Genomic DNA, 143,848 nt, shown 5'->3' with positions numbered 1-143,848 from the left:
AAATACATGAAGGGTATTAGGAAAGAGGCATTGTTTCCAATGTACAGAGCATTCTAAGTAATTGTAACAGGCTCACTATTTTTATAGGTCTGTATCTCTACTAGGGACCATCTTAGTTGTACTAATATGACTTGATATTGATGCACCAATAGCAATTTTCTTTTGTTTCATTTCATGTTGAATATTTGACCATTTTGTCAATTTTTGATGAGTAATTCTTACAATATGTCCCAAATTGATTATGAATAAGTACTTATATTTTTCTATGTCCTATCCTAGAAATAATAACTAATTGCTTTATAGTTTTTCAGTGGACTTTGTTGTATCTGAAGATTTGGGGACTCCAGTACTTGTCAAGGATAATCATGGTCACCTGGGTAGCCCAGTGGTTGAGCGCCTGCCTTCCACCCAGGGTGTGATCCTGGGGTCATGGGATCGAGTCCCACATTGGGATCCCTGCATGGAGCATGCTTCTCCCTCTGCCTATGTCTCTGCCTCTCTCTCTCTCTCTCTCTGTCTCTGTCTCTCATGAATAAATAAAATCTTTAAAAAAATAATCATAATGCCACCTACTGAAAAATATAAAATGTGATAATGTTTATAGTATGTCATTGTGTGATACCTAATGTACTTTGAGGTATTGCTAGATAAAATTTATTTAGACTTCGGTGTTTTTAAAATAGTGACATATACACCGGCACTTGAATGATCATGCGTTCCATTCCACTTGGTTTGTTAACCCATAATTCCTTGAATCTACAACAGCCTTTAATTTTTAAAAACTTTAATTATTTCTATTTAAATTTGGAAGAAATTTGCCTTTTACAACTATTATGTTTCTATATTCTACAAGTAGTATATGCTATCCCTGTAGTAGTGTATAACATTTTCCTCCATTTTCCAAGATAGCTAGATTTAAATGCCACATCGGCTTGGTTTTGTTAATTCTTTAGTCATTTATTATAGGAATATTTCAAAGAATAGTATAAATTTTTAAATTTTAATTCTGGTCTAGTTAACATACAGTGTTATATTGGTTTCTGGTGTACAATACCAAGCATCACCCACTTCACATCAGAAGTGCACTCAATTCCCATAATCTAGTTCACCTATCCCTCCCCACCCACCCAGTTTTGTGTTAGTCATCAGCTTTTTCTCTACAGTTAAGAGTTTTGGTTCCTCTCCCTCCCTCCACTTGGCTAGTTTGTTTAATTCCCTCACAAGTGAAATAATACGATATTTGTCTTTTTATAACTGACTTATTTCAAATAGCGTAACACTCTCTAGCTCCATCTGTGTGGTTGCAGATGACAAGATTTCATTCTTTTTAATTTTTTTAACATTTTATTTTTTATTTATGAGACACACAGGCAGAGACATAGGCAGAGAGAGAAGTAGGCTCCATGCAAGGAGCCTGATGTGGGACTCTATCCCGTGACTCCAGGATCATGCCCTGGGCTGATGGAAGATGCTCAACAGCTGAGCCACCCAGGCATCCCAGATCTCATTCTTTTTATAGCTGAGTAATACTCCATCATATATATGGCATATATTTCATAACATACATTAGATATATACCACATCTTTATCCATTCATCACTCAGTGGATACTTGGGCTATTTCCATGATTTGACTATTGTAAATAATTCTGCAATAAACATAGAGTTGCTTGTATATCTTTGAATTAGTGCTTTTGTATTATTTGAGTAAATACCCAGTAGTGTGATTCCTAGATCATAAGAAGTACTATTTTTAAATTCTTGATGAACCCCCCCACCCCACCCCCTGTACTGTTTTCCAGAGTGGCTGCACCAGTCTGCATTCCCACCAACAATATAAGAGGGTTCCTTTTTTTCCACGTTCTCCCCAAAACTTGCTATTCCTTATGATGTTGATTTTAGCCATTCAGGTATAAGGTGATATTGTAGTTTTGATTTGTGTTTTGCTGATGATATGAGCATCTTTTCATGTGTCTGTTGGTTATATGTATGTCTTTTTTTTTTTTTTTTTTTTGAGAAATGGGTGTTTTGTCTTCTGCCATTTCTTGACTGGATTGTTTTTAGGGTGTTGAGTTGTATAACTTTGGAAAAGAATCCGTTACCAGATATGTCTTTTGCAAATATCTTTTCCTATTTGATAAGTTGCTTTTTAGTTTTGTTGAGTGTTTCTTTCACCAAGCAGAAGCTTTTTATTTTTATTATGTATTTTTTTAGTTTTCTTAGAGACCTAGTGGGTGGAGGAGAGAAAAAGAGAGAATGGCTGCATCCTCAGCACAGATCTCATGACCCTGTGGTCATGACCTCAGCTGAAATCAAGAGTTGGAGGCTTAGAAAACTAAGCCTGCCAGGCACACTCAGCAGCTTTTTATTTCAATGTATCCCCAATAGTTTATTTTTGTTCTTGTTTACCTTGCCTCAGGAGACCTATCTAGATAGAAAAATGTCGTCTCTGCTGATTCAAAGGAGTTACTGCCCGTGTTCCTTTCTAGAATTTTTATTTTTTTGAGGTCTCACATTTAGGTATTTTAGTCATTTTGAATTTATTTTTCTGTATGGTGTAAGAAAGTGGTCCAATTTCACTGTTTTGCATGATGCTGTCCAGTTTTCCCAAAACCATTTATTGGAGAGAAAGTCTTTTTCCTAATGGATATACTTTCCTGCTATGTTGATTACTTGGATAATTAAGGGTTTATTTTCTATTTTGTTCTACTTTTCTGTGTGTGTTTTTGTGTCAACATCACACTGTTTTGATTACTTGATATTTGTAATAAATTCCATACTTGTGATTCCTCCAGGTTTTCTTTTCATTTTCAAAGTTGATACGTCTATCAGAGTCACTTGTTGCATGCAAATTTTAGGATTAATCTATTCCAGCCCTGAAAAATGCTGTTGGTATTTTGGTAGATATTGCATTATGTGAGTATTTTGTTTTGGATGCTATAAATATCTTGAGCATATTTGTTCTAATTAATGAGCATTGAATTGTTTTCCATTTCTTCATGTCCTCTTCAATTTCTTTTATCAGTGTTTTATAGTTTTCAGAGTATAGGTCTATTAGGTCTTTGGTTAGGTTTATTTCATTGTTTTTGGTGCAATTTTAATTGGGACTGGTTCCTTAATTTTTCTTTTTTCTGCTTCATTACTGGCAGAGGAATTCCCCTAAATTATTGTAAAAGTTTATATTTGTATCCTGTGATTTTTATTGAGTTTGTGTGTTAGTTCTAGCAGGTTTTGGTGGAGTCTTTTGAGTTTTGTATACGGAATATCATGTTACCTGCAAATAGTATAAATAATTGCTTCCTTGCAAATTTGGATTTCTTTTTGTTGTCTGATTGCTGTTGAAACGACTTCCAGTACTATAGTAAATAACAGCTATGAGAGTGCATATCCCTCTCTTGTTCCAGAATGCAGAAGGAAAGCTGTTCTCCCCACTGATGATGATATTAGCTGTGAGTATATGGCCTTTATTATATTGAGGTATGTTTCCTCCAAACCTACTTTTTTTTTATTTTTTAAAATTATTTATTTATTTTTTATTGGCGTTCAATTTGCCAACATACAGCATAACACCCAGTGCTCATCCCATCAAATGCCCCCCTCAGTGCCCATCACCCAGTTCCCCCCCCCACCCCGCCCACCTCCCTTTCCACCACCCCTTGTTTGTTTCCCCGAATTAGGACTGTCTCTTGTTCTGTCTCCCTTTCTGATATTTCCCACTCATTTTTTCTCCTTTCCCCTTTATTCCGTTTCACGATTTTTTATATTCCCCAAATGAATGAGACCATATAATGCTTGTCCTCCGATAAAGAAGATGGGGTATATGTATACAATGGAATATTATTACTCAGTCATTAGAAATGACAAATATCCACCATTTGCTTTGACGTGGCTGGAACTGGAGGGTATTATGCTGAATCTAAACCTACTTTGAAAAAAAAATCTAGTTTGTTGATGGTTTGGGTTTTTGTTTTTGCTTTTTATTATCAATGAGTGTTGTACTTTGTCAAATCATTTTTCCACATCTATTAAAATGATCCTATAGTTCTCATTCTTTCTGTGGTCAATGTTGATTTATCATATTGATTGATTTTTATAAAGATTTTATTTATTCATGAGGGGCACAGAGAGGCAGAGATGCAGGCAGAGGAAGAACCAGGCTCCCTCCGGGGAGCCCAATGTGGGACTTGATCCCAGGACACTGGGATCATGCCCCACGTGGAAGGCAGATGCTCAACCACTGAGCCACCAAGGTGCCCTCACATCGATTGATTTGAATTTTGGACCACCCTTGAAGCCCATGAATACATCCAACATGATTGTGGTTGAATGATTTTTTTTGATGTATTGTTGGATTTGTTTTGCTAGTGTTTTATTGAGAATTTTGCATCCATGTTCAGGGATATTGGCTTGCAGTTCTCTTTTTTTAGTGGAATCTTTGTTTGCTTTTGGTATCAGGGTAATGCTATCCTTATAGAATGAATCTGGCAGTTTTCTTTATTTTCTATTTTTTTGGAATAGTTTGAGAAGAATAAGTATTTTTCTTTAAGTGCTTCGTAGAATTCCCCTGTGATGCCGTCTGCCCTTGACTTTTTTATTTTGGGAGATTTTTGATGACTGCTACAATTTCATTTCTGGTTATTAATCTTTCAAATGTTCCATTCCTTCCTGTTTCAATTTCAATAGTATATATTTTTCTAGGCCATTATCCATTCTTCCAGGTTGTCCAGTTTGTTGGTATATATTTTTTCATTATATTCTCATAATTGTATTTCTTTGGTGGTCTTATTTCCCCTTTCAAGTTGTGGGATTTTATTTATTTGGGTCCATTTTTTCTAAGTCTAAGTAAAGCTTTATCAATTTTTATTAATTTTTCTCAATGAACCTTTTGATTTCATTGATTTGTTTTTTTTTTTAATATTGTTTATTTCTCCTCTAATGTTTATTATTTCTTTCTGCTGGCTTTCAGCTTTGTTCTACTTTTTCTAGCTCCTTTTGGTGTAAATTTAGATTGTTAGAGATTTTTCTTGCTTCTTGAGGTGGGTGCGTATTACCATAAACGTTTTCCATAGAACAGCTTTTGCTGAATCCCATAGGTTTTGGATATTGTTTTCATTTTCATTTCATCCTATGTATATTTTGGTTTCTTCTGTAATTTCTTGTTTGGCCCATTTGCTGTTTTGTAACCTGTTTTTTGATTTCCATATATTTGTGGTCTTTCTGATTCTTTTTTTCTTGTGGTTGATTTCTAATTTCATAGTGTTGTGGTCAGAAAAGATATAACTTTGATCTTTTTGAATTTGTTTAGGTATGTTTTGTGGCCTAATGTGTGATCTGTTTTGAAGAATGTTGCATGTGCTCTTGAAGATAATATGTATTGTCTTGTAGGATGGAATGTTTCAAATATATCTCTTAAATCCATCTGGCCCAGTGTATTTTTCAGAGCCACTATTTTCTTGTTTATTTGCTGTATGGATGATCTATACATCCGTGTCAGTGGAGTATTCAAGTCTCCTACTTTTATTGTATTACTATCAATTAGTTCCTTTTTGTTTTTTGGTTAATTGTTTTATGTATCTGTATGCTCCCATAATGGGTACATAAATATTTACAATCATTGGATCTTCTTTTTAGATTGCCCCCTTTATTATTATTTGGTATCATACTGTGTCTCATTTTATAGACTAAAGTTCATTTTTTTCCAGGATGAGTATTGCTATCATGGCTAAGCCCATTTGCATGATAAATATTTCTCCATTCCCTCACTTAAAGTCTTTGAATTCTAGTCTGAAATGAAACTCTTATAGGCAGCATATAGATGAGTCTTATTTTTTAATACTTTATAAATTTTTATGTAGTGTCTTTGCCCAACATGGAACTTGAACTTGTGACCCCAAGAGTCAAATCCTCTGCCAACTGAGGGAGACAGGGACCCATGGGACATGATTTTTCATCTAATCTTACACTCTCTGTCTTTTGATTGGAGCATTTAGTCCCTCTTCATTCAAAGTAATTAATGATATACATGTACTTATTGCCATTTCGCTACTTTTTTTGCAGTTCTCTGATTTTTTGTTTTGTTTTACTTTTTTGTTGTTTTTTGATAAATATATATATATATATATTCTTTTTTTTTTTTTTTAGATTTCTCAAATAAATTCCAGTTAGTTAACATTTGGTAAATGTTAGATTCACGTGTACAATATTGTGGTTTAACACTTCCATACAATACCTAGTGCTCATCACAAGTACACTCCCTAGGGATCCCTGGGTGGCGTAGTTGTTTGCCGCCTGCCTTTGGCCCAGGGCACGATCCTGGAGACCCGGGATCGAATCCCATGTCGGGCTCCCGGTGCATGGGGCCTGCTTCTCCCTCTGCCTATGTCTCTGCCTCTCTCTCTCTCTCTCTGTGTGACTATCATAAATAAAAATTAAAAAAAAAACAAGTACACTCCCTAGATCTATCAATATTGTTGCAAGTGGCAAGATTTTGTTCCTCATGGTTGAGTAATATTTCATCGTGTATGTATGCCACATTTCCTTTATTCATCAGCTGATGGATATTTGGGCTGTTTCCATATTTTGGCTATTAATTGATTACGGTGGTATAAACATTGGGTTATATGTATACGTTTCAATTAGTATGTTTGTATTCTTGGTGAAATACTAAGTACAATCACTGGATTACAGTGTAGTTCTACTTTTTTTTTTTGACTTTGAGGAAACTTCATACTGTTTTCCAGGGTCTCTGCACCAGTTTGATTCCCACCAACAGTGTAAGGGTGTTTCCTTTTCTCCACATCCTCACCAACATCTGTTGTTTCTTTTGTTGTAATATTAGCTATTCTTTTTTTTTTCAGATTTTATTTATTTATTCACGAGAGACACAGAGAGAGGCAGAAAGAGAGGCTGTGACAGGAGAAGCAGGCTCCAAGTGGGAACCCGATGTGGGACTGGGATCATGCCATAAGTTGAAGGCAGACTCTCAAACACTGAGCCACCCAGGTGTCCCAATTTTAGATATTCTTACTGGAGAGAGGTGATCTCAGTGTAGTTTTAATTTGTATTTATCTGGTTTTGAGTGATGGTGAGCATCTTGTCATGTGTTTGTTGGCCATCTGTATATCTTCCTTAGAAAAATGTCTATTAATGTCTTCTGGATGACATTTAAGTTGTATTTAAGTTGTATTTTTCAGTTTGGGGCTGTTGAGTTTTATAAGTTCTTTTCTTATTTCAGATTCTAGCCTATTATTTAGATATGTTATTTGCAAATATATTCTTCCATTACATGAGTTGCTTTTCAGTTATCTTGATTTTTTTTTTGCTTCACTATGAAGAAGCTTCTGTTAAAAAATATATTTTATTTATTTATTTGACAGAGAAGGAGAAAGAAGGAGAGCAGGAAAGCCCCAGTGGAGTGGGGAGAGGACAAGTGAGAAGCAGGCTCCCCTCTGGGTGGGGAGCCAGACACAGGGCTCAATCCCAAGACCCTGGGTTCATGACCTGAGCCAAAGGCATTACTATGGTCCATGTCAGAGACATTATTGCCTGTATTTTCTAGCATTTTAATAGTTTCTGTAGGTTTTTTCTGATATTTCTCTAATGTTTTTGTTTTTGTTTTGTTTTCTTTAGGATAAATTTGGGTTCTTTATGTTTTTTTTTTAAAGATTTTATTTATTCACAAGACAGAGAGAGGCAGAGACACAGGCAGAGAGAGAAGCAGGCTCCATGCAGGGAGCCTGATGTGGTACTCGATCCTGGGGCTCCAGGATCAAGCCCTGAGCCAAAGGCGGCGCTAAACTGCTGAGCCACCCAGGGATCCCCCAGGTTCTTTATGTTTTTAATACCTAGATATGATAACCGTGGGTTCTTTATTTTTAATATCTACTAATGTGGGGATCCCTGGGTGGCTCAGTAGTTTAGCACCTGCCTTCGGCCCAGAGCATGATCCTGGATTCCCGGGATTGAGTCCCACATCAGGCTCCTTGCATGGAGCTTGCTTTAAAAATAAGAATATCTACTAATGTATGTTTTGTTTGTGGTTACCATTTCGTTTATATATTCCATCTTATGCACATAGCAGTCTACATTAAGCTGATAGTCACTTAATGTTGAACTCCTTGTTAGCTCCTCTTGTTTCTAGGTTTCATATATTTTGTATCATTTTTTTAAAGATTTTATTTATTCATGAGAGACACAGAGAGAGAGAGAGGCAGAGACACAGGCAGAGGGAGAAGCAGGTTCCATGCAGGGAGCCCAACGTGGGACTCGATCCCAGGTCCCCAAGATCACACCCTGGGCTGAAGGCAGCACTAAACCACTGAGCCACCTGGGCTGCCCCTGTATCCTATTTTACATCCATACCATAATTGATTTTTACAGAAACAGTTGTTTTTACTGTTTTTGTGTTTTTTTATGCTCTCACATATGGCCTTTCCTTTTTTTAAAAAAAGATTTATTTATTTTATACACAGAGCATGTGCATGTGGGCAGAGGTCCATATGGAATCTCCCAAGCACACCCGCAACTGAGTGCAGAGCTTGCCATGGGGCTGGATCCCATGACCCCTGAGATCATGACCTGAGGTGAAACCCAGCATTGGTCACTCAAATCACTGAGACATCCAGGCCCCCAGTCTTTCCTTTTCACTCACAGTCCCCTTTAGTATTTCTGGTAGAGCTGGTTTAGTGATTATGAAATTTAGCTTTTGTTTGTCCAAGAAACTCTGTCTGTCCTCCTACTCTGAATGATAGTCTTGTTTGATAGAATATTTTTGACTGCAGATTTTTTTAATATCCTTTCTAGTATATATTTCAGTGTTCTACAAAGTCCTTGATGGCCATCACAACATGTAAAATAAAGTCAAAGTGCACAATTAAAATATAGCTTTTGTTAGTAACACCTCATACTGTTGACTGAAGATAATCTGAAATTCATGTAAATCCATTCAATTAATCATTTTTGATGGATTTCTGGTCCTTAGAGCATTCAGGCTCATCCCTTAGCTACATAATCTTAGAAGTTTATTTTTTTATAAATGTATTTTTTATTGGTGTTCAATTTGCCAACATATAGAATAACACCCAGTGCTCATCCCATCAAGTGCCCCCCTCAGTGCCTGTAACCCAGTCACACCAGTCACACCACCCCCTCCGCCCACCTCCCTTTCTACCACCCTTAGTCCATTTCCCAGAGTTAGGAGTCTCTCATGTTCTGTCTCCCTTTCTGACTACAGATTTTTAATTTTCAGCACTTTGAATGTATAATGCCACTTTCTTCTAGCCTGCCAGGTTTCTACTGAAAAATGAGCTGATAGATTTATGATGTTTTCTGTGTATGTAAATGTCGTTAGTTTTTGTGCAACTTTAAAATCTTTTATCACCTTTTTTTTTGCCATTTTAAGTATTATGTGTCTCAATGTAGGCCTTCTTGAATTGAATTTCATGGGGAATCTCTGTGCTTCCCGAGTTTGGATCTCTCTTTCCGTGGATTCAGGGTTTTTTTTTTTAGCTTTTCTTCAAATACATTTTCTAACCCCCTTTCTCTCCTTGGATCCAAGAATATGAATGTTGGTATGCTTGATGGAGTGAGTGAGTTCTCAGAAGTCTATTCTCATAATGCAGGGTTTTGTTTTGTTTTGACCCTCCTCTCTTCAGCTTTATTGCTTTCCATTACTTTGTCCTCTGGTCACTGATAACTTCCTCTGTTTCCTGTAGCCTACTGTTTATTTCATGTACTATATTTTAAATTTATTGAGTTCTTCATGTCTGTTATGTTTTTTCTCTCTTTGTTAAGAGTCTAACTGTTCTCTATTATTTTCTCAAGTCCAGTGTGTATCTTTATTATTACATTAAATTCCCTATCATGCATATACTTCTTTCTCTTTCTCTTTGATCTCCTGTCATTTTATCATGTACTTTCTTTTACGACAGATTCTTCTGTCTCGTCCTCATTTTGTCTATCCCTCTCTCTCTCTCTGTGTGTTCAGAATGTCAGCTACATCCTCTGTTCTTAAATGTATTGGCTTTATGGAGAAGAATTCTGTAGTTTGTCCCTGGTTCACCAGAACTTTGCATTTCAAGGGAGTCTTCCTATGTATGTTGCATGCATTGTGCTATTGTATCTGAGTAGCTCTTTCTTTTAATCCAGATGTCTGCATAAATTCTCTGCCTGTTGTGGGTTGGGTTGTTCTTTCTCTCTGTGGCCTCAACCTTTCTGGTGCAACTTAATATTTAGTTGTATAGTTTAGTTATTGACATAGATGTTGGGGATGTAATACCCGAGTGTAAATGTTAGATGTGGTAAGGTTATGTTCTTCCTACTCTACTATATCACTTCTAGAAAAACACTCCTTATTTGTATATTTTGTCTTTCTGTTGTTTCAAGAATCATATAGTGTTTAATTTTTCCATCTGTTTTCCACCTAAGAATCATGGCCTCTAGTTGTTTAATCAGTAGGTGCACTTTTGCTTTAGTTAATTAAAATTACTCTTAATGAAGTATTTAAGTAAGACTTTTGTAAATCAACTATTTTAAATTATTAATTCAAAAGAAACTGGAAGATGTGTACTGGATCCTTTTCCTTTACTTATAAATTATATAGTAATGAATTTGATGCCCTGTCCATCATCCAAGATGATTTGTACATGTACTATAGCAAAACATAAACTGCAAAACAACTTGAAAAGCTAAGTTATATTGCAAAGGTAATGACCGTTAAAATGAACAGTTATTGAAACCAATACACACATACATAGATACAGGAATAATAGGTAATACACAGTTTAATTTTTTTAACTTATTCAAATATGTATTCAATTTATGCAATTTACTTTTACACCTTGTAGTTATTCAAATGTATTCAATTTATGCAATTTATTTTTATAGCTTGTAGTTAGGATATATTTTTTTCTCAACCTTTACACAATTCATTTTCGTTCCATATATATATGGAGAGATAGCACACATGAGTGAGCTTTTGAAATATTTGCAAATGTGTTCCTTTTTACATTATTGTTTGAACGTTGAAAACAATATGTTCCATATTCCATTGTAAATATTGTAAGCATAAGCATAGAGTTGTAACCATGAACATTGAGTTATTTGTTTTTTTAATTCTATTTCATTTACATATATTGTATTATTATTTTCAGAGGTAGAGTTCAGTGATCTATCATTTCCATATAACACCCATTGCTCATTATGTCACATAACTTCCTTAATGCCCATGAAGCAGTTACCCCATACCTTCACGGCCTCCCTCCCAGGAACCAAATTTAAGTGATAGAATATCATTTTTACGTACTTTGTTCTATAGCTTTGTAAGTCTCTTGTGAGATAGGTACTTTCCTTTTATTCCATCCATAGATGTGTCTCAGTTTACTTGCCTATAAAGCAAGAAAAAATAATGTTTATGTCAAGGAGTTCTCAAGTATTTAGAAATAGCTAAGAAGAGGTCTTGGCTATCTCAATGCTCTTTTTCATGACTATTTAAACTCTTGTGTGTAGGTTATTCAAGTAGGATATGATTTGTCTCATTTTAACTCCTTGGTCCATAACTTTAATGCTGTAGTACCATACACTCACAAATAAGACTTGGTTGCTACCACTGAATATATATTTAGTATATCCACTTTCATTTAGTTACTTTATAAATTAATTTAATATACATTCATGTATTTGGTAACAGAAGCCCAGTTAAGTAGTAGTTTCATATGTAGGAAGTATCGTATTAGCTTCTTATCTCATCACTACAGATCAATTATAATCAACTAAAGATTAATTATTATTAAGGTCCATTATTAGGTCCATAACTCTACTTGGTTTTATATATATATATATATATATATATATATATATATATATATATATATATTTTTTTTTTTTTTTTAAGAGAAGAAACAAATGCAGGTGGGAGGAGGGACAGAGGAAGAGAGAGAATCTCAAGCAGACTCTCTATTGATCACAGAGCCCAACATGGGCCTCTTGATCCCACAACCCTGAGATCATGACAGAGCTGAAATTAAGAGTTGGATACTTAACCGACTGAGCCACCCAGGCACCTCTATGTGCTTATATTCTAAAAGTAAAAAATGCATCCCCTAAAATTAAGCTGTAATTCTCTCCTAATACATTTACTCATTAGTTTATAAAAAGTAGAAAAAAATCATTATGTATGTTCTTAAAGATTGCATGAATATTAGTTTACATTTAAGAATGGTTTATATTATGTTTAATATTATATGTTTAAGAATGGTTGAATTAGAAAATAAAATTAAGGTAAAATGTATGAGAATTGAGTAGATGAGTTGGTTGTTAGTGAATCTGATGCCATTTGGCAGTGCCAATTTGTTGAATTACTTTCTGAAAAAGAGTTCTGAAGAGTAGTGGAGGATCTTATTTTGTTACTGTTTTTTGTGGTCCATTGGAAAGACCGTAAGTTTTATCAAGTGTCACCAAGAAAGGGGTGTTTCATTTCTTTTAAGTTACGAGCAGTAGAATCTTACTAGGTTTGTTTCAGAGTAGAAGCCACATAATTATACTCAATGTGTAGTTTCTTCCCCTGCTATCATTAGTCTGTTTGCAGACTTCTCACCAATTAGGCCCCTTTCTTTGTCTTCATGGGTTGAAATCACATGAAATTTTGTTTAGGGAAACATATAGGAAGACTTTGTTTCTCATCATTTTCCATGGATAAGTGAATATTTTTAATGTGGGAAAGTGATGAATGATGGACAGCAAAGAATCTAGAGGTATACTCATAAGTCTCCTTTGGTTAGCTTTTAAATGTAATTTTTTATTCAAGTATAGTTAACATACAATGTTATATCAGTTTCAGGTGTAAAATACAGTGATTCAACAATTCTGTTCATTACTCAGTTGCTCATCACAGTAAGTGTGCTCTTCATTCCCTTCAGCTAATTTCACCCTCCCCCACCAGCCTCCCCTCTGGTAACCATCAGTTCTCTATATTTAAGACTCTTTTTTTCTGTGTTTGTCCTTGTTTATTATGTTTCCTAAATTCCACATATGAATAATGCAATTGGTTGCCTTTTTAAAAAAGTAACAGTATCATTTTATTATTGTTTGCTTCTCCATCTTTTGTTCTGGTTATATCATTTGTTCGCTAAACATCAAAGCAACATTTTTTGATATTAAAGTGATACAGAAGACAAAGGTATTAATGAAATTCAGTATAGCCCAGTACTTCAAATAAAAGGCTCTCTTCTAGCCTAAAGATGGCATTATATTTATGAGAACATGTATAACACAAGCTATCTGGTTCCTCTACTGTGATCCAAATATTTATATATGCAGTAAATATGTCACAGAAAAATTTTGTTCTTAATTAAGATTTGTTCCTCATCTATCACTGCAAAAGTTAGGTTGTACCTAATATTTTTTAGACTTGTGGTTTATTTTCAGGTTTTAATTTGACAGAGAACTAGCACATACAAGTTGGGAGTAGCAGAGGGAAGGCAGAAGCTGACTCCCCACTTAGCAGGGATCCCAATGCTGACTTGATCCCAGAACCCTGGGATCATGACCTGAGCTGAAGCCAGAAGCTTAGCCAGCTGAGCTACTCCGTCACCCCAGAGTTGTTTTTAAAATTGGCAATAAGTTTATCTTAAGATTTAATATAAAAAAAGAAATACTTTTGAGTCCGTTTATGTAGGTAGGTGTTCATTTACTTAGAGAATGAGCAGGAAGGGCAGAGGTACAGGGAAAGAGTGAATCTTAGGCTCCATGCCTACCTAGGGCTCAAACTCATGATCCTGAGATTGTGACCTGAGCTGAAATCAAGAGTCAGACATTTAACTGTGCAAACCAGGTGCCCTATGAGTCAATTTAAAATATAATTTCAATTTTTTAAAAAGTAATTTTATGAGCCAGATATTTTGATTATAAATTTGAGCTTTAAGCACATCAGGAAAACTTTGTATAGAATAGGAATGGAAGATGAGATGCAATTAGAAATCTATTAATGGCACATGAATGGAAAGTAATGCAATGGAGTAGAAAATTGGGAGCCCAACAGGTGCATTAAGAAATAGAAAATGCAATGGGATTTTCTGCAATCATTGGAAGAAATTCTTAGCTATATTAGAAAATAAAATTGGGCTATTTCCTCTGGTATAGAGCAGGAAGAATTTTAAGTGAATCAGAAGTTTAATTTAAAACTGAAGAAAGGGGCACCTGGGTGGCTCAGTGGTTGAGTGCCTTCTGCTCAGGTCGTGATCCCAGGATCCTGGGATCCTAGGATTGAGTCCAGCATTGAGCTCCCCACAGGGAGCCTGCTTCTTCCTCTGCCTGGGTCTCTGCCTCTTTCTATGTGTCTCTCCTGAATAAATAAAATCTTTATAAGTAAATTTAATAAAACTGAAAAAATTACAGAATTTTTCTTTAACCTTGGAGCGAGGAAAATTTAATTCCTGATTATTTGAATTCTCAATTTGCTAAAAAAACGTGATAAGTCTGATAATGTTAAAATAATGGGCAAGGCAAACACCAAATGATAAAGGAAAGATATTTGTAATATAAGAATGCTAAAATCCCCTAATATAGACAGATCCTAATACAGGGAAGGAAACTACCAATAAAACTTAAGGAAATTTTATTTGAACAGATAGTTCACAGAAGAAATGGAAATTGATATTAATCATATGGAAATATTCTTGGATTTGTGTGCACTAAGGATAATTAACAATTAACAATCCAAAGAGTATTTAATAAACTTCTCAACTGTCAGATTTGCAGAAATTCCAGATGTGACAATATTCTCTTTGAGCAAGGTGAGAGGAGGGGAATCTAGCAAAATCATAATGTTGGTGGTAGTCTAAAATATAAAACTTCTGTGGATAGGCATTAAGTATTTAGTACTTAATTTGTGGCAAATCCATAGTACATGGATTGGTGAATACATGTAAGGTACTATGGAATAATTTTTGGAATATAAGTATAAATAAGATAGTGTTGGGATATAGGAAGTGATAATAGCAAAATGATGTTTTAAAAAATATTAATTTATTTGAGAGGGAGAGAACATGAGCAGGGTAAGGGGTGGAGGGAGAACCAGACTCTTTGCTAAGTGAGGACCCTGATTCAGGGCTCAATTCCAAGAGTAGGGGTTCATGACTTGAGCAGAAGGCAGAAGCTTAACTGACTGAGCCTCCCTGGCATTCCAACTTTGAGGATTTACAAAGTGTATTTCTTCAATGTTTTCAAAGGGATGCTAGAAAGAACATATGATGAATAGTAATAGGTATCATAGGACACCTCTCTTGTCTTCAAATATTGGGTTTACTTTCTACTTACACATCAAACTGTCTCATTCTTAATGGGAACCAACAAAATACCTAGGTAAAAGTCCAGTATTTATTTGTGATCCGGGCACTGTGATCAGGGGGGGATTTTCACTAATCTATGTGCCAGGTCTTAACATTACCTGCTCTTGGTATGGAGACATAAGAACTTTAAAAGAGAAGTTATTTGTACCTCACTTCCCAGTGTTCAGTTACAGAGCAAGGAGGAGGCAACTATAATGAAAGCTCAAAACAAGGTGTACAATGTGAGATATATATGCCCTAGGAATAGATTGTTAGCTGTTGTGATACCTTGAAGGTGGAGAATGTTTTAAAAGGTTTTGGTAGATGCTTTCTTGTTCTATGTTCTTCTTGACCCTAATTCAGCCTTCTGACATATATATCAATTCCTACTATCCTGTTTAATTAATTTTAAGATAGGCAGTGTAGGTTATATCCTCCAAATGAGGCACAGTTTTCTACTCAGAAATTTGGAACCTAAAGATTATTTTAAGTCTTAATCACACGTTTTTTAGTCTCTTGGGCAGTAAAACTCTTTAAAATTATGTCATGGGCAGAAGACCTGATTATCCTGTATGTGATTCTTCTTAATGTCTTATCTGTGGTGATCATAAAACAATGTTTTGAGTTAGGTGTCAGAAGGAGTATAGCTTGGAATAGCAAACTGTCATATGGAGCAAAGCTACTTTGGATATTTGTTGGATCGGATCCACAGAGATCTTTATAGGAGTGAGAAGTAAATGTTGGTTTTTTTATGTCATCAGTGAGATTTGAAGTTGCTGTGATGTCACATTGACTAATATAAATGGATAAGTTATATATAAGAATTCAAGGATTGGTGGATCAGTGCACATAATGGAGAGTTGAATTGTTTAAAACTTGGTTACAGGGGTGAATAGATATAAGGAATAATGTAAGGATGGTGGATGAAATTTTCTGTATAATGTAAGCTTATGTGGATTTTAAAATTACTGGATGAAAGAATGGAAGATGGAGTATTTTAAAAGACAGCTGGAAAAATAAATATAATGAACTATTGCTTTATTTAATTGAGGGTAAAACTATGGATGAATTAATGCAAAATTGGATGACTGGAAAAAATGGATGGAAACTAGAATATTAAGTGGATTGCTAGATTCAAGAATCAAGAACTAATGTTTTGAAAAAAAATGGTGGCAGTATTTATAGATTGGTTGATTTGATGTTCAGTGAAGGCATAGTTGATAAGATACCTAGATGTTAGAATTTGAGTGGATTCCAGAAAAAAATGTTGGATGCATGCATAATATACTGATAAATTAGATGTTTAGATTAATAGGTACAAATTCGACTGGCAGTTAGAGTAATGGATAAAGGTAGGGATCAATGCATGTATAAATGGTTTCCATAAGTGTGATTCATTGTTGCTTTCAGAGTGGCTTAATAGATATATTGACGCATAGATAGTTTGATTCAAAAAGGGATAGTGCAGGAATTTTATCATTGAAATAATAGACTAATATAATCAAATGACATATGTAAAGTTGAATGAAAAAAGTGAGGGACTTGCAATATAGGCTAATTTGTTATTTATAAAATTAGAAAAATTTACTGATTGCTGTCTCAAAGTGTTGTGATAGTAAATTTAAAAGTGCAAATCAAATGAAGGAAACCAAAACCCAGGTGATGGGAGATTATGAAAGTAGTTTTCTATGGTACTGTTGTGTATCTTAATAATTTGGGGACTCCTAGGAGGTTGATCAAAGAGTCAGCTTTACCTTCAGTGTTTTATGTTTGTCATGGTATATATGCCATTTTTCCCATATTCTCCACAGTTTTAAATGATGTGTTACCAGCTTAAGAAGTGAGACATTTTAGCTGCTTCATTACCCGACATTTCTGTATCAATCCAAATTGTTGCACTTATTTATCATTTCTGTGGACTTCGTTCTTCAAAAGTACTGGTAAGAATCAGTAACACTGGTATACTGTTTGCTTATTTTTGACCAGTTTGATGTGGACTCAATTTGTAATATTTTAATATTCCAAACCGTATATCAATTCCAAAAAAACTACACTTATCATTATCTTATTGTAGAGTAATTGCCAATTAGATGGAATAGAAGAGATTTAAAACGGCTATTAAATTTTAGTTCAGTTTTGATACATATTGTGTAGATTTTTATTTGCACCTTTTTATATACTCTTATTGTAAAATGTGATGTTGTCCAGACAGAGACTGTAATCTCTGTCAATATACTCAGTAAATGTTAAATTCATTTAAATATTAAATGTTTTAAAAATATATATTAAATGTTTTGAAGTACATGCATTAGTGATGGATGGATAAATGGAGACAAGAAAGTCAGGTGGAGAAAATAGTGAAAGGAGGGTAAAAAGCCATTAGAAAAGCCATTAGGAAGTATAATTTGCTGCAAATAATATGCGTTTTAATGATAGAAGGAAGTTGAAATTTTTCCAGATGCATGATTTATGGTATTGCTAATATTTTCAGTAAGTAGGTAAGGAGGATAGAAAGGAGTTGAGGAATATTCCAGTATTAATGTAAAGAAGTGGATTCTTAACACCCTTGCATTTGATGAATGAATGAAGTTATTTTCAGATGTTTTCAAGCTTCTTTCTTCCTCCTTCCCTCCCTCTCCCACCTCTCTCTCTCTTTCTTTCTTTCTTTCTCTTTCTTTCTCTTTTTTCTTTTCTTTTCTTTTCTTCCTTCTTTCTTTCTTTCTTTCTTTCTTTCTTTCTTTCTTTCTTTCTTTCTTTTCTTCTTTCTTCTTTCTTCTTTTCTTTCTTTCTTTCCTCCCTCTCCCACCTCTCTCCCTCCCTCTCCCTTTCCCTCCCTCCCTCTCTCTTTCTTTCTTTCTTTCTTTCTTTCTTTCTTTCTTTCTTTCTTTCTTTCTTTCTTTCTTTCTTTCTTTCTCTCTCTCTCTCTCTCTCTCTCTCTCTCTCTCTTTTCCTTCCTTCCTTCCTTCCTTCCTTCCTTCCTTCCTTCCTTCCTTCCTTCCTCAACCATGTTTCATAAGTAAGGACCAAAGAGACTGTCTACAGGTAAGAGCATTAAGGTCTATATTCTGATTTTTAAGAGATATTTTTTGGCTATATTGATGGTTTATTTTCTATTTGAGTTATTTGACACAACATTTCTTTTCATCAAACTTCTATATGGTTTAGATGATTATTTTGACGTTACAGTGTAACCTAGAGTTTTATTGTTGTCATGTGTTTGTAAGCAACCCTTAACAAAATTAAATAGAAGTTTTCTCCTAGATAGGGTCATCAGAAGCTGGAAAATAAGCTTCTGAGAAAGCAGGAAGAATAGATATGTGGGTACTAAAGTAACATGGGTACTATAGTAACAGCTTTTGGTTTTTAGAAAGATTTCTATGAAACCCTAGGACTGCTACTGAGTATATTATTAGTATTTCCTGTACTATTGTCTCATTTTTTAAAATCCTGGACTGGAATATAAATCAGCACTAAGAAGTTATACAAGAAGTGTTTGTTCAAAGAATGTATGTATGGATGGTTAAATGATGTGAAAATAATTTGGAATACAGGATTGCTATTCAAATCATAGTAAATGGGCTGAGGAAGTAAAATTATGGTTTTCTCATTTTCCTACAGTAAATATACCTAGTTTTTGTAGATTGGAAATACTTAGTATTTGGATCATGTTAATTGTTTTTCATGGATACCAGTAGAATACTTGACTTAAAGATGATATCCATCTGTCCAGTACGTGGATTTGTGATAACCTGCTGTTTATTTTCATTTGAAATCTCTCCCTCTGTATTATCCCAGGTGGTGAACATTTGTACAAGAAGATCATAGATATCTTCTGCGGTGGTACCACCCGCAGCATCACACAGTTCCTGTCATTATTTTCCCTTTTCGAAGCTCATTGCATCTTTATATCTCAAAAGGCATACATTTTATAAAATGTACCAGCAGGTCTGCTTTCTGGCAAGTAATTGCCTAGAATGTTAAGTACTTCTTTGTTCTCTGAATATATCTTACACTTTTCCTCTATTGTTATTTGCCTCATTTGATTTTTTTTCCTCTGTGTTTTACTTTATAAGCCAGAATTATATTTGTATGGTAAATGTGATTAATGCAATCCCATGGACACTTTGGTCATACCACAGATTATAACTGGGCTTTCCCACATGCCAGTTTGGATAGTATTTGTAAAATACTTTGTTCCTCATTGGAATCATGCGCCCACAGTTTTTTTTTTTAATAATAAATTTATTTTTTATTGGTGTTCAATTTGCCAACATACAGAATAACACCCAGTGCTCATCCCATCAAGTGGCCCCCTCAGTGCCTGCCACCCAGTCACCCCCCCTGCCCTCCTCCCCTTCCACCACCCCTTGTTGGTTTCCCAGAGTTAGGAGTCTTCCATGTTCTGTCTCCCTTTCTGATATTTCCTACAGTTTTTAGAGCAGTCTCAAACAAAATCCTCTTAGAACATTTGTGTTACATGAAAATAGACCACCTATAGTTTTCCTTTTTGTTGAACCTAATAGATCTCCCTCTAGAACAGGATCTCAGCATGACCATATATGATGTCTCCCTTAGTGCCCCAATTTAAGACTCAGATACTATCACAATTCAGTTGTGTAAAGAAAAGCCAGACTCTTGCACTGACATTTTTGGCCATGGTGATGCTATCCGGTAGAACACGTGGTTCTGTCATTTTACTGCTATCACTGGAATTGGACCAAAAAACCCAAACAACAAAGATTTCATTTTCATTCACATTATTCTGATTTTCATTTGTTTTCTGTTTAGCCTAAAGGGGCTAAATTTAGATGGCTAAATTTATCAGAAGTTTTAATTGACTACTTCTGGAACATAAACCACACTGTCATCAGAGAACTGGTAATAGCATGCTCAACCTCTCTCATCAGTACACAAGTTTGACCACTAGTACATTGAATTAGGGCCATAAGGAATGAATGGATTATTAAACAATTTTCAGCAAAATGTGGTAATTCATCTTCCAGCTTTCATTCCTATTTCCTAGGTTTGTCAAGAGTGAATCAGTTGTGCTAGCGTTTCTAACATTCTAAGCTTATTTAAGTTTATCTGGAATTTATTTTATAAATGTGACATCATTATGGTTTTACAACTATATTTTTTCTTTAATATATTGTGGACATATTTCTAAACCAGTAAATATGGCTTACATACAAACTTTTCATTGGATGTAAAATACAATCATAATGAGTTTATCCATTTATTTATCTTGAGAAATGCAGATTAAATGTTTATTTTTGCTGCTGCATAAAATTGTAATATAATTATATTTCATATTACATCTGCATACTTTTGATTTCAGTAGATATTGTGAAATTGCCAGCATACCGGTAATGGCAGTGCTAATTTTCATAAAAGCTTGTACAGGGTACATATTATCAAGCCTTTAAATTTTTAAGCAATCTAATAGGTGAAAACCATATATTTTACTTACGTATAATTTAAGCAGTAAATGGCCACAGGTAAAAAAACAAAACACCACCACCACCAACAACAACAACAAAAGTGATACTTATTTAAGAAAGAAAAAAGCAGTAGTACATATTTTTCCAATCACAAGAGTCCTCCTGTTTGGTTAATGGTAGAATCCATTGACTTTTTCTAAGTGAAGTGCTTTTTGGAGGTATATAAACTTCTTAAGCATAACTTATAGCAGTATGTTTCTTTTTACTTTTTATTTTTGAAATAATCTTAGATTTAGAGTTGGAAGAATCCTATAGAGACCCTTCATATGCTTTTACCAGATGTTTTTTCTACATTGATTTATTCTCTTTGTTTTACTTTCCTGATCTTCCTCCTTCATCCCTCCTTCCTCTTTTTTCTTTCTTCTCCCTCTCTCCTCTACTTTATATTATTATTTTATTAAATATTTGTGAGTAAGGTACAGATATTATATCACTATAACCCAAAACGCATCAGCATTCACTTTCTGAGAACCTGCAAATCCTCTTATATTAACTTTGGTACAGTTTTCTAAATTAGCAAATTTAAAATAGTAACAACATATTACATTAATATATCATCTATTATTATCTTTAACCAGTTCCAATATTGTTTTTATGGCAATTTCTTTCATCCTCAGGACCGGAAAAAGATTCTGTATTGTGTTCAAGTGTCATGTTTTTCTAGTCTCATTTATTCTGGAGCAGTTTGTCATCATTTTTGTCTTTTGATGACATTAATATTTTTGAAAAAGTATTGGCTAATAGTGTTTTAAAAGATCCCTCAAATACGAATTTTTTTTTTATTTTTCCCCCTGAATAGGATTAGGTTATGCATGTTTGGCAAGAATATATGATGACTTATGTATTTCTACCTAAGTGATTCACATCAGGTTGAAAATGATACCATTTTATTACTATTATTGGTGAAATTAATCTTGACCACCTTGTTCAGTTGATGTCTACTAGGTTTCTCCACTTTAAAGTTAACATTCCTTTGTAATTAGTAAGTATTCTGTAGGGAGTTTGCTTGAAACTATGTAACTTTCCTATTTATCATCAAACTTTTACACTAGTAGTTTTAGCAGTTACAGATGATTTTTAGGCAGAATCACTGGTGACTTTTCAAAATCTCTATAATTGGTTACCCATATTACTTGGTATTCTCATAGGAGGAATTTGTGCATAATGACTTGTGAAAATGTTCAACAAAATGTTTTACAAAAATACTTAGCCGAAAAATGAGATGGTGACCCACAGGACAAAGCAGGGAAAGGGTTAATTAAAGTGTTTAATGAAGTTTATATCTAAATCATGGAGTGAAATGTGGCTGGCAGGTAGAAGGAACTATTTCAGAGGTGATTGATGAAATACATTCACATGTCAGGAGGAGAATAGCATTTTTTAGCAGTAAGTTTCAGCTAGGGAATGTAATGATGCTGTCTTTATTGGCAAAGTGTCCAACAGCTTTTTGGGTTTTTTTGTTTGTTTGGTGGTTGGTTGGTTTTTTGGTTTTTGAAGGTTTTGTTTTGGGTTTTTTTTGTTTGTTTTTTTGAAATGACTGACTGGAGTTCAGGTTCAAATGCACTTATTCTGTGTAGATGTTAAATCAACAGTGTTCCTCTTTTTGTTCATTATTGCTTTAAGTTTCCATAACACTTTACAGAGTCTGAGACTGATGGTGAAGGAATTTCATTTGAGGTGCTATCTAAAGATGAACACTCAGCTTTCTGAGCTTTTTATTCATGCTTTAACTTTCACTGTTCCTCCAGCCCTCTGTGGTGCTGTCTGTATAGATGATAGATAGTGCAGCAGTGGTTGGGTTGACTAAAACCTATATATCCCTAAATTCTGTGTTCTGTGTAACAAGAGAATTTTAAGAAATCTATTCAAAAACAGAAATTTTATGCTAATTAAGGAAAGTTTCCAGAATAAAGATGTTTTAAGTTTTCATAAATGACTTGATGTTTTTATTCATCTGAAAATTATTTTCAAAGTCTGGCTCAGTTTTTCTGAAGTGCAGATCACCTCATATGAATAGAAGTGTCATAACAATTTGTAAATTGTAAATTAAGGCAGTATATTTAGAAAAGCATGGATATGTTATAAGGCTTTGGGTCAAAATAGTGATCTGAATACTCCCTGCTTCCCATATTTATGTTTGTACACAGTCTTTAATGACAAGCTTGTTGGTAGAGGCTCAACAAGTGTTCTTATTAAATGCATAAAGGAGAAAACAGAAGTAAGGCCCAAATTACTAATTGTAAACAAACGAAGTATCAACTAAATGAATATGCAAGTAGGTGAACAGATAACCAGTGAAGAAACTTGTCATTTTAAAGGTGGAGAAACAGTTTAAAAAAATAGCCAGTGACCAATGGAAGTCTGTTAACTATATTAATATAAATATTGTTACTTTCATATATAACATAATAAAGGAATCTGGGAAAATTTGAAATCTGCCTGGCTAAAACACATCTTCCTCTCTTTTATGAGGCAAAATGTATCAGATTATTGTTTTCATGTTGATGTGATTAAAACCACTTTTATTACCATATTAATAAACTGAACCTCAACCTAGCAAACCCTTATAATTTCCATGATATGAAGGGAGTTTTCAAAAAAGTAAATAAGATGATGAGCACTGATGTTATATACAACTGGTAAATTATTGAACACTACATTTGAAACTAAGGATGTAGTACTATATGCTAGCTAATTGAATTCAAATAAATAAACAAATGGAAGATCACAGCAGGAGAGCATTAAATTACTATTTAATTATTCTCTGAGATGATAATAGAGATTGTGCTATGAAAAACTTTTTGATACTGAAAGAAATTTAGAGTAGTACCAAATAAAACCTCTCAAATTTCAAATCTAAATGAAATTATATGCCCTTAACCTGGAAAAGAAGGCAAGGGGGCAACATAGCTGGGTTTTTTCATGAAGAAAGGCACTGGGAAGTTATCAGCCCATGAAGTTGAAATGAGACTGCAAATAAGAGTGAATGCATGGCTGACCTCAGAACACTGAAGTCCCCTTAAAGAGAGGCCCAATAAGATCTCTTCATTCAGGATGGAGCCTTTTCCTCCCAGAGTGAGCAATGTGAGGTGTCTGAGAAAAAATTTAGGGAGAAGATTGTAGCCTCTTCTCTCTCACTATGTCTCTTGAGTTTATTACTACTGTGATAGATCATTTGCACAAAAATCCAGACCTGTAGCTCTTCTTGTAATTGGTTTAATAGTGCAGGACATTAAGTTGGTTCCAAGGTAAAACTATGACATTTGTTAAAAATACCACCTTTGTATTTATTTGACAATTTGAAATAATTCTCTGCTATGTTGTTCTACATAGGTCATCGTATGAGATTGTGAAACAATCATGTTATCTTTATTTTCATTTCACCATGAAATAAATTCTAAAATTGATATGTCATTTATCTTCAAGAATTATAGACCCTAAGAAATCTTTCCTCCCGTAATTTCTCATTCAACACTTTTCAAGGTAGAGTATTTTCATTTAGTGTTTAGGGCTAGAATTATTGTCCTGTTCAATAGCTGTGTTTTATTCATAATTAACATGCCAACTACTTTTTTTTAATTTCCAAATTTTGACTTCTACCATTCTTATGTTTTCTATATTTTATATAAATAAATTAGATAAGATTAAGTTCACTGTGCAAGGCTTGACATAAGAAGGCAAGGTACATAATTATTTCAAAAATCTGAGTGAAAGGTGTTGTACTAGGTTGATGACATGGAAGTAATGGGATTTAGGATGTATTTTGAAAGTATTGTCAGTTCTGCTTAAAATATTCAATGGTACTGGATGAGACAAGAAGAGGATTCCAATAGGATGGTTGTGATCAGGGTCTCAGAAACTGAATAAACGGTAATGCCATTTACTATACTAGGCAAAGTTGATTTTCTTGAAATGCATGGTAAGGAAGAAATATGTTTTGCCAGTTTTTTTTTTTTTTTTTTTTTTTTGTTTTGCCAGTTTTATATTCATATTAAACCTGTGGTTTTAGATGTTGATTTTTAATGTAAAAACAGGACTTAGGGGCAAACGGTTTAGATTGGAGACTTGAGAGATTTGGATGCAGCAGTATGGAGTGTTGTTACTTATGGCCATGTGAAAGGCTAACATGAGATGGTGCATATGTGGGAGTATTTACCTTAATACTGTTCTTGGATGATCTAGAATTTAGATATTCAATAAATAAGGAGAAATCATTAAAAGAGATTGTCAAGGATGGCTGGAGTCATTGAGTGAAAACTAAAGGATTTTGTTGTTCCTGAAGGGAAATGAATGAATTTCAGAAAAAGTAATGGGGTAGCAGTTGGCTTTCACATGACCTTGAAAGGCACAGTTAATTTTGGAAATAAAGAGAATGTCACTGATTTTAAGCAAAAGTTCTGTGTGGTGGGGGACAGTAAATTTGGGTTGAGACATTGTGGAATACTTAAGTAAAAGTGCTGTACTTATAATCAAAGGAGCCCTCAGAATCCACATTTTGCTCTGTAATATTGTTATCAGTGCCAACTTGGCACAGACATTTGCTGGTTTCTTGTAAGTTGCTCTCATGAATCATAAAATGAAGATACATCTCAGTTGTACAATTTGAGATCCTTTTAATTATTGAAAATTATATGCATACAGGATAGAATTTGATTGTCTTCATTAGAACTATTCAGTCTTCTAATAATAACTTTTGATCACCTTTATCTGTTGAGTTCCCACTTGCATCATGTTGATCTGCTCCTATATCTTTGGACCTCAGTAGAATTTTCATTAAGGCAAAATTGTTCACTAGTTCCAGAGATCTTAGCTTTTGTGAGATGTTGAGCAAAGACTGTTGAAGAAACAGATGGGTGAGGAGCCAAGTGAAAGGAAGATGAATAACCTAATCATGAATAAATGAAAAAGGCATGAAGAAAGGAGGTTCTTGGAATCGAGTGAAGCAAGACAAAATGTACAGAAGGTAGAATTTTGAAGGAATGAGCTATAAGGACAAGGTCAAAGTGTGCTGAAGGTACATTTTAGATACTAGTTATATACACTAGTAAAATATCAATAACATCACTTAGGTCAAGAAGATAAGAATGTGGAAGGTGTTATTTCTTTTTTTTAAATTTATTTATTTATTCATGAGAGACACAGGCAGAGACCTAGGCAGAGGGAGAAACAGGCTCGCTGCAGGGAGCCCAATGCAGGACTTGACCCCAGGGCCCTGGCATCACAACCTGAGCCAAAGGCAGATGCTCAACCCGAGTCACCCAGGTGCCCCGGAAGATGATGTTTCTTAATTGAACCTGGAGTGGCTCCAGAAATTTATTATACATTGTCATTTTCTAATGTTTCAGGAATGAGAATGGAAATTTTTTATCTGATCAGTGTAAGTTACCACCATTTAACTTCTAACATGCTTTATGCTTATTACATTTCATTGCCAAATTTTGTTTTATTTATGTGTCTTAATAGACCAGAAATAATGAGCTCCTTTTGACAGGGATATTTTCCTACTCATATATAACTTTCCATTACCTTACAGAGCCTAGTATGTACCAGACACATAATTTTATAATTGTGTTGACTACTTGTTTAGTGTGTGGATGAGTGATATTTTGATATGTTTGTTTATCACTTAAGGGCTAGGAGTGTAAAATTTATGCAGACTCAGTGTAAGGCAGCTCCTTAGGAATATTTTTTGGGGAGTTTTTTGGCCATTACTGAGGAAAATCATAGATTCTTTAGACTATGCTGTGTTGGAAATTGCAAATGTAGATTATACTATGAGAAAATTGAATATCTATGGATTAGATATTTTATGATGAAAATTATGGGTTGAGTTATAAATTCCCATTGATAATTGTGGAGAGTAGAATGCGACCCTTGTTTTTTTTCCCTGCTTATATTACATGTACCATTGGTGTTCTTTTTTTTTAGTGTTGCCTCATATAGAAATAATCCAAATATGAAACTTTATGGATGGCACACTTTTCCCTCTAGAATACAATGTACCTATTTTGTACTCTTTCTCTTTTTACATGTAATCCGTTCCTAGAATACACTTACTTTCTATGTATTATACACTTCTCTATTTTCTTTTTTTTTAAATATTTTATTTATTCATGAGACAGACAGAGAGAAAGAGAGAGAGAGGCAGAGACACAGGCAGAGGGAGAAGCAGGCTCCAAGTAGGTAGTCTGATGTGGGACTTGATCCCAGGACTCCAGGATCATGCCCCAGGCCAAAGGCAGGTGCCAAATCGCTGAGCCACCCAGGATCCCCTACACTTCTCTATTTTCAAAATTACCTTGGAAATAATAAAATAAAATTACCCTGAAAGAGGAGAGTTGTTCTTGAGGAGAGACTATGGACAGGTCCATTTAATGAAACACATCGAATTATAGAATATAGTAAATAATGGCATTCAGTCATTATACCACATATAATCAGCTTATATGATTGGCTTAAGTGATACCAGTGTCGCTATAATACTGTAGTAATATTGCTTTTAATTTTCTAACTTTTAAAAATTATTCTTTTGTGTTTATGTATGACACTCTACCATGCTAAGTATGATGAGTATTTCTCAGAAGATTATAATAGTTATAACCATCTACGTAACCAGTTGACTCGTTTAGTATTTAGATTCAAGGAGTGCTGAAGAAAAGTCTACTGACTTTTGATATATATGTATTTCAAAGAGCAATCCATAAGAGACAATAAAGAAGTAATTGTATGTACATGAGCCTTTTTTGTTACTCTTAGGTTGGGAAGTCCAGAAGAGTAAGAACAATCACCTGGTAGAGACTATGACGAGGTGAGAAATGCCTTTTCACTAGGAGTTGACCAAGTTGTCAGTGTTGATTTCTAGAAAGACAGTGAAACAATAGGTAAATAGAAACTGCAATCCTTTGTTTCCTTCTGGTAATCAGCTGTTCTGAGTAAGTTTAAGATATCTTCAGACTACATTACGTTTAATACCTTTAGGAAAACACTACTGCTCTTGGTTCAATTTGGGGTTGTGACATTGATTCATGGTTATCTTCATTCATAATACTATTTTGCATTGTCATTTCCTAACTAATGGTTTAGAAATATTTTCTATAAGTAATCTCTATGCTCAACAATGGACTTGATCTCATGACGACTAGATCAAGAGTTGTATGCTGTACTGACTGAGTCAGCAGGCGCCCTAAGTTTAGAAATCTTATGTCCAACCTGGACATGCACACCCATACTTCCTATCCATTGGTGGAGAAAGTGCTGATTGGGAGAGAGAATCTGAATGGATCCATTAATAAAATGGAAAATTTGGGATGAGCCATTGTTGAGTGGCACCCAGATCTGAGGTGTCTCAGGATTGGTCAATATGCCTTAATGTAAATAGCTGCATTGTTGAATCCTACTTGCTTTGACTCCCAACTTCAAATACTTCAGTGTTGTGTTTATGTCCTTATCAATGCACACACCAATTTTGATTCATTTTATGCCTTTTTTGTTCTGTCTCCTCCATATATATATTTGAAATGAGCTCCTACTTGACAGGGATTTTTTTCCGTTGTCTTATGCTGCAATGTCTGAAAGCAAGAATTTCATTAAAGTTTGTGAAATAAATTTGTGGAAGAATGAGTGAGAGACATCATAAATAATGAGAGAATATAACAATAAAAGAATGATAGTGTGATTCAGATAGACAAGTGATGTTATTTGAAGAGTAACTTGAACCTCATGTTTGACAATGTCGAAAAAGAAGAACCTAAAATTCAGTGATTATTCTTTTTCTGAGACATAGACATGGATATATTAACTCTGAGAATAAAGTGGTTTACAGGTCTTCCTCAACATACAGTGGGGTTATGTACTGATAAACCTATCATAAGCTGACTGCATTTAATACACCCAACACTCCAAACATCGTAGCCTACCCTACCCTATCTTAAACATGCTCAGAACATTTACATTAGCTTACAATTGGGCAAAATCATCTTAACACAAAGCCTATTTTATGATAAAATGTTGACTATCGTGTAATTCATTGGTTATTGAGAGTGCAAAGCAGAATAGTTGTATAGGTATAGAATGGCTATAAGTTTATCAATTATTTACCCTGGTGATCATATGGTTGCTAGGAGCTTCTACTTGCTGCATCTGCCTAACGTCACACGAAAGTATTAATACTGTATGTCAGTAGCCCTGAAAAAAATTCAATTAAAAATTTGGAGTTCAGTTACACTGAGTATGTCCCACTTCTACGCAACATAAAGTAAAAAACTCCTAAGTCAAACTTGTAAGTCAGGGATGTCTGTATTTTAAAAATAATGGATAAAACCCATTAATCATGTCTGAATTTGGGAAATTAGAACAGAATTATTCTTTGTGACTCCCTTCTAAGTATTTTCCATATGAATGTTGTATAATTTTCTTTTAGCCATGGGACTTGTCTACCTCTTGAATTTTTGCAGTGAAGGAAGAGGGTCACCAGTGATACCACTTGGGTCTGTCTTCAGATTTATTGTGATGGAAGGTAAATGCTCTCTGCTGCCTATGGAAGTATAAGGGCTTAGTTGTGTCAGTTGTTACTGCTTAAAAAAAATCTTGGATACTGCTTTTAAAAAACTTTATTCCTAATTATTTGCCAGGTTTATTGAGATATAACTGACATGTATAATTGTAAGACCTTTTAAAAAATATTTTATTTATGAGAGACACAGAGGGAGAAGCAGAGACATAGGCAGAGGGAAAAGCAGCCTCCCTGTGGGGAGCCCGTTACGAGACTTGATCCCAGAACATGGGGTCATACCTTGAGCTGAAGACAGATGCTCAACCACTGAGCCACCCAGGTGCCTCCTAATTGTAAGATCTTTAAAGTATGATATAAAATTGTAATATCTATAAAGTGATATTCAAAGATGATTCAACATGTAATACACACAACAAAAGGATTTCCCTCATCAAATTAACTCTGATACTTGTGTTTTTCAGTAAGATCATTTAAATTCTATTCTTTTCAAAAATTTATATAGTACAGTGTTACAAAGCATAGTCACCATATTTTATATATAGATCTTCAGATTTTCTTCACCTTATAATTAAAAGTTTGTACCCCTTATCAACCTCTTCCTATTTATCACATTCCCAAGCCCCTGGCAATTGCCTTTCTACTTTGCTTATGGGGTTGAGTACTTCATCTTTTTTTTTTTTTTAAGATTTCTCATGGAAGTATAATCTGCAGTATGTGATTTGTCTTTCTATATGGCTTATGTTACTTAGCATGATGACCTCCAGGTTCATCCATATTGTCACAAGAGATAAGATTTCTTTGTTTATAAGGGTTAATGATATTCCATTATATTACAGTAAAATATTATATAATAATAACTGCATTTTAAATTATATGTATTATAATTTAATCCATTTTATCTATTATCTATATCTATCTTATATATATGCAGCATTTTTCCTTACTGAGTTATTTGTTAATGGAGACATAGATTGTTTCCATGCATAGGCTACTGTGAATAATGCTGCTGTGAAAATGGGAGTGCAGCTGCTTCTTTGAGATATTTTGATTTATTTTGAACCTATACCCAGAAGTAGTATTGCTGATGATGTGGTAGTTCCATTTTTAATTTCTTGAAAAACCTATATACTGTTTTCCAAGTGGGTTTGCCAATTTGCATTCCCATTGGTAGTATACAAGGGTCCCTTTTCTTTACATCTCACCAGCATTCATTCAATGTTTTGTTTTTTTTATTTAAAAATTTACTTATTTTAGAGAGAGAAAGAGAGCACACACATGTGAGAGAGTGGGGAGAGGGGCAGAAGGAGAGAATCTTCAAGTCGACTCCCTGCTGAACATAGAGCCTCACTTAGGCCTCTATCTCTTAACCCACAAGATCATGACTTGAGCTGAAACCAATAGTCAGATGCTTAAACAACTGAGCTACCCGAGTGCTACTTAGGTCTTAATTAACAAGAGACATCCTAACTGGTACCAGGTAATATCATATTGTAGTTTTGGTTTGCATTTCCCTCATGATTAGTGATGTTGAACACCTTTTTATTTGCCTATTGGACATTTGTATATCTTTGGAAGATGTAAGTCCTTGCATATTTTTAAATTGGGTTGTTTTGTTATTGAGTTCTATGAGTTCCTTGTGTATTTTAGCTATTAATCCTTATCAGATATGTGGTTTGCAAATATTTTCTCTCACTATATAGGTTGTCTTTTCATTTTGTTGATGACTTCCTTTCCTGAGAGGAGAATATTTAGTTTGATGTAGCATCCTGTGAAATCCAAAAAATTATTGACAAGAGTAATGTCAAAGACCTTGTAGCCCTATAGAGTTTTAGGATTTCAGGTCTTATATTTGAATGCTTAATTCATCTTGAGTCGGTTTTTTTCTGCATGGTAGAAGATAGGGTTCTACCTTTGTTTCATTTTGTTTTTTTTTTATATGTGCCTGTCCGGGTTTCAGTACCATTTATTGAAAAGACTATTTTTTCCTTCTTATGTATTCTTGGCTCCTTTATTGAAAATTAATTGACCAAAGATGAATGGATTTATGTCTGGTCTCTCTGTGTTGTGTTGATGTATAGATCTGTTTTTATGTCAATACTATACTGTTTTGATTATATGTCTTTGTAATATAGTTTAGAGATTATCTGTGGATTACTTTGGTTAGCATGAACATTTTAACTATAATTCTTCCAATTCATAAAGACAATATTTCTTTCATTAATTTCTTAATTTCTTTCATTATAGTCTTACAGATTTCAGTGAACAGATCCTTCACCTCCTTGGTTAAATTTATTCCTAAGTACTTTATTATTTTTGATGATATTGTAAATTAGATTATTTTCTTAATTTCTCTTTTCAAAAGTGTATTATTAGTGTTAGACACAAAAGTGATTTTTGTATATTGATTTTTTTGTATACTACAACTTTACTGAACTTGATTATTTGTTCAATAGATTTTTGTTGGAGTCTTTGGAATTTTCTATTTACAATATCATTCCATCTGCGAAGAGTGATAGTTTAACTTTTTTCTTTCTGATTGGGATTCCTTTTATTTCTTTTTCTTGCCTAATTTCATTGTTTGGGACTTCCAGTAGCATTGAAAAAAAGTGGCAAGAGTGGGTATCCTTGCCTTGTTCCTGATCTTAGAGGAAAAGCTTTTTACTTTTTTACTTATGAGTATGATGTTAGCTGCAGATGTGTCATACATGGCTGTTCTTAGGTTGAGATATATTTTCTCTAAACCCACCTTATTGAAAGTTTTTTATCATGAACAATCATTGATTTTTTAAAATGGTTTTCTGCATCTCCTCCTCCTTCGGATTATTTTAAGAAGCATTGGTATTAGTTCTTATTTAAATATTTGGTTGAATTTACTAGTGAAGCCTCTGGGTGGACATCTCTCTGTTGGGGTGTCTGTGATTATTTATTCAGTCTCTGTACTAGTAATGCATTTGTTCATATATTTTATTTCTTCATAGATTCAGTTTTCATAGGTTTTATGTTTTTAGAAATTTGTCCATTTCCACTGCATTATCCAGTTTGTTGGCATACATTGTTAAAGTAGTCTCTTATGATTCTTTGTATTTCTGTGTATCAGCCATTATGTCTCTTCTTTCATTTATGCTTTTATTTAAGTCTTTTCTCTTTTTTCTTGGTAAGTCTATCCAAAGTTTAATTTTTTTTCTATTTTGATTATCTTTTCACAAAAACTAGATTTAGTTTCATTGCTATTTCCTATTGTCTTTTTAGTTTCTATCAATTTTCTGCTCTAATCTTTGTTATTTCTTTTATTAACTTTTGGTTTAGTTGTTCTTGTTGTTTGAGGTATAAAATTTGTTTATTTGAGATCTTAATGTAGGTGCTTATCATAAACTGCTTTTTTAAAACTGATTTTGCTGCATACTTAATTTTTGAATGTTCTTACATTTTAGTTTGTCTCAATATTTTTTTTCTTCCAATCTCTTGTTTTTTTTTTCTTGAACATATTGATTTTTCTGGAGAATATTGTTTAATTTCTATGTATTTGTGGATTTTTCAGTTTTCTTGTAACTGATGTTTAGTCTCATACCATTATGGTAAGGAAAGCCATATGATATGATTTCAATCTTTTTTTGACTTCAAATATTTTATTTAAGTTCAATTTAGTTAATATATACTGTATTACTAGTTTTTGAGGTAAAATTTTGGGATTCATCAGTTTCATATGACACCAAGTACTAATTACTTCAAGTGTCCCCCTTAATGCCCATCATCCAATTACCCCATCCTTTCACTTACCTCCCTTCCAGCAATCCTGTTTTTTTCCTAGAGTTAAAAGTCTCTTGGTTTGCCTCCCTCTCTATTTTCATTTTATTTTTCCTTCCCTTCACCTATGTTCTTCTGTTTTGTTTCTTAATTTTCACATACGAGTAAAATCATATGATACTTATTTTTCCTTTTCTGGCTTATTTCACTTAGCATGTACTTACTAGTTCCATCCACGTTGTTGAAAATGGCAATGTTTCATTCTCTTTAATGGCTGAATAATATTTAATTATATCTATCTATCATGTCATATCTTTATCCATTCATCTGTTGATGGACATCTGGGCTCTTACCATATTTTGTCTATTGTGGACATTGCTGCTATAACCAATTCTCTGACATTTATTAAGACCTTTTTTGTAGTCTGACTCAGTCCTATGGAATGCTCCATGTTCACGTGATAACAATCTGCATTCTGCTGCTTTTAGATAGAATGTTCTGTATATATCTGTTAAGTATATCTGGTCTAATAAGTAGCTTAAGTTTTCTGTTTCCTTATTAGTTTTCCATCTAGATGATCTATCCATTGTTGAAAGTGGATTATTGAAATTCCTTACTATTATCGTATTTTCATATATTTCTGCTTTTGGACCTGTCAGTATTTGCTTTATGTATTTAGGTGTTAATGTTGAATATATAAGTATTAACAGCTGTCATATCCTCTTAATTGATTCCTTTATCATTATATAATGAATTTTAAGTCTTTTCTTACAGTCTTTGGCTTAAGGGGTTTTTTTTTTTTTTGAAATAAGGATAGCTACCCCTGCATTATTTTGGTTTCTACTTGCAAGGAATATCTCTTTCTCATCCATTCACTTTCTTTCTATGTCCTTAAAGCTTATTTGAAACTCTTGTAGGCAATATATTGTTGGGTCTTATTTATTTATTATTTATTTATTTATTTATTTATTTATTTATTTATTTATTTATTTTGAATTAAAAATAATCTGTCCATATTGTCTTTTGATTGGAGACCTTTATCCATTTACATTTAAAGTAATTATTTATAGATTTGGAACTACTGCTGCTATTGTTGCTATTTTAATTGTTTTCTAAATTGTTTTTGTAACATCTTTGTTTCTTTTCTTCTTTCTTAACCTATTCCTTTGTGATTTGATAATTTTTTATAGTAGTGTGTTTTGATGCCTTTGTTTTTATCATTTGCCTGGTAGAGGCTTATATTTGTGAGGCTTATGTAAAATATCTTTCATATATAACACTCTATTTTAAGCTGATAATAATTCTAAATGTATACCAATATGCTGCAACACAGCACGTTATATTTTTGATGTCACCATTTGCATCTTTTTTAGGTTTTATTAGTTTTTTTTTAGGTGTTCTAGGTTGGCAATTGATTTTTTTTTTTTTTTTTTTTTTTTTTTTTTTGCAGTTTGAATATATCCTCATACTCCCTTCTGGCCAGCAAGATTTCTGCAGAAAGATGTATTGATAGTCTTATTGGGGGTTTCCTTGTACCTAACAAGTTGCTTTCTCTTACTGCTTTTAATATTATTTTCCTAGTCTTTGACAAGGGAATTACACTGTCTTCACATGAATCTTTTTGAGTTTCTTTTATGCGGTATTATCTGGGATTTATAGATATGAATATCTGTTTCTTTCCCCATTTTAGGGAAGTTTTCAACCATTATTTCTTGAATAAGTCTTCGAATCCTTTTTTTCTCCTTCTTCTGTGACCTCTATAATGTGTATATCACTCAAATTAATGTTTTCTAAGTCCCTTCACTTTTTTTCATTTATTTTTCTTTTAGCTAATCTACCTTCATAAATTATGCTTTACTCAATTTTACTAATCCTTTCTCTCACTTGTTGGACCCGCCTATCATAATTTTTCGTTCAGTTATTGTATTCTTTAGCTCTGTGATTTATGTTTGCTACTGTTTTTACACATTTTTATTTGACTTTAGTTAACATACAGTATTATATTCATTTCATGTGTACAATAGAATCATTAGACATTCCATACATTATGCAGTGCTCACCACAGTAAGTGTAGTTATCTGTCACCACACAAAATTATTGCAATATTATTAACTATATATTCCCTATGCTATACTTTAATTAGTGATTTATTTTATAACTGGAAGTTTGTATCTCTTAATCTCTGTTACCTACTTTGCTCTCCCCCACCCTCCCCTCTGACAATCATCAGTTTATTTTTATATATTTATAAGACTATTTCTGTTCATGTGAGTTCATTTCGTTTGGGTTTTAGATCACACATATAAGTGAAATCATATGGTATTTCTTTTCCTGTGATTTCTTTTACTTACCGTAATACTATGTAGGTACATCAGTGTTGTTGCAAATGACAAAATTTTTTTATAACTGAGTAATATTCTGGTGTGTGTGTGTGTGTGTGTATACACAACACACAGAAACATACCATCTTCTTTATCCATTCATTTGCTTGGTACTTCAACAACAACAACAAAACTTCAGGGGTGCCTGGCTGGCTCAGTCTGGAGAATATGTCACTCTTGATCTCAAGGTTGTAGGTTTGAACCTCATTTTGGGTGAGAGATTACTTAAAATAAAATCTTTAAAATAATTTACTATATATTGAAATTCTTACTTTATTCATACATTGCTCCTCTCCCTCAGTGAACATATCTGTGACCATTATTTTGATATGAGGTATATCACTTATTTCCATTTTATTAAGATTTGTTAAGACTAATTAGATTTATTAATTAGACAGAATGGTCTCTTACAGAAAATGAACCTCACTGATCAACTCAGCTTGGATTCCTAGTTGTCTTTCAAACCTTCAGGATTGTCCAAGCCTTTGTACTTTGTAGCTCTCACTTGTGGGTATAGCAACACCCATCTGTGTCCCAAAGGGGTAGACCAGTTAGCCCTAGATGAAAACTGATTAGAAGCTTGCCCCTTAGGCAGCAGGTGGGAAACTTTATAGTTAAACCCCTTCCAGAGGGAACATGTGTGTGTGTGTTCATAAATAAAAGTATTTGTTTCTGCCAACTCTTTTCCCAATTTGGCTTTTTTTGCCTGCTCCTTCTCCTGTGGGCCTGGGTGTATAGCCATGGGAGTGCGCTGCTGAACCTATTAAGAACTACTTAGTTTGCTACAATCCTGTGGAACTTGTAAATGCAAGCCCTCTTGGCTTGTAAAGCCAGGTGATCGTAGGGCCTGACCCTAGGTGAATGCTGCAAAAAGTGGGGCACCCGATGTATATAGAAATTTCTTCCAGGGAAATAACGGTAACTTGGTTTTATTATTGGAGTAAGCTAAAGGAGAAGATGTAAGAAGTATCCACCTACTTTCTTGGTTGCTGTATAAGATAGCAGCCAACTCCTAGTTATCTATCAAATTAGAACATCAGCTAGTTTATCCCTTTCAGAGGAAATTTCTCAATGTGTAACTATATATTCAATTTGTCTGAGGAAGGAGATAAACTCAGGAGCCTCCTGAGTCACCATCTTAGTTGATTTTAATTGTGGTTCTCAGTTAAAATTTTTGCCTTTGCTCTAACATTTTTTCCTCCAAATTTAAGGTATTTTCTTCAATAATATTGCAATAACCTGAGTTTCCTTAGCTTTGGTAAGATGCCTTACTTAAATGATATTAAAAAATATTTAATTCTGCCAAATCTTTTCCTGATGGGATGGGATCATTATTCAAGAGTTGCCTTTTATTTCTTTGCAGACTTACTGTTTCATGTAAGGATTGCTTAACTTTAAAACTGGAAAATCAGAGTTTCATTTTCTATAGAAATTACATTAGCTAAAGAAATATATACGTCCTTCACTGTTTTTTAAAAAAATGCTTTGTGTATTTCTAATTTTTATTATGGTCATTGAACATATTCTCTATCAATTGATTTAAAAACTTTTGAGATTTATTTGTGAAAAGTTCATAGAAAATTTGAACACAGATGCAATTGTTCTAAAATCATTGGCTATAGTGTTTTATAAATGTCCTTTAGGAACAGGTTGACAGTAATTTCTCATTCTTCTACGCTGATGTTTTGTTTTGTTTTATAAAGTACTGAAGGAGTTGAGTTTAAAATCATCAACTATGATTGTGGATTTATCTACAACAGCTTTTATTTATTTCTCTTGGTTTCATTTCACATAATTTGTCTTTTTTTTATAGTATACAGATAGGTTTATTTTTATTTTTATTTTTTTATAATAAATTTATTTTTTATTGGTGTTCAATTTGTGAACGTACAGAATAACACCCAGTGCTCATCCCGTCAAGTGCCCCCCTCAGTGCCCGTCACCCATTCACCCCCACGCCCCGCCCTCCTCCCCTTCCACCACCCCTAGTTCGTTTCCCAGGGTTAGGAGTCTTTATGTTCTGTCTCCCTTTCTGATATTTCCCACACATTTCTTCTCCCTTCCCTTATATTCCCTTTCACTATTTTTTATATTCCCCAAATGAATGAGAACATATAATGTTTGTCCTTCTCCGATTGACTTATTTCACTCAGCACAATACCCTCCAATTCCATCCACGTTGAAGCAAATGGTGGGTATTTGTCATTTCTAATGGCTGAGTAATATTCCATTGTATACATAAACCATATCTTCTTTATCCATTCATCTTTCGATGGACACCGAGGCTCCTTCCACAGTTTGGCTATTGTCATTTCACATAATTTGAAGCTGTTATTAGTCACAAGCATTTGTAATTATTAATGTATTCTTTATAGTTTGACTCTCATAAATGTATCTCTGGTAACATAGTCTTGAGGTTTACTTTATCTGAAATTAATATAGCTACTCTAGTCTTCATATTTTTAGTTTGCATGATGTATCTTTTCATCTTTTTTTTCTAACCTATATGGTTATATGTGAAGTTTTGTCATTTAATTAATTTATTTTTTAGGTTTCATCATTTTAGACCGCAGAGTGTTAGGTATATGTTTTAAGATTTAGCAGATGGATTATTTATTCCAGTTTACGTTTAATACGATTTTTGAAATGGTAGTTTTAAGTCTACTATTTTTATCATTTAAGTATGAACTCTGCTCTCTATTGTCTCTCTTCTGTTTTTTGTTATTCTATTCCTTCTTACCCACCATCTTTGATTGCATTTTTTTCAGAATTCCATTTTCTTTTACCTTTATAACTCCACCTCTTTGTGTATTTTAGTGGATATTCTAGTGATTAAGCTATACATATTTTCAGTATTTTTTTCATATTTTCAGTATTTTAAGACTAAATATATCACTTCATATAAACATCTTACAACCATATATGTCCATTTCTCTAGTTCCTGACCCTTTTTATGCTAGCATTGTCATATATATACATTTGCCATATGCCTTACAGCCAATAGTATAATTGTTCTAAATAGGTATATTTTTCAAGACATAAGAGAACAAATCCTATTTACTTAAATATTAACTAGTTTCAGTGCTCTTCTATCCTGAAGATCCATATTTCCTTCTGTTATCATTATCTATCTTCTTCCTTTTTTTAAAATTTACTTTTTATTGATGTTTTCAGTTTGCCAACATATAGAATAACACCCAGTGCTCATCCCATCAAGTGCCCCCCTCAGTGCCCATCACCCAGTCACCACCCCCCACCCACCTCCCTTTTACCACCCCTAGTTCTTATCCCAGAGTTAGGAGTCTCTCATGTTCTGTCTCCCTTTCTGATATTTCCCACTCATTTTTTCTCCTTTCCCCTTTATTCCCTTTCACTATTTTTTATAGTGAATATAGCTTTTGCACATTATATATCTTCTTAAAAAACTTTCTTTAGCACCAGAACTACTAGTGGTAACTTTGCTCAGTTTTCTTTTATCTGACAATATATTTATTTAGCATTTTTATATTTATCATTCTTTATTGAGGTATATTGTTACTGAATATAATTCTGGTTTGATTTTTTTATCCTTAGTACATTAAAGATAATAAAGATAACATTCCATAATTTTTTCAATGAAAAAAACTATTTCCTTTTCTCGATATACATGTGTCCATTTCCTTCTTTTGATAGTTGTAGAGAATAATAGAAACAAAAATTTTGGCTAGCAAAGCAGGATTTGATATTTTAACAAAGTGCAGTTCTGAAGAGCTCTTAATTAAACAGTTTGTCTTATGTGTTCCTTCCTTTTTCTCTTTCAAGATTTTGATAGAATAAGCTCCTTTGACAGAGAACTGGGCTTTTTAATATTCTTACCATACATGCAAAGTAATATAAAATAATCATTCATATTTTTAAATGTCTGGTTTTGCTTTCATGGTATTTATAGAGAAAAATCAGAGTATTTGAAAGAATTATATTATTGTAAGAGTGTTAAAGAGAAGAAACAAGGTAAAAAGATTGGAGTGAAATGAGTAGGAAAAATCAGAGGGTAACAGAACATGAGAGACCCCTAACTCTGGGTAGTGGAAAGGGAGTTGGGTGGGGGTGGGGTTGGGGTGACTGGGTGACGGGTACTGAGGGGGGCAACAGGATGAGCACTGGGTGCTATACTATGTTGGCAAATCGAGCTCCAATAAAAATATACAAAAAAATATTGGAGTGATTTGATGATAGAAATATAATTTAATTAATTGATAAACTGCCATTATTGTCAAAGCATAGAAATATGGAATGTTTTGTGAATTGTGCTGTGTTGCAAACATTTGATGTGCATTCTCTGAACACAGAATTCATCTAGCTCTTGAAATACCATCTTTTTATTGAAAAAAGTGGAACATAGGCATTTTACAACTTCTGAAATTGGGAAAGATAAAATTTGATATGAATGGCATTTTTTTTCACTTTGGCGTGACTCCCACGTGTCAACCCTCATGACAACCATGCAGGAAAGGAAATCTGTTGCAGCTTTTGACATGAGGACTATCACAAAACATACTATTGTTCTTCAATGATGTTATAAGAAATTTATAAATAGCATTCCAATGGACATGTAAGATAAATACAGTTTTGTGGAAACAAATATTCAGTTTTGAAAAACACTCTGATTGATATTGTAAGGTCTTATTTTAATGATTCTCAATAGTTTAACTAGTTTCAGTGCTCTTCTATCCTGAAGATCCATATCTTCAATTCTATTATCCAATAGAATTGAATAATCCAATTCTATTATCCTCTATCTACCTGCCAATTTATTTTCCATAATCTATCTGTGTATCTCTACCTTTCAATTATCTATCATCTATTTTACCTCTTTGTCTATCATCTATCTATCTGCATATCTTTCTATGTATCCATCCTGCCATTAGATATGAGGCAAAAGAGCATAGAAATAGAGGACCAATGAAGTTACTTCCCATGAGTGAGGACAGTAGTAACAGTGGTTTCTGTCGTGATAATGTATAGATCGAGAAAGCAAAAAGAGAATATGACTGAGGACCTTTAATTCTGGGACCTGCCTCGTGGAACTTTGGCCCTATTACTATGCTTGAACTCATAGAATCAAAATAGAGCTGCTTTCATTGATAAAATTTGAATTGAATATGAGGATTCTATTTTTTCTAGTCTTTCTATACTTCCATATTTTAATACAGTTTAATTACTTGGAATTATCACCTCAGTCTATATTATACTAGACCGTGGATTGGCAAATCTTTTCTGTAAAGAACCAAATAACAGTTTTAATTTCTCATGCTATTGCAATTATTCCACTCTGCTGTTGTAGTATGAAAGCAGCCAAACACAATGTGTGTTTGAATAAGTGTTGCTGTATTCCAGCAAAACTTTGTTTCTAACAGTAGACTGTGGGCTTGAGTTTACCAATCCCTGATCTAGAGTATTTGTAAACAAGACCCTGAACAATGATTAATTAATTCAGACACATGGTAAAAATGTCTGAAAATTATATCTCCACTTTATTTTTATTAAAATTATTTTAGCTCATTGGCTATATGCCCCTCACAAGAGAGTCATGAGTTCTACATTCCATCATCAACTAAACAATGTAAAACTAGCACTGATTGAGGAATTAGAGTTATATGATCTCTTTTCCATTTATAACCAATAAATTAAATTTCAAAATTGAAAATATTTCTCCCACATAGATCCTTAATGGCATTAGGGAATTAGTGACCAAAATCAAAGTGCCTGCTTTCTTTTCTCCTTTAGGATAGTTTAAATTGAAATGTTGTCTGGAAGCTTCCTTCATGGTATCCAGTCTCCTTACACAGTGCCTTCAATTTATTTTGATTTCATCTAAGCAGGTTTAATTGTTTCAACATATCTAAATAGAATTTCTATATTCCAAGGCTGTTATTTAAACTAGTTTATAAAAACTTGAGTCAACAATACTCCTAGGCAATGGATACAATCCTTAATCCAGTTTAACTTTTCTTCCAAATTTACTATTGTTTTCTCATGTTATATGTATGGAAGATGAAGAGGAAAGAAACTCAGAATCTCTAAAATCTTGTAACGTAAGACTGAGTTATTTCTTTGCAGTCAAATTAAAAATCTATATCATATATGATATATAGGCATATTTGCTTAAAATTTATATGACCAATTTAGTGTTAATATTCTATAAAAACCTCCCTGAAATCAGTCAGATAAAGAGAAGCATCTCAGTACAAATTTGGGAAGCACATAAATGAGCAATTCATAAGGGAAAAGCATTGTGAATGGTCAAGAGCGTAAAATAACATGCTCAGCTGTCCCAGTCTTTATAATTAAATAATTAAATATATATGAAATAATTACAAATTGTTATAAACATATAAGGAAATTAAATATATATGTGCATACACAGACACACTCATAATGTATTAAATCAACAATTGTCTGTTTTTTCACCTATCAGATTAACATGTACATTTGTTAACCAAGCAGGAGAATTTGGCATTCCTGCTGTGTTCTAGTCTTTCTAGAAGACAGTGGAAAGTATCTTAGATGGAAATTAGCACATTTCAACTATTTTTTAGAAATGTACCTAAAGTATGTAATGGGAAGTATTCAAAGATGTATGTAAACTTAAGGGTAATTATTACAGCCTTAGTTGTACTTATAAAATGTAAGTAACTTGTTTACCTAAAGTCATAATTCTAAGTAAATTAATGTTGTTACATTTATCCAATTGGCTTATATTCTGTTATATATGGTAATGTATATTCAAATTAATTGATATGCCAATCCAGGTTTGTCAGAAGTTTATCTACCACTTACAGAGTACCAAGTATGTTTGAGGCAATAATACTGAATTTTATTCATGTAAAATGATATAAATATGTGCTGTGCAGAATGGTCAATAAACTGATTTTACAGGAACAATATTAAATATTGATTATGAGTTCTGGTCATTAATTTGCTGTTCATTTGTGTGTTGCTTATATGTGTGTGTGTGGTTTCAGATACACATATTTCAGTTACACATAGCAGTAATTTAATTGTTGGTATAAGCATCAAATGCCAAGATAAACTCTAGTTCAAGAATTATATCAGTGCTAATAATAATCATACAAAGTAGGATATTTATTCCTTTTTAAAAAATAAGAAATGAGAATCTGAGTCTTAGGCTAAGTTTGAACGTACAATTTATTTGCAACTTAAAAACACAGCCCTATGGTGGAACAGCCATTGGAAGATAATAATTAACAATAGTTATTCTTTGGGGCCTCTGGCTGGCTCAGTCAGTGGAGCATGAGACTCTTGATCTCAGGGTTGTGAGTTCAAGCCCCCTGTTGGACATGGAACCTACTAAAAAGAGAATTAAAATGTTTGCATTCTGCTAAATCCATCGAGCAAAATCATGTTTTGGGGAAGAATGCAAATTTCTGAGATCATATTAATTTACCCTGTGTTTTTAATAAGGTCAGAGCCATAAGAATTTTCAAGTGCAACTTAGGCTAAAATAAGTGTTTAGATATGGCAGGAACATGAGAAAACAATGTCAAGGTATCGTTTGTGAAAAATCCCATGGTATAAAACTACAAAGAAGCTTTATAGTCTCTGGAAATGTGGGGTACCAGTGCTTAAGAGATATTGTCTTACTTAGAAACCATTTCATAAGAGCTCATATCACATTCCAAACTACTGGCCAAGAGAAAGAGTGTCATTCAATGGAAGAAACAGCTTTGGAAGAGATACAATGATAGGCAATACCCAGGCATAAATACTGTGGATAATAGGGAAAAGGCCACTGAGGGTCTTAGAAGAAGCTATTCTGAACTGACAGAAATTTAAATGTCATGATCTCCCATTGGAATATTTTTTTCTTTCTCTGTTTTATGACCATGTAGTCTGGATTCTAAACTGTCTGCATTCTATTAACATGTGTTTCATAATCAGTTTACTTTCCCCCAATTATCTGTATTCATGCTAACCCTTTTCTAAAGATCACACTTTGTGTCTTGCAAGTATAATTAATAGACTCAGAACTACTAGCTAAAATGTTGGCCAAAATGATAGAGAATCATAACAAATTCTGCCTGAATATACCACAATAGTGGCAAGATTATGTTTAGAAATTTGACTGGCTTATAATGTAAGGAATGTGCTAAGCTGTTCTAACTTTGCCTTTTTATATTCTGTATTTTGAGGGGAAATGGACTGTATAAGATACTCCCAGTTGGGGCTTTGGAACATCATGAATAATACTAAAGGAGAAATATAGAAGGAGAAAGCTTTCATAGATGGGTAAGGCTGCATCTGTCAAAGGAGGACTGCTTGATAGTAAGCAGTGAGCCAATTCTAGGTTTGACTGATAAAATTCAGGCATATCTTGGTATGGTAAATTTCTTTAGGAATGATAAAAGCTGATTGATTACTAATGATAAGATGTTTATAATGTTATTAAACTAATATGAATGAATGGATAATAGGGTAGAAATTAAAGTTCCACATGATAGAATGCTGTAATAAATGAGGTAGAAATTATATAAAGTATAAACATTTGGGAATGATTATAATAATTGTTTCAACCTGAAAACATTAAAAGATGCTGAAACTTTTTTGAGAAAATTTGAGGAAGAAGCAGGATACATGGGATGCCTGGGTGGCTCAGTGGTTGAGCATCTGCCTTCCGCTGAGGATGTGATCCCAGACTCTCAGGATCAAACGTTGCATTGGGCTCCCTGCATGGAGCCTGATTCTCCTCCCTCTGCCTATGTCTTTGCCTCTCTCTCTCTCTCTGTCATTTGTAAATAAATAAGTAAAATCTTAAAAAAAAAGAAACAGGATACTTTTATAGATTGTGATTATCTCCTCCATGATATACTTATCAGTTGCAAAGAGAAAATGATGGTGGAGAACTAGGCAGACACCACCTGAATTAAGTAAGAGATGAAAGATAATACTACCAGTGACGGGAACATCTGGCATCACTGATAGGAAGCACTGAGGAGAACCTAGCCTTATTTCTTTAGTACCTCAGACAAAAGTGAATAAACCTGAATCAACTCGTGAGAAAGTATCAGACCCAAATTGAGTGACGTTGTACAAAGTAAACAAAACAATATCACCACAAACTGTCATTTAGTTTCTAAACATTAATATCACTGTGGAAATGTTCTAGATTATGTTAGACTAAATAGATATGAAAACAATACGATATTTATTCAAGATCTCTATATAAGATAGCAGAGGGAAAACTGGCAAAATTCTAAGAAAGTCAAATAGATTACAGTATTTTATATGGCAGGTGATAATTGCTTGGATTTGATAATGATACTGTGGCTATGTACTAGAAAATCCTTGTTTTGAAGAAATTAATTTAGGGGATAAAGGAAAATCATAGCTTGTTTTATTGTAAATGGTTCAAAAGAAGGTTCAGACAAATATTTTAACTCTTAATCACTTATCAAAACGTTTTCACAGGTCAACCTGTGGTAGTATTTATTGGAACCCTATTTCCTTTTTATGGATGAGTGATTTTCCACAGTATGGATATATCACATTTTGCTAATCCATTTATCACTTAATAGATATTTGAGTTGTTTTCACTTTTTGTCTATTATGAGAAACTTTGCTATGAACATTTATGTAGAGGATTTTGTGTATACATGTGTTTTTAATTTTTTACGGGTGAGAATATGGTAAATATATGTAACTATTTTGAATAACTGGTTGACATGGATTTTTAAGACCCTATTTCTTGCAATTAAAAGAAAAGTCTATGCATAGTGAATATTCTATTAAATAGTGGTGGAAACTCTTCCTGTAGACATAATTAAGTAAATGGAATAAGTATATATAACATTGAAGTCTATTTCTTCATATCTGTTGAGTGTGAGGTGTATATATATATTTTTTATCATTGGACATTTTTGTTTTTGTATTCTCAGTTTAAAATTTTATACAATCATTGTTGGTTTCGATATAAACCTCGGATATATTTCCTTGTTTTGTTACATTAAGATGTAGAAAGGGTATCTAGAATAGATGAGCTGCGTAATCCTCAAGGATAATAGAGATTGTTCAGATCAGTAGAATTTTGCCACAGAAATTATACTGGTTTTCTTATAATGTTCATGTAGAACTATAACGAAAAACTTTCTTTTGTGGGCTTCATAGCTGACATAGGCTCCCTCAGTTATTGTCATCTCCAGTTTCTATGTGTAAATGAAATGGTTCAGTATGTTTTAGGGTTATGAATGTTTGTCTGACTTCATGGATGAAAAGTGTCTTAGTGAATGTGCTTGGATTATATATTTGTACATTATAAAATATCTGAAGTAAATGAGAGACAAAATAAACCACTGTTGATAAACATTCCACTATTTCTATTCTAAGCAAATGAAGGTGGACTTCTAATTAACTCATTTTAGTGTTAGCCCACAATTTTTGTGGTTTTGAATTCTACCAGTCTTGCATGTATTAAGTATTTAATCTATGAATATCTTGTTCCTTGGTTAAATGGTGTGTGCCTGCTAATAAATACACAGGCTTAATACAGGAGAGTGTGAAGTGAGTATGTTTCTGTTCCAGCCTGTTTTCATTTTTATATTTGAACCTTTTATTTAATTTATTTTTATTTTATCTACAGTAAAATTCACTCTGTCATGTGCAGTTATATGGACTTTGACAAGTGTATAGACTAGTATATCTAACACCACAATTATGATATGGAGGAGTTCTATTACTCTTAAAATTTTTCTTTGTTTCACTCCTTTGTAATCAACCCCTCATTCTACTCCATAATCTATTGCAACCATTGTTTTTATAGTTTTGCCTATTGCGAAATGTCTGAAGTCCAGCTCCTTGTACCTAACACTTTGAATTTCCCAGTTTACTTGCAAGCATTTATGCTTAAAAGACCTCTGCTTAGCCTAACTATGATTTCCTAGGATTATTAATTACATTCTGTTTTGAGTAGATTGGCCATGCTTGTTTTCAGTCCTCTTATGTCTTGCCCTTCTGATGTTCTTTTCGATTTGGTTCTGTTTTATAATTTCCATTATTTTATGAAATTGTTAATGTTTTTTAGAAAAATTATACCATTGTTCGATCCGTTTTTATATGTTGTTTGTAATAGATATTTTTTTAAAGATTTATTCATTTATTCATGAGAGACACACACAGAGAGAGAGAGAGAGAGAGAGAGACATAGGCAGAGGGAGAAGCAGGCTCCTTGCAGGGAGCCTGATGCAGGACTCAATCCCAGGACCCTGGAATCACGACCTGAAAGCAGATGCTCAACTGCTGAACCACCCCAGTTACCCCTGTTTGTAATAGATTTTTGAAGTTCTTATGTCTTACTTTGAGAATATAAGTCTTAAAACACACTTGTCATGTGCCCTTCACTTTACCCAACAATTAGCATTTTTATAGTCTTTATTTGGGAGAGTACAATTTTATTTTATTTTATTTTTTTAATAATAAATTTATTTTTTATTAGTGTTCAATTTGCCAACATGCAGAATAAAATACCCGGGCTCATCCCACAAGTGCCCCCTTCAGTGCCCGTCCCCCATTCACCCCCACCCCCTGCCCTCCTCCTCTTCCACCACCCCTAGTTCATTTTCCAGAGTTAGGAGTCTTTATGTTCTGTCTCAGAGACAGAGAATACAATTTTAGAATTTCTCAAAGAGAAAATTAATGTGCCGCTAATTTTTTTATATTTTATTTAAATTCAATTTGCCAGCATATAGCACCCAGTGCTCATATCATCATGCTACTAATTTACATAGCATAATAGAGAGGATTACTGACTATTTGCAGAGTTAATAATTCAGAGGGGAAATAAGTGAAGACATAAACTGGCAAAGATGGCTAAGCAACTGTGGCTTGGACTTGGATGCTATGTATGGTAGGGACTAGAAGTATGGGGATTCCAGTATGACAATGAGTACAGAACAAATGATTGTCCTTTATTATTAAGTGAATTTCATGTATATTCTGATCTAACATATTATTTGTGATGTTTTGCTGCAGGACAAAGACTGGAACAACTTAACATACTTTAGGGAGGAGAGATGAGCAGTTATTCTGATGCTTTCAAAAATCTGTTTCTATTGTGGCCAGTGATGTCAGAACTTCAGGTTCTCTGGGCTCATTATTTCAGAAGCCCAAGGTAGACTATTTTGATAATAGGTTTCTTGTCCCATGAGTGTGCCTACTTTGTTAAAGCAATAGTCATTATTATTTGTTTACTTTATTGAATAAAAAATCTCTTTTGAAAGTAACTTGAATAATCCTGGGAATCATTGATGTATTACCTTTCTATACCATTTTATAGTATATGAAAATAATCTTTTAAAGAAAATTAAATGTAACAAAATATTTATTCATTTATTTTTAAATTATTGGCATATCCAAAGTAGCTGTTTTTACTCATATTTGTACTGTAATCACACCTTATTTACTAGGACATTTATGAATACCTTTCCATTTCTCCTTGAAATTTTAGTTGACTGGTTTTTAAATTTTCCCAAAAGGATTTATGTAATTTTATTAGAAAAATACAAGGTCACATCCATTTTGTTCTATGTACATTAGAGTTCGGTTGTTCAGATATTAATAAAATATCCATTTACTATTCTTTATTTATAATGCAGCAGATAAACCTGAAGAAAATAAGCCTGGCTATGGAAATGCTTATTTGTTTGGGAGGATGTTTGTCTGGATCAATGATGATCACAATTGTCTGAGGATGCTGAGGGACTCATTCCAGATGTCAATCTGAGGTCCAGACGAGTGGCCCCTCTTCTAGGACAAATAAGACTCTCAAAGCCTGGCTGTATTTCATGACCTTAATGACAAAACACTATCCCTTGGGCATGCCTTTTATTAATTTTGCAGCAAAGCATTAACTTCCTATCTCATGAGACAGTGTGCAACTTTAGATATGCTGTATGACCACGCCCTTGCTTCATTTTGCTCACTTTGAACATAGAGTTGTCGATAGATATTTGTATATGTGAAACATGTTCTTGAGTAATAAATGATGAAACAGAGGAAAGATTGAATTAAGAGGTAAAAGAACTAATATAGGTACTGAAAATTCCATTAGTGTTGGCTGAAAGAAGGAAACATTGCTTATCTATATTAAAAATTGACAATGGAGACAATTTTAGTGTTATTATTTTTCATGGTAGAGAATTTTCAGAGATAATATCTTCTCTTTTCTTTCTGTCATGTTTTCCTGAGGTAGACAGGATGGAATGAAATCCTCCACTTCAGAGAAGAGCAGTGAGTATCTATGCCAACATCCTTAAAATTCACATCATGTGCTCTTTACCACATGCTGAGCTCTCTGAGTTCATCTTTTCAATGACTTATTGGATAATATCTTCATTTTGTGTCATTATCTTTGGTGAGTGTCTCCACGCTTATATCCAAATTTTAAATTTATTTTATTTGAATTCTGTGTGAACTGACAAATGTAGAACTTTGGAAAATATTTGATTTGTTTTAATTTTGTATTCCAGTGAAATATTCTTTTATGAAATTAAACTATGCTTGGGAGTTTCCTTAAAGATTATTATGGTTGACAATGTTAACTCTGTGATTAAGATTATCATAGTCAGATGATTTTGGTCAGATATACAAGATCGTTATGGATCATTAATGTTACTGTTTGCATCATTATGATTTTATGTCAATTTGTATTATTTTTTTTCATTCTTTGGTATAAAAAATTATATGTTAATTTTATGAGATGTTTCTAAGGCCTTCATTTTATTTTATTTCATTTTTAAAGATTATTTATTTATTTATTTATTTATGAGCATGTGAAGGGGGAGGGTCCAAGGGGGAGAGAATCTCAAGCAGATTCTAGGCTGAGCACAGAGCCCCACATGATTTGATCTCATGACACTGAGATCATGACCTGAGCCAAAACCAAGAGTTGGACACTTTGCCGACTAAACCACCCAGATACCCCCTAAGCCCATCATTTTAAAACATAAAGAACCAAACCCAAAATTATTTTTTGAAACAGTCCAACTTTCCATATAGTGTTTGTGTCATGAAAGATATTAGGTTGGAATAATCAAGTGAACGAATAATGAAATTTCATACATTAAATTATTAATCATTTTGTATAATTTGAAATATCCTTCAATAAGGAAAATAGTCTATCTTCCTTAGGATGATCACATCGAATGTTTAATGTTGCCTGGGGCCTGGTCTTTAATATTTTAGGAAGAGTTAAATTTTTTTCTTGACAAAGTTTCTGTCACACATTGTTTCAATCAGTAATTATTTTTGTGTTCTCTTCATATTTATGTATTTATGTATGTATTTTAATGAGAGTATTTTTTCTCCAGAATCTAGCAAGGTCATTCAAATGAGCTTAATAATAATAATGAGTAAAATACCATTGAACACTAATAATTGTAATATCAGAAAGTAAAAAAGCCCTACTAGAATCTGATGTAGATTCCAGAACTTCCATTATTAATAATATATATATTAAGAAAAAATTTGAGGATGAATGTAAATGATAGGAACACTAGAATATATTTTTGTCTAATAAATATGATCCTACAAATAATCACATGTATATTTTTCCATTTGTATATTTATATAATACTTACTTAAATATATATTTGCCATGCATCATTTCCATATCAAGGTATAGAAGTATATCACAGAAATATGCTGTAAGGGCCGGTATTAAAACTGTACAACCCAGGGGCACCATGGTAGCTCAGTTGATTAAGTGTCTTGCTCTTGGTTTTAGCTCAGGTCTTGATCTCTGGTTCATGGGATTGAACCCAACATCAGGCTCCATGCTCAGAAGAGAGTCAACTTGACATACGATCTCTCTTCTTCTCCATCTCTCCTCCCTCCACTGGCATGCTAAAATAAATAATTAAGAAATAAATAAAAATGTACCACCAAGTGTGTTTTAAATAGAAATACTTTCTCCCTAAGACTGGGAACAAGACAACAGTGAACTCTCCCATCACTTCTGCTTATATTTTTCTGTACAATCATAACCCATGCAAGAGGGCAAGAATAGTAAATTAAAGGCATAAAAACCAGAAAGTAAGAAACAAAGTTTACTTGTAGATAACTGAATTTTCTCTGTTATAAAATACCAAAGAATCAAGAATATCATTCCCAGAATTAAAAACTGAGTTTAACAAGTTTGCAGGATACAAAGTCAATATAAAAACAATAAATTCTGTTACTATATACTGGCAGTGAACAATTAGAATGTGAAATAAATCCCATTTATAATATCATAGAAAATGAGCTACTTCTGTAATAAAATGCAATAAAATATGTGCAATATCTCTGAAAAAAAAACTGCAAAAACACTGATTAAAACTATGAAAGACAACATAAGTAAATATAGAGATATATTCTATTCATGGATCATAAGTCTCAATATTGTGAGGTCAATTATCCCAATCTCTAATGTAGATTAAATACAATCTAAATTAAAAACATTGTAAGCTTTTTGTAGATATCAACAAGGTAATTCTAAAATTCATATTCAAGGTAAAGGAACGTGGGCAGCCCGGGTAGCTCAGCGGTTTAGTGCCACCTTCGGCCCAGAGTGTGATTCTGGGGACCTGGTATCTAGTCTCGTGTTGGGCTCCCTGCATGGAGCCTGCTTCTCCCTCTGCCTGTGTCTCTTCCTCTCTCTCTCTCTCTCGAATAATTTAAATCTTAAAAAAAAGGTAAAGGAACTAGAATAGCAAAAGAGATAATGAAAAAGTTGTTAAGTCAGAGAACTCACACTGGTATTTTAAAGATTACTAGAAAACTGTTGGAAACACTATAGTGTGTTGGTGAAGGAATTAACAAATAGCTGAAAGAAGATAGTCATAACTCTTCAAGATAGTCATGTGGAGGGGATCCCTGGGTGGCGCAGCGGTTTGGCGCCTGCCTTTGGCCCAGGGCGCGATCCTGGAGACCCGGGATCGAATCCCATGTCGGGCTACCGGTGCATGGAGCCTGCTTCTCCCTCTGCCTATGTCTCTGCCTCTCTCTCTCTCTGTGTGACTATCATAAATAAAAAAAATTAAAAAAAAAAAAAAGATAGTCATGTGGAAAGATAGCTGGGTGGTTTTTATGATGCTAGTAGTGTTTGTTTCCAGATCTGTTTATTGAAAAATTGTGGTTTTTAAGATGCAAATTCATGACGTCTATAATATAAACATACATTTTCATGTATCTATATTATATTTCAACAGAGAGTTTAAAATATAGCATAAAACGTCAAATTTTATAATATATTTCCTAGGAATATTGTTCACTAGACTATGTGTAACCTAGGGACAGAAGACTGATGTTCTTAGGATATGTCAAGAGCATTCTCTAATTTATGGGCCTAACTAGCTAAGTCCATAGCACTTGCAATTTGAAAGAGGGTGGTGATGTGATGAATCAAGATGGTATAGCGTAAAATTAAAAAAAAAAAAGACGGTTGTTTCTGTAACACAGGCATTTCAAAGTTACATCAGGAATAACTAGAGATTGATAATTTTTCCACTTTAATTATTTTCCATTAGTAATATTACATATCAAATTTTCTATTGCTTTATGCAAAGATATTGAGAAATTTCATATTTAAGATATTATATTATTGTGGTATAACAATCTTTATTTTTATTATCATATAATTAATTATAGGTGTTTCAGTTCACTCAGCTGTTCTAAGTGCTATCAGTGGTCTGTTTTGCCTGCCTCCCTAGGGCCATAGCCAAGACAGGGAGAGACGGGGCTCCTGATTTGCCTTACCATGGCCAACTTGCCACAAGAGGGCCTACAGGAGGCTTCAGGCCTGCAGCAAGAAACCTAGGTCAACTGAACTGCAGGGGGCACATTGCTTTGCCCCATGGTCACTCAGATTTCAAGTGATATAAGTGCGCCCGGAAAAACAGGATATCCCAGTGCACATCAGCATCGCACAATAACAGGCAGATGTATGTAGGAGAACCAGTGTGCTGTGTGTTAGGAGAGGGATTTGGACACATGGATTTTCTGGATATTTGCAGCCACCCGCTATGTTAAAAACGTCATCTCGTGATGCTGGGTGGCAGTTCATGAGACCAGGGATCCACGTAAGGGTCTAGCACTTTACGGAGATGACCTCCACATGTGAGCACCTCTACCATGGCCAAGCAGCCTGAAAGCCTACCCTGCACACGCACACGCACACGCACGCACATCTGCTAATAAACACATAGAGTCACACTGAAGACACACACTCAAACACACCCACAGAGGGCCCCTCTTACACAGACACATGCAAGCCCCCATTCATGGTACGTGGCCTTACCAGACACCATTTCTTTTTTTTTTAAGGTTTTATTTATTTATTCATGAGAGATAGAGACAGAGTGCAAGCAGAGACACACAGGCAGAAGGAGAAGCAGGCTCCATGCAGGGAGCCTAATGTGGGACTCGATCCAGGGACTCCAGGATCACTCCCTTGGCCGAAGGCACGTGGTAAACCTCTGAGCCACCCAGGAATCCCAACCAGATGCAATTTCATATACTCACATGGAAATTCTTAGACAAATGTAAGACAGAGGCACATCCCCTTGTATGGGATGATGTGGGCCCGTGCCGTCTCACCGATGAACAGCTAGTCCAGTGGGACAGAGGGACAGCATACGTAGATGCAAAGCTTCCTCACAGAACCGTTAGGAACGCTCAGGCCATCTGAGCGACTGGGTACATTGTGACACATTCACCTGATGTCTCCACACTTCCTCAGGTGCCGAGGCCTAGCTAGGTTTGCTATCGACACGGTGAAGACGACCTTCCTTTCCATGGAGGTGTGGAGGAATGATGGAAAGGAAGGAACTGTGGAAGAAGAGTGACCCAGGTCAGGAAGCCTGCACATGGATTGCTATGCGGGTAAGCCTTTCATTCCCTCAAAGCAAGCCAATGGACCTAGAAACGCCGGGTGGGTCTGCGGGCCTACTAAGTGGCTTGTGACTTGTGGTGAGGGGCGATTGCTCCCCAAAAGGATTGCCCAAGCCTCTTGCTCAGGGGCATAGCTCAGGGGCATAGCTCTGGATGGTCTCCAGTGTGCTGGAGGGTGCTTAGGCTACGGGGAGACCCTATGAGCTAGCTGTTCAGCCTGTGTAGTTCAGTTTACCAGGAGGCCGAGAAAGTGCTTGGATCGATGATGACTCCCTCAATCTGCATTCCTTGGAAAAGCTGAACAAAATGAGTGAGAACTCTCTACTGTCATTCTCATCAAAACTGAAGTCCAGCACATTGTCTCCCCCAGGGAAGGTAGGAGTGAGGGACAGCTTCACCTTGGTCCAGCCACACACTTGCAACCACCAACACCATCTCCACCCATGGGCCTTGAGATCAGAGAGCCTGGCGGAGGACTGAGGGCCCAGAAGACATGTGCTCTCCTAGGGTGGAAGTCCTCGACTATGTGGTGCTCCATGGCATGGCTGGGCTTTGGCGGGTTTCAGACAGCCAGCAGCCGAGCGGTAGGAGTTGTGTTAGGCAGGGTTGGGAGGTCCTCAAGAGCATCTTTGCTGGAGCAAGTCGGCCAGGCTGATGGTTGAGCCAGAACTCCTGACGGTGTGTGCAGTGACCCCTTTCAGGGTCAAGTACCATGGATTTACAGGTGGACTCCCATCCAGGGAAGCAGCAATCTTTGCCCGAGGCCTCTGTCCCAAGTTCTCAGCTGAGAGCTGAATGGGGGTGGGGGAGGACAGGAAAAGCATCAGTTAGGGCCGGTTCATTTGACAGCACCTGAATTCATCTCAGGCCAAACAAGGACAGACACATACACATACAAAGTTCGCACACACGAACATACACCCACACCCACATACACTATGTGTTTACACAGGCATGTAAACACACACACGCACACGACACACGCAAGGAGGTCCAAGAGCTCGTGATGTACTTTCAGGGCAGGAGTGTCGACACTCTGCTGGCACTGGGATGAATGGGAATGGCAGAGCCCAGGGAGTCCACAGGATGGGTAGGTGCGGGAAGCAGCGGCCTCCCTAAGTTCAGATGGTGTTGCGAAAACCAATGGGTCAGTGCTAGATGGGCTGTGTGCAGCCTCACCACCTTTCCACATGGGCTGTGACTTAAGGCATTAAGGGGCTGCCTGGCGATGGTGACGAGGGCTCTGTCGGATGGGCCCCTGGCCACTGATTTCCTGAAGAAGGGCCTCCTGGGCATCTACCTGTGCCTGTGAGAGGTATGCCACATTTTGCCACCCTGGACGGCCCTCGCTTTGCTGGCTGACCTAGCAGACCCTGACCATGCGGACCTTGCTTCCTGGACTGAGGGGTTCCTGTGTAAAGGCCTCCAACCAGGGAAGCCCTTGATTCAGTGTCTTGGGTGGCTCCTTCATGCTCTGTGGGCACAAGACTTCTCTGGGCTAGCCTGCAGTCCATGCAGGACAGGCCACAGGGACCTGATAGCAGTCAGGTGCAGCCCTGTTTTGTGGCAATGGAGCTTGGCCCACGTCTTCCCACTTCATGGGAAGGGCACCAGTGCACCTTTGTATGTGATTCTCACCTGCGATACTGTGGCCATGACCCTGCACCAGAACCACTGTGTTGGACCTGTGTCTGCCGATCGATGGGACCTGCCTTGAGTTCCACAATATGGATGCCTATGGAGAACATGCCGTGTATTGCTCATCTCTCTGAGGTTCCCAGCCCCCGAAACGGGAGTCCCTTTCGAGGGCAGTGGTGACTTTCCCTACAGCGATGAGGACTCCAGGACATGGACCTGGACACGGCAGCCTGACTGATGGCACGTGTTCCCAGAGGCCGAGAACATGAAGCACAGTGGTCATGGACATGCCAGTTCTCTTGGTGGTAGCCCTCCCCTGGCTCCCGCGACTGTTCTTTGGCTCTCAGTGTCCTAGAGCTGTTGTGCCCACACACCAAGAGCCAAATTGTTGTGTGAGGGGGACGGTTCGCCTGGCCAACCTTTGGGTAGCCCACTCGCCTCAATAGGGCTTTATGGAGGACTGAGGCATGAAGCCAGTACCTGAGGCCTGCCGACCTGCACAAATGCTCATTGCCTCACCCCATGGTCACTGAGGGAGGTTTCATGGTGCAGGCCAGAACTAAAACAGCTAACGAGATGACCTAATCCTCCTTGATGTCACTTCGATAGTCGAAAGTGAGTTTTTGGAGGAGAGTCGTTCTGCTGTGCGTTGCCTAAGGACTTTGGACATGTGGTGTTTCAGGCCTTTGCGGCCTCTCCCGAGATCAATCGTGTCATCTCGTGCCATTGTGTGCCAGAGTCTGAGGCCACGAATCCCGGAATGGGCCATGTGCTTAGCAGAGATGAACTCCAAACATGAGCACCTGAGCCACAGCCGGCCAGCCTGCCAGCCTTCCCTGCACACACACACATGCGTACCTGCTAATAAACCCATAGAGTCACACTGATGCACACACACTCAAACACACTCACAGAGGGCCCCTCATAAACAGACGTACACATGGCCCACTAATAGCACGTAGTCTTACCAGACACATTGTCATGCACTCACTAGGAAATCCCAAGAAACACATGACACCGAGGCACATCGCCATGTGTGGGATGATGTGGGCCATGGCATCTTACCGATAAACAGCTAGCCCTGTGGGACAGAGGGACAGCACAGGCAGTTGCACAGCTTCTCCACGGAACCATTCAGAACGCTCAGGCCATCTGAGTACGTGGGTGCATTTGTGATGCATTGGCCCATTTTCTCCACACTTCCTCATGTGCAGAGGCCTAGCCAGGCTTGCCATAGACACAGAGAGGAAGACCATCCTTTCCCAGGAGGTGTGGAGGGATGATGGTGGGACCTGTGGAAGAAGAATAGCCCAGAATGGGAAACCTGCACATAACACCAGGAGGTAAGATTTTCGTTGTCTCAAAGTGAGCTAATGAGACTAGAAGGTCCTGGGCCAGCCTAGACCTGCCAGTTGGCTTGTTCTCATGATGAGAGGTGATGGCTCCCCGAGAGGATTGGCCAGGCTCTTGCTCAGGGGCATAGCTCTAGATGGTCTCCAGGGTACTGGAAGGTGCTGAGGCCATGGGGAGATGCTATGAGCTGTTCAGCCTGCATAGTTCAACTTACCAGGAAGCCAAGAAAGTGCTTGGATCGATGATGACTCCCTCAATCTGCATTCCTTGGAAAAGCTGAACAAAATGAGTGAGAACTTCCTACCATCGTTCTCATTGTAACTGAGGTCCAGCACGTTTCCCCCAGGGAAGGTAGGAGTGAGAGACTGCTTCACCTTGGTTGGGCCACATGCTCGCAAACAACCACCACCAACAACGCCATCTCCACTCAAGGGCCTTGGGATCAGAGAGCCTGGCAGAGGTCTGAGGGCTTAGAAAACGTGTGCTCTCCTTTGGTGGGAGTCCGCTACAAGGTGGTGCTCCGTGGTATGGCTGGGCTTTGGTAGCGTCTCAGACAGGCAGCAGCCAAGCAGTAGGAATTGTGTTAGGCGGGGTAGGGAGAGCCTTGAGAGCATCTTTGCTGGAGCAAGTCGGCCAGGCTGATGATTGAGCCAGAGCTCCTGGCGGTGTGTACGGTGACCCCCTTTCAGGGCCAGGCATCATGGGGTTACAGGTGGACTTCATCCTGGAAAGTGGCAATCTTTGCCTGAGGCCTCTGACTTGAGTTCTCAATGAGAACTGAACAGGGTTGGGGGAAGAAAGGAGAGGCACCAGGTAGGGATGATACCTTTGAGAGCACATGAATTCATCTGAGGCCAGACAAGGACAGACACACAAATTTGCACGCACACACGAAAACAGACATATGCATACAGAAACACATACATGCACAAACACACAAATGCACACACCACACATGAAAGGAGGTACAGCAGAGCTTGTGGTGTACGTTTAGGGCAGGAATGTCAACGCTGTACTGGTCACTGGGATGAATGGGAATGGCAGGACCCAGGGATTCCGCAGGATGGGTGGGTGCAGACAGCCGGCGGCATCCCTAAATTCGGATGGTGTTGCAAAAACCAACAGGTTGGTTCTAGGTGGGCTGTGTGTGGCCCCACCACCTTTCCACATGGGCTGTGACTTAACAGCCTTAAAGGGGCACCTGGCGATGGTGCAGAAAGCTCTAACATGCCCTGGCCACTGCTTTCCCGAAGAGGGGCTGTCCTGGGCGTGTATCCTGTGCCTGTGAGAGGTATGCTGGCCATTGCCACCTGTCCAGCCCTTGCTTCGCCGGCTGGCCTTTCAGACCCTGACCGTGTGGACCTTGCCTCCTGGGGTGCGGGGCTCCTGTGTAAAAGTGTCCACCCAGGGAGGCCCTTGATTCAGTGCTGGGGTGGCCCCTTCCTGCTTGGTGGGCACAGGACTTCTCTGGGCTAGCCTGCACACCATGCAGGACAGGCCACAGGGACCCTGATAGAAGTCTGGTGCAGCCCCGTGTTGTGGCCATGGAGCTTGGCCCACATCCTCCTCTTCATGGGAAGAGCACTGGTCCTCCTTTGTGTGTGCCTCTTGCCTGTGGGACTGTGGCCATGCCCATGCAACGGAGCCACTGGTGGCACCTGTATCTGCCGATCAATGGTCCCTACCTTGAGTCCCACAGTGTGGATGCCTGTGAAGAGCATGCTGCATGTTGCTGTTCTCGCTGAGGATCCTAGCCCCCCGATGCAGGAGTCCTGTTCGAGGGCAGTGGTGACTTTCCCTGCAGTGGAGGAATCAAGGACATGGATCTGGACGTGGCAGTCCAATTAATGACATGTGTTCCCAGAGGCCGTGCTCATGAAGCATGATGGCTTTGGACTTGCCAGTTCCTTTTGTGGTAGCGCACCCCTGTTTCCCTCAGCTGTTGCATGGCTCTCAGTGTAGCATGGGCACTGCTTGTCTAGGGCTGTTCTGCCGGCACACCAAGAGCCAAATTGTGTGTGTGTGTGATGGGTCGCCGGGCCAATCTTCCTGTGGCCACCTCGTCTCATAGGGCTTTGTGAAGCCCTGAGACGTGGAACCAGTACCTGAGGCCTGGCGGCCTACACAAGAACTCGTTGCCTTACCCCATGGTCACTGAGGTTTCTTGCTGCACTCCAGACTCGGCCCAGCTAACCGCTTGACCTAGTCCTCATCAAAGTCTCTTTGACTGTCGAAACTGGTTTTTTTAGCAGTCATTGTGCTATGCATTGCCAGAGGTCTTTGGACACGTGGTGTCTCAGGCCTTTGCAGCCTAGGCCAAGGTCAGTTGCATCATCTCGTGCCATTGCGTGCCAGAGTCTGAGGCTACAGATACCTGGATGCACCATGTTCTTTGAGGAGATGAACTCCAAACATGAGTACCTCAACCCAGCTGGCCACACCACCAGGCTGCTCTATACACACAGACACCATACCTGCTAATAAACCAAGAGTCACACTGATGCACACACACTCAAACACACCCGCAGAGGGCCCCGCATAAACAGACACATGCACGGCTCCATTCATGGCACGTGGCCTTACCAGACACATTGTCATGCACTCACAAGGAAATTCCTAGACACACATGAGACATGCACATCGCCATATGTGGGATGACATGGGCCTGTGGCATCTCACCGACAAGCAGCTAGCCCTGTGGGACAGAGGGACAGCACAGGCAGATGCAAAGCTTCCCCATGGAACTGTTCAGAACACTCAAGCCATCTGAGTGCCTGGGTGCATTTGTGAGACATTTGCCCGATTTCTCCACTCGTCCTCAGGTGTGGAAGCCTAGCCAGGTTTGCCATTGACACAGAGAAGACCTTCCTTTCCCCGGAGGTGTGGAGAGAGAATTGTGGGAATGTGGAAAAAGAGTGGCCCAGGGAGGTGAACCTGCACACAGATCACCAGGAGGTAAGCCTTTCATTGTCTCAAAGTGACCTGATGAGACTAGAAGGTCCTGCGCCCACCTGCGGACCTGCCAGTTGGCTTGCTCATGGTGAGGGGCAATGGCTTCCCAAGAGGATTGCCTGAGCCTCTTGGTCAGGGACATAGCTCTGGATGTTCTCCAGGGTGCTGGAGGGTGCTGAGGCTATGGGGAGATCCTATGAGCTGTTCAGCCTGCATAGTTCAATTTACCAGGAGGCCAAGGAAGTGCTTGGATCGATGATGACTCCTTCAATTTGCATTCCTTGGAAAAGCTGAACAAAATGAGTGAGAACTCCCTACTGTCGTTCTCGTCAAAACTGAGGTCCAGCACGTTGTCTCCACAGGGAAGGAGACAGTGGGAGGGAGGAGTGAGGGACAGCTTCACCATTATCGGGCCATATGCTCACAAACACCACCACCACCAATGCCATCTCCACCCAAGGGCCTTGGGATCAGAGACTCTAGTTGAGGGTTGAGGGCCCTGAAAACATGTGCCCTCCTTGGGTGGGAGTCCTCGACTAGGTGGTCCTCCGTGGCATGGCTGGCCTTTGGTGGTGTTTCAGACATCCAGCAGGCAAGCAGTAAGAGTTGTGTTAGGTGGGTTTGGGAGGCCTTGAGAACATCTTTGCTGGAGCAAGACGGCCAAGCCGATGATTGAGCCAGAACTCCTTGCAGTGTGTGCAGTGACTGCCTTTAGGGCCAGGCCCCGTGGGTTTATAGGTGGAATCCTCTCTGGGCAAGCAGCAATCGTTGCCCAAGGCCTCTGTCCCGAGTTTTCAGCTGAGAGCTGGACAGGGTTGGGGGAAGACAGGAAAGGCACCAGGTACGGCCGGTGCATTTGACTGCACCTGAATTCATCTCAGGGCAGAAAAGGACAGAGACACATAGACTTGCATGCACACACGGATACACACACAAACATACACAAACACATACATGCTCTCACATACACACACATGCAGACGCAGGCACAGGCTCGCAAACACAAACATACGCACACACGCACACACCACAGATGCAAGGAGGTCCAGAAGATCTCGTGGTTTATGTTCAGGGCAGGAGTATCGACCCTCTCCTGGCCACTGGGATGAATGGGAATGACAGGGCCCAGGGAGTCCATAGAATGGGGGTGTGTGCATACAGCTGGTGGCCTCCTTAAATTCTGATGGTGTTGCGAAACCAATGGGTCAGTGCATGGTGGGCTCTGTGTGGCCCCACTGCCTTTCCACATGGGTTGTGACTTACAGCTTTAAGGGGCTCCCTGGTGATGGCACTCTGAGCTCTGTCTATTGTACCCCAGGCCACTATTTTCCCGAAGAAGGGCTCTCCTGGGCATCTATCCTCTGCCAGTGAGAGGTTTTCCAGCCATTGCCACCATGGCCGGCCCTTGCTTTGCCGGCTGGCCTTTCAGACCCTGACCAGGTGGACCTTGCCTCCTGGGGTGTGGGGCTCCTGTATAAAGGCATCCACCCAGGGCAGCACTTGATTCAGTGCTGGAGTGGCTCTGTGGGCACAAGACTTCTCTGGGCTAGGCTGCAGACCATGCAAGATATGCTATAGAGTCCCCGATAGCAGTCAGGTATAGCCCCATGTTGTGGACATGGAGCTTGGCCCATATCCTCTGCTTCGTGGGAAGGGCACTGGTCTACCTTGTAGTGTGCCTTTTGCCTGCAGCAATACGGTCATGCCTACACCAGAGCCACAGTGTCGCACCTGTGTCTGCTGATGGACAGGCCATGCCTTTAGTCCCACAATGTGGATACCTGTGGAGAGCATGCCATGTGTGCTGTTCTCGCTGAAGACCCCAGCCCCCAATGCGGGAGTTCCATTAGAGGGCAATGGTGACTTTCTCTACAGCAACGAGGAATCACGGACATGGTCCTGAACGCAGCAGCCTGATGATGGCACATGTGTCCACAGGCCGTGTCATGAAGCACAATGGCCATGGACATGCCACTTCCCTTGGCAGTAATGGGCCCTGGTTCCCTCGGATGAGACACGGCTCTCAGTGTACCATAGGCACCACTTGCCTAGGGCTGTTGTGCCCGCACACCAAGAGCCAAATTGTCATGTGAGCGTGACGGGTCACCAGGCTGACCTTTGGGTGGCCAACTCGCCTCACTAGGGCTTTGTGGAGGCCTGAGGCATGCAGGAGTACCCGAAGCCTGCCAGCCTGCACGAGGTTTTGTTGCCTTGCCCCGTGGTCAAAGAGGTTTCATGTTGCACTCCAGACCAGGTCCAGGTAACAGTGTGGCCTAGTCCACATCAATGTCGTTTCAATGGTCAAAAGTAGGTTTTTGGAAGAGAGTTTTTGTGCTGTGGGTTCCCAGAGGGCTTTGGACACGTGGTGTCTCAGGCCTTTGTAGCCTCCCTCGAGGTCAGTCTCATCATCTTGTGCCATTGCGTACCAGGGACTGAGGCCACAGATCCCCAGATGGGCCATGTTCTTTGAGGAGATGAACTCCAAACATGTGTACATGAGCCACGGCCAGCCAGCCTGCCAGCTTGTCCTGCACACGCACACATGTGCACACCTACTAATAAACTCAGAGTCACACTGGTATACACACACTCAAACACTCAGTGTTTTATGAGGACCCTCATAAACAGATGCACGCACTGCCCCACTCATGGCACGTGGCCTTACCAGACACATTGTCATGCATTCTCAACGAAATTCCTAGACACACATGAGACAGAGGCACATTGCCATGTGTGGGATGACGTGGGCCTGTGGCATCTCACTGATGAGAAGCTAGCCCTGTGGGACAGAGGGACAGCACAGGCAGATGTACAGCTTCCCAACGGAACCATTGGTAACGCTCAGGCCACCTGAGCACCTGAGTACGTTTGTGACACATTCCCCTGAATTCTTCTCAATTCCTCAGGTGCAAAGGCCTAGCCAGGCTTGCCTTAGACATGGAGAAGAAGACCTTCCTTTCTAGTGAGGTGTGGAGAATGATGGCGGGCTCTGTGGAAGAAGAGTGGCCCAGGACGGGGACCCTGCACACGGATCACAAGGAGGTAAGACTTTCGTTGTCTGAAAGTGAGCCAATGGGACTAGAAGGTCCTGGGCTGGCCTGAGGCCCTGACAGTTGCCTTGTGCTCATGGCGAGGGGCAATGGCTCCCCAAAAATATTGCCCATGCCTCTTGGTCAGGTGCATGGCTCTGGATGGTCTCCAGGGTGTTGGAGGGTGCTGAGGCCACGGGGAGACGCTATGAGCTGTTCAGCCTTCATAGTTCAATTTACCAGGAGGCTGAGAAAGTGCTTGGATCGATGGTGACTCCCTCAATCTGCATTCCTTGGAAAAGCTGAACAAAATGAGTGAGCACTCCCTACCATCGTTCTCATCGAAACTGAGGTCCAGCACGTTGTCTCTCCCAGGGAAGGAAGGAGTGAGGGACAGCTTCACCTTGGTCATGCCACACGTTTGCAACCACCACCACCAACAACAACGCCATCTCTACCCAAGGGCGTTGGGATCAGGGAGCCTGGCAGAGGGCTGAGGGCCCAGAAAACGTGTGCCCTCCTTTGGTGGAAGTCCATGACAAGTTGGTCCTCTGTGGTATGGTTGGTTTTTGATGGTGTCTCAGACAGCCCTCAGCCAAGCGGTAGGAGTTGCGTTAGGCCAGGTTGGGAGGGACTTGAGAGTGTCTGTGTTGGAGCAAGTCAGCCAGTCTGATGATTGAGCCAAAGCTCCTGGCGGTGTGCTCAGTGCCTCCCTTTCAGGGCCGGGCGCCACCAGTGTACAGGTGGACTCCCATCCGGGCAAGCGGGAATCTTTGCCTGAGGCCTCTGACTTGAGTTCTCAATGAGAGCTGAACAGGGTTGGGGGAAGACAGAAAAGGCACTGGGTAGAGCTGATGCATTTGACAATGCCTGAATAAATCTGAGACCAGGTAAGGACAGACACAAAGACTTGCACACACACACGAAAACATACACACACACACATACACAAAAACATACACCCACACACACACAGACGCACACACCACACATGCAAGGGGATCCAGGAGAGTTGTGGTGTACGTTCAAAGCAGGAGTGTTGACGTTCTGCTGGCCACTGGGATGAATGAGAATGGCAATGACTAGGGAGTCCACAGGACAGGTGGGTACAGGAAGCCGGCGGCCTCCCTAAGTTCGTATGGTGTTTTGAAAACCAATGGGTCAGTGCTTGGTGGGCTGTATGGGGCCCCACCACCTTTCCACATGGGCTGTGATTTACAGCCTTAAGAAACCACCTGCTGATGGTGCCGAGAGCCTTATGTGACGAGCCCCTGGCCACTACTTTCCTAAAGAAGGGCTCTCCTGGGCATCTACTCTGTGCCTGTGAGAGGTATGCAGGCCATTGCCATCCTGGCCCTTCTTTGCCGGTTGGCCTTGCAGACACTGACCATGCGGACCTTGCCTCCTGGGTTTGGAGCTCCTGTATAAAGGTGTCACCCAGGGGGGCCCTTAATTCAGTGCTGGGGTGGCTACTTCCTGCTCTGTGACCACAAGACTTTTTTGGGATAGCCTGCAGACCGTGCAGGACAGGCCATAGGGACCCTGATAACAGTCAGGTGTAGCCACATTTCATGGTCATGGAGCTTGGCGCACGTCCTCCTCTTTGTGGGAAGGCACCGGTCCTCCTTTGTGTGTGCCTCTCACCTGTGGGACTGTGGCCATGCTTCTGCATCAGAAGCACTGTGTGGCACCTGTGTCTGCCGATGGATTGGCCCTGCCTTGAGTCCCACAATGTGGATGCCTGTGAAGAACATGCCGCATGTTGCTCGTCTCGCGGAGGATCCCAGTCCCTGACACAGGTGTCCTGTTCGAGGGCAGTGGTGACTTTCCCTGCAGGGATGAGGACTCAAAGACATGGTCCTGGAGGCGGCAACCTAATGATGGCACATGTTCCAGAGGCCATGCTCATGAAGCACAATGGCCATGAAAATGTCAGTTCCCTTGACGGTAGCGCCTGTGGTTCCCTTGGTTGTTGCACCTCTCTCAGTGTAGCATGGGCATCACTTGCCTAGGACTGTTGTGCACGCACAACAAGAGCCAAATGATGCTGTGTGCAGTACGGGTCATCTGTCCGACCTTTGTGTGGCCACCTCGCCTCAATAGGTTTTGTGGAGGCCTGAGGTATGAACCCAGGACCTGAGTCATGTTAGCCTGCACAAGGGCTCTTGCCTTGTCCCGTGGTCGATGAGGTTTCATGCTGCACTCCGGACCCAGCCCAGCTAACGGTGTGACCTAGTCTACATCGATGTTACTTCGACAGTCGAAAGTGAGTTTTTGGAGGAGAGTCATTGGGCTATGTATTGCCAGAGGGCTTTGGACACTTGGTGTCTCAGGCCTTGGCAGCCCCGCCCCCCGAGATAAATCCCATATTCTCATGCGATTGCGTGCCAGGGTCTGAGGCCACGAATACCCGGATGGGCCATGTGCTTTGTGGAGATGAACTCCAAACATGAGTACCTGAACCATGGCCAGCCACCCTGCCAGCTTGTCCTGCACACGCACACACGTGCACACCTGCTAATAAACCCATAGAGTCACTCCAATGCACACACACTCAAGCATACCCACAGAGGCCCCTTATAAACAGACGCACTCTCGGCTCCACTCAAAGAATGTGGCCTTACCAGACACATTGTCATGCATTCACAAAGAAATTCCTAGACATACATGAGACAGAGGCACATCACCACATGTGGGATGACGTGGCCCATGGCATCTCACTGAAGAGCAGCTAGCCCTGTGAGACAGAGAGACAGCACAGGCAGATGCAAAGTTTCCCCACAGAACCATTTGGAACGCTCAGGCCACCTGAGTGCCTGGGTGCATTTGTGACATATTCGCCCAATTTTTCCACACTTCCTCAGGTGCGGAGCTGTCGACACAGAAAAGACCTTCCTTTCTAGTGAGGTGTGGCGAGATGATAGTGGGACCTGTGGAAGAAGAGTGGCCCAGGACAGGGAACCTGCACACAGATCACCAGGAGGTAAGCCTTTCATTGTCTCAAAGTGAGCTGATGGGACTAGAAGGTCCTGGGCTGGCCTGAGGCCCTGGCAGTTGCCTTGTGCTCATGGCGAGGGGCGATTGTTACCCCAGAGGATTGCCCATGCCTCTTGCTTAGGGTCATAGCTCTGGATGGTATCCAGGGTGCTAGAGGGTGCTGAGGCAACAGGGAGATCCTATGAGCTGTTCAGCTTGCATCGTTTAATTAACCAGGAGTCCGGGAATGTGCTTGGATTGATGATGACTCCTTCAATCTGCATTCCTTGGAAAAGCTAAACAAAATGAGTGAGAAATCCCTACTGTCGTTCTCACTGAAACTGAGGTCCAGCATGTTGTCTCCCAGGGAAGGAGGAGTGAGGGACAGCTTCACCTTGGTCATGCCACACGCTCACAACCACCACCCCCAACAACACCATCTCCACCCAGGGGCCTTGAGATCAGAGAGCATGGTGGAGGGCTGAGGACCCAGAAAACATGTGCTCTCCTAGGGTGGGTGTCCTCAACTTGGTGGGCCTCTGTGGCATGGCTGAGCTTTGGCGGCATCTCTGACAGCCAGTGCAAAGACAACAGTAAAGTGTTAGGAGTTGCATACGCAGCGTTGGCTGCTCCTCGAGAGTGTCTGTGCCAAAGCACGTCAGCCAGGCCAATGACTGAGCCAGAGATTCTGGCATTGTGTGCGGTGCCCCCATTTTCAGTGCCAGGCATCCTGGGGTTACAGATGGACTCCCGTCCGGGCAAGCTTCAATCTTTGCCTGAGACTTCTGACCCGAGTTCTGAATGAAAGCTGAACAGGGTTGGGGGAAGACAGGAAAGGCACCTGGTAGGGCCGGTGCATTTGACAGCACCTGAATTCATCTCGGGCCAGACAAGGACAGACACACAGACTCACACGCACACACGAAAACAAAAAACACATGCACACACACACAGACGCAAACACCACACATGCAAGGAGGTCCAGGAAATCTCGTGGTGTACGTTCAGGGAAGGATTGTAGCCTCTCTGCTGGCCACTGGGAAGAATGGGAATGGCAGGGCCCAGGGAGTCTAGAGGACAGGTGGGTGCGGGCAGCTGGTGACCTCCCTACACAGGGATGGTGTTTCGAAAACCAGCGGGTCAGTGCTTGGTGGGCTGTGAGTGGCCCCACCACCTTTCCACATGGGCTGCGAGTTACAGCCTGAAGAGGCTGCTGGGCAAGGGGCTGCGGCTCTGTCCAACGCGCTCCTGGCCACTACTTTCCTGAAGAAGGGTTCTCCTGGGCATCTACTCTGTGCCTGTGAGTGGTATTACAGCCATTACCACCCACCGCTAGCTTCTCTGGCTGACTTTGCAGACCCTGGCTGTGCAAACCTTACCTCTTGTGTTGAGGGGCTCCTGCATAAAGGAGTCCACCCAGGGCAGCACGTGATTCAGCATCCGGGATGGCTCCTTCCTGCTCTGTGGGCACAAGACTTCTCTGGGCTATGCTGCAGACCATGCAGGACAGCCACAGGGACCCAATAGTAGTCAGGGAATCCCCATGTCCCGGCCGTGGAAATTGGCCCACATCCTCCTCTTCGTAGGAAGGGCACCAGTCCTCCTTTGAGTGTGCTTCAGGCTTGAGGGACTGTACCCCTGCACCAGAGCCACTCTGTTGAGCCTGTCTTTGCCAATGTTCGGGCCCTACCTTGAGTCCCACATTGTAGATATCTGTGAAGAGCATGCCACGTGTTGCTGTTCTTGCTGAGGATCCCAGCCCCAATGTGAGAGTCCCATTCGAGGTAAGTGGTGACTTTCCCTGCAGTGATGAGGACTCAATGACATGGATCTGGATGCAGCAGCCCGACTGATGGCACGTGTTCCTGGAGTCCGAGCCCATGAATCACAAAGGCTGTGGATATGCCAGTTCCCTTGGCAGTAGTGCATCCACGGTTCAGTTGGCTGTTCATTGGCTCTCAGTGTAGCATGAGCACCACTTGCCTAGGGCTGTTCTGCCGGAACACCAAGAGCCTTATTGTCGTGTCTGCGGGACGGGTTGCCTGGCCGACCTCTGTGTGGCCACCTCGTCTCAATAGGGCTTTGTGGAGGTCTGAGGTGTACAGCCAAGGCTTGCCGGCCTGCATGAGGGCTCGTTGCCTTTCCCTTTGGTCACTGAAGTTTCGTGCTCTGTCCCGGACCTGGCTCAGCTAACGGAATGACCTAGGCCACATCGACATCGCTTTGAAGGTCGAATGTGGGTTTTCTGAGGGGAGTCGTTGTGCTGTGCATTGCCAGAGGGCTTTGGACACATAGTGTCTAATGCCTTGGCGGTCTCCCACAGGGTCAATCGCGTCATCTCGTGCCACTGCATGCCAGGGTCAGAGGCCATGGTTCCCAGATGCGCCATGTGCTTTGCGGAGATGAACTCCAAACATGAGACCCTGAGTCATGGCTGGCCAACCTGCCAGGCTGCCCTGCAAATGCACTTACGTGCCAAACTGCTAATAAATCCATAGAGTCACACTGATGCAACACACTGAAACACCCACACAGTGGGCCACAGACAGGCACACAAACAGCCCCACTCATTGCACGTGGGCTACTGGTCACATTGTCACCCACACACAAGGAAATTCCTAGACACACATGAAACAGAGGAACATTGCCATGTGTGGGATGATGTGGGCCCATGCCATCTCACCGATGAGAAGCTAGCACTGTGGGACAGAGGGATAGCACAGGAAGATGCAAAGCTTCCACATGGAACCCTTCAGAACACTCAAGCCATCTGAGTAACTGGGTGGGTTTGTGAACCATTCACCTGATTTCTCCATACTTCCTCAGGTGCGGCCAACCTGCCAGCCTGCCCTGCACACGCACACATGTGCACACCTGCTTGCTGGTAAACCCATAGAGTCACACTGATGCACACACACTCAAACACAACCACAGAGGGCCCCACACAAACAGACGCATGCACATCCCCACTCATGGCGTGTGGTCTTACCAGAAACATTGTCATATTCTAACAAGGAAATTCCTAGACACACATGAGACAGAGGCACATCCCCTTGTGTGGGATGACGTGGGCCCGTTCCATCTCACTGATGAGCAGCTAGCCCTGTGGGACAGAGGGACAGCACAGGGAGATGCAAAGCTTCCCCCACGGAACCGTTTGGATCGCTCAGGCCACCTGAGCACCTGGGTGGGTACGTCACACATTCGCCTGATTTCTCCACACCTCCTCAGGTGCTGAGGCCTAGCTAGGCTTCCTGTTGACATGGAGAAGACGACCTTCCTTTGCTTTCCATGGTGGTGTGGAGAGATGCTGGCGGGCCCTGTGGAAGAAGAGTGGTCCAGGACGGGGAACCTGCGCACGGATCACCAGAGGTAAGCTTTTGTTGTCTCAAAGTGTACTGATGGCACTAGAAGGTCCTGAGATGGCCTGCAGACCTGCCAGCTGGCTTGTGCTCCTGGCCATGGACGTTGGCTCTCCAAGAAGATTGCCTTTGCCTCTTGCTCAGGGGCATAGCTGTGGATGGTGTCCACGGTACTGGAGGGTGCTGAGGCCACGGGGAGACCCTATGAGCTGTTCAGCCTGCGTAGTTCAATATACCAGGAGGCCGAGAAAGTGCTTGGATCGATGATGACTCCCTCAATCTGCATTCCTTGGAAAAGCTGAACAAAATGAGTGAGAACTCCCTGCCGTCGTTCTCATCGCAACTGAGGTCCAGCACGTTGTCTCCCCCAGGGAAGGAAGGAGTAAGGGACAGCTTCGTCGTGCCACACGCTAGCAACCACCACCACCACCACCACCACCACCACCACCATCTCCACCCAAGGACCCTGGGATCAGAGTGCCTGGCGGAGGGCTGAGGGCCTAGAAACCGTGTGCTCTCCTTGGGTGGGAGTCCTCGACTTGGTGGTCCTCCATGACATGTCTGGGCTTTGGTGGCGTCTCAGACAGCCAGCAGCCAAGTGATAGGAGTTGCGTTAGGCGGCTTTGGCAGGGTCTTGAGAGCATCTATGTCAGAGTACATCGGCCAGGCCAAAGATTGAGCCAGTTCTCCTGCTGGTGTGTGGTGCCCCCCTTTCAGGGCCAGGTGCCGCCGGTGTACAGGTGGACTCCCGACCGGGCAAGGAGCAATCTCTGTCCCAGGCCTCTGTCCCACGTTCTCAGCTGAGCGCTGAACAGGGTTGCGGGAGGACAGGAAAGACACCAGATGGGTTCGGTGCATTTGATAGAGCCGTAATTCATCTGAGGCCAGACAAGGACAGAGACACACAACTCGCACGCGCACACGAATACACATACAAACATACAGAAGGACACACACTGTCACACACACGCTCACACACTCATAGTCGCATGCACAGGCATGCAAACACAAACACACACACACACACACACACACACACACACACACACAACAAACACACCAGGAAGTCCAGGAGAGCTCATGGTGTACGTTCAGGGCAGGAGTGTAGAAGCTTTGCTGGCCACTGGGAAGAATGGGAATGGCAGGGCCAAGGGGGTCCGGAGGAAACGTGCGTGCGGGCAGGGCAGCTGACGGCCTCCCTACCCCTGGATGGTGTTACGAAAACCAACGGGTCAGAGCTTCGTGGGCTGTTTGCGGCCCCACCACCTTCCCCCATGGGCTGCGATTTACGGCCTTACGGGGCCGCCTGCCGATGGTGCCGAGGGCTCTGTCCGACCCACCCCTGGCCACGACTTTCCCAAAGAAGGGCTCTCCTGGGTGTCTACCCTGTGCCTGTGATAGCCTTGCCGGCCATTGCCACCCTGGTTGTCCCTCCCTTTGCCAGCTGGCCTTGCATACTTGGCCGTGCAGACCTTGTTTCCTGGCCTGCCGGGCTCCTGCGTGAAGGCATCCACCCAGGGCAGCCCTTGGTCAGCATCCGGAGTGGCTCCTTCCTGCTCCGTGGGCACAAGACGTCTGTGGGCTAGGCTGCAGACTGTGCAGGACAGACCACAGGGACCCGATCGTAGTCAGGTGGAGCCTCGTGTCAAGGCTGTAGGGCTTGGCCCTTGTCCTCCTCTTCATGGGAAGGCACTGGTTCTCCTTTGTATGTGCCTCTCACCTATAGTAATGTGGCCATGCCTCTGCACCAGAGTCTAAACACCACCTGTGTTTAGCCTGTCTCTGCCAATGGACAGGCCCTACCTTGAGTCCCACAGTATAGACGCCTGTGAAGACCATGCCACGTGTTGCTGTTCTTGCTGAGGATCCCAGCCCCTGACGTGGGAGTCCCGTTCGAGGGCAGAGGTGACCTTCCCTGCAGTGATGAGGACTCAGGACATGGACCCGGATGTGGCAGCCTGACTAATGGCAGGTGTTCCCCAGAGGCCGAGCCCGTGAGGCACAATGGCCGTTGACATGCCAGGTCCCTTGTCAGTAGCGCTCCCCCGCTTCAGGCGGCTGTTGTTTGGCTTTCAGTGTGGCATGGGCACCACTTGCCTAGGGCTGTTCTGCCCACACGCGAAGAGCCAAATTGTCATGTGCGTGGGACCAGTCACCTGTCCGACCTTCGTGTGGCCACCTCTTCTCATAGGGCTTCGTGAAGGCCTGAGGCGTGCATCCATTCATTATCTGAGGCCCGCTGCCCTCACAGGGCTCATTGCCTTTCCCCATGGTCGCTGAGGTTTCATGCTGTGCCCGGTAACGGCACAGCTAATGGGGCAACGTAATCCACATCGACATCGCTTCGAAGGTGGAAAGTGGGTATTTGGAGGAGAGTCCTTGTGCTGCGCTTTGCCAGAGGGCTTCGGACACGTGGTGTCTCAGGGCTTTGCAACGTCCCCTGAGGTCAGTCACGTCATCTCATGCTATTACGTGCCAGCGTCTGAGGCCATGGATCCCCGGATTGCCCATGTACTTTGCGCTGATGAACTCTAAACGTTAGCTCCTGAGCCACGGATGGCCAGCCTGCCAGCCTGCCAGCCTGCCCTGCACACGCACACATGTGCACACCTGCTTGCTGGTAAACCCATAGAATCACACTGATGCACACACACTCAAACACAACCACAGAGGGCCCCACACAAACAGACGCATGCACATCCCCACTCATGGCGTGTGGTCTTACCAGAAACATTGTCATATTCTAACAAGGAAATTCCTAGACACACATGAGACAGAGGCACATCCCCTTGTGTGGGATGACGTGGGCCCGTTCCATCTCACTGATGAGCAGCTAGCCCTGTGGGACAGAGGGACAGCACAGGGAGATGCAAAGCTTCCCCCACGGAACCGTTTGGATCGCTCAGGCCACCTGAGCGCCTGGGTGGGTACGTCACACATTCGCCTGATTTCTCCACACCTCCTCAGGTGCTGAGGCCTAGCTAGGCTTCCTGTTGACATGGAGAAGACGACCTTCCTTTGTTTTCCATGGTGGTGTGGAGAGATGCTGGCGGGCCCTGTGGAAGAAGAGTGGTCCAGGACGGGGAACCTGCGCACGGATCACCAGAGGTAAGCTTTTGTTGTCTCAAAGTGTACTGATGGCACTAGAAGGTCCTGAGATGGCCTGCGGACCTGCCAGCCGGCTTGTGCTCCTGGCCATGGACGTTGGCTCTCCAAGAAGATTGCCTTTGCCTCTTGCTCAGGGGCATAGCTGTGGATGGTGTCCAGGGTACTGGAGGGTGCTGAGGCCACGGGGAGACCCTATGAGCTGTTCAGCCTGCGTAGTTCAATATACCAGGAGGCCGAGAAAGTGCTTGGATCGATGATGACTCCCTCAATCTGCATTCCTTGGAAAAGCTGAACAAAATGAGTGAGAACTCCCTGCCGTCGTTCTCATCGCAACTGAGGTCCAGCACGTTGTCTCCCCCAGGGAAGGAAGGAGTGAGGGACAGCTTCGTCGTGCCACACGCTAGCAACTGCCACCACCACCACCACCACCACCACCACCAGCAACACCACCACCACCATCTCCACCCAAGGGCCCTGGGATCAGAGTGCCTGGCGGAGGGCTGAGGGCCTAGAAACCGTGTGCTCTCCTTGGGTGGGAGTCCTCGACTTGGTGGTCCTCCATGACATGTCTGGGCTTTGGTGGCGTCTCAGACAGCCAGCAGCCAAGTGATAGGAGTTGCGTTAGGCGGCTTTGGCAGGGTCTTGAGAGCATCTATGTCAGAGTACATCGGCCAGGCCAAAGATTGAGCCAGTTCTCCTGCTGGTGTGTGGTGCCCCCCTTTCAGGGCCAGGTGCCGCCGGAGTACAGGTGGACTGCGGACCGGGCAAGGAGCAATCTCTGTCCCAGGCCTCTGTCCCACGTTCTCAGCTGAGCGCTGAACAGGGTTGCGGGAGGACAGGAAAGACACCAGATGGGTTCGGTGCATTTGATAGAGCCGTAATTCATCTGAGGCCAGACAAGGACAGAGACACACAACTCGTACGCGCACACAAATACACATAGAAACATACAGAAGGACACACACAGTCACACACACGCTCACACACTCATAGTCGCATGCACAGGCATGCAAACACAAACACACACACACACACACACACACACACACACACACACACACAACAAACACACCAGGAAGTCCAGGAGAGCTCATGGTGTACGTTCAGGGCAGGAGTGTAGAAGCTTTGCTGGCCACTGGGAAGAATGGGAATGGCAGGGCCAAGGGGGTCCGGAGGAAACGTGCGTGCGGGCAGGGCAGCTGACGGCCTCCCTACCCCTGGATGGTGTTACGAAAACCAACGGGTCAGAGCTTCGTGGGCTGTTTGCGGCCCCACCACCTTCCCCCATGGGCTGCGATTTACGGCCTTACGGGGCCGCCTGCCGATGGTGCCGAGGGCTCTGTCCGACCCACCCCTGGCCACGACTTTCCCAAAGAAGGGCTCTCCTGGGTGTCTACCCTGTGCCTGTGATAGCCTTGCCGGCCATTGCCACCCTGGTTGTCCCTCCCTTTGCCAGCTGGCCTTGCATACTTGGCCGTGCAGACCTTGTTTCCTGGCCTGCCGGGCTCCTGCGTGAAGGCATCCACCCAGGGCAGCCCTTGGTCAGCATCCGGAGTGGCTCCTTCCTGCTCCGTGGGCACAAGACGTCTGTGGGCTAGGCTGCAGACTGTGCAGGACAGACCACAGGGACCCGATCGTAGTCAGGTGGAGCCTCGTGTCAAGGCTGTAGGGCTTGGCCCTTGTCCTCCTCTTCATGGGAAGGCACTGGTTCTCCTTTGTATGTGCCTCTCACCTATAGTAATGTGGCCATGCCTCTGCACCAGAGTCTAAACACCACCTGTGTTTAGCCTGTCTCTGCCAATGGACAGGCCCTACCTTGAGTCCCACAGTATAGACGCCTGTGAAGACCATGCCACGTGTTGCTGTTCTTGCTGAGGATCCCAGCCCCTGACGTGGGAGTCCCGTTCGAGGGCAGAGGTGACCTTCCCTGCAGTGATGAGGACTCAGGACATGGACCCGGATGTGGCAGCCTGACTAATGGCAGGTGTTCCCCAGAGGCCGAGCCCGTGAGGCACAATGGCCGTTGACATGCCAGGTCCCTTGTCAGTAGCGCTCCCCCGCTTCAGGCGGCTGTTGTTTGGCTTTCAGTGTGGCATGGGCACCACTTGCCTAGGGCTGTTCTGCCCACACGCGAAGAGCCAAATTGTCATGTGCGTGGGACCAGTCACCTGTCCGACCTTCGTGTGGCCACCTCTTCTCATAGGGCTTCGTGAAGGCCTGAGGCGTGCATCCATTCATTATCTGAGGCCCGCTGCCCTCACAGGGCTCATTGCCTTTCCCCATGGTCGCTGAGGTTTCATGCTGCGCCCGGTAACGGCACAGCTAATGGGGCAACGTAATCCACATCGACATCGCTTCGAAGGTGGAAAGTGGGTATTTGGAGGAGAGTCCTTGTGCTGCGCTTTGCCAGAGGGCTTCGGACACGTGGTGTCTCAGGGCTTTGCAACGTCCCCTGAGGTCAGTCACGTCATCTCATGCTATTACGTGCCAGCGTCTGAGGCCATGGATCCCCGGATTGCCCATGTACTTTGCGCTGATGAACTCTAAACGTTAGCTCCTGAGCCACGGATGGCCAGCCTGCCAGCCTGCCAGCCTGCCCTGCACACGCACACATGTGCACACCTGCTTGCTGGTAAACCCATAGAATCACACTGATGCACACACACTCAAACACAACCACAGAGGGCCCCACACAAACAGACGCATGCACATCCCCACTCATGGCGTGTGGTCTTACCAGAAACATTGTCATATTCTAACAAGGAAATTCCTAGACACACATGAGACAGAGGCACATCCCCTTGTGTGGGATGACGTGGGCCCGTTCCATCTCACTGATGAGCAGCTAGCCCTGTGGGACAGAGGGACAGCACAGGGAGATGCAAAGCTTCCCCCACGGAACCGTTTGGATCGCTCAGGCCACCTGAGCGCCTGGGTGGGTACGTCACACATTCGCCTGATTTCTCCACACCTCCTCAGGTGCTGAGGCCTAGCTAGGCTTCCTGTTGACATGGAGAAGACGACCTTCCTTTGTTTTCCATGGTGGTGTGGAGAGATGCTGGCGGGCCCTGTGGAAGAAGAGTGGTCCAGGACGGGGAACCTGCGCACGGATCACCAGAGGTAAGCTTTTGTTGTCTCAAAGTGTACTGATGGCACTAGAAGGTCCTGAGATGGCCTGCGGACCTGCCAGCCGGCTTGTGCTCCTGGCCATGGACGTTGGCTCTCCAAGAAGATTGCCTTTGCCTCTTGCTCAGGGGCATAGCTGTGGATGGTGTCCAGGGTACTGGAGGGTGCTGAGGCCACGGGGAGACCCTATGAGCTGTTCAGCCTGCGTAGTTCAATATACCAGGAGGCCGAGAAAGTGCTTGGATCGATGATGACTCCCTCAATCTGCATTCCTTGGAAAAGCTGAACAAAATGAGTGAGAACTCCCTGCCGTCGTTCTCATCGCAACTGAGGTCCAGCACGTTGTCTCCCCCAGGGAAGGAAGGAGTGAGGGACAGCTTCGTCGTGCCACACGCTAGCAACTGCCACCACCACCACCACCACCACCACCACCAGCAACACCACCACCACCATCTCCACCCAAGGGCCCTGGGATCAGAGTGCCTGGCGGAGGGCTGAGGGCCTAGAAACCGTGTGCTCTCCTTGGGTGGGAGTCCTCGACTTGGTGGTCCTCCATGACATGTCTGGGCTTTGGTGGCGTCTCAGACAGCCAGCAGCCAAGTGATAGGAGTTGCGTTAGGCGGCTTTGGCAGGGTCTTGAGAGCATCTATGTCAGAGTACATCGGCCAGGCCAAAGATTGAGCCAGTTCTCCTGCTGGTGTGTGGTGCCCCCCTTTCAGGGCCAGGTGCCGCCGGAGTACAGGTGGACTGCGGACCGGGCAAGGAGCAATCTCTGTCCCAGGCCTCTGTCCCACGTTCTCAGCTGAGCGCTGAACAGGGTTGCGGGAGGACAGGAAAGACACCAGATGGGTTCGGTGCATTTGATAGAGCCGTAATTCATCTGAGGCCAGACAAGGACAGAGACACACAACTCGTACGCGCACACAAATACACATAGAAACATACAGAAGGACACACACAGTCACACACACGCTCACACACTCATAGTCGCATGCACAGGCATGCAAACACAAACACACACACACACACACACACACACACACACACACACAACAAACACACCAGGAAGTCCAGGAGAGCTCATGGTGTACGTTCAGGGCAGGAGTGTAGAAGCTTTGCTGGCCACTGGGAAGAATGGGAATGGCAGGGCCAAGGGGGTCCGGAGGAAACGTGCGTGCGGGCAGGGCAGCTGACGGCCTCCCTACCCCTGGATGGTGTTACGAAAACCAACGGGTCAGAGCTTCGTGGGCTGTTTGCGGCCCCACCACCTTCCCCCATGGGCTGCGATTTACGGCCTTACGGGGCCGCCTGCCGATGGTGCCGAGGGCTCTGTCCGACCCACCCCTGGCCACGACTTTCCCAAAGAAGGGCTCTCCTGGGTGTCTACCCTGTGCCTGTGATAGCCTTGCCGGCCATTGCCACCCTGGTTGTCCCTCCCTTTGCCAGCTGGCCTTGCATACTTGGCCGTGCAGACCTTGTTTCCTGGCCTGCCGGGCTCCTGCGTGAAGGCATCCACCCAGGGCAGCCCTTGGTCAGCATCCGGAGTGGCTCCTTCCTGCTCCGTGGGCACAAGACGTCTGTGGGCTAGGCTGCAGACTGTGCAGGACAGACCACAGGGACCCGATCGTAGTCAGGTGGAGCCTCGTGTCAAGGCTGTAGGGCTTGGCCCTTGTCCTCCTCTTCATGGGAAGGCACTGGTTCTCCTTTGTATGTGCCTCTCACCTATAGTAATGTGGCCATGCCTCTGCACCAGAGTCTAAACACCACCTGTGTTTAGCCTGTCTCTGCCAATGGACAGGCCCTACCTTGAGTCCCACAGTATAGACGCCTGTGAAGACCATGCCACGTGTTGCTGTTCTTGCTGAGGATCCCAGCCCCTGACGTGGGAGTCCCGTTCGAGGGCAGTGGTGACCTTCCCTGCAGTGATGAGGACTCAGGACATGGACCCGGATGTGGCAGCCTGACTAATGGCAGGTGTTCCCCAGAGGCCGAGCCCGTGAGGCACAATGGCCGTTGACATGCCAGGTCCCTTGTCAGTAGCGCTCCCCCGCTTCAGGCGGCTGTTGTTTGGCTTTCAGTGTGGCATGGGCACCACTTGCCTAGGGCTGTTCTGCCCACACGCGAAGAGCCAAATTGTCATGTGCGTGGGACCAGTCACCTGTCCGACCTTCGTGTGGCCACCTCTTCTCATAGGGCTTCGTGAAGGCCTGAGGCGTGCATCCATTCATTATCTGAGGCCCGCTGCCCTCACAGGGCTCATTGCCTTTCCCCATGGTCGCTGAGGTTTCATGCTGCGCCCGGTAACGGCACAGCTAATGGGGCAACGTAATCCACATCGACATCGCTTCGAAGGTGGAAAGTGGGTATTTGGAGGAGAGTCCTTGTGCTGCGCTTTGCCAGAGGGCTTCGGACACGTGGTGTCTCAGGGCTTTGCAACGTCCCCTGAGGTCAGTCACGTCATCTCATGCTATTACGTGCCAGCGTCTGAGGCCATGGATCCCCGGATTGCCCATGTACTTTGCGCTGATGAACTCTAAACGTTAGCTCCTGAGCCACGGATGGCCAGCCTGCCAGCCTGCCAGCCTGCCCTGCACACGCACACATGTGCACACCTGCTTGCTGGTAAACCCATAGAATCACACTGATGCACACACACTCAAACACACCCACAGAGGGCCCCACAGAAACAGACGCATGCACATCCCCACTCATGGCGTGTGGTCTTACCAGAAACATTGTCATATTCTAACAAGGAAATTCCTAGACACACATGAGACAGAGGCACATCCCCTTGTGTGGGATGACGTGGGCCCGTTCCATCTCACTGATGAGCAGCTAGCCCTGTGGGACAGAGGGACAGCACAGGGAGATGCAAAGCTTCCCCCACGGAACCGTTTGGATCGCTCAGGCCACCTGAGCGCCTGGGTGGGTACGTCACACATTCGCCTGATTTCTCCACACCTCCTCAGGTGCTGAGGCCTAGCTAGGCTTCCTGTTGACATGGAGAAGACGACCTTCCTTTGTTTTCCATGGTGGTGTGGAGAGATGCTGGCGGGCCCTGTGGAAGAAGAGTGGTCCAGGACGGGGAACCTGCGCACGGATCACCAGAGGTAAGCTTTTGTTGTCTCAAAGTGTACTGATGGCACTAGAAGGTCCTGAGATGGCCTGCGGACCTGCCAGCCGGCTTGTGCTCCTGGCCATGGACGTTGGCTCTCCAAGAAGATTGCCTTTGCCTCTTGCTCAGGGGCATAGCTGTGGATGGTGTCCAGGGTACTGGAGGGTGCTGAGGCCACGGGGAGACCCTATGAGCTGTTCAGCCTGCGTAGTTCAATATACCAGGAGGCCGAGAAAGTGCTTGGATCGATGATGACTCCCTCAATCTGCATTCCTTGGAAAAGCTGAACAAAATGAGTGAGAACTCCCTGCCGTCGTTCTCATCGCAACTGAGGTCCAGCACGTTGTCTCCCCCAGGGAAGGAAGGAGTGAGGGACAGCTTCGTCGTGCCACACGCTAGCAACTGCCACCACCACCACCACCACCACCACCAGCAACACCACCACCACCATCTCCACCCAAGGGCCCTGGGATCAGAGTGCCTGGCGGAGGGCTGAGGGCCTAGAAACCGTGTGCTCTCCTTGGGTGGGAGTCCTCGACTTGGTGGTCCTCCATGACATGTCTGGGCTTTGGTGGCGTCTCAGACAGCCAGCAGCCAAGTGATAGGAGTTGCGTTAGGCGGCTTTGGCAGGGTCTTGAGAGCATCTATGTCAGAGTACATCGGCCAGGCCAAAGATTGAGCCAGTTCTCCTGCTGGTGTGTGGTGCCCCCCTTTCAGGGCCAGGTGCCGCCGGAGTACAGGTGGACTGCGGACCGGGCAAGGAGCAATCTCTGTCCCAGGCCTCTGTCCCACGTTCTCAGCTGAGCACTGAACAGGGTTGCGGGAGGACAGGAAAGACACCAGATGGGTTCGGTGCATTTGATAGAGCCGTAATTCATCTGAGGCCAATCAAGGACAGAGACACACAACTCGCACGCGCACACGAATACACTTACAAACATACAGAAGGACACACACAGTCACACACACGCTCACACACTCATAGTCGCATGCACAGGCATGCAAACACAAACACACACACACACACACACACACACACACACACAACAAACACACCAGGAAGTCCAGGAGAGCTCATGGTGTACGTTCAGGGCAGGAGTGTAGAAGCTTTGCTGGCCACTGGGAAGAATGGGAATGGCAGGGCCAAGGGCGTCCGGAGGAAACGTGCGTGCGGGCAGGGCAGCTGACGGCCTCCCTACCCCTGGATGGTGTTACGAAAACCAACGGGTCAGAGCTTCGTGGGCTGTTTGCGGCCCCACCACCTTCCCCCATGGGCTGCGATTTACGGCCTTACGGGGCCGCCTGCCGATGGTGCCGAGGGCTCTGTCCGACCCACCCCTGGCCACGACTTTCCCAAAGAAGGGCTCTCCTGGGTGTCTACCCTGTGCCTGTGATAGCCTTGCCGGCCATTGCCACCCTGGTTGTCCCTCCCTTTGCCAGCTGGCCTTGCATACTTGGCCGTGCAGACCTTGTTTCCTGGCCTGCCGGGCTCCTGCGTGAAGGCATCCACCCAGGGCAGCCCTTGGTCAGCATCCGGAGTGGCTCCTTCCTGCTCCGTGGGCACAAGACGTCTGTGGGCTAGGCTGCAGACTGTGCAGGACAGACCACAGGGACCCGATCGTAGTCAGGTGGAGCCTCGTGTCAAGGCTGTAGGGCTTGGCCCTTGTCCTCCTCTTCATGGGAAGGCACTGGTTCTCCTTTGTATGTGCCTCTCACCTATAGTAATGTGGCCATGCCTCTGCACCAGAGTCTAAACACCACCTGTGTTTAGCCTGTCTCTGCCAATGGACAGGCCCTACCTTGAGTCCCACAGTATAGACGCCTGTGAAGACCATGCCACGTGTTGCTGTTCTTGCTGAGGATCCCAGCCCCTGACGTGGGAGTCCCGTTCGAGGGCAGAGGTGACCTTCCCTGCAGTGATGAGGACTCAGGACATGGACCCGGATGTGGCAGCCTGACTAATGGCAGGTGTTCCCCAGAGGCCGAGCCCGTGAGGCACAATGGCCGTTGACATGCCAGGTCCCTTGTCAGTAGCGCTCCCCCGCTTCAGGCGGCTGTTGTTTGGCTTTCAGTGTGGCATGGGCACCACTTGCCTAGGGCTGTTCTGCCCACACGCGAAGAGCCAAATTGTCATGTGCGTGGGACCAGTCACCTGTCCGACCTTCGTGTGGCCACCTCTTCTCATAGGGCTTCGTGAAGGCCTGAGGCGTGCATCCATTCATTATCTGAGGCCCGCTGCCCTCACAGGGCTCATTGCCTTTCCCCATGGTCGCTGAGGTTTCATGCTGCGCCCGGTAACGGCACAGCTAATGGGGCAACGTAATCCACATCGACATCGCTTCGAAGGTGGAAAGTGGGTATTTGGAGGAGAGTCCTTGTGCTGCGCTTTGCCAGAGGGCTTCGGACACGTGGTGTCTCAGGGCTTTGCAACGTCCCCTGAGGTCAGTCACGTCATCTCATGCTATTACGTGCCAGCGTCTGAGGCCATGGATCCCCGGATTGCCCATGTACTTTGCGCTGATGAACTCTAAACGTTAGCTCCTGAGCCACGGATGGCCAGCCTGCCAGCCTGCCAGCCTGCCCTGCACACGCACACATGTGCACACCTGCTTGCTGGTAAACCCATAGAATCACACTGATGCACACACACTCAAACACACCCACAGAGGGCCCCACAGAAACAGACGCATGCACATCCCCACTCATGGCGTGTGGTCTTACCAGAAACATTGTCATATTCTAACAAGGAAATTCCTAGACACACATGAGACAGAGGCACATCCCCTTGTGTGGGATGACGTGGGCCCGTTCCATCTCACTGATGAGCAGCTAGCCCTGTGGGACAGAGGGACAGCACAGGGAGATGCAAAGCTTCCCCCACGGAACCGTTTGGATCGCTCAGGCCACCTGAGCGCCTGGGTGGGTACGTCACACATTCGCCTGATTTCTCCACACCTCCTCAGGTGCTGAGGCCTAGCTAGGCTTCCTGTTGACATGGAGAAGACGACCTTCCTTTGTTTTCCATGGTGGTGTGGAGAGATGCTGGCGGGCCCTGTGGAAGAAGAGTGGTCCAGGACGGGGAACCTGCGCACGGATCACCAGAGGTAAGCTTTTGTTGTCTCAAAGTGTACTGATGGCACTAGAAGGTCCTGAGATGGCCTGCGGACCTGCCAGCCGGCTTGTGCTCCTGGCCATGGACGTTGGCTCTCCAAGAAGATTGCCTTTGCCTCTTGCTCAGGGGCATAGCTGTGGATGGTGTCCAGGTTACTGGAGGGTGCTGAGGCCACGGGGAGACCCTATGAGCTGTTCAGCCTGCGTAGTTCAATATACCAGGAGGCCGAGAAAGTGCTTGGATCGATGATGACTCCCTCAATCTGCATTCCTTGGAAAAGCTGAACAAAATGAGTGAGAACTCCCTGCCGTCGTTCTCATCGCAACTGAGGTCCAGCACGTTGTCTCCCCCAGGGAAGGAAGGAGTGAGGGACAGCTTCGTCGTGCCACACGCTAGCAACCGCCACCACCACCACCACCACCACCACCACCACCAGCAACACCACCACCACCATCTCCACCCAAGGGCCCTGGGATCAGAGTGCCTGGCGGAGGGCTGAGGGCCTAGAAACCGTGTGCTCTCCTTGGGTGGCAGTCCTCGCCTTGGTGGTCCTCCATGACATGTCTGGGCTTTGGTGGCGTCTCAGACAGCCAGCAGCCAAGTGATAGGAGTTGCGTTAGGCGGCTTTGGCAGGGTCTTGAGAGCATCTATGTCAGAGTACATCGGCCAGGCCAAAGATTGAGCCAGTTCTCCTGCTGGTGTGTGGTGCCCCCCTTTCAGGGCCAGGTGCCGCCGGAGTACAGGTGGACTGCGGACCGGGCAAGGAGCAATCTCTGTCCCAGGCCTCTGTCCCACGTTCTCAGCTGAGCGCTGAACAGGGTTGCGGGAGGACAGGAAAGACACCAGATGGGTTCGGTGCATTTGATAGAGCCGTAATTCATCTGAGGCCAGACAAGGACAGAGACACACAACTCGTACGCGCACACAAATACACATAGAAACATACAGAAGGACACACACAGTCACACACACGCTCACACACTCATAGTCGCATGCACAGGCATGCAAACACACACACACACACACACACACACACACACAACAAACACACCAGGAAGTCCAGGAGAGCTCATGGTGTACGTTCAGGGCAGGAGTGTAGAAGCTTTGCTGGCCACTGGGAAGAATGGGAATGTCAGGGCCAAGGGCGTCCGGAGGAAACGTGCGTGCGGGCAGGGCAGCTGACGGCCTCCCTACCCCTGGATGGTGTTACGAAAACCAACGGGTCAGAGCTTCGTGGGCTGTTTGCGGCCCCACCACCTTCCCCCATGGGCTGCGATTTACGGCCTTACGGGGCCGCCTGCCGATGGTGCCGAGGGCTCTGTCCGACCCACCCCTGGCCACGACTTTCCCAAAGAAGGGCTCTCCTGGGTGTCTACCCTGTGCCTGTGATAGCCTTGCCGGCCATTGCCACCCTGGTTGTCCCTCCCTTTGCCAGCTGGCCTTGCATACTTGGCCGTGCAGACCTTGTTTCCTGGCCTGCCGGGCTCCTGCGTGAAGGCATCCACCCAGGGCAGCCCTTGGTCAGCATCCGGAGTGGCTCCTTCCTGCTCCGTGGGCACAAGACGTCTGTGGGCTAGGCTGCAGACTGTGCAGGACAGACCACAGGGACCCGATCGTAGTCAGGTGGAGCCTCGTGTCAAGGCTGTAGGGCTTGGCCCTTGTCCTCCTCTTCATGGGAAGGCACTGGTTCTCCTTTGTATGTGCCTCTCACCTATAGTAATGTGGCCATGCCTCTGCACCAGAGTCTAAACACCACCTGTGTTTAGCCTGTCTCTGCCAATGGACAGGCCCTACCTTGAGTCCCACAGTATAGACGCCTGTGAAGACCATGCCACGTGTTGCTGTTCTTGCTGAGGATCCCAGCCCCTGACGTGGGAGTCCCGTTCGAGGGCAGAGGTGACCTTCCCTGCAGTGATGAGGACTCAGGACATGGACCCGGATGTGGCAGCCTGACTAATGGCAGGTGTTCCCCAGAGGCCGAGCCCGTGAGGCACAATGGCCGTTGACATGCCAGGTCCCTTGTCAGTAGCGCTCCCCCGCTTCAGGCGGCTGTTGTTTGGCTTTCAGTGTGGCATGGGCACCACTTGCCTAGGGCTGTTCTGCCCACACGCGAAGAGCCAAATTGTCATGTGCGTGGGACCAGTCACCTGTCCGACCTTCGTGTGGCCACCTCTTCTCATAGGGCTTCGTGAAGGCCTGAGGCGTGCATCCATTCATTATCTGAGGCCCGCTGCCCTCACAGGGCTCATTGCCTTTCCCCATGGTCGCTGAGGTTTCATGCTGTGCCCGGTAACGGCACAGCTAATGGGGCAACGTAATCCACATCGACATCGCTTCGAAGGTGGAAAGTGGGTATTTGGAGGAGAGTCCTTGTGCTGCGCTTTGCCAGAGGGCTTCGGACACGTGGTGTCTCAGGGCTTTGCAACGTCCCCTGAGGTCAGTCACGTCATCTCATGCTATTACGTGCCAGCGTCTGAGGCCATGGATCCCCGGATTGCCCATGTACTTTGCGCTGATGAACTCTAAACGTTAGCTCCTGAGCCACGGATGGCCAGCCTGCCAGCCTGCCAGCCTGCCCTGCACACGCACACATGTGCACACCTGCTTGCTGGTAAACCCATAGAATCACACTGATGCACACACACTCAAACACACCCACAGAGGGCCCCACAGAAACAGACGCATGCACATCCCCACTCATGGCGTGTGGTCTTACCAGAAACATTGTCATATTCTAACAAGGAAATTCCTAGACACACATGAGACAGAGGCACATCCCCTTGTGTGGGATGACGTGGGCCCGTTCCATCTCACTGATGAGCAGCTAGCCCTGTGGGACAGAGGGACAGCACAGGGAGATGCAAAGCTTCCCCCACGGAACCGTTTGGATCGCTCAGGCCACCTGAGCGCCTGGGTGGGTACGTCACACATTCGCCTGATTTCTCCACACCTCCTCAGGTGCTGAGGCCTAGCTAGGCTTCCTGTTGACATGGAGAAGACGACCTTCCTTTGTTTTCCATGGTGGTGTGGAGAGATGCTGGCGGGCCCTGTGGAAGAAGAGTGGTCCAGGACGGGGAACCTGCGCACGGATCACCAGAGGTAAGCTTTTGTTGTCTCAAAGTGTACTGATGGCACTAGAAGGTCCTGAGATGGCCTGCGGACCTGCCAGCCGGCTTGTGCTCCTGGCCATGGACGTTGGCTCTCCAAGAAGATTGCCTTTGCCTCTTGCTCAGGGGCATAGCTGTGGATGGTGTCCAGGTTACTGGAGGGTGCTGAGGCCACGGGGAGACCCTATGAGCTGTTCAGCCTGCGTAGTTCAATATACCAGGAGGCCGAGAAAGTGCTTGGATCGATGATGACTCCCTCAATCTGCATTCCTTGGAAAAGCTGAACAAAATGAGTGAGAACTCCCTGCCGTCGTTCTCATCGCAACTGAGGTCCAGCACGTTGTCTCCCCCAGGGAAGGAAGGAGTGAGGGACAGCTTCGTCGTGCCACACGCTAGCAACCGCCACCACCACCACCACCACCACCACCACCACCAGCAACACCACCACCACCATCTCCACCTAAGGGCCCTGGGATCAGAGTGCCTGGCGGAGGGCTGAGGGCCTAGAAACCGTGTGCTCTCCTTGGGTGGGAGTCCTCGACTTGGTGGTCCTCCATGACATGTCTGGGCTTTGGTGGCGTCTCAGACAGCCAGCAGCCAAGTGATAGGAGTTGCGTTAGGCGGCTTTGGCAGGGTCTTGAGAGCATCTATGTCAGAGTACATCGGCCAGGCCAAAGATTGAGCCAGTTCTCCTGCTGGTGTGTGGTGCCCCCCTTTCAGGGCCAGGTGCCGCCGGAGTACAGGTGGACTGCGGACCGGGCAAGGAGCAATCTCTGTCCCAGGCCTCTGTCCCACGTTCTCAGCTGAGCGCTGAACAGGGTTGCGGGAGGACAGGAAAGACACCAGATGGGTTCGGTGCATTTGATAGAGCCGTAATTCATCTGAGGCCAGACAAGGACAGAGACACACAACTCGTACGCGCACACAAATACACATAGAAACATACAGAAGGACACACACAGTCACACACACGCTCACACACTCATAGTCGCATGCACAGGCATGCAAACACAAACACACACACACACACACACACACACAACAAACACACCAGGAAGTCCAGGAGAGCTCATGGTGTACGTTCAGGGCAGGAGTGTAGAAGCTTTGCTGGCCACTGGGAAGAATGGGAATGGCAGGGCCAAGGGCGTCCGGAGGAAACGTGCGTGCGGGCAGGGCAGCTGACGGCCTCCCTACCCCTGGATGGTGTTACGAAAACCAACGGGTCAGAGCTTCGTGGGCTGTTTGCGGCCCCACCACCTTCCCCCATGGGCTGCGATTTACGGCCTTACGGGGCCGCCTGCCGATGGTGCCGAGGGCTCTGTCCGACCCACCCCTGGCCACGACTTTCCCAAAGAAGGGCTCTCCTGGGTGTCTACCCTGTGCCTGTGATAGCCTTGCCGGCCATTGCCACCCTGGTTGTCCCTCCCTTTGCCAGCTGGCCTTGCATACTTGGCCGTGCAGACCTTGTTTCCTGGCCTGCCGGGCTCCTGCGTGAAGGCATCCACCCAGGGCAGCCCTTGGTCAGCATCCGGAGTGGCTCCTTCCTGCTCCGTGGGCACAAGACGTCTGTGGGCTAGGCTGCAGACTGTGCAGGACAGACCACAGGGACCCGATCGTAGTCAGGTGGAGCCTCGTGTCAAGGCTGTAGGGCTTGGCCCTTGTCCTCCTCTTCATGGGAAGGCACTGGTTCTCCTTTGTATGTGCCTCTCACCTATAGTAATGTGGCCATGCCTCTGCACCAGAGTCTAAACACCACCTGTGTTTAGCCTGTCTCTGCCAATGGACAGGCCCTACCTTGAGTCCCACAGTATAGACGCCTGTGAAGACCATGCCACGTGTTGCTGTTCTTGCTGAGGATCCCAGCCCCTGACGTGGGAGTCCCGTTCGAGGGCAGAGGTGACCTTCCCTGCAGTGATGAGGACTCAGGACATGGACCCGGATGTGGCAGCCTGACTAATGGCAGGTGTTCCCCAGAGGCCGAGCCCGTGAGGCACAATGGCCGTTGACATGCCAGGTCCCTTGTCAGTAGCGCTCCCCCGCTTCAGGTGGCTGTTGTTTGGCTTTCAGTGTGGCATGGGCACCACTTGCCTAGGGCTGTTCTGCCCACACGCGAAGAGCCAAATTGTCATGTGCGTGGGACCAGTCACCTGTCCGACCTTCGTGTGGCCACCTCTTCTCATAGGGCTTCGTGAAGGCCTGAGGCGTGCATCCATTCATTATCTGAGGCCCGCTGCCCTCACAGGGCTCATTGCCTTTCCCCATGGTCGCTGAGGTTTCATGCTGCGCCCGGTAACGGCACAGCTAATGGGGCAACGTAATCCACATCGACATCGCTTCGAAGGTGGAAAGTGGGTATTTGGAGGAGAGTCCTTGTGCTGCGCTTTGCCAGAGGGCTTCGGACACGTGGTGTCTCAGGGCTTTGCAACGTCCCCTGAGGTCAGTCACGTCATCTCATGCTATTACGTGCCAGCGTCTGAGGCCATGGATCCCCGGATTGCCCATGTACTTTGCGCTGATGAACTCTAAACGTTAGCTCCTGAGCCACGGATGGCCAGCCTGCCAGCCTGCCAGCCTGCCCTGCACACGCACACATGTGCACACCTGCTTGCTGGTAAACCCATAGAATCACACTGATGCACACACACTCAAACACACCCACAGAGGGCCCCACAGAAACAGACGCATGCACATCCCCACTCATGGCGTGTGGTCTTACCAGAAACATTGTCATATTCTAACAAGGAAATTCCTAGACACACATGAGACAGAGGCACATCCCCTTGTGTGGGATGACGTGGGCCCGTTCCATCTCACTGATGAGCAGCTAGCCCTGTGGGACAGAGGGACAGCACAGGGAGATGCAAAGCTTCCCCCACGGAACCGTTTGGATCGCTCAGGCCACCTGAGCGCCTGGGTGGGTACGTCACACATTCGCCTGATTTCTCCACACCTCCTCAGGTGCTGAGGCCTAGCTAGGCTTCCTGTTGACATGGAGAAGACGACCTTCCTTTGTTTTCCATGGTGGTGTGGAGAGATGCTGGCGGGCCCTGTGGAAGAAGAGTGGTCCAGGACGGGGAACCTGCGCACGGATCACCAGAGGTAAGCTTTTGTTGTCTCAAAGTGTACTGATGGCACTAGAAGGTCCTGAGATGGCCTGCGGACCTGCCAGCCGGCTTGTGCTCCTGGCCATGGACGTTGGCTCTCCAAGAAGATTGCCTTTGCCTCTTGCTCAGGGGCATAGCTATGGATGGTGTCCAGGGTACTGGAGGGTGCTGAGGCCACGGGGAGACCCTATGAGCTGTTCAGCCTGCGTAGTTCAATATACCAGGAGGCCGAGAAAGTGCTTGGATCGATGATGACTCTCTCAATCTGCATTCCTTGGAAAAGCTGAACAAAATGAGTGAGAACTCCCTGCCGTCGTTCTCATCGCAACTGAGGTCCAGCACGTTGTCTCCCCCAGGGAAGGAAAGAGTGAGGGACACCTTCGTCGTGCCACACACTAGCAACCGCCACCACCACCACCACCACCACCACCACCACCACCACCACCAGCAACACCACCACCACCATCTCCACCCAAGGGCCCTGGGATCAGAGTGCCTGGCGGAGGGCTGAGGGCCTAGAAACCGTGTGCTCTCCTTGGGTGGGAGTCCTCGACTTGGTGGTCCTCCATGACATGTCTGGGCTTTGGTGGCGTCTCAGACAGCCAGCAGCCAAGTGATAGGAGTTGCGTTAGGCGGCTTTGGCAGGGTCTTGAGAGCATCTATGTCAGAGTACATCGGCCAGGCCAAAGATTGAGCCAGTTCTCCTGCTGGTGTGTGGTGCCCCCCTTTCAGGGCCAGGTGCCGCCGGAGTACAGGTGGACTGCGGACCGGGCAAGGAGCAATCTCTGTCCCAGGCCTCTGTCCCACGTTCTCAGCTGAGCGCTGAACAGGGTTGCGGGAGGACAGGAAAGACACCAGATGGGTTCGGTGCATTTGATAGAGCCGTAATTCATCTGAGGCCAGACAAGGACAGAGACACACAACTCGTACGCGCACACAAATACACATAGAAACATACAGAAGGACACACACAGTCACACACACGCTCACACACTCATAGTCGCATGCACAGGCATGCAAACACAAACACACACACACACACACACACACACACACAACAAACACACCAGGAAGTCCAGGAGAGCTCATGGTGTACGTTCAGGGCAGGAGTGTAGAAGCTTTGCTGGCCACTGGGAAGAATGGGAATGGCAGGGCCAAGGGCGTCCGGAGGAAACGTGCGTGCGGGCAGGGCAGCTGACGGCCTCCCTACCCCTGGATGGTGTTACGAAAACCAACGGGTCAGAGCTTCGTGGGCTGTTTGCGGCCCCACCACCTTCCCCCATGGGCTGCGATTTACGGCCTTACGGGGCCGCCTGCCGATGGTGCCGAGGGCTCTGTCCGACCCACCCCTGGCCACGACTTTCCCAAAGAAGGGCTCTCCTGGGTGTCTACCCTGTGCCTGTGATAGCCTTGCCGGCCATTGCCACCCTGGTTGTCCCTCCCTTTGCCAGCTGGCCTTGCATACTTGGCCGTGCAGACCTTGTTTCCTGGCCTGCCGGGCTCCTGCGTGAAGGCATCCACCCAGGGCAGCCCTTGGTCAGCATCCGGAGTGGCTCCTTCCTGCTCCGTGGGCACAAGACGTCTGTGGGCTAGGCTGCAGACTGTGCAGGACAGACCACAGGGACCCGATCGTAGTCAGGTGGAGCCTCGTGTCAAGGCTGTAGGGCTTGGCCCTTGTCCTCCTCTTCATGGGAAGGCACTGGTTCTCCTTTGTATGTGCCTCTCACCTATAGTAATGTGGCCATGCCTCTGCACCAGAGTCTAAACACCACCTGTGTTTAGCCTGTCTCTGCCAATGGACAGGCCCTACCTTGAGTCCCACAGTATAGACGCCTGTGAAGACCATGCCACGTGTTGCTGTTCTTGCTGAGGATCCCAGCCCCTGACGTGGGAGTCCCGTTCGAGGGCAGAGGTGACCTTCCCTGCAGTGATGAGGACTCAGGACATGGACCCGGATGTGGCAGCCTGACTAATGGCAGGTGTTCCCCAGAGGCCGAGCCCGTGAGGCACAATGGCCGTTGACATGCCAGGTCCCTTGTCAGTAGCGCTCCCCCGCTTCAGGCGGCTGTTGTTTGGCTTTCAGTGTGGCATGGGCACCACTTGCCTAGGGCTGTTCTGCCCACACGCGAAGAGCCAAATTGTCATGTGCGTGGGACCAGTCACCTGTCCGACCTTCGTGTGGCCACCTCTTCTCATAGGGCTTCGTGAAGGCCTGAGGCGTGCATCCATTCATTATCTGAGGCCCGCTGCCCTCACAGGGCTCATTGCCTTTCCCCATGGTCGCTGAGGTTTCATGCTGTGCCCGGTAACGGCACAGCTAATGGGGCAACGTAATCCACATCGACATCGCTTCGAAGGTGGAAAGTGGGTATTTGGAGGAGAGTCCTTGTGCTGCGCTTTGCCAGAGGGCTTCGGACACGTGGTGTCTCAGGGCTTTGCAACGTCCCCTGAGGTCAGTCACGTCATCTCATGCTATTACGTGCCAGCGTCTGAGGCCATGGATCCCCGGATTGCCCATGTACTTTGCGCTGATGAACTCTAAACGTTAGCTCCTGAGCCACGGATGGCCAGCCTGCCAGCCTGCCAGCCTGCCCTGCACACGCACACATGTGCACACCTGCTTGCTGGTAAACCCATAGAATCACACTGATGCACACACACTCAAACACACCCACAGAGGGCCCCACAGAAACAGACGCATGCACATCCCCACTCATGGCGTGTGGTCTTACCAGAAACATTGTCATATTCTAACAAGGAAATTCCTAGACACACATGAGACAGAGGCACATCCCCTTGTGTGGGATGACGTGGGCCCGTTCCATCTCACTGATGAGCAGCTAGCCCTGTGGGACAGAGGGACAGCACAGGGAGATGCAAAGCTTCCCCCACGGAACCGTTTGGATCGCTCAGGCCACCTGAGCGCCTGGGTGGGTACGTCACACATTCGCCTGATTTCTCCACACCTCCTCAGGTGCTGAGGCCTAGCTAGGCTTCCTGTTGACATGGAGAAGACGACCTTCCTTTGTTTTCCATGGTGGTGTGGAGAGATGCTGGCGGGCCCTGTGGAAGAAGAGTGGTCCAGGACGGGGAACCTGCGCACGGATCACCAGAGGTAAGCTTTTGTTGTCTCAAAGTGTACTGATGGCACTAGAAGGTCCTGAGATGGCCTGCGGACCTGCCAGCCGGCTTGTGCTCCTGGCCATGGACGTTGGCTCTCCAAGAAGATTGCCTTTGCCTCTTGCTCAGGGGCATAGCTGTGGATGGTGTCCAGGTTACTGGAGGGTGCTGAGGCCACGGGGAGACCCTATGAGCTGTTCAGCCTGCGTAGTTCAATATACCAGGAGGCCGAGAAAGTGCTTGGATCGATGATGACTCCCTCAATCTGCATTCCTTGGAAAAGCTGAACAAAATGAGTGAGAACTCCCTGCCGTCGTTCTCATCGCAACTGAGGTCCAGCACGTTGTCTCCCCCAGGGAAGGAAGGAGTGAGGGACAGCTTCGTCGTGCCACACGCTAGCAACCGCCACCACCACCACCACCACCACCACCACCACCAGCAACACCACCACCACCATCTCCACCTAAGGGCCCTGGGATCAGAGTGCCTGGCGGAGGGCTGAGGGCCTAGAAACCGTGTGCTCTCCTTGGGTGGGAGTCCTCGACTTGGTGGTCCTCCATGACATGTCTGGGCTTTGGTGGCGTCTCAGACAGCCAGCAGCCAAGTGATAGGAGTTGCGTTAGGCGGCTTTGGCAGGGTCTTGAGAGCATCTATGTCAGAGTACATCGGCCAGGCCAAAGATTGAGCCAGTTCTCCTGCTGGTGTGTGGTGCCCCCCTTTCAGGGCCAGGTGCCGCCGGAGTACAGGTGGACTGCGGACCGGGCAAGGAGCAATCTCTGTCCCAGGCCTCTGTCCCACGTTCTCAGCTGAGCGCTGAACAGGGTTGCGGGAGGACAGGAAAGACACCAGATGGGTTCGGTGCATTTGATAGAGCCGTAATTCATCTGAGGCCAGACAAGGACAGAGACACACAACTCGTACGCGCACACAAATACACATAGAAACATACAGAAGGACACACACAGTCACACACACGCTCACACACTCATAGTCGCATGCACAGGCATGCAAACACAAACACACACACACACACACACACACACAACAAACACACCAGGAAGTCCAGGAGAGCTCATGGTGTACGTTCAGGGCAGGAGTGTAGAAGCTTTGCTGGCCACTGGGAAGAATGGGAATGGCAGGGCCAAGGGCGTCCGGAGGAAACGTGCGTGCGGGCAGGGCAGCTGACGGCCTCCCTACCCCTGGATGGTGTTACGAAAACCAACGGGTCAGAGCTTCGTGGGCTGTTTGCGGCCCCACCACCTTCCCCCATGGGCTGCGATTTACGGCCTTACGGGGCCGCCTGCCGATGGTGCCGAGGGCTCTGTCCGACCCACCCCTGGCCACGACTTTCCCAAAGAAGGGCTCTCCTGGGTGTCTACCCTGTGCCTGTGATAGCCTTGCCGGCCATTGCCACCCTGGTTGTCCCTCCCTTTGCCAGCTGGCCTTGCATACTTGGCCGTGCAGACCTTGTTTCCTGGCCTGCCGGGCTCCTGCGTGAAGGCATCCACCCAGGGCAGCCCTTGGTCAGCATCCGGAGTGGCTCCTTCCTGCTCCGTGGGCACAAGACGTCTGTGGGCTAGGCTGCAGACTGTGCAGGACAGACCACAGGGACCCGATCGTAGTCAGGTGGAGCCTCGTGTCAAGGCTGTAGGGCTTGGCCCTTGTCCTCCTCTTCATGGGAAGGCACTGGTTCTCCTTTGTATGTGCCTCTCACCTATAGTAATGTGGCCATGCCTCTGCACCAGAGTCTAAACACCACCTGTGTTTAGCCTGTCTCTGCCAATGGACAGGCCCTACCTTGAGTCCCACAGTATAGACGCCTGTGAAGACCATGCCACGTGTTGCTGTTCTTGCTGAGGATCCCAGCCCCTGACGTGGGAGTCCCGTTCGAGGGCAGAGGTGACCTTCCCTGCAGTGATGAGGACTCAGGACATGGACCCGGATGTGGCAGCCTGACTAATGGCAGGTGTTCCCCAGAGGCCGAGCCCGTGAGGCACAATGGCCGTTGACATGCCAGGTCCCTTGTCAGTAGCGCTCCCCCGCTTCAGGCGGCTGTTGTTTGGCTTTCAGTGTGGCATGGGCACCACTTGCCTAGGGCTGTTCTGCCCACACGCGAAGAGCCAAATTGTCATGTGCGTGGGACCAGTCACCTGTCCGACCTTCGTGTGGCCACCTCTTCTCATAGGGCTTCGTGAAGGCCTGAGGCGTGCATCCATTCATTATCTGAGGCCCGCTGCCCTCACAGGGCTCATTGCCTTTCCCCATGGTCGCTGAGGTTTCATGCTGCGCCCGGTAACGGCACAGCTAATGGGGCAACGTAATCCACATCGACATCGCTTCGAAGGTGGAAAGTGGGTATTTGGAGGAGAGTCCTTGTGCTGCGCTTTGCCAGAGGGCTTCGGACACGTGGTGTCTCAGGGCTTTGCAACGTCCCCTGAGGTCAGTCACGTCATCTCATGCTATTACGTGCCAGCGTCTGAGGCCATGGATCCCCGGATTGCCCATGTACTTTGCGCTGATGAACTCTAAACGTTAGCTCCTGAGCCACGGATGGCCAGCCTGCCAGCCTGCCAGCCTGCCCTGCACACGCACACATGTGCACACCTGCTTGCTGGTAAACCCATAGAATCACACTGATGCACACACACTCAAACACACCCACAGAGGGCCCCACAGAAACAGACGCATGCACATCCCCACTCATGGCGTGTGGTCTTACCAGAAACATTGTCATATTCTAACAAGGAAATTCCTAGACACACATGAGACAGAGGCACATCCCCTTGTGTGGGATGACGTGGGCCCGTTCCATCTCACTGATGAGCAGCTAGCCCTGTGGGACAGAGGGACAGCACAGGGAGATGCAAAGCTTCCCCCACGGAACCGTTTGGATCGCTCAGGCCACCTGAGCGCCTGGGTGGGTACGTCACACATTCGCCTGATTTCTCCACACCTCCTCAGGTGCTGAGGCCTAGCTAGGCTTCCTGTTGACATGGAGAAGACGACCTTCCTTTGTTTTCCATGGTGGTGTGGAGAGATGCTGGCGGGCCCTGTGGAAGAAGAGTGGTCCAGGACGGGGAACCTGCGCACGGATCACCAGAGGTAAGCTTTTGTTGTCTCAAAGTGTACTGATGGCACTAGAAGGTCCTGAGATGGCCTGCGGACCTGCCAGCCGGCTTGTGCTCCTGGCCATGGACGTTGGCTCTCCAAGAAGATTGCCTTTGCCTCTTGCTCAGGGGCATAGCTATGGATGGTGTCCAGGGTACTGGAGGGTGCTGAGGCCACGGGGAGACCCTATGAGCTGTTCAGCCTGCGTAGTTCAATATACCAGGAGGCCGAGAAAGTGCTTGGATCGATGATGACTCCCTCAATCTGCATTCCTTGGAAAAGCTGAACAAAATGAGTGAGAACTCCCTGCCGTCGTTCTCATCGCAACTGAGGTCCAGCACGTTGTCTCCCCCAGGGAAGGAAAGAGTGAGGGACACCTTCGTCGTGCCACACACTAGCAACCGCCACCACCACCACCACCACCACCACCACCACCACCACCACCAGCAACACCACCACCACCATCTCCACCCAAGGGCCCTGGGATCAGAGTGCCTGGCGGAGGGCTGAGGGCCTAGAAACCGTGTGCTCTCCTTGGGTGGGAGTCCTCGACTTGGTGGTCCTCCATGACATGTCTGGGCTTTGGTGGCGTCTCAGACAGCCAGCAGCCAAGTGATAGGAGTTGCGTTAGGCGGCTTTGGCAGGGTCTTGAGAGCATCTATGTCAGAGTACATCGGCCAGGCCAAAGATTGAGCCAGTTCTCCTGCTGGTGTGTGGTGCCCCCCTTTCAGGGCCAGGTGCCGCCGGAGTACAGGTGGACTGCGGACCGGGCAAGGAGCAATCTCTGTCCCAGGCCTCTGTCCCACGTTCTCAGCTGAGCGCTGAACAGGGTTGCGGGAGGACAGGAAAGACACCAGATGGGTTCGGTGCATTTGATAGAGCCGTAATTCATCTGAGGCCAGACAAGGACAGAGACACACAACTCGTACGCGCACACAAATACACATAGAAACATACAGAAGGACACACACAGTCACACACACGCTCACACACTCATAGTCGCATGCACAGGCATGCAAACACAAACACACACACACACACACACACACACACACAACAAACACACCAGGAAGTCCAGGAGAGCTCATGGTGTACGTTCAGGGCAGGAGTGTAGAAGCTTTGCTGGCCACTGGGAAGAATGGGAATGGCAGGGCCAAGGGCGTCCGGAGGAAACGTGCGTGCGGGCAGGGCAGCTGACGGCCTCCCTACCCCTGGATGGTGTTACGAAAACCAACGGGTCAGAGCTTCGTGGGCTGTTTGCGGCCCCACCACCTTCCCCCATGGGCTGCGATTTACGGCCTTACGGGGCCGCCTGCCGATGGTGCCGAGGGCTCTGTCCGACCCACCCCTGGCCACGACTTTCCCAAAGAAGGGCTCTCCTGGGTGTCTACCCTGTGCCTGTGATAGCCTTGCCGGCCATTGCCACCCTGGTTGTCCCTCCCTTTGCCAGCTGGCCTTGCATACTTGGCCGTGCAGACCTTGTTTCCTGGCCTGCCGGGCTCCTGCGTGAAGGCATCCACCCAGGGCAGCCCTTGGTCAGCATCCGGAGTGGCTCCTTCCTGCTCCGTGGGCACAAGACGTCTGTGGGCTAGGCTGCAGACTGTGCAGGACAGACCACAGGGACCCGATCGTAGTCAGGTGGAGCCTCGTGTCAAGGCTGTAGGGCTTGGCCCTTGTCCTCCTCTTCATGGGAAGGCACTGGTTCTCCTTTGTATGTGCCTCTCACCTATAGTAATGTGGCCATGCCTCTGCACCAGAGTCTAAACACCACCTGTGTTTAGCCTGTCTCTGCCAATGGACAGGCCCTACCTTGAGTCCCACAGTATAGACGCCTGTGAAGACCATGCCACGTGTTGCTGTTCTTGCTGAGGATCCCAGCCCCTGACGTGGGAGTCCCGTTCGAGGGCAGAGGTGACCTTCCCTGCAGTGATGAGGACTCAGGACATGGACCCGGATGTGGCAGCCTGACTAATGGCAGGTGTTCCCCAGAGGCCGAGCCCGTGAGGCACAATGGCCGTTGACATGCCAGGTCCCTTGTCAGTAGCGCTCCCCCGCTTCAGGCGGCTGTTGTTTGGCTTTCAGTGTGGCATGGGCACCACTTGCCTAGGGCTGTTCTGCCCACACGCGAAGAGCCAAATTGTCATGTGCGTGGGACCAGTCACCTGTCCGACCTTCGTGTGGCCACCTCTTCTCATAGGGCTTCGTGAAGGCCTGAGGCGTGCATCCATTCATTATCTGAGGCCCGCTGCCCTCACAGGGCTCATTGCCTTTCCCCATGGTCGCTGAGGTTTCATGCTGTGCCCGGTAACGGCACAGCTAATGGGGCAACGTAATCCACATCGACATCGCTTCGAAGGTGGAAAGTGGGTATTTGGAGGAGAGTCCTTGTGCTGCGCTTTGCCAGAGGGCTTCGGACACGTGGTGTCTCAGGGCTTTGCAACGTCCCCTGAGGTCAGTCACGTCATCTCATGCTATTACGTGCCAGCGTCTGAGGCCATGGATCCCCGGATTGCCCATGTACTTTGCGCTGATGAACTCTAAACGTTAGCTCCTGAGCCACGGATGGCCAGCCTGCCAGCCTGCCAGCCTGCCCTGCACACGCACACATGTGCACACCTGCTTGCTGGTAAACCCATAGAATCACACTGATGCACACACACTCAAACACACCCACAGAGGGCCCCACAGAAACAGACGCATGCACATCCCCACTCATGGCGTGTGGTCTTACCAGAAACATTGTCATATTCTAACAAGGAAATTCCTAGACACACATGAGACAGAGGCACATCCCCTTGTGTGGGATGACGTGGGCCCGTTCCATCTCACTGATGAGCAGCTAGCCCTGTGGGACAGAGGGACAGCACAGGGAGATGCAAAGCTTCCCCCACGGAACCGTTTGGATCGCTCAGGCCACCTGAGCGCCTGGGTGGGTACGTCACACATTCGCCTGATTTCTCCACACCTCCTCAGGTGCTGAGGCCTAGCTAGGCTTCCTGTTGACATGGAGAAGACGACCTTCCTTTGTTTTCCATGGTGGTGTGGAGAGATGCTGGCGGGCCCTGTGGAAGAAGAGTGGTCCAGGACGGGGAACCTGCGCACGGATCACCAGAGGTAAGCTTTTGTTGTCTCAAAGTGTACTGATGGCACTAGAAGGTCCTGAGATGGCCTGCGGACCTGCCAGCCGGCTTGTGCTCCTGGCCATGGACGTTGGCTCTCCAAGAAGATTGCCTTTGCCTCTTGCTCAGGGGCATAGCTGTGGATGGTGTCCAGGTTACTGGAGGGTGCTGAGGCCACGGGGAGACCCTATGAGCTGTTCAGCCTGCGTAGTTCAATATACCAGGAGGCCGAGAAAGTGCTTGGATCGATGATGACTCCCTCAATCTGCATTCCTTGGAAAAGCTGAACAAAATGAGTGAGAACTCCCTGCCGTCGTTCTCATCGCAACTGAGGTCCAGCACGTTGTCTCCCCCAGGGAAGGAAGGAGTGAGGGACAGCTTCGTCGTGCCACACGCTAGCAACCGCCACCACCACCACCACCACCACCACCACCACCAGCAACACCACCACCACCATCTCCACCTAAGGGCCCTGGGATCAGAGTGCCTGGCGGAGGGCTGAGGGCCTAGAAACCGTGTGCTCTCCTTGGGTGGGAGTCCTCGACTTGGTGGTCCTCCATGACATGTCTGGGCTTTGGTGGCGTCTCAGACAGCCAGCAGCCAAGTGATAGGAGTTGCGTTAGGCGGCTTTGGCAGGGTCTTGAGAGCATCTATGTCAGAGTACATCGGCCAGGCCAAAGATTGAGCCAGTTCTCCTGCTGGTGTGTGGTGCCCCCCTTTCAGGGCCAGGTGCCGCCGGAGTACAGGTGGACTGCGGACCGGGCAAGGAGCAATCTCTGTCCCAGGCCTCTGTCCCACGTTCTCAGCTGAGCGCTGAACAGGGTTGCGGGAGGACAGGAAAGACACCAGATGGGTTCGGTGCATTTGATAGAGCCGTAATTCATCTGAGGCCAGACAAGGACAGAGACACACAACTCGTACGCGCACACAAATACACATAGAAACATACAGAAGGACACACACAGTCACACACACGCTCACACACTCATAGTCGCATGCACAGGCATGCAAACACAAACACACACACACACACACACACACACACACACACACACAACAAACACACCAGGAAGTCCAGGAGAGCTCATGGTGTACGTTCAGGGCAGGAGTGTAGAAGCTTTGCTGGCCACTGGGAAGAATGGGAATGGCAGGGCCAAGGGCGTCCGGAGGAAACGTGCGTGCGGGCAGGGCAGCTGACGGCCTCCCTACCCCTGGATGGTGTTACGAAAACCAACGGGTCAGAGCTTCGTGGGCTGTTTGCGGCCCCACCACCTTCCCCCATGGGCTGCGATTTACGGCCTTACGGGGCCGCCTGCCGATGGTGCCGAGGGCTCTGTCCGACCCACCCCTGGCCACGACTTTCCCAAAGAAGGGCTCTCCTGGGTGTCTACCCTGTGCCTGTGATAGCCTTGCCGGCCATTGCCACCCTGGTTGTCCCTCCCTTTGCCAGCTGGCCTTGCATACTTGGCCGTGCAGACCTTGTTTCCTGGCCTGCCGGGCTCCTGCGTGAAGGCATCCACCCAGGGCAGCCCTTGGTCAGCATCCGGAGTGGCTCCTTCCTGCTCCGTGGGCACAAGACGTCTGTGGGCTAGGCTGCAGACTGTGCAGGACAGAGACCACAGGGACCCGATCGTAGTCAGGTGGAGCCTCGTGTCAAGGCTGTAGGGCTTGGCCCTTGTCCTCCTCTTCATGGGAAGGCACTGGTTCTCCTTTGTATGTGCCTCTCACCTATAGTAATGTGGCCATGCCTCTGCACCAGAGTCTAAACACCACCTGTGTTTAGCCTGTCTCTGCCAATGGACAGGCCCTACCTTGAGTCCCACAGTATAGACGCCTGTGAAGACCATGCCACGTGTTGCTGTTCTTGCTGAGGATCCCAGCCCCTGACGTGGGAGTCCCGTTCGAGGGCAGAGGTGACCTTCCCTGCAGTGATGAGGACTCAGGACATGGACCCGGATGTGGCAGCCTGACTAATGGCAGGTGTTCCCCAGAGGCCGAGCCCGTGAGGCACAATGGCCGTTGACATGCCAGGTCCCTTGTCAGTAGCGCTCCCCCGCTTCAGGCGGCTGTTGTTTGGCTTTCAGTGTGGCATGGGCACCACTTGCCTAGGGCTGTTCTGCCCACACGCGAAGAGCCAAATTGTCATGTGCGTGGGACCAGTCACCTGTCCGACCTTCGTGTGGCCACCTCTTCTCATAGGGCTTCGTGAAGGCCTGAGGCGTGCATCCATTCATTATCTGAGGCCCGCTGCCCTCACAGGGCTCATTGCCTTTCCCCATGGTCGCTGAGGTTTCATGCTGTGCCCGGTAACGGCACAGCTAATGGGGCAACGTAATCCACATCGACATCGCTTCGAAGGTGGAAAGTGGGTATTTGGAGGAGAGTCCTTGTGCTGCGCTTTGCCAGAGGGCTTCGGACACGTGGTGTCTCAGGGCTTTGCAACGTCCCCTGAGGTCAGTCACGTCATCTCATGCTATTACGTGCCAGCGTCTGAGGCCATGGATCCCCGGATTGCCCATGTACTTTGCGCTGATGAACTCTAAACGTTAGCTCCTGAGCCACGGATGGCCAGCCTGCCAGCCTGCCAGCCTGCCCTGCACACGCACACATGTGCACACCTGCTTGCTGGTAAACCCATAGAATCACACTGATGCGCACACACTCAAACACACCCACAGAGGGCCCCACAGAAACAGACGCATGCACATCCCCACTCATGGCGTGTGGTCTTACCAGAAACATTGTCATATTCTAACAAGGAAATTCCTAGACACACATGAGACAGAGGCACATCCCCTTGTGTGGGATGACGTGGGCCCGTTCCATCTCACTGATGAGCAGCTAGCCCTGTGGGACAGAGGGACAGCACAGGGAGATGCAAAGCTTCCCCCACGGAACCGTTTGGATCGCTCAGGCCACCTGAGCGCCTGGGTGGGTACGTCACACATTCGCCTGATTTCTCCACACCTCCTCAGGTGCTGAGGCCTAGCTAGGCTTCCTGTTGACATGGAGAAGACGACCTTCCTTTGTTTTCCATGGTGGTGTGGAGAGATGCTGGCGGGCCCTGTGGAAGAAGAGTGGTCCAGGACGGGGAACCTGCGCACGGATCACCAGAGGTAAGCTTTTGTTGTCTCAAAGTGTACTGATGGCACTAGAAGGTCCTGAGATGGCCTGCGGACCTGCCAGCCGGCTTGTGCTCCTGGCCATGGACGTTGGCTCTCCAAGAAGATTGCTTTTGCCTCTTGCTCAGGGGCATAGCTGTGGATGGTGTCCAGGTTACTGGAGGGTGCTGAGGCCACGGGGAGACCCTATGAGCTTTTCAGCCTGCGTAGTTCAATATACCAGGAGGCCGAGAAAGTGCTTGGATCGATGATGACTCCCTCAATCTGCATTCCTTGGAAAAGCTGAACAAAATGAGTGAGAACTCCCTGCCGTCGTTCTCATCGCAACTGAGGTCCAGCACGTTGTCTCCCCCAGGGAAGGAAGGAGTGAGGGACAGCTTCGTCGTGCCACACGCTAGCAACCGCCACCACCACCACCACCACCACCACCACCACCAGCAACACCACCACCACCATCTCCACCCAAGGGCCCTGGGATCAGAGTGCCTGGCGGAGGGCTGAGGGCCTAGAAACCGTGTGCTCTCCTTGGGTGGCAGTCCTCGCCTTGGTGGTCCTCCATGACATGTCTGGGCTTTGGTGGCGTCTCAGACAGCCAGCAGCCAAGTGATAGGAGTTGCGTTAGGCGGGTTTGGCAGGGTCTTGAGAGCATCTATGTCAGAGTACATCGGCCAGGCCAAACATTGAGCCAGTTCTCCTGCTGGTGTGTGGTGCCCCCCTTTCAGGGCCAGGTGCCGCCAGTGTACAGGTGGACTCCCGACCGGGCAAGGAGCAATCTCTGTCCCAGGCCTCTGTCCCACGTTCTCAGCTGAGCGCTGAACAGGGTTGCGGGAGGACAGGAAAGACACCAGATGGGTTCGGTGCATTTGATAGAGCCGTAATTCATCTGAGGCCAGACAAGGACAGAGACACACAATTCGTACGCGCACACAAATACACATAGAAACATACAGAAGGACACACACAGTCACACACACGCTCACACACTCATAGACGCATGCACAGGCATGCAAACACAAACACACACACACACACACACACACACAACAAACACACCAGGAAGTCCAGGAGAGCTCATGGTGTACGTTCAGGGCAGGAGTGTAGAAGCTTTGCTGGCCACTGGGAAGAATGGGAATGTCAGGGCCAAGGGCGTCCGGAGGAAACGTGCGTGCGGGCAGGGCAGCTGACGGCCTCCCTACCCCTGGATGGTGTTACGAAAACCAACGGGTCAGAGCTTCGTGGGCTGTTTGCGGCCCCACCACCTTCCCCCATGGGCTGCGATTTACAGCCTTACGGGGCCGCCTGCCGATGGTGCCGAGGGCTCTGTCCGACCCACCCCTGGCCACGACTTTCCCAAAGAAGGGCTCTCCTGGGTGTCTACCCTGTGCCTGTGATAGCCTTGCCGGCCATTGCCACCCTGGTTGTCCCTCCCTTTGCCAGCTGGCCTTGCATACTTGGCCGTGCAGACCTTGTTTCCTGGCCTGCCGGGCTCCTGCGTGAAGGCATCCACCCAGGGCAGCCCTTGGTCAGCATCCGGAGTGGCTCCTTCCTGCTCCGTGGGCACAAAACATCTGTGGGCTAGGCTGCAGACTGTGCAGGACAGACCACAGGGACCCGATCGTAGTCAGGTGGAGCCTCGTGTCAAGGCTGTAGGGCTTGGCCCTTGTCCTCCTCTTCATGGGAAGGCACTGGTTCTCCTTTGTATGTGCCTCTCACCTATAGTAATGTCGCCATGCCTCTGCACCAGAGTCTAAACACCACCTGTGTTTAGCCTGTCTCTGCCAATGGACAGGCCCTACCTTGAGTCCCACAGTATAGACGCCTGTGAAGACCATGCCACGTGTTGCTGTTCTTGCTGAGGATCCCAGCCTCTGATGTGGGAGTCCCGTTCGAGGGCAGTGGTGACCTTCCCTGCAGTGATGAGGACTCAGGACATGGACCCGGATGTGGCAGCCTGACTAATGGCAGGTGTTCCCCAGAGGCCGAGCCCGTGAGGCACAATGGCCGTTGACATGCCAGGTCCCTTGTCAGTAGTGCACCCCCGCTTCAGGCGGCTGTTGTTTGGCTCTCAGTGTAGCATGGGCACTACTTGCCTAGGGCTGTTCTGCCCACACGCCAAGAGCCAAATTGTCATGTGTGTGGGACCAGTCACCTGTCCGACCTTCGTGTGGCCACCTCTTCTCATAGGGCTTCGTGAAGGCCTGAGGCGTGCATCCATTCATTACCTGAGGCCCGCTGCCCTCACAGGGCTCATTGCCTTTCCCCATGGTCGCTGAGGTTTCATGCTGCGCCCGGTAACGGCACAGCTAATGGGGCAACGTAATCCACATCGACATCGCTTCGAAGGTGGAAAGTGGGTATTTGGAGGAGAGTCCTTGCGCTGCGCTTTGCCAGAGGGCTTCGGACACATGGTGTCTCAGGGCTTTGCAACGTCCCCTGAGGTCAGTCACGTCATCTCATGCTATTACGTGCCAGCGTCTGAGGCCATGGATCCCCGGATTGCCCATGTACTTTGCACTGATGAACTCTAAACGTTAGCTCCTGAGTCACGGATGGCCAGCCTGCCAGCCTGCCAGCCTGCCCTGCACACGCACACATGTGCACACCTGCTTGCTGGTAAACCCATAGAATCACACTGATGCGCACACACTCAAACACACCCACAGAGGGCCCCACAGAAACAGACGCATGCACATCCCCACTCATGGCGTGTGGTCTTACCAGAAACATTGTCATATTCTAACAAGGAAATTCCTAGACACACATGAGACAGAGGCACATCCCCTTGTGTGGGATGACGTGGGCCCTTTCCATCTCACTGATGAGCAGCTAGCCCTGTGGGACAGAGGGACAGCACAGGGAGATGCAAAGCTTCCCCCACGGAACCGTTTGGATCGCTCAGGCCACCTGAGCGCCTGGGTGGGTACGTCACACATTCGTCTGATTTCTCCACACCTCCTCAGGTGCTGAGGCCTAGCTAGGCTTCCTGTTGACATGGAGAAGAAGACCTTCCTTTGCTTTCCATTGTGGTGTGGAGAGATGCTGGCGGGCCCTGTGGAAGAAGAGTGGTCCAGGACGGGGAACCTGCGCACGGATCACCAGAGGGTTGTCTCAAAGTGTACTGATGGCACTAGAAGGTCCTGAGATGGCCTGCGGACCTGCCAGCTGGCTTGTGCTGCTGGCCATGGACGTTGGCTCTCCAAGAAGATTGCCTTTGCCTCTTGCTCAGGGGCATAGCTGTGGATGGTGTCCAGGGTACTGGAGGGTGCTGAGGCCACGGGGAGTCCCTATGAGCTGTTCAGCCTGCGTAGTTCAATATACCAGGAGGCCGAGAAAGTGCTTGGATCGATGATGACTCCCTCAATGTGCATTCCTTGGAAAAGCTGAACAAAATGAGTGAGAACTCCCTGCCGTCGTTCTCATCGCAACTGAGGTCCAGCACGTTGTCTCCCCCAGGGAAGGAAGGAGTGAGGGACAGCTTCGTCGTGCCACACGCTAGCAACCGCCACCACCACCACCACCACCACCACCACCACCATCTCCACCCAAGGGCCCTGGGATCAGAGTGCCTGGCGGAGGGCTGAGGGCCTAGAAACCGTGTGCTCTCCTTGGGTGGGAGTCCTCGACTTGGTGGTCCTCCATGACATGTCTGGGCTTTGGTGGCGTCTCAGACAGCCAGCAGCCAAGTGATAGGAGTTGCGTTAGGCGGGTTTGGCAGGGTCTTGAGAGCATCTATGTCAGAGTACATCGGCCAGGCCAAACATTGAGCCAGTTCTCCTGCTGGTGTGTGGTGCCCCCCTTTCAGGGCCAGGTGCCGCCAGTGTACAGGTGGACTCCCGACCGGGCAAGGAGCAATCTCTGTCCCAGGCCTCTGTCCCACGTTCTCAGCTGAGCGCTGAACAGGGTTGCGGGAGGACAGGAAAGACACCAGATGGGTTCGGTGCATTTGATAGAGCCGTAATTCATCTGAGGCCAGACAAGGACAGAGACACACAACTCGTACACGCACACAAATACACATACAAACATACAGAAGGACACACACAGTCACACACACGCTCACACACTCATAGTCCCATGCACAGGCATGCAAACACAAACACACACACACACAACACACACACACACACACACAACAAACACACCAGGAAGTCCAGGAGAGCTCATGGTGTACGTTCAGGGCAGGAGTGTAGAAGCTTTGCTGGCCACTGGGAAGAATGGGAATGTCAGGGCCAAGGGCGTCCGGAGGAAACGTGCGTGCGGGCAGGGCAGCTGACGGCCTCCCTACCCCTGGATGGTGTTACGAAAACCAACGGGTCAGAGCTTCGTGGGCTGTTTGCGGCCCCACCACCTTCCCCCATGGGCTGCGATTTACAGCCTTACGGGGCCGCCTGCCGATGGTGCCGAGGGCTCTGTCCGACCCACCCCTAGCCACGACTTTCCCAAAGAAGGGCTCTCCTGGGTGTCTACCCTGTGCCTGTGATAGCCTTGCCGGCCATTGCCACCCTGGTTGTCCCTCCCTTTGCCAGCTGGCCTTGCATACTTGGCCGAGCAGATCTTGTTTCCTAGCCTGCCGTGCTCCTGCGTGAAGGCATCCACCCAGGGCAGCCCTTGGTCAGCATCCGAAGTGGCTCCTTCCTGCTCCGTGGGCACAAGACGTCTGTGGGCTAGGCTGCAGACTGTGCAGGACAGACCACAGAGACCCGATCGTAGTCAGGTGGAGCCTCGTGTCAAGGCTGTAGGGCTTGGCCCTTGTCCTCCTCTTCATGGGAAGGCACTGGTTCTCCTTTGTATGTGCCTCTCACCTATAGTAATGTGGCCATGCCTCTGCACCAGAGTCTAAACACCACCTGTGTTTAGCCTGTCTCTGCCAATGGACAGGCCCTACCTTGAGTCCCACAGTATAGACGCCTGTGAAGACCATGCCACGTGTTGCTGTTCTTGCTGAGGATCCCAGCCTCTGACGTGGGAGTCCCGTTCGAGGGCAGTGGTGACCTTCCCTGCAGTGATGAGGACTCAGGACATGGACCCGGATGTGGCAGCCCGACTAATGGCAGGTGTTCCCCAGAGGCCGAGCCCGTGAGGCACAATGGCCGTTGACATGCCAGGTCCCTTGTCAGTAGCGCTCCCACGGTTCAGGCGGCTGTTGTTTGGCTCTCAGTGTAGCATGGGCACTACTTGCCTAGGGCTGTTCTGCCTACACGCCAAGAGCCAAATTGTCATGTGTGTGGGACCATTTACCTGTCCGACCTTCGTGTGGCCACCTCTTCTCATAGGGCTTCGTGAAGGCCTGAGGCGTGCATCCATTCATTATCTGAGGCCCGCTGCCCTCACAGGGCTCATTGCCTTTCCCCATGGTCGCTGAGGTTTCATGCTGCGCCCGGTAACGGCACAGCTAATGGGGCAACGTAATCCACATCGACATCGCTTCGAAGGTGGAAAGTGGGTATTTGGAGGAGAGTCCTTGTGCTGCGCTTTGCCAGAGGGCTTCGGACACGTGGTGTCTCAGGGCTTTGCAACGTCCCCTGAGGTCAGTCACGTCATCTCATGCTATTACGTGCCAGCGTCTGAGGCCATGGATCCCCGGATTGCCCATGTACTTTGCGCTGATGAACTCTAAACGTTAGCTCCTGAGCCACGGATGACCAGCCTGCCAGTTTGCCAGCCTGCCCTGCACACGCACACATGTGCACACCTGCTTGCTGGTAAACCCATAGAATCACACTGATGCGCACACACTCAAACACACCCACAGAGGGCCCCACAGAAACAGACGCATGCACATCCCCACTCATGGCGTGTGGTCTTACCAGAAACATTGTCATATTCTAACAAGGAAATTCCTAGACACACATGAGACAGAGGCACATCCCCTTGTGTGGGATGACGTGGGCCCGTTCCATCTCACTGATGAGCAGCTAGCTCTGTGGGACAGAGGGACAGCACAGGGAGATGCAAAGCTTCCCCCACGGAACCGTTTGGATCGCTCAGGCCACCTGAGCGCCTGGGTTGGTACGTCACACATTCGCCTGATATCTCCACACCTCCTCAGGTGCTGAGGCCTAGCTAGGCTTCCTGTTGACATGGAGAAGAAGACCTTCCTTTGTTTTCCATGGTGGTGTGGAGAGATGCTGGCGGGCCCTGTGGAAGAAGAGTGGTCCAGGACGGGGAACCTGCGCACGGATCACCAGAGGTAAGCTTTTGTTGTCTCAAAGTGTACTGATGGCACTAGAAGGTCCTGAGATGGCCTGCGGACCTGCCAGCTGGCTTGTGCTGCTGGCCATGGACGTTGGCTCTCCAAGAAGATTGCCTTTGCCTCTTGCTCAGGGGCATAGCTGTGGATGGTGTCCAGGGTACTGGAGGGTGCTGAGGCCAGGGGGAGACCCTATGAGCTGTTCAGCCTGCGTAGTTCAATATACCAGGAGGCCGAGAAAGTGCTTGGATCGATGATGACTTCCTCAATCTGCATTCCTTGGAAAAGCTGAACAAAATGAGTGAGAACTCCCTGCCGTCGTTCTCATCGCAACTGAGGTCCAGCACGTTGTCTCCCCCAGGGAAGGAAGGAGTGAGGGACAGCTTCGTCGTGCCACACGCTAGCAACCGCCACCACCACCACCACCACCACCACCACCACCACCACCAGCAACACCACCACCACCATCTCCACCCAAGGGCCCTGGGATCAGAGTGCCTGGCGGAGGGCTGAGGGCCTAGAAACCGTGTGCTCTCCTTGGGTGGGAGTCCTCGACTTGTTGGTCCTCCATGACATGTCTGGGCTTTGGTGGCGTCTCAGACAGCCAGCAGCCAAGTGATAGGAGTTGCGTTAGGCGGCTTTGGCAGGGTCTTGAGAGCATCTATGTCAGAGTACATCGGCCAGGCCAAAGATTGAGCCAGTTCTCCTGCTGGTGTGTGGTGCCCCCCTTTCAGGGCCAGGTGCCGCCGGTTACAGGTGGACTCCCGACCGGGCAAGGAGCAATCTCTGTCCCAGGCCTCTGTCCCACGTTCTCAGCTGAGCGCTGAACAGGGTTGCGGGAGGACAGGAAAGACACCAGATGGGTTCGGTACATTTGATAGAGCCGTAATTCATCTGAGGCCAGATAAGGACAGAGACACACAACTCTCACGCGCACACGAATACACATACAAACATACAGAAGGACACACACAGTCACACACACGCTCACACACTCATAGTCGCATGCACAGGCATGCAAACAAAAACACACACACACACAACAAACACACCAGGAAGTCCATGGGAGCTCATGGTGTACGTTCAGTGCAGGAGTGTAGAAGCTTTGCTGGCCACTGGGAAGAATGGGAATGGCAGGGCCAAGGGCGTCCGGAGGAAACGTGCGTGCGGGCAGGGCAGCTGACGGCCTCCCTACCCCTGGATGGTGTTACGAAAACCAACGGGTCAGAGCTTCGTGGGCTGTTTGCGGCCCCACCACCTTCCCCCATGGGCTGCGATTTACGGCCTTACGGGGCCGCCTGCCGATGGTGCCGAGGGCTCTGTCCGACCCACCCCTGGCCACGACTTTCCCAAAGAAGGGCTCTCCTGGGTGTCTACCCTGTGCCTGTGATAGCCTTGCCGGCCATTGCCACCCTGGTTGTCCCTCCCTTTGCCAGCTGGCCTTGCATACTTGGCCGTGCAGACCTTGTTTCCTGGCCTGCCGGGCTCCTGCGTGAAGGCATCCACCCAGGGCAGCCCTTGGTCAGCATCCGGAGTGGCTCCTTCCTGCTCCGTGGGCACAAGACGTCTGTGGGCTAGGCTGCAGACTGTGCAGGACAGACCACAGGGACCCGATCGTAGTCAGGTGGAGCCTCGTGTCAAGGCTGTAGGGCTTGGCCCTTGTCCTCCTCTTCATGGGAAGGCACTGGTTCTCCTTTGTATGTGCCTCTCACCTATAGTAATGTGGCCATGCCTCTGCACCAGAGTCTAAACACCACCTGTGTTTAGCCTGTCTCTGCCAATGGACAGGCCCTACCTTGAGTCCCACAGTATAGACGCCTGTGAAGACCATGCCACGTGTTGCTGTTCTTGCTGAGGATCCCAGCCCCTGACGTGGGAGTCCCGTTCGAGGGCAGTGGTGACCTTCCCTGCAGTGATGAGGACTCAGGAAATGGACCCGGATGTGGCAGCCCGACTAATGGCAGGTGTTCCCCAGAGGCCGAGCCCGTGAGGCACAATGGCCGTTGACATGCCAGGTCCCTTGTCAGTAGCGCTCCCCCGCTTCAGGCGGCTGTTGTTGGCTCTCAGTGTAGCATGGGCACTACTTGCCTAGGGCTGTTCTGCCCACACGCCAAGAGCCAAATTGTCATGTGTGTGGGACCATTTACCTGTCCGACCTTCGTGTGGCCACCTCTTCTCATAGGGCTTCGTGAAGGCCTGAGGTGTGCATCCATTCATTACCTGAGGCCCGCTGCCCTCACAGGGCTCATTGCCTTTCCCCATGGTCGCAGAGGTTTCATGCTGCACCCGGTCACGGCTCAGCTAATGGGGCAACGTAATCCACATCGACATCGCTTCGAAGGTGGAAAGTGGGTATTTGGAGGAGAGTCCTTGTGCTGCGCTTTGCCAGAGGGCTTCGGACACGTGGTTTCTCAGGGCTTTGCAACGTCCCCTGAGGTCAGTCACGTCATCTCATGCTATTACGTGCCAGTGTCTGAGGCCATGGATCCCCGGATTGCCCATGTACTTTGCGCTGATGAACTCTAAACGTTAGCTCCTGAGCCACAGATGGCCAGCCTGCCAGCCTGCCAGCCTGCCAGCCTGCCAGCCTGCCCTGCACACGCACACATGTGCACACCTGCTTGCTGGTAAACCCACAGAATCACACTGATGCGCACACACTCAAACACACCCACAGAGGGCCCCACAGAAACAGATGCATGCACATCCCCACTCATGGCGTGTAGTCTTACCAGAAACATTGTCATATTCTAACAAGGAAATTCCTAGACACACATGAGACAGAGGCACATCCCCTTGTGTGGGATGACGTGGGCCCGTTCCATCTCACTGATGAGCAGCTAGCCCTGTGGGACAGAGGGACAGCACAGGGAGATGCAAAGCTTCCCCCACGGAACCGTTTGGATCGCTCAGGCCACCTGAGTGCCTGGGTGGGTACGTCACACATTCGCCTGATTTCTCCACACCTCCTCAGGTGCTGAGGCCTAGCTAGGCTTCCTGTTGACATGGAGAAGAAGACCTTCCTTCGCTTTCCATGGTGGTGTGGAGAGATGCTGGCGGGCCCTGTGGAAGAAGAGTGGTCCAGGACGGGGAACCTGCGCACGGATCACCAGAGGTAAGCTTTTGTTGTCTCAAAGTGTACTAATGGCACTAGAAGGTCCTGAGATGGCCTGCGGACCTGCCAGCTGGCTTGTGCTCCTGGCCATGGACGTTGGCTCTCCAAGGAGATTGCCTTTGCCTCTTGCTCAGGGGCATAGCTGTGGATGGTGTCCAGGGTACTGGAGGGTGCTGAGGCCACGGGGAGACCCTATGAGCTGTTCAGCCTGCGTAGTTCAATATACCAGGAGGCCGAGAAAGTGCTTGGATTGATGATCACTCCCTCAATCTGCATTCCTTGGAAAAGCTGAACAAAATGAGTGAGAACTCCTTACCGTCGTTCTCATCACAACTGAGGTCCAGCACGTTGTCTCCCCCAGGGAAAGTAGGAGGTAGGGACAGCTTCTCTTTGTTCCTGCCACATGCTCAAAAGCACCACCACCAACACCTCCATCTCCACCCAAGGGCCTTGGCGTCAGAGAGCCTGGTGTAGGGCTGAAGGCCCAGATAACATATGCTCTCCTTGGTGGGAGTCATCGGCTTCATGTTTCTCCGTGGCATGGCTGGGCTTTGGCGGCATCTCAGATAGCCAGCTGCCAAGCAGTAGGAGTTGCATTAGATGTCATTGGCAGGGCCTCGAAAGTGTCTGTGCCAGAGCACATAAGCCAGTCTGATGATTGAGCCAGAGATTCTGGCGTTGTGTGCAGTTCCCCCCTTTCAGGGTCACGCGTCATGGGGTTACAGGTGGACTATCGTCCAGGCAAGCAGCTATCTTTGCCCAAGGCCTCTGTCCCAAGTTTTCAATGAGAGCTGAATATGGTTGGGGGGAGATAGGAGAGCACCAAGAGGGACCGATGCGTTTGACTGCACCTGAACCCATGTGAGCCCAGACCAGGACAGACACACACAGTCTCACACGCACACATCAACACCCACATACACACTCATACACAAACACAGATGCACGTACACACAGACGCACCCACCACACATGCAAGGAGATGCCGCAGAGCTCGTGGTGTATATTCAAGGCAGGAGTGTCAACACTCTGCTGTCCACTGGGATCAATGGGAATTGTAGGGCCCAGGCTGTCCACCGGACAGGTTGGTGCGGGCAGCCAGTGGCCTCTCTAAATTTGGATGGTGTTGCAAAAACCAACAGGTCAGTGCTTTGTAGGCTGTGTGCAGCCCCACCACCTTCCCCCATGGGCTGAGACTTATGGCCTTAATGGGCTGCCTGGCAATCATGCAGAGAGGTCTATGTGACCCACCCCTGACTACTACTTTTCTGAAGAAGTGCTCTCCTGGGTATCTACCCTTTGCCTGTGAGAGGTATGCCAGCCATTGTGACCCTGGTCAGCCCTCACTTCGCCAGTTAGCCTTGCAGACCCTGGCTGTGCAGAACTTGTCTCCTGGGCTGCGGGGCTCCTGTGTAAATGCGTCCAACCAGGGAGGCCCTTGATTCAGCATCCGCGGTGACTCCTTGCTCTGAGGGCACAAGTCTTCTCTGGGGTAGCCTGCACACCATGCAGGACAGGCCACAGGGACCCTGATAGCAGTCAGGCCCAGCCCCGTGTTTTGGCCTTGGAGATTAGCCTACGTCTTCCTCTTCATAGGAAGGGCACTGGTCGTCCTTTATTTGTGCCTCTCACCTGCAGTACTGTGGCCATGTTCCCCAGCTGCCCAGCCAGCCTGCCTGCCCTGCACATGCACACACACACACACAAACTCCTGCTAACAAACCCATAGAGTTATACTGACGCACACACAATGCAACTCCCACACAGGGGGACCCTCATACACAGACACGCACGCCCCCACTCATGGCAGGTACCCTTGCCAGACACACTGTCATGCACCCATAAGGAAATTCCTAGACACACGTGCCCCCGTAAGGAAATTCCTAGACGCACACAGACAGGCACATCCCCTTGTGTGGATTGACATGGGCCCATGGCGTCTCACCAATGTGCAATAACCCTGTCAGTCAAAGGGACAGCACAGATAGATATAAAGGTTTCCCACATAACTGTTTGGACCACTCTCACCAGCTGAGCACCTGGGTGCATTTGTGACATAATTGTGTGATTTCTCCTCCATTTCTCAGGTGAGGAGTCCAAGCCATGCTCGCTGTTGACTAAAAAAACAGACCCTCCTTTCTTTGGAGTTGCGGAAGAATGATGGCGCACCTTTGGAAGAAGAGTGGCCCAGGGTGGGGAGCCTGTGCACGGATCGGTATGGGGGTAAGCCTTTCATTGTCTCAAAGTGAGCGAATTGGACTAGAAGATTCTGGGTTGGCCACCGTCCTGCCAGTGGGCAAGGGGCGATGGTTCTCTGAGAGGATTGCCTGTGCCTCTTGCTCAGGGGTGAAGTTTGGAGGGTTTCCAGGGTGCTAGAAGGTGCTGAGGCCACGAGGAGTCCCCTATGAGCCATCCAGCCTGCTTGGTTCGGTTTGCCAGTCGGCCCAGGAAGTGCTCCAATGGATCATGACTCCCTCAATCTGCTTTCCTTGGAAAATTGAACAAAATGAGTGAGAACTCCCTGCCGTCGTTCTCATCGCAACTGAGGTCCAGCACGTTGTCTTCCCCAGGGAAGGTAGGAGTGAGGGACAGCTAGCTTTGCCTTGGTCATGCCACATTCTCGCAACCTCCACCACCATCTCCACCCAAGGGCCTTGGGATCAGAGAGCCTCATGGACGGCTGAGGGCCCAAAAGGCGTGTGCCCTCCTTGGATGGAAGTCCTCAGCTTAGTAGTCCCCCGAGGCATATCCAGGCTTTGAAGGCATCTCAGACAACCAGGAGCCAAGCAGTAGGAGTCGCATTGGGCGATGTTGGTGCAGCCTCAAGAGGCTCTGTGTCACAGCAAATCAGCCAGACTGATGATTGATCCAGAGCTCCTGGCAGTGTGAGCTGTGCAACTCCTTCAGGGCCAGGCACCATGGGTTTGGAGGAGGACTCTCATACGGGCAAGTGGGAATCTTTGCCCAAGGCCTCTGTTCCAGGTCATCAGGTAAAAGCTGCACAGGGTTGAGGGAATACAGGAAAGACACCAGGTAGGGCCAATGCACTTGACAGTGCCTGAATGTGTCTCAGGCCAGAGAAGCACACATACCCACACACACAGTCTCCCACACACATGAACACACACACACATACACAGACAAATACACGCACAGACACACATAAAGATGCAGACACAGGCACACGCACACACACACACACACACACACAGACATGCACACACCACACATGCAAGTAGGACCTGCAGAGCTCGTGGTGTTTGCTCAGGGCAAAGTGTAGATGCTCTGCTGTCCACTGGGATGGATGGGAATGGCAGGGCCTCTGGAGTCCACAGGATGGGTGTGTGCGTGTAGCTGGCAGGCTCCCTACACTCAGTGGTTTTGCAACACCAACGGGTCAGTGCTTTGTGGGCTGTGGGAGGTCTCACCGCATTCCCACATGAGCTTCTACTTATTACCCTATGGGGCCTACTTTGGATGTAGCCCAGGACTCTGCCCAACATGCCCCTGGCCACTACCTTCCCAAAGAAGGGCTCTCCTGGGCATTTTCCATGTGCCTGTGAGAGGTATGCTGGCCATTGCCATCCTGGCCAACCCTCGCTTTGCTGGGTGAACTTGCAGTCCTTGGCAATGCAGACATTTCCTTCTGGGGTTTTGGGTTTCTATGTGAAGGCATCCATCCATGGCAGCCCTTGATTCAGCATCTGGGGTGGCTTCTTCCTGTTCTATGGCCACAAGATTTCTCTGGGCTTGATTCTCAACCATGCTGGACAGGCCCTGGGGATGCTGATAGCAGTCAGGCACAGCCTGACATTCGTAGCCATGGAGCTTGGCCCACGTCTTCCTCTTCATGGGAAGGGGACCGGTCCTCCTTTCTGTGTGCCTATCACCTGCAGTACTTCAGCCATGCCCTTGCTCCAGAACCACTATGTTGCGCCTATCTCTTCCAATGAAATGGGCCCTGGCTTGACTCCCAAAATGTGGCTTCCTGTGAAGAGCACACTGCATGTTGCTGTCCTCACTGAGGATTCCAGCCCCCGACACGGGAGTCCCGTTCCAGGGCAGTGGTAAGAGACTTCCCCTGCAGCGATGAGGACTCAAGGACATGGACGTGGACATGGCAGCACGAATGATGACACGTGTTCCTGGAGGCCATATTCATGAAGCACAATGGCCTTAGGCATGCCAATGTCCTTGGCTGTAGCACACCGCGGTTTCCGTCAGCTGTTGCTACTTGCTCTCGTTGGGTCATGGGCACTGCTTGCCTAAGGCTGTTCTGACCACATACGAAGAGTCGTATTGTCGAGTCGTATTGTCAAGTGCGTGGGACGAGTCACCTGTCCAACCTTTGTATTGCTCCCTTGGCTCTCTAGGGCTTCTGGAGGCCTGAGGCGTGCAGCCATCCCCCCTGGGCTCCCAGCCTGCATCAGGACTCATTGCCTTGATCCGTTTTCACTGAGATTTCATGCTGGGCCCCGACACCAAGACAACTAACGAGGTGACGTAGTCCACAACAATGTCGCTTTGACGGTTGGAAGTGGGCTTTTTTGAGGAGAGTCATTGTGCTCTGCGTTGCCAGAGCTTTGGACATGTAGTGTCTGACCACTGCATTCTCCCGTCGGGTAAATCACGTCAATTCATGCTGTTGTGTGGCAGGGTCTGAGGCAACATATCCATGGATGGCCTATGTGGTTTGTGGAGATGAACACCACATGTGAGCACCTCTGCCATGGCTGCCCAGCCTGCCAGCCTGTCCTGCACATGCACACACGTGCACACCTGCTAATAAACTCATAGAGTCACACTGATGCACAATGAAACAGCACAGAGGCCCCTCATACACAGATGCACGTCTGTCCCCATTCATGACACGTGGCCTTGCCAGACACATTGTCATGCATTCACAAGAAAATTCTTAGACACACATGAAACAGAAGCACATCCACATGTGTGGGCTGACATGGGCCCGTGGCATCTCACCGACGAGAAGCTAGCCCTGTGGGACAGAGGGACAGCACAGGCAGATGCAAAGCTTCCCCATGCAACCGTTTGGACCACTCTGGCCAGCTGAGCACCTGAGTGCATTTGTGATGCATTCTTATGTTTTCTCCACCATTCCTCAGGTGAGGAGGGCAAGCCAGGCGCTCCATTGACTCAGAGAAGAAGACCTTCCTTTCCTTGGAGGTGTGGAGGGATGATGTGGGATTTCTGGAAGAAGAGTAGTCCGGGGCGGGGGACCCTGCACACAGATCGCTATACGGGTAAGCCTTTTGTCATCTCAAAGTGAGATGATGGGACTAGAAAGTCCTAGATCTGCCTGTGGCCTGCCAGTTGGCTTGTGCCTCATGGAGAGGGGTGATAGTTCCCCGAGTGGAATGCCCATGCCTTTTGCTCAGGGCTGTAGTTCTGAATGGTCTCCAGCTTGCTGGAGGGTGCTGAGGCCTCGGGTACTACCCTATGACCTGTCCAGCCTGCATGGTTCCATTTGCTAGGCAGCCCAGCAAGTGCTCAGATTGATGATGACTCCCTCAACCTGCATTCCTTGGAAAAGCTGAACAAAATGAGTGAGAACTCCCTACTGTCATTCTCATCAAAACTGAGGTCCAGCATGTTGTCTCTCCCAGGGAAGGTAGGAGTGAGGGACAGCTAGCTTGTCCTTGTTCATGCCACATACTCACAAATATCACCACCACCACCATCTGCACCCAAGGGCCTTGGAATCGGAGAGCCTCATGGAGGGCTGAGGGCCCAGAATGCTCTCCTTGAATGGGAGTCCTCAGCTTGGTAGTCTTCTGAGGCATGTCCAGGCTTTGAAGGCGTCTCAGATAACTGGCAGCCAAGCAGTAGGAGTCACATTGGGCGATGTTGGCATGGCCTGGAGAGGTTCCATGCTGGAGCAAGTTGGCCAGACTGATAATTGAGCCAGAGCTCCTGGCAGTGTGTGCGGTACCCCCTTTCAGGGCCAGGCACCGTGGGTTTCCAGGTGGACCCCCACCCTGGGCAAGTGGCAATCTTTGCCCGAGGCCTCTATCCAAGGTTGTAGCTGACAGCTTCGCAGGCCTGGGGGAAGACAGGAGAGGCACCAGCTAGGGCTAATGCACTTGACAGTGCCTGAATGTGTTTCAGGGCAGAGAAGCACACATTCACAACACACACACGCACACTTATGCACAGACTTGCACACACATGGAGACACACACAAACGCATATGCAGTCACATACACCCCCCCACACACACACACAGTCACAGATGCAGACATAGGCATGCACACACACACACAAACACACCACACGTACAAGGAGTTCCAGCAGAGCTCATGGTATACACTCACATCAGGAGTATAGACGCTCTGCTGGCCCCTGGGATGGATGGGAATGGTAGGGCCTGGGGAGTCCACAGTACGAGTCGATAGAACAGCCAATAGTCTCCCTACACTTGGGTGGTGTTCCAACACCAACCAGTCAGTGCTTGGTGAGCTGTGTTTGGCCCCACCGCCTGCCCACATGGACTATGACTTATGGCCCTTAGGGGCTGCCTTCAATGGTGCCGAGGGCTCTCTCCAATGTGCCCCTGCCTACTACTCTCCCAAAGAAGTACTCTCCTGGGCATCTACCCTGTGTCTTTTAGAGGTGTTCCCACCATCGCTACCCTGGTTGGCCCTAGCTTCACCCACTGGCCTCGTGGAACCTGGCTGTTCGGACCTTGCCTCCTAGGGCATGGGGCTCCTGTGTGAAGGCATATACCCAGGACAGCCCTTGATTCAGTGTCTGGGGTGGCTCCTTCCTGTTTTGTGGGCAAAAGTCTTCTCTGCGCTAGCCTGAAGACCATGCAGGACAGGCCACAGGGACCCTGATAGCAGTCAGGTGCAGCCCCATGTCGTGTCCGTGGAGCTTGGCCCATGTCCCCCTCTCCTGTGAAAGGGCACTGGTCCTCCTTTGTGCGTGCCTCTCTCCTTCGTGACTGAGGCCATGCCCCTGTGCCAGGGCCACTATGTTGCGCCTGTGTCTGCCAATGGACGGGCCCTGCCTTGACCCCACAATGTGGATGCCTGTGAAGAACATACTGCATGTTGCTGTCCTCACTGAGGATCCCTGTCCCTGATGCAGGAGTCCCTTTTGAGGGCAGTGGTGAGATATTTTCCCTGCAGTGATGAGGACTCAACAAGGTGGACATGTAGAGGGCGTCTGATTGATGGCACCTGTTCCTGGAGGCCGTGCCCACTAAGCACAATAGCCAGGGACATTCCAGGTCCTTTGGCAGTAGTGCACCCTGAATTCCGTCGACTATTGCACTGGCTCTAGGTGGGGCATGGGAACCACTTGCCTAGGTCTGTTTTGCTTGCACCCCAAGAGCCATGTTGTCGAGTGAGCGGGATGGGTCACCTGGCCGACCTTCGCATAGCTACCTCACATCAGTAGACTTTGTGGAGGCCTGAGGCATGCAGCCAGCCCTGGAGGCCTAACAGCCTGCACCATGGTCATTGGTTTGCCCCATGATTACTGCGATTTCATGCTGCATCTGACCCCAACGGATTGACCTAGTCCACAACAACATCGCTTCGACAGTCGAAAGTGGATTTTTGGAGGAGAGTTGTTTTCCTGTGCGTTGCCAGAGGGCTTTGGACACGTGGTGTCTCAGGCCATTGTAACCTCCCCCCAGGGTCAATTGTGTCATTTCGTGCCATTGCATGGCAGGGTCTGAGGCCATGGATCCTTGTATGGGCTATGTGCTTTGTGGAGGTGAACTCCATACGTGAGCACCTGTGCCACGGCCACCCAGCCTGCCAGCCTACCCTGCACACGCACACATGCTCACACCTGCTAATAAACCCAAGAATCACACTGAAGCACACAGACTCTAACCCACCCACAGAGGGTCCCTCATACACAGGCACACACACACCCCACTCATGGAACATGGCCTTACCAGACACATTACCATGCACTCACACAGAAATTCCTAGACACACATGAGACAGGCATATCCCCATGCCTGGACTTACCATGGACAATGGCATCTCACCCATGTGCAGCTAGCCCTTTGGGATAGAGGGACAGCACAGGCAGATGCAAGGCATCCCCACGGAACTATTTGGAACGCTCTGGCCAGCTGAACACCTGGGTGCGTTTGTGATACCTTCGTGTGTTTTCTCCACCCTTCCACAGGTGCGGAGGCCAAGCCAGGCTTGCTGTCCGCCCAGAGAAGAAATCCTTCCTTTCCTTGCAGGTGCAATGGGTTATGGCAGGACCTATGGAAGATGATTGGTCTAGGGCGGGGAGCCTATGCATGGATGGCTATGCAGGTAAGCCTTTCGTTGCCTCAAATTGAGCAAATGGGCCTAGAAGGTCCTGGGCCAGTCTGCAGGCCTGCCACTTAGCTTGTGCCTCGTAGTGAGGGGCAATGGCTCCCTAAGAGGATTGCCTGTGACTCTTGCTCAGGGGCATAGCTCTGGATAGTCTCCAGGGTACTGGGGGATGCTGAGGCCACGGGGAATCCCCATGAGCCATCCAGCCTGCATGTTCAATTTGCCAGGCATTCCAGAAAGTGCTCAGATCGATGACGACTCCCTCAATCTGCATTTCTTGGAAAAGTTGAACAAAATGAGTGAGAACTCCCTACCGTCGTTCTGATCAAAACTGAAGTCCATACATTGTCTTCCCCAGGGAAGGTAGGAGTAGGGGACAGCTTCACCTTGGCCGTGCCTTTCACTCAACCACCACCAGCACCAGCACCACCACTTAAGGGCCTTGGGATCGGAGAGTCTCAGGGAATCCTGAGGGCCCAGGAGGTGTGTGCCCTCCTTGGGTGGGAGTCCACAGCATGGAGTCCATGGCATTGCTGGGCTTTGGCGGTGTGTTGGACAGCCAGTAGCCAAGAGGTAGGAGTCACATTGAGCATTGTTGGCACAGCCTTGAGAGCGTCTGTCCAGAGGAAGTCGGCAAGGCCAATGATTGAGGTAGATCTCCTGGCGGTATATGTGGAGCCACACTTTCAGGGCCGGGTGCTGTGTATTTGGAGATGGGCCTCCGATGGGCAAGCAGCGATATTTGCCCGCGTCCTCTGTCCCAGGTTTGACAATTGAGTGCTGCATAGGGATGCAGGAAGATGCCAAAAGCACCAGAAAGGACCACTGCCCTTGACAGCACCTGAATGTCTCTTAGGCCAGAGAGGCACACATACAAACACACACACATACACATACAGACACGCACACACCGCACATGCATGGTGATCTGGCAGAGCTCGTCCTACATGCTCAGGCCAGGAGTGTCAATGCTCTGCTGGCCAATGGCCTGCATGGGAATGGCAGGGCCTGGGGAGGACTGTAGGACCGGTGGTGCAGGCACTCAGAAGCCTCCATATACTTGGGTGGTGTTGTGACACTAACAGGTCAGTGCTTGGTGAGTGTTGTGAGGCCCTACTACCTACCCACCAGGGTGCGACTTATTGGCCCGAAGGGGACACGTGGGGATGGTGCCAAGGGCTCTGTCTGATGTGCCCCTAGCCACTACTTTCCCGAAGAAGGGCTCTCCCAGGTGTCTCCCCTGAGTCTGTGAGATGTATGCTGGCCATCCACCCTGGCCGGCTCTCACTTTGTCAGGTGGCCTTGCGGACCCTGGCCGTGGGGATCATGACTCCTGGAGCACAGGGCTCCTGTGTGAAGACTTCCAGCATGGGCGACCCTTGATTCAATGCCTGCGGTGGCACCTTCCTGTTTTGTGGGCACAAGACTTCTCTGGGCTAGCCTGTAGGCTGTGTGGGTAAGGCTCTGGTCCCCGATAGCAGTCAGGCACAGCCCTGTGTTGTGGCCATGGAGCTTGGCTCATGTCTTGCTCTCCTTGGGAAGGGCACTGGTCCTCCTTTGTGTATGCCACTCTCCTATGGGACTGTGGCCATGCCCCTATGTCAGAGCCACTGTGTTGTGCCTGTAACTCTGACAACAGGCCCTGTCTTGGGTCCCACAATGTGGATGCCTGTGACGAGCACACCACGTGTGGCTGTCCTCGCTGAGGATCCCAGTCCCCCTTTCGAGGGCAGCAGTGCGAGACTTTCCCTACAGTGATGAGGATTCAAGGACATGGACGTGGGCGAGGTAGCCCAAGTGATGGCATGTGTCCTGGAGGCTATGCCCATGAAGCACGCTGGCCATGGACACACCAGTTTCCTTGGCAGTAGCATGTCCTGCATTCCATTGGCTGTTTTACTGGCTCTCAGCAGGTCATGGGCACCGCTTGTTTAGGGCTGTTCCACCCACAGTCCAAGGGCCGTATGGTAGAGTGGGCACAACAGGTTGCCTGTCCTCATGGCGTCACCTCAGGCCTGTCTTCATGTGGTCACCTTGCCTCAATAGGGCTTTGTGGAGGCCTGGGGCCTCTAGCCAGCGCCCAAGGGCTGCCAGGCCTGCATGGGGGCTCCTTGCCTTGCCCTGTGGTTGCTGCGGTTTTGGGCAGCTCTCTGGCCCCTGGTCATCTAGCGAGGCACCTAGTCCACATCGACGTTACTTCAGTGGTCCTAAGTGGGTTTGTAGAGAAGAATCCGTGCGCTGTGCATTGCCAGAGGGCTTTGGATATGTAGTGTCTCAGGCCTTTGCAGCCTCCCTCAGGGACAAACGCATCATCTCATGCTTTTGCATGGCAGGGCGTGAGGCCAGGGTTCCACATACGGGCTATGCGCTTTTAAGTGATGACTTCCACATGTGAGCACCTCTGCTTCGGCCAGCTAGTCTGCCAGCCTGTCCTGCACACGCCCGCATGCACACACCTGCTAGTAAACACATAGATAACACTCATGCACACACACCCAAACACACCCATAGAGGGCCCCTCACTCACAGACTCATGCACACCCCCACTCACAGCACGTGGCATTTACCAGGCACATTGCTCATGGAAATTCCTTGACACACATGAAACAGGCACATTCCTGTGTGTGGGCTGACCTGGGCCTGTGGCATTTCACCCATGTGCAGCCAGTCCTGTGCCTGCCAGCACAGGCAGGTGCTAGGCTTCCACATGGATCTGTTCTTTCTGATCTCACCACCTGATCCTCTGGGTATGTTTATCATTTGTGAGTGCAATTTTCCCAAACTTTCAGGTGTTGTGTCATCGCCAGCCTCATTTCGGCTCAGAATAGAAAGCCTTGGAGGAGTGGAGTGAGGTTGGCCTCACCAGGTTAGCTGCCCAGGTTGGGCAGATTCCACATGGATCGGTAAGAAGGTAAACTTCTTTTGTCTTAGAGTGAGCCTTTGGGCAAGGAAATGTTGTGCTTTCCTGAGGGCCTTCTGACTGGTGTGTTATCCTGACATGTAGGGTTTAGCTCCCCAAGATGATATCCTGTTCCTCTTGCTCATAGTCATGTCCTTGGATTGTCTCCCAAGTCTAGAGGTCCCTGTGGTCATGCGTCCTTCCCAGGTTCTCCTTGATGTGGCAGGACAATAGGTCCTCCCAAGGGTGAGCATGTCTGCACTAATGGGCTGTCCCAGCCAGACCCCACAGGTGCTCATATCCATGATGACTCCCACATGTGCGTTCCTTGGAAAGCTGAACATAGTGAATGAGGAATCCTTTACTATTGTCCTCATGGAGGCTGAGGTCTAGCTCAAGATCCCAGCCAGGGAGATACAGAGAGGGACAGTTGCTGAGGTCAGGGTCACCCACAGCCTAGAGGAGGGTACACAGGGCTGGAAATTGGTCCTGAAGCAGAGCTGTTATTTGGGCACAGGGATACCCTGTCCCTGCCCCCAGGGGATGCCCTGGGTGGGGTAGCATGGGTGGCGCAGGGGCACCAGCACACCCTGCAGCCTGTGGAGGGCGAGTGGGACACAGGTCACCTGACTGTCTTCCACTGTTCTTGCTGCCTGTCAGCCTTAGAAATCTTCCTCCCAAGGTTTCTTTCCTTTTCTGCTGTAGGGTATCAAGTGTTGCATGGCTTAGGGAAGTGGTCTTTGCAGAGGACATACATTGTTTCCTCCATATCTTGTCAGTGGTTTGGCTCTGTACTTTGTGTTTTTTTGCTATGTTCTGTGGTCTTCAGGTTTCTGGTATTTTCCTGAGCCTGTTAGCCTTCCTGAGAGCCTTTAGTCATAGGTCCTTTCCTTTCCTCTTATTTCTTCACCCCCCCAAAAAAATTTCATCTTTTCACTCTATTTTCTTCTATACCCACTTTGTTAGAAGTATATGATAAAGGATGCTTTATTTTTGTTTTTTTATGCTACTTATGTTATAATATTTGCTATTTTCCTTCCTCTTCTTTTTCTGTGTATCCTCTATATTACTTGTGATGTATGTTTCTTTCTTTCATGACTCAGACCTGATATTGTCTATTAGAAATAGTGCACATTTCAGTGTTTCAGACTTTTTTTGTGTTTTCATTGTGTATTTCTGCTTCATATAATATTTTTATATGAGTGTGTTTCAAGTTCATTTTATCTTATCATTGATCTACCCCAATTATGTATTGTGAATGATTCAATGGAATTATATATTTTTATAGATTGGTTTTCATCAATCTCTTGGCATTAGAATTTTCCAGTACTTTTCTATATTTCTTTTTTATAAAGGAAGATATTGTGCCCTGCTTGTCATATTAATCGTGCTTTCAAATGGCTCTTGCCCTGTTCCGATGAGCATAGTCTTTCACTTGATAATGCTCTTGTGCTACCATTTTTGGTCATTGCAATCTTATGGGTTTGTGGCCATATTCTTTTTTCAAGCATAATTCTTTTGAAACATACCTGAGATTGTCTGTCTAAAACATCAAGTTTGTAGTTGGAACAATATATACATTATGAGCTTTTTTGTTTGTTTCCATAGAAGGTAGAGGATTTTATTGAACGTGTATCTCTTATATTTAGCTCATACAACGTTTCACAATTCATGTCCCTGTACTATTAGTCACTAATCTTCAGATATATGATCAACTTCATGTGGATCAGTGCCTCCTACGGTAACAGAATCCTGAATGCTCACTGCCTACCAGGTATCACATTCTGATGGTCCATTTTATATTTGTTGTGGGATAAATGATGACTCCACAAAGGGATCTTGTTGGAACATGGACAGAGTGAATAATGAAAATCACTTCTGTGAGCTGAGATCCAGCCCATAGATCATACTAAGCAAAACTGTGGAGGGGAATTCAGCATGGTCAGCAAATGTTCCCAAAAAAGTATTATGGTAGTGGAAAAATAAAATGCTGGCATATGCTAGAGGAAACAAATTGTAGAAAGGTCTATATAACCAATTATGGGATGATATTACAATTCTCGGCTGCCAATATGTACATATATGTCATAAATAGACCTTGGGAAACCACTCCTTAAGTAATGAGTCCTATGAGAAATGTCTGTGACTACACTTGAGCTATTTAAGTATTTGAGCTACTGGAATTTTCTGAGTGATGATCAGTGTCTTTAGTGTGACTAGATTGTCAAAATACAAAGATATGAAATTTTACTTATCATTTTCTATTAAGTGGAACAATTGTATAGAAATTGAAAAGTAATAGGTGGAAAAATTAGAGAGGGTGACAAAACATGAGAGACTCCTAACTCTGGGAAATTAACAAAGGGTGGTGGAGGAGAAGGTAGGTGGAGGCGTGGGGTGACTGTGTCACGTGGGCTGAGGAGGGCCCTTGATGGGATGAGCACTGGATGTTATACTATATATTAGCAAATTGAACTTAATTTTTAAAAATTGAAAAGTAGATGCTCTATGTGAAATCTTCACGGACTATTTCAATTTTCTTTTCAATGCAGTCACTATGATTAGAACAATTGTTTACACATTGTTTTGTTTTTTATCCATAATATGAGCAAGAAATTTCATATGCTCTTCAACAATGTCTTTTATTACATGCTAAATATTTTTAGATGTGAGATGATTGTATTTAAAATTCTTCGATTCTTATTGTAGTAAGAGATGAAGAGGGACACTATATCATACTTAAAGGATCTATCCAAGAAGGGGTATTAACAATCATCCATATATATACCCTGAATATGGGAGCTGCCAAATATATCAATCAATTAATAACCAAAGTTAAGACATACTTACATAATAATACACTTATACTTGGTGACTTCAATCTAGCGCTTTCTACACACGATAGGTCTTCTAAGCACAACATCTCCAAAGAAACAAGAGCTTTAAATGATACACTTGACCAGATGGATTTCACAGATATTTAGAGAACTTTATATCCAAACGCAACTGAATACACATTCTTCTCAAGTGCACGTGGAACTTTCTCCAGAATAGACCACATATTGGGTCACAAATTGGGTCTGAAGCGAACCAAAAGATTGGGATCGTCCCCTGCATATTCTCAGACCATAATGCCTCGAAATTAGTACTAAATCACAAGAAGAAGTTTTGAAGGATTTCAAACAGGGGGAGGTTAAGGACCATCCTGCTAAAAGATGAAAGGGTCAACCAGAAAATTAAGGAAGAATTAAAAAGATTCATGGAAACTAATGAGAGTGAAGATACAACAATTCAAAATCTATGGGAAAGAGTAAAAGCAGTCCTGAGGGGCAAATACATCACAATACAAGCATCCCTCCAAAAACTGGAAACAACTCAAATACAAAAGCTAACCTTACACCTAAAGGAGAAAAAACAGCAAATAGATCCTACACCCAGCAGAAGAAGAGAGTTAATGAAGATTCGAGCAGAACTCAATGAAATAGAGACCAGAAGAACTGTGGAATAGATCAACAAAACCAGGAGTTGGTTCTTTGAAAGAAATAATAAGATACATAAACCATTAGCCAGCCTTATTAAAAAGAAGAGAGAGAAGACTCAAATTAATAAAATCATGAATGAGAAAGGAGAGATCACTACCAACATCAAGGAAATGCAAACGATTTTAAAAACATATTATGAACAGCTATACGCCAATAAATTAGGCAATCTAGAAGAAATGGACGCATTTCTGGAAAGCCACAAACTACCAAAACTGGAACTGGAAGAAATAGAAAACCTGAACAGGCCAATAACCATGGAGGAAATTGAAGCAGTCATCAAAAACCTCCCAAGTCCAGGGCCAGATGGCTTCCCAGGGGAATTCTATCAAATGTTTAAAGAAGAAACCATACCTATTCGACTAAAGCTGTTGGGAAAGATAGAAAGAGACGGAGTACTTCCAAACTCATTCTATGAGGCCAGCATCACCTTCATTCCAAAACCAGACAAAGACCCCACCAAAAAGGAGAATTATAGACCAATATCCCTGATGAACATGGATGCAAAAATTCTCAAGAAGATATTAGCCAATAGGATCCAACAGTACATTAAGAAGATTTTTCACCATGACCAAGTAGGATTTATCCCCGGGATGCAAGGCTGGTTCAACACTTTTAAAACAATCAGTGTGATTCATCATATCAGCAAGAGAAAAACCAAGAACCATATGATTCTCTCAAGAAATGGAGAGAAAGCATTTGACAAAATACAGCATCCATTCCTGATGAAAACTCTTCAGAGTGTAGGGATAGAGGGAACATTCCTCGACATCTTAAAAGTCATCTACGAAAAGCCCACAGCAAATATCATTCTCAATGGGGAAGCACTGGGAGCCTTTCCCCTAAGATCTGGAACACGACAGGGATGTCCACTCTCACCACTGCTATTCAACATAGTACTAGAAGTCCTAGCCTCAGCAATCAGGCAACAAAAAGAAATAAAAGGCATTCAAATTGGCAAAGAAGAAGTCAAACTCTCCCTCTTGGCCGATGACATGATACTCTACATAGAAAACCCAAAAGCCTCCACCCCAAGATTGCTAGAACTCATACAGCAATTTGGTAGCGTGGCAGGATACAAAATCAATGTCCAGAAATCAGTGGCATTTCTCTACACTAGCAATGAGACCTAAGAAAGAGAAATTAAGGAGTCAATCCCATTTACAATTGCACCCAAAAGCATGATATCTAGGCATAAACCTAACCAAAGAGGTAAAGGATCTATACCCTAAAAACTATGGAACACTTCTGAAAGAAATTGAGGAAGACACAAAGAGATGGAAAAATACTCCATGCTCATGGATCGGAAGAATTAATATAGTGAAAATGTCAGTTACCCAGGGCAATGTACACGTTTAATGTAATCCCTATCAAAATACCATGGACTTTCTTCAGAGAGTTAGAACAAATTATTTTAAGATTTGTGTGGAATCAGAAAAGACCCTGAATAGCCAGGGGAATTTAAAAAAGAAAACCATATCTGGGGGCATCACAATGCCAGATTTCAGGTTGTACTACAAAGCTGTGATCATCAAGACAGTGTGGTACTGGCACAGAAGCAGACCCATAGATCAATGGAACAGAATAGAGAACCCAGAAGTGGACCCTGAACTTTATGGTCTACTAATATTCGATAAAAGAGGAAAGACTATCCACTGGAAAAAAATAGTGAAAGGGAATAAAGGGGAAAGGAGAAAAAATGAGTGGGAAATATCAGAAAGGGAGACAGAACATGAAAGACTCCTAACTCTGGGAAACGAATTAGGGATGGTGGAAGGGGAGGTGGGCGGGCGATGGGGGTGACTGGGTGGCGGGCACTGAGGTGGGCACTTGATGGGATGAGCACTGTGTGTTATTCTATATGTTTGCAAATTGAACACCAATAAAAATAAATTTATTAAAAATAAAACAAATGCAGAAAAAATAAATAATAATCTTCGATTCTTACATGAATTTCATTGACCACTTTCATGTATCATCAGTGAGCTTCTAATGTGTTTAGAGAGACACCCTCGATATAATACATGATTTTACAGTGAGTGTGCTGGGGAAATTTTGATACAAATATCAGGAACAATTATTTCTGTACTACTTCATCAAAATTGTGAGTATAATCATTCTTTTCATCACATGGTTGAATGAATATCCATTATCAATTCTTATAAGTTTTTATAACTAAATATTCCACTAGGAAAATTTTGTTTCACAACTTCTCTAATTTTCTATATACTTTGTAGACTAGTTGTAGAATTAGAATTCCATGGATTATCATCACCAATGAAGTGCTCCCTTATTTGGAATGAAACAAAACTCCTGATATAAAACACATTTTATAGCAAATTTAGTGTCTCTTATGTCTTTGAGTAAGACAAACAAATGGTAATTTTAGAGTTTTCATTCCTGTGAATGTTTTAGGGTGTATTTTAATTAGATTGATGACACAGTCACGGGAAGTAGAATAACTTTTTTTTTCTTACTGAGGACAATTTTCTAGACATAGAGTAAAGGATTTAGGTAGATGGTACATGAAACACTTTTTAAATAAAAAAAATAAATATCCCATTCTTGGTATTCAAAATAGATTTCACTAGCCAATATATATTCAGCCAATTTTATATGTATTTAAAGGTAGATTATATAGTCATAATGAATGACACTGAGGGAAATAATTGGGGAAACTTTGACACCAGTGTCTTCTACATAAAAAATGACTTCCTATGCTACTCTACTTTAAGGAGTAATTATAATTTTCTTTTCATGTAGGTTATCATCTGCATATCTATAGTTAATTCCTTGTAGCCTGTTAATTGTAAATATTTGATCAAGAAGTTTTTTCTTTTTTAACTTCCCTAACTTCCCCCAAGTCATTGACTGGAAATGACAGTGAAATTGCTTCAAATTGGGAGAGCGGACCCCAGAGAGCCCTGAGCAGCCCCACCGCCGCCGCCGGCCTAGTTACCATCACACCCCGGGAGGAGCCGCAGCTGCCGCCCGGCCCCAGTCACCATCACCGCAACCATGAGCAGCGAGGCCGAGACCCAGCAGCCGCCCGCCGCCCCCCCCGCCGCCCCCGCCGCCCCCGCCCTCAGCGCCGCCGACACCAAGCCCGGCACCACGGGCAGCGGCGCAGGGAGCGGCGGCCCGGGCGGCCTCACATCGGCGGCGCCTGCCGGCGGGGACAAGAAGGTCATCGCAACGAAGGTTTTGGGAACAGTAAAATGGTTCAATGTAAGAAACGGATATGGTTTCCTCAACAGGAATGACACCAAGGAAGATGTATTTGTACACCAGACTGCCATAAAGAAGAATAACCCCAGGAAGTACCTTCGCAGTGTAGGAGATGGAGAGACTGTGGAGTTTGATGTTGTTGAAGGAGAAAAGGGTGCGGAGGCAGCAAATGTTACAGGCCCTGGTGGAGTTCCAGTGCAAGGCAGTAAATATGCAGCAGACCGTAACCATTATAGACGCTATCCACGTCGCAGGGGTCCTCCACGCAATTACCAGCAGAATTACCAGAATAGTGAGAGTGGGGAGAAGAACGAGGGATCGGAAAGTGCTCCCGAAGGCCAGGCCCAACAGCGCCGGCCCTACCGCAGGCGACGGTTCCCACCTTACTACATGCGGAGACCCTACGGGCGTCGACCACAGTATTCCAACCCTCCTGTGCAGGGAGAAGTGATGGAAGGTGCTGACAACCAGGGTGCAGGAGAACAAGGTAGACCAGTGAGACAGAATATGTATCGAGGTTATAGACCACGATTCCGTAGGGGTCCTCCTCGCCAAAGACAGCCTAGAGAGGATGGAAATGAGGAAGATAAGGAAAATCAAGGAGATGAGACCCAAGGTCAGCAGCCACCTCAACGTCGGTACCGCCGCAACTTCAATTACCGACGCAGACGCCCAGAAAACCCTAAACCACAAGATGACAAAGAGACAAAAGCAGCCGATCCACCAGCTGAGAATTCGTCCGCTCCCGAGGCTGAGCAGGGCGGGGCTGAGTAAATGCCGGCTTACCATCTCTACCATCATCCGGTTTAGTCATCCAACATGAAGAAATGAAGATGAAATTCCAGCAATAAGAAATGAACAAAAGATTGGAGCTGAAGACCTTAAGTGCTTGCTTTTTGCCCATTGACCAGATAAATAGAACTATCTGCATTATCTATGCAGCATGGGGTTTTTATTATTTTTACCTAAAGACGTCTCTTTTTGGTAATGATAAACGTGTTTTTAAAAAAAAAAAAAAAAGCCTGGTTTTTCTCAATACACCTTTAAAGGTTTTTAAATTGTTTCATATCTGGTCAAGATGAGATTTTTAAGAACCTCATTTTTAATTTGTAATAAAAGTTTACAACTTGATTTTTTCAAAAAAGTCAACAAACGGCAAGCACCCGTTAATAAAGGTCTTAAATAATAAAAAAAAAAAAAAAAAAAAAAAAAGAAATTGCTTGAAATTGTTCCTGCCACTTCATGGGAAGTTCTAATGTTACTTATTAGTACAAATTTCCTTATCTGGAAATGATCAGAACACTGATTTCCAAAGGTAACATTACAGTTTTTAATAAATGTATTTTTCATGGGCCACTCTTATTTATTTTTTTAAGTTTTTATTTAAATTCCAGTTAGTTAACATATAGTATAATACGAGTTTCAGGTGTACAATATAGTAATTCACCAGTTCCATACAATACCCATTGCTCACCACAGCAAGTGCACTCTTTTTTTTTTTTAACTAGTTAATAATACAACTGGTTGTACGAAAGTCTATGAAACCAACCAGTGTGAGGTTTAATGTGGAGTTGGGAGGCCCAGGTGGCTCAGTGGTTAAGTGCCTGCCTTTGGCCCACAGAGTGATTCTGGAGTCTCAGAATTGAGTCCTACATCGGGCTTCCTGCATGGAGCCTGCTTCTCCCTCTACCTATGACTCTGCCTCTCTCTGTGTGTTTCTCATGAATAAATAAATAAAATCTTTAAAAAATAATAATTTGTGGAATCAAATCTTAGGCTTCTGTCTCATTTATTTCCAGGAATAATATCAGAAAAAAACCCTAGTAGAGTTAGTATATCTTATGTGCAGGTACATGATGAACCATCCAGTCTTTTCCATGATTGACAAATGGACATATATACATCTCATATTTCCCTACTTTTACTTTATTTTCACAGGTCAATATGAACTAAAACCTTGATTTCATATGAATAAAAAAATTATCCCTTTTTCTTGAGGTGATAAGGAAGAAAGTATTGCAAATAATTGTATCATCTAATCCTCAAGAGCCAGTAGGAATTCTACCATCTGTAATCGTTTTGTCTTGAAGATACTGACATTTCTCTTAACATGCTATAGCAGTCCAATTACAATAAGACTCTGGCTGGGCTAGTCAGCCGTGAGGCCAGATCATTATCTATGATGACTGGTCTCCATGAGTAAATACTATGAGTTAGTGTGTCCCAGGGCGAAATAATCTGAAGTACTCAGTGCCGCCACATCTGTCAGGATCAATATTTTTTAAAAGATTTTATTTATTTATTTATTTATTTATTTATTTATTTGAGACAGAGAGAGAGAGAGAGAGAGAGGCAGAGACACAGGCAGAGGGAGAAGCAGGCTCCATGCAGGGAGCCTGACATGGGACCCAATCCTAGGTCTCCAGGATCACGCCCTGGGCTGAAGGTGGTGTTACCGCTGAGCCACCCAGGCTGCCCAGGATCAATATTTTTTTTTAAAGAAATGTGCCTGGATCAATGATTCTCATTTATAATCTGAGCAAAATGAGTGACAAAGTGACTTCTGTGAACTGAGGTCCAGCACAAGAGATCATGCTAGGCAAAAATGTGGAGGAGGGTTTAGTTTGGTCAGCTGATATGACTAATAGGGGATACAGTAATTGAATTTTATCTTGATTACATATATTAAGGTAATAAATCCTACAAAATACCAATTTCTGATTTAGGGATGACATGGCAAATCTTTGAGTGCTTGGCTGGCAGGATGCATACATTCATAGTAACCACACCCTGGAGAACCAGAACATAAGGAGAGAGACCAATGGTAAATGGTTATGCCTACCTTTAAGGCATTTATACATTTTTCTTACATGCAAAAATCTTTAGAGCAAGAAACAGTTGATTGAGACCAACTAGGTAATTAATGTAAAGGATATGAATCTTTACTTATTTATCTCTTAAGTAAAAGAAACATAGAAATTAAAGAGTAGTTTCTAATCAAAATGTCTTTTTTTAAGGTATTTATTTATTTATTTATTTATTTATTTATGATAGTCACAGAGAGAGAGAGAGGCAGAGACACAGGCAGAGGGAGAAGCAGGCTCCATGCACCGGGAGCCTGACGTGGGATTCGATCCCGGGTCTCCAGGATCGCGCCCTGGGCCAAAGGCAGGCGCCAAACCGCTGCGCCACCCAGGGATCCCTAATCAAAATGTCTTAAAGGATATTTTAATTTCCTTGCTGGTAAAGTCATAAGATTTAGAACACTATTTTTCCCCTGTCACCTAAACAGAAATGCTCTAGGCATTTGAGCTATGGACCCAAGTGGATGCTGAACTAAACATTTTCAATTGTAATATGATTATATTTCCAATTCTTGGTGTTTTAGGTAGATTTGATAGCCTAATATTCATATTTTGTTAGTGGATTTCATAGTTAGTGTTGAAGGGGAGATCCTAGTTTCAACATCCAATGCTGATGGAGGCCGTTTGAAAAATCTTTGAGACCAAGATCTTGTTTCAAGTAGTGAACATAATTTTTCTTGTTATTTAGAGAATCAAATGAATACCTTTGGTTTATTTCTTATAACTTTTTATTAGTAAACTTTCAATTATAGTGGTTTGGTTTGTCAAGTTTCCTAATTTCTTGGTATATTTTGTAGATTAGAAGTGATATTGGAATTGGTTGGAATTTCTACCACTGCTCCAATGAACTACTGATTTTGTTATTGTTGTCAGTTCTTTTCTATGGGAATAATCAACAGTGCACTCCAGAGGTAACATTGCAACTTTAAAAAAATATATTATTTAGATTATTTCTATTATATATCTTTGGCAAACAAGATTATACATGATTTTGAATAGTCTCTTAATCCAAACAATGTAAGGCCTTTATAATCTAGGTCATCTGAGGTTTCTATGTACTTTTCCTACAGAATTTGTATGCTTCCTCTTTTAAATAACATCAGAAGAGCCGACTTGAAAATATTATTACGATATACTTATACATAATCAATCTCTTGTATTGTGCATGATACAGATGGACATGTATAATTCTCATCTTTCCACAATTTTATTCTATGCTAACATCAACATGGACTAAGATCTTGGTTTCATATAAAAGCTTTAATTTCTTCCCTTTAAGACATAAAATGAAGGAGAGTTTTGGGAAGAATTCTGTATCCCCTCCTCATGGGCCAGTGGGAAATTTTACACTGATAAGCATTTTTTACTGAAGACTGTAACATTCCTCTCAGGGAATTATAACACTCTAATGACAAGATTTTGGCTAAGCTAGTCAGCCATAGGCTGAGTTCTTGACTGTAGTGACTAGTCTCCATAATTGAATAGTATGGTTCAGTGTATCCTAGTGAGACAGAATCCTGAGTGCTCAATGTCTGCCATATATTCAGGATTAAAACTCCTTTTGCAAATGTAGTTCGATCAATGTGGTTTCAAAAATGGGTCTTATCGAAATCTGAACAAAATGAATGACAAAGTCATTTCTGTAAGCTAAGGTCCAGCACAAGGACCACGATGCTAGGCAAAAAATGTGAATGAGAATTCAATTTGGTCAGCAAGTGGTACCAAACAAAAAGGACTATGGCATTGGAAAACTAGCATGTTGGCAAATACTAGAAGTATATTATACCAAGGCTATAAATAACCATTGTGGAATGACATGGCAACTCTGAGTACTTGATTGGTGGCCTTCATTTTTTTTTTTTTAATAGGACATTCTTCATTGTAGGAAGTCTGGGTGCTTTTTTTTATTATTGGAGTTCAATTTGCCAACATACAGAATATCACCCAGTGCTCATCCCATCAAGTGCCCCCCTCAGTGCCCGTCACCCAGTCACCCCAACCCCCTGCCCACCTCCCTTTCCATCACCCCTTGTTCGTTTCCCAGAGTTAGGAGACTTCTCATGTTCTGTCTCCCTCTCTGATATTTCCAACTCATTTTCTCTCCTTTCCCCTTTATTCCCTTTCACTATTTTTTATATTCCCCAAATGAATGAGACCCTATAATGTTTGTGCTTCTCTGATTGACTTATTTCACTGAGCATAATACCCTCCAGTTCCATCCACGTCAAAGCAAATGGTGGGTATGTGTCATTTCTAATGGCTGAGTAATAGTCCATTGTATACATATACCACATCTTCTTTATCCATTCATCTTTCGATGGACACCAAGGCTCCTTCCACAGTTTGGCTATTGTGGACATTGCTGCTAGAAACATCGGGGTGCAGGTGTCCCGGTGTTTCACTGCATCTGTATCTTTGGGGTAAATCCCCAGCAGTGCAATTGCTGGGTCATAGGGCAGATCTATTTTTAACTCTTTGAGGAACCTCCACACAGTTTTCCACATTGGCTGCACCAGTTCACATACCCACCAACAGTGCAAGAGGTTTCCCCTTTCTCCACATCCTCTCCTACATTGTTTCCTGCCTTGTTAATTTTCCCCATTCTCACCAGTAGGAAGTGGTATCTCATTGTGGTTAAAAGCCATCTATGAAAAGCCCACAGCAAATATCATTCTTAATGGGGAAGCACTGGGAGCCTTGCCCCTAAGATCAGGAACCAGATAGGGATGTCCACTCTCACCACTGCTATTCAACATAGTACTAGAAGTCCTAGCCTCAGCAATCAGGCAACAAGAAGAAATAAAAGGCATTCAGATTGGCAAAGAAGAAGTCAAACTCTTCCTCTTTGCAGAGGTAAGAGGGCCTTCATACACCCACAGCAAACAGACTGGAGAACTGGCACATGAGTGGTGAACACTGTGGGAAATGGTTGCGCTTATTCTTGAGCCATTCATATCATTTCCTTAATCACAGTAATTTGTGAGATCCTACTCAAAAATAGTATTATTATATACTTATGGTATTCAATAGTCAGAAATAAATCAGTTTTTGCTTGTCATTTATCTCTTAAATATAAGAAGTGTGGGGAAATTGAAGAGTAAGTAGATCATATTTATTGGGTGATCTTATTATGTGTTTTCATTTGTTAGCTCAGTTTCAAGATTAGAACTTTTTTCATGTCACTTAGGGAGAAATTTTCTAGATATTTGATGTTGATTTAAATTAGATATTTCATTAAACATTTTAACATAAAATGATTAAAGTTCCAATTCTTGGAATTTTATGTTGATGTGATTGCTTAACACTCATATTCCATCAATGGGTTTATGTATATAAAGCTAAGTTACAATTTTAGCGAGTAATGCTGGGGGGAGGTGGGCTTTGCATCAACTTTGAGACCAAGGTCATACAAAATTTGATTTTCTATACTACTTTTTTTTCTGAGGATAAAGCATAATTTTTTAAAATTAGATACATAGTCAAGGGAGTATCTATGGTTAATTCTTTAAATATCTATTATTAGTAAGCACTCAACTGGAAAGGTTTTGTTTCACAACTTTTAAATTTTCCTCTATGTTTTTGTGGGACGGAAGTGATTTTTTGAATTGTGTGGAATATTCATCACCATAGCAAAGAAGTGTTGATTTTATTGGATTTTTTTTTCTGTTCCTTTTCTCGGAATGGAACAAAATAATGCACTCCAAGTTTAATAACCAATTTTAAATAAATATACTTTTATGGCTTACTTTTTTATATTTTTCTGTAGACAAGTAGATCATTGGTTTGGTGAAATATCTGTTAATCCAAACAGTGTGAGCTATTAATTATCTGGTGAGCTATCCAATATTTTGTCTTTTTTATTTCCAGGATTTTTGTGGCTTCTGTCTTTGAATAACAACAGAAGCATCCTAATAAAGTAATATGAATTCATTTGATGTAAAGTTATATCATAATCCCTGCTGTGTTGTGCATGTTTGTCAAATAGACATATATACGTCACATTTTCCATATTTTACTCTATTTCCATAGGTTAACATGAACCACTAGTTGGCCCTCATGTGAATTTATTCCTTTTTCTTGAAAGAATTCCAGTAGGAATTGCGACATCAATAAGCATTTTGTCCTGAAAATACTAGAATTCCTGTTAGGACATTCTAACATTGATATGACAGTGAAACTGTACTAATCAATTGTGGAGCTGAGTCATTGACTGATGACTCCATGTCACCATGTCTCCATGATTAAATAGTATGGATCAGTGTGTCCCAGGGACACAGACCTGGAATTCTTACTTAGTGTCTGCCATATATCTTAGGATCTATATCCCTTTCATAAATGTGACTGAATCAATGATGAACTTATTGCAAGATACATCCATGAAGACAAGAGAAACAAAAGCAAAAATGAACTATTGGGACCTCATCAAGATAAGAAGCTTTTGCACAGTAAAAGAAACAGTCAACAAAACTAAAAGACAACCTACCTAATGGGAGAAGATATTTCCAAATGACATATCAGATAAAGGACTAGTATCCAAGATCTATAAAGAACTTATTAAACTCAACAGCAAAGAAACAATCCAAACAGGAAATGGGCAAAAGACATGAACAGAAATCTAACATAGGAAGACATAGACATGACCAACAAGCACATGAGGAAATGCTCCGCATCACTTGCCATCAGGGAAATACAAATCAAAACCACAGTGAGATACCACCTCACACCAGTGAGAATGGGGAAAATTAACAAGGCAGAAAGCAACAAATGTTGGAGGGTATGTGGAGAAAGGGGAACCCTCTTGCACTGTTGGTGGGAATGTGAATTGGTATAGCCACTCTGGAAAACTGTGTGGAGGTTCCTCAAAGTTAAAAATAGGTGTGCCCTACGACCCAGCAATTGCACTGCTGGGGATTTACCTCAAAGATACAGATGCAATGAACTGCCGGGACACCTGCACCCGGATGTTTCTAGCAGCAATGTCCACAATAGCCAAACTGTGGAAGGAGCCTCAGTGTCCATCGAAAGATGAATGGATAAAGAAGATGTGGTATATATATATATATATATATATATATATATATATATATATATATAATGGAATATTACTCAGCCATTAGAAATGACAAATACCCACCATTTGCTTCAATGTGGATGGAACTGGAGAGTATTATGCTGAGTGAAATAAGTCAATTGGAGAAAGACAATCATTATAGGGTCTCATTCATTTGGGGAATATAAAAAATAGTGAAAGGGAATAAAGGGGAAAGGAGAAAAAATGAGTTGGAAATATCAGAAAGGGAGACAGAACAGGAGAGACTCCTAATTCTGGGAAATGAACTAGGGGTGGTAGAAATGAGGTGGGCGGGGGGTTGGGGTGACTGGGTGACGGGAACTGAGGGGGCTACTTGATGGGATGAGCACTGGGTTTATTCTATATGTTGGCAAATTGAACACCAATAAAAAATAAATTTATAAAAAGAATAAAAATAAAAAATGAATATCACTGGAATCTGAAAAAAAGTGACAGAATCAGTTCTGTGAGCTAAAGTCTGCCAAAAGACCTTATGAGGCAAAAAATATGGGTAAAGTTCAGTTATTCAGGTAGTCGTACCAACCAGATATGTGGTATTTGAAACCTTAATTATATACATTAAGAGAAATGAATTGTAGACATCTATAAATATCTGAATTAGGAATGATGTGGTAATTCTTTGAGTGCTTGGCTGGCAGCATGCATACACTTAATCAAACACTGGGGAAACAGCACATGGGTATTTGAGACTGATGAGTTATATGTTTGTCTACCCTTAAGTTGTTCATGGGATTTCCTTAGATGCTGCAATCTTTTGAGTGAGGCTTAGTCCAATGAGGTCAATTAGAGAATTCAAAACATATTAAAAGCCATCAGATACTAATTAGCTTTTGGATAAAGGAAATATAGTGGAAACTGAATAATGGTTTATATTTATGGACTGTCTCAGAGAGTGTTTTAATTTGCTTGTTAATCCAGTCACAGTAATTCATACCGTGTTTTTTCTTGTCACCCAAGAGAAATTTTCTAGGCATTTGTGCAATGGATTCAAATATATACTGCACTAAATATTTTTAACTGTGAAATTATTACATTTATAAATCTTGAAATTGTATTGGTTAATATTCATATTCCTTCAGTCTCTTCATTTCTGCTTAAAGGAAGATCCTAATTTTAATGAATGATGCTAAGTATTCTTAGGAGAAATTTTGACTAAGTATTAAAACAAATGATTTTCCATACCATTATATTTCATGAAAAAAAGTATATATATTTTTTCTTGTCATATAGGTGGTCATAATTGCTTTATAACCCCTTATCAGTAAACATTGAATTAGAAAGTTTTTCTTCCTTAGCTCCTCTGACTGTCCCTGTGGTTTATAGGTTGGAAGTAAGATTGCAGTTGCATGGAATTCTTGCCACATCCCAAGAATAGCTGATTTTGTCACATTTACCAGCTCCCTTATCTGTGAAGAAACAATGATGTACTCACAAGGTAATACCTATTTTTTATAAACTTTTTCCTGGGTTATATTATTATTTATTTAGGTAATCAGGAATTAATTAGTGTTATATGGAGTCTGTCAATTTAAACAGTGTGAAGCTTTAATAATCTCGTGATTTTTTTTCCAGAATCTTTGTACTTTCTCAGTTGATGCCTCATACAAATATTAGGCACAGTAACGATGGCAAGGTCATTTCTCATGAGTGTGGCAGAGAGAAGTTTGTTCATACTAAGAAGTATGCTTACCCAAATGCCACTAGTACTTAGTGATGTATCCTTGTGAGCACCACCCTAAAAATAGAATGAGAAGTATTTTATGTAAGAGGGCTCAGTGTCTGACAGTTAGGTACACTCTAAACCCCTCTAATCATGCCATACTTGTGCTTATGTGAGTCCTGCATGCAATGCTGTGGCCACACTATGGAACTGGATGTAGCATAACCTTAAGTGTCTGCAAATTGCCCTGTGCCTGAGCTCAAGCAGATTAAGTGCTGTAAGTGATTTTTAGACAACCATTTTTTTTTATTCCCCATGATGGTTTTTTGTGATTTTCTCTCCAAATAACTGGATCATCTTTGAGGATAAAGTATTTCTGAGGTTGAATTATCAGAAATATATGTACATTGTTGTGAGAGTTTTTCACTAGACCAACATTTTCCTGGAATTTTAAGCATACTCAGATACTCTGATTGCTCGTTTAATTTGTCTGGCGGAAAATGTTGGACAAAATTTACTCTGATGGAGACTAGAAATTAACACAATATTGTTGGGAGAACATTGGAAACATTCTAGGAGATCAATATGTTGGCTTATTTAATAAGAGATATGTATTGAATCCTCCCATCTTGTGCCTCTGGTAGGCAAATGAACATTTTTATTTCTCATCTTTCACATTTTTACCTATTTACACAGGTCAAGGATAAGACACATGAAAATGTGTATTCCTTACTCTTGAGATATGACATGAAGGAAAGGCCCATTCTCAAGAGCCAGTAGGAATTCTCATAATTCTCAGTAAGCATTTGTCCTTAAAATATTGATCTTTCTTCTAGGATTTATATAATACTCCAGTTACCATAAGGCACTCTATGATAATCAGCTAGGAAATCTGAATCATTTATGTAGGGGCTGATCTCCATGACTGAATAGGGTGAATAACTATGTCCCAGAGTGATGAATTCCAGAGTGCTTAGTTTCTCTCATTTCCTCAGGTACACAGTATCCTATTTTAGCAACTCATGTATATTGAGGATGATTGTAATTGACCTCATTGAAAAATCTGAACAAAATAAGTTACACAATCACTTCTGTGAAACTGAGGCCCAGCAAAGATATCCATCATAAACAAAATATGTACAAGGAGGGGATCCATGTTTTCATTTGTCCAGTACCAGCAAGAACTGCAGTATTAGAAAACTAAGCTGCTGAATTCTTAAGATGGTAGAGAAGTAGGGGGATTCTGTGCTTGCCTCGTCCTTCAAACACAGATAGATATCAGATAATTATGAACACCCAATAAATCCATCTGAGGACTGAGACAACACACTGCACATCTAGAGAGAAAAATGGCCACACTATGGAAGGTTGGAGCTATGGAGAGTTGACTTGGGGAAGAAAAGAATTGCAGATGCTACAGAGGGGAAGGAGCCCTGAACACAGAAAGAGGGGAGAAAGGAAGAGAGAGAGAGAAAGAGAGAGAGAGAGAGAGAGAGAGAGAGAGAGAGGAAGAGAGAGAAAACGCAGCATGCAGGGAACTGCACAAGAAAAACTTTTCCCCAAAACCAGACTGGGAAAAGAAGAGGGGCTTATTATTACAAGATTTTGCAAGCAACCGAGCTGAAAGTCTGAAGTTTTAAAAGTCCATGCCATCACCAGGATCATGCTTGGCAGGCTAGCAATGCTCCTGTGGTAAGCAGGGTTAGAGGCCCTAGAGCAGATAGCATCTAAAGATCTCTGTCACACTAGGAGAGGCAGTTCCCCTTCTTGGAGTGCATTTGGGAAACATGGAACTGCCTCTCAGGACAAAAAAGATGGTGAGCACTATTTATTAAGCAGCCCTGTTACTTAGCATAGCAAAAGAAGCATCTGTTGAAGGAAACTAACCTGGAAGCCAGCTTATGTCTGTGCTTTACCATAAACTCTGAGCCCCTGTGTAGTCATGCATCTACTTTTCTGGAACAAATGGCACCAGCCACAGCGCAGCAAGACCCTAACCCAGAGGATCAGTGTGAGTGTTAGCCATGCTAGGTCCCTAAAATTTGGAGTTTTGAAACCCATGCCTGAGATAAAACACAGGAGCACTGTGCTGCCAGGCAGACAGATGGATGGCTCAGACACAGACACTTTCTGATGGAAGCCAGGGACACAAGAGGGGGAAATTGTTCTTCTCTGAGTGCTTTCTGAACAGCTGAAAGTGCAAACTCCCCTCACTGGGGACAAGAGAGTAGGGTGACAACATTTTCCCCCAAACCCATCATCACACACAGACTACAGTGAGCAGCATAGCACCAGTGGAGGTTGGAGTTACTTACACCAATGTCCAGGCTACTGTGCCCTGTAGGTTCATCTTTTTTTTTAAGGGACAATGGGAAGAGGGAGAGAATCTTAAGCAGACTCCACATCCAGCACAGAACCCAATGCAGAGCTTGATCTCATGACACTGAGATCATGACCTGAGCCAAAATTAACAGTCAGTTGCTTGACCAACTGAGCTACCAAGGTGTTCCTGCAGTTTAATCTTTACTAGGGCAAGTCTGCCTGGAAATGAGCACTGGGTATTATATATAAGTGATGAATCACTGGATTCTACTCCTGAAACTACTATATTATATGTTAACTGTCTTGAATTTAAATACAAACTTGCAGGGAGAAAAAAGAATATAAAGGAAAAAGGAGAGGTAAAGAGTTTCCCAGACAAACAAAAACTAAAGGAGTTTGAGACCACTAAACCAGCCCTGCAAGAAATATTAAAGGGGACCCTTTGAGTGGGAAAGAAAGACTAAAAGCAAGAAAGAGGGCAGCCCAGGTGGCTCAGTGGTTTAGCGATGCTTTCAGTCCCTGCATGGAGCCTGCTTCTCCCTCTGTCTGTGTCTCTGCCTCTCTCTTTCTGTGTCTCTCATGAATAAATAAATAAATAAATCTTTTAAAAAAATCAAAGCAACAAAGACTATAACGGAACACAGAAAATCTCCAGAAACATGAACTTCATAGTTAATACAATGGTATTAAATCTACATATCAAAAATCACCTTGAATATAAATGGACTAAAGACTCCAATCAAAAGACATAGGGTACCTGAATGGATAAAAAGATAAGATTTATCTATATGCTCCTTACAAGAGACTCACTTTAGACCTAATGAAAGGGTTAACCAGAAAATTAAAGAAGTAATAAAAAATACATGGAAGCAAATGTAAATGAAAACATGACAGTCTAAAACCTTTGGAAAGCAGCAAAGGCATTTATAAGAGGGAAGAATATGGCAGTAAAGGCCCACCTCAAGAAGCAAGAAAAGTCTCAAATACACAACCCAAACTTACCACTAAGGGAATTAGGAAAAGAAGAGCAAATAAAGCCTAAAAGCAGCAGAAGAAGGGAAATAATAAAGATTAGAGTAGAAATAAATGACATAGAAACAACAACCAAAAATCAGTAAATAGATTTTTTTTAAACTCATTATTTGAAAGAATTAATAAAATTAATAAACCCCTTGCCAGATTTATCAAAAAGAAAAGAGAAAGGACTCAAATAACTATGAGTGAAAGAGTAGAGATCATAACTAACCACAGATATATAGATGACTATGAGAGGAATATTATTAAAGATTATATGCCAATTAACTGGAAAACTTGGAAGAAATGGATAAATTGTTAGAAATATACAAACTACCAAAACTGAAACAAGAAGAAACAAAATCTGAACAGAACCATAACCAGCAAAAAAAAAATGGATCAATAATCAATAATCTCCCAACAAACAAAGACCCAGGAGCAGACGGATTGCCAGATAAATCCTACCAGACATTTAAAGATGAGTTAATACCTTTTCTTCTCAAACTGTGCCAAAAAAATTGAAATGGAAGGAAAACGTCTAAACTCATTCTATGGGGCCAGCATTACCTTGATTCCAAAACCTTACAAAGACCCCACTAAAAGGGAGAATTACAGGCCAATATCCTTGATAAATATGGATGCAAAATTTCTCATTCTCTATATGATCAAATCGAGTCTAACAGTACTTAAAAGAATTATTCACTGTGATCAAGTGATATTTACTCCTGTGTTGCAGAGGTGGCTCTATGTCTGTAAATCAATCAACATTATTCCACATTAATAAAATAAAAACAAAAACTTATGATCGTTTAATAGATGCAGAAAAAAGCATTTGACAAAATACAGTATGCATTCTTGATAAAAAAAAAACATCAAAAAGGGGGATCCCTGGGTGGCGCAGCGGTTTGGCGCCTGCCTTTGGCCCAGGGCGCGATCCTGGAGACCCGGGATCGAATCCCACATTGGGCTCCTGGTGCGTGGAGCCTGCTTCTCCCTCTGCCTGTGTCTCTGCCTCTCTCTCTCTGTGACTATCGTAAATAAATAAAAATTTTAAAAAAAGGTTTATTAAAAAAAATCAAAAAGAAAGGATATATGTATACAATGGAATATTACTCAGCCATTAGAAATGACAAATACCCACCATTTGCTTCAACGTGGATGGAACTGGAGGGTATTATGCTGAGTGAAGTAAGTCAATCAGAGAAGGACAAACATTGTATGTTCTCATTCATTTGGGGAATATAAATAATAGTGAAAGGGAATGTAAGGGAAGGGAGAAGAAATGTGTGGGAAATATCAGAAAGGGAGACAGAAAATAAAGACTCCTAACTCTGGGAAACAAACTCTAGGGGAGGAGGGTGGGGGTGGGGGTGAATGGGTGACGGGCACTGAGGGGGGCACTTGACGGGATGAGCACTGGGTGTTATTCTGTATATTGGTAAATTGAACACCAATAAAAAATAAATTTATTATAAAAAAAGAAGGGATAAAGGTAACATACCTCAACACCATAAAGGCCATATATGAAAGAACCACAGCTAATATCCCAAATGGGAGACTGAGATCTTTTCCTCTTAGGTCAGGTACAAGAGAGAGATGTCCTTTCTATTTTATAGTACTGGAAATCCTAGCCTCAGCAAAAAGACAACAAAAAGAAATAAAAGGCATCCAAATCAGTAAAGAAGAAATCAAACCTTACACTATTTGTAGATGCCATGATACTCTATGTAGAAAAACTGAAGGACCCCAGCAATAAATTGGGAGAACTGATACATGAATTTGTATCACAAGATATAAAATCAAGGCATAGAAATCTGTTGCATGGGAGGACTGGGTGGGTCAGTCACTTGGGCATCTGCCTTCGGTCAGAATATGATCCCAGGGTCCCTTGGGCTTCCTCTCAGTGGAGAGCCTACTTCTCCCTCAACCTCTTCCCCTCCCCACCCACTCATGCTCACTGACTTTCACACACATGTCCTCTTATAAATTAAATCAATCAATCTTTAAAAAAAGATATCTATTGAATTTCTATATGCCAATAATGAAGCAGCAGAAAGAGAACTCAAGGAATCCATCTCATTTATAATTACACCAAAACCCATAATATCTGTAGGAGTAAACCTAACCAAAGAGATAAGGGATGTATACTCTAAAAATTACAGAACATTTATGAAAGAAACTGAAGAAAATAGGGGCACCTAAGTGGCTCAGTAGTTGATCACCTGCCTTTGGCTCAGGTCATGATCCTGTGGTCCTGGGACTGAGTCCTGCATTGTGCTCTACCCACGGAGCCTTCTTCTCTCTGCCTGTGTGTCTAATTCTGTGTGTTTCTCATGAATAAATAAATAAAATCTTTTAAAAAAGAAATTGAGGATATACAAGACATGGAAAAATATTCAATGCTCATGGATTGAAAGAAAAATATTGTGAAAATGTCTATAATACCCAGAGCAATTTACACATTCAATGCAATTCCTATCGAAATACCATCAACATTTTCCGCTGAGCTGGAACAAAAATTCCTACAATTTGTATGGAACCATAGAAAGGCTTGAATAGTAAAGCAATCTTGAAAAAGAAAACCAAAGCGGGAGTTATCACAATTCCAGACTTAAGCTGTATTACAAAACTGTAATCATCAAGACGGAATGGTACTGGCACAAACCAGACACATGGCTCAATGTAACTGAATGGAAAACCCAGAACTGGACTCTCAACTCTATGGTCAACTAATCATTGACAAAGCAGAAAAGAATATCCATTGGTAAAAAAGTCTCTTCAACAATGGTGTTGGGAAAACTGGACAGCCACATGCAGAAGATCGAAACTGGACTACTTTCTTACACCATACTCAAAAATATTCATAATGGATGAAAGACCTAAATGTGAGACAGGAAACCATAATAATCCTTGATAAGAACACAGGCAGCAAGATCTTTGACTTCATCTGTACCAACTTTTTAGTAGATAGTCTTGGGAGGCAAGGAAAACAAAAGTAAAAATGAACTATTGGGATTAAATCAAGACAAAAAAGTTTTGCACAGTGAAGGAAATAACCAAGAAATGTAAAAGGCAGCCTATGGATTGGGGGAATATATTTGCAAATGACATATAAAATAAAGGGCAAGTATCTGAGATCTATAAAAAACTTATCAAACTCAACAAACAAATAACAAATAATACAGTCAAGAAATGTGCAGAAGACATGGATAGACATTTCTCCAAAGAGGACATACACATGACCAAAAACACATGAAAAAATGCTCAATATCACTCATCATCAGGGAAATAAAATCAAAACCAACAATGAGATACCACCTCACACCAGTCAGAATAGCTAAAATTAACAAGACAGGATATAAGAAATGTTGGTGAGGGTACAGAGGAAGGGGAATCCTCTTAACTGTTGGTGGGAATTCAAGCTGGTATGGCTTCTCTGGAAAAGTTTGGAGGTTCTTCAAGAAGTTAAAAATAGAGCTACCATGACCCAGCAATGCACTACTCGGTATTTACCCAAAGGATAAAATAAATACCAATTTGAAGGGACAAAGTTTATAGCAGCATAAAAAACAATAGCCAAACATAAAAAGAGCCCAGATGTCCATCAACTGATGAATGCATAAAGAAGAAGTGGGGTGTATATATGTATACATACATACATATGTATACATATATACACACAATGAAATATTAGCCATCAGAAACAATGAAATCTTGCCATTTGCTACAAATGAATAAATGAATGAAGCTAGTGTGCATAATGCTAAGCAAAATAAATCAGTCACA

The 143,848-nt window shown here is 45.1% G+C and overlaps 1 long non-coding RNA gene, 23 other non-coding genes and 2 pseudogenes across 27 annotated transcripts; all 26 read left to right on the top strand.

Moving 5' to 3' along the window:
- Window positions 1-24,803: 24,803 nt before the first annotated feature.
- On the top strand, window positions 24,804-102,930 carry LOC140615792 (uncharacterized). 4 transcript variants are annotated; one of them, XR_012016266.1, is made up of 22 exons: window positions 24,804-27,631; window positions 29,243-29,338; window positions 43,653-43,749; window positions 47,485-47,623; window positions 48,704-48,741; window positions 53,231-53,373; window positions 56,235-56,363; window positions 59,196-59,328; window positions 62,232-62,367; window positions 65,219-65,337; window positions 68,562-68,702; window positions 71,660-71,800; window positions 74,780-74,920; window positions 77,896-78,036; window positions 81,005-81,145; window positions 84,112-84,252; window positions 87,219-87,359; window positions 90,339-90,479; window positions 93,446-93,586; window positions 96,566-96,706; window positions 99,687-99,827; window positions 102,794-102,930. It is a non-coding gene; the product is annotated as an uncharacterized lncRNA (long non-coding RNA). The 4 variants fall into 4 exon arrangements; XR_012016276.1 differs by lacking the exons at window positions 24,804-27,631; window positions 29,243-29,338; window positions 43,653-43,749; window positions 47,485-47,623 and adding an exon at window positions 48,166-48,525; XR_012016271.1 differs by lacking the exons at window positions 24,804-27,631; window positions 29,243-29,338; window positions 43,653-43,749; window positions 47,485-47,623 and adding an exon at window positions 48,166-48,525 and having other exon boundaries at window positions 48,704-48,865.
- Window positions 48,174-48,240, top strand: LOC140623959 (small nucleolar RNA SNORD109A). Its single transcript, XR_012023535.1, has one exon. It is a non-coding gene; the product is annotated as a small nucleolar RNA SNORD109A (small nucleolar RNA).
- On the top strand, window positions 53,639-53,733 carry LOC140623867 (small nucleolar RNA SNORD116). The gene has a single exon (XR_012023403.1). It is a non-coding gene; the product is annotated as a small nucleolar RNA SNORD116 (small nucleolar RNA).
- Window positions 56,609-56,703, top strand: LOC140623861 (small nucleolar RNA SNORD116). The gene has a single exon (XR_012023399.1). It is a non-coding gene; the product is annotated as a small nucleolar RNA SNORD116 (small nucleolar RNA).
- Window positions 59,575-59,669, top strand: LOC140623857 (small nucleolar RNA SNORD116). Its single transcript, XR_012023389.1, has one exon. It is a non-coding gene; the product is annotated as a small nucleolar RNA SNORD116 (small nucleolar RNA).
- On the top strand, window positions 62,616-62,710 carry LOC140623874 (small nucleolar RNA SNORD116). Its single transcript, XR_012023406.1, has one exon. It is a non-coding gene; the product is annotated as a small nucleolar RNA SNORD116 (small nucleolar RNA).
- Window positions 65,586-65,680, top strand: LOC140623885 (small nucleolar RNA SNORD116). The gene has a single exon (XR_012023412.1). It is a non-coding gene; the product is annotated as a small nucleolar RNA SNORD116 (small nucleolar RNA).
- On the top strand, window positions 68,950-69,044 carry LOC140623838 (small nucleolar RNA SNORD116). The gene has a single exon (XR_012023376.1). It is a non-coding gene; the product is annotated as a small nucleolar RNA SNORD116 (small nucleolar RNA).
- LOC140623833 (small nucleolar RNA SNORD116) lies at window positions 72,048-72,142 on the top strand. Its single transcript, XR_012023369.1, has one exon. It is a non-coding gene; the product is annotated as a small nucleolar RNA SNORD116 (small nucleolar RNA).
- LOC140623831 (small nucleolar RNA SNORD116) lies at window positions 75,168-75,262 on the top strand. The gene has a single exon (XR_012023365.1). It is a non-coding gene; the product is annotated as a small nucleolar RNA SNORD116 (small nucleolar RNA).
- Window positions 78,284-78,378, top strand: LOC140623827 (small nucleolar RNA SNORD116). Its single transcript, XR_012023353.1, has one exon. It is a non-coding gene; the product is annotated as a small nucleolar RNA SNORD116 (small nucleolar RNA).
- LOC140623820 (small nucleolar RNA SNORD116) lies at window positions 81,393-81,487 on the top strand. Its single transcript, XR_012023347.1, has one exon. It is a non-coding gene; the product is annotated as a small nucleolar RNA SNORD116 (small nucleolar RNA).
- Window positions 84,500-84,594, top strand: LOC140623813 (small nucleolar RNA SNORD116). The gene has a single exon (XR_012023333.1). It is a non-coding gene; the product is annotated as a small nucleolar RNA SNORD116 (small nucleolar RNA).
- On the top strand, window positions 87,607-87,701 carry LOC140623852 (small nucleolar RNA SNORD116). The gene has a single exon (XR_012023388.1). It is a non-coding gene; the product is annotated as a small nucleolar RNA SNORD116 (small nucleolar RNA).
- Window positions 90,727-90,821, top strand: LOC140623810 (small nucleolar RNA SNORD116). The gene has a single exon (XR_012023330.1). It is a non-coding gene; the product is annotated as a small nucleolar RNA SNORD116 (small nucleolar RNA).
- Window positions 93,834-93,928, top strand: LOC140623809 (small nucleolar RNA SNORD116). The gene has a single exon (XR_012023329.1). It is a non-coding gene; the product is annotated as a small nucleolar RNA SNORD116 (small nucleolar RNA).
- On the top strand, window positions 96,954-97,048 carry LOC140623807 (small nucleolar RNA SNORD116). The gene has a single exon (XR_012023328.1). It is a non-coding gene; the product is annotated as a small nucleolar RNA SNORD116 (small nucleolar RNA).
- LOC140623793 (small nucleolar RNA SNORD116) lies at window positions 100,075-100,169 on the top strand. The gene has a single exon (XR_012023323.1). It is a non-coding gene; the product is annotated as a small nucleolar RNA SNORD116 (small nucleolar RNA).
- Window positions 102,931-103,172: 242 nt separating the features above from the next.
- LOC140623850 (small nucleolar RNA SNORD116) lies at window positions 103,173-103,267 on the top strand. The gene has a single exon (XR_012023387.1). It is a non-coding gene; the product is annotated as a small nucleolar RNA SNORD116 (small nucleolar RNA).
- Window positions 103,268-106,270: 3,003 nt separating this feature from the next.
- LOC140623844 (small nucleolar RNA SNORD116) lies at window positions 106,271-106,365 on the top strand. Its single transcript, XR_012023383.1, has one exon. It is a non-coding gene; the product is annotated as a small nucleolar RNA SNORD116 (small nucleolar RNA).
- Window positions 106,366-109,385: 3,020 nt separating this feature from the next.
- On the top strand, window positions 109,386-109,480 carry LOC140623877 (small nucleolar RNA SNORD116). The gene has a single exon (XR_012023408.1). It is a non-coding gene; the product is annotated as a small nucleolar RNA SNORD116 (small nucleolar RNA).
- Window positions 109,481-111,599: 2,119 nt separating this feature from the next.
- Window positions 111,600-111,689, top strand: LOC140623888 (small nucleolar RNA SNORD116; annotated as a pseudogene).
- A 2,959-nt stretch (window positions 111,690-114,648) lies between these two features.
- LOC140623880 (small nucleolar RNA SNORD116) lies at window positions 114,649-114,743 on the top strand. The gene has a single exon (XR_012023411.1). It is a non-coding gene; the product is annotated as a small nucleolar RNA SNORD116 (small nucleolar RNA).
- A 2,946-nt stretch (window positions 114,744-117,689) lies between these two features.
- On the top strand, window positions 117,690-117,784 carry LOC140623898 (small nucleolar RNA SNORD116). Its single transcript, XR_012023430.1, has one exon. It is a non-coding gene; the product is annotated as a small nucleolar RNA SNORD116 (small nucleolar RNA).
- Window positions 117,785-120,640: 2,856 nt separating this feature from the next.
- LOC140623899 (small nucleolar RNA SNORD116) lies at window positions 120,641-120,734 on the top strand. The gene has a single exon (XR_012023434.1). It is a non-coding gene; the product is annotated as a small nucleolar RNA SNORD116 (small nucleolar RNA).
- A 6,151-nt stretch (window positions 120,735-126,885) lies between these two features.
- Window positions 126,886-127,938, top strand: LOC140615742 (Y-box-binding protein 1 pseudogene; annotated as a pseudogene).
- The last annotated feature ends 15,910 nt before the right edge of the window (window positions 127,939-143,848 follow it).

This window comes from Canis lupus, chromosome 2 (genome assembly GCF_048164855.1).
Source record: "Canis lupus baileyi chromosome 2, mCanLup2.hap1, whole genome shotgun sequence".
Lineage (NCBI taxonomy): Eukaryota > Metazoa > Chordata > Mammalia > Carnivora > Canidae > Canis > Canis lupus.
The sequence above is the reverse complement of the archived record's forward strand: the minus strand, read 5'-3'. Positions and strand labels throughout refer to the sequence as shown.